The sequence below is a fragment of the Hordeum vulgare genome, chromosome 1H, assembly GCF_904849725.1.
Source record: "Hordeum vulgare subsp. vulgare chromosome 1H, MorexV3_pseudomolecules_assembly, whole genome shotgun sequence".
Classification (NCBI taxonomy): domain Eukaryota; kingdom Viridiplantae; phylum Streptophyta; class Magnoliopsida; order Poales; family Poaceae; genus Hordeum; species Hordeum vulgare.
The window spans coordinates 5864799-6008977 of NC_058518.1; the positions used below are offsets into that span (position 1 = coordinate 5864799).

Genomic DNA, 144179 nt, shown 5'->3' on the forward strand with positions numbered 1-144179 from the left:
TGGGAGGACGAGGGGAGTCGTGTGTTCTGTTTCTCCTTTTCTCTATGGATGGATGGAGGGATGTGGGGGTGGAGAGCTAGATGGGTAGATGGATGGATATGCGCCACGTCATCGATCCGTGGAACAAATGTTTCCACCAATAGGAATCAAGCTCATGCAATTGTGTTCTTTTTTTTTCTTCTAATTTTTTCTACCCTCTTGACCGACGAAGGAGGGCAAGTACTAACTGCATCCACATCGGTGAAGGATCCGGCAGCCTCTGGCCTCGTCTCCATCGAAGAAGTACTGAGGTGAAGGCCACCGAAACCCTAGCCACAAGGTAGGTGTGTGGGTGGACGGTAGGAGTGGATCCTGATGGATGGATGGAAGTGGCAGCGTGAGGTGCGGTGAATCCGGCCGCCGACGATCTATGAGGGGAGAAAAGGGCGGCGACAAGGAGATGATGATGTGAGGTGGGGAAATGGATCGGGGAAGGTTGTCGGGGACATTCGTCTAGGACCACGTGAACCCGCCCGACTGCTACCACACATGAATATCAGATGGATGTGCAGCATGTCATCGATCTGAGGCATAAATATTTCCACAAATGAGAAGTAACCTATTGTGTGGCTGTTTCCACCCTCAAGTGAAGACGACGGTGCCGTTCATGAAGGGGTCACACTCCGGAGCCACGTGGCGGGCATCTAAAACTATTTTTGCCATTTAAAGAGTTTTCTGCCGAATCAGAAGGAAATCAGATGGAATCGGAAGGAAATAGGTCAAACAATTTTGCACAAGGGTGCATCTTGGAATGGCAAACAACGTTGCTAAAGGGAGTTTTCATTTTCTTTGGACGTAAAATTCATTTTCCATTTGTGGCCTTGTCGACACCTATACAAGACACATAGGCGAAATTGTTGAGTTTTCTGCCGAGTCACCTCTATTTAAGCCTATGATCTTCTTAATTTTGTCATGGAGGACCTACAATGCGGGCATAAATAGAGCTACACATGCCAATGACCATTTTGGGCAATGGGATTATGACCATCTTGATAGAGATGGTCAAAATTTTCTATGATTTGGACTCTCTTAGACACCTCATGACCTTTTTATAGATTTTAGTCATAGATCTATGACCAATAAAACCGCCGTCAATATTTTTTGTCATAAACGAACTTGTTTCTTGTAGTGTATGTTGCTGCTGTTGTTATCCGTAGTGTATTGTTCGTTTTGGTAGGTGTCATATGTGGTGCACAAATCTACATGATACTCCGATAGACTATAGTAGTACTGTCTACCACACTACATATACAGAGCGCCGTAGGAAGTTGATTCATACGTAAGGTTTTATAAGATGGCCGCCCACAATGCCGACTCGTGGCCCTCGCCGCCGATGCACATCGTGCTCTTTTTGTTACTTTTTGCTGTACGGTTGTTGGCTTTTTGCAAATAAAAAATTGTGCGGGGGCTTTTGTAAAAATGCATCACAGTCGTTGTCTTTTCTGATGAAAAAAATACAAGGATGGTTTGTGCAAAAGTAACATCGGCCAGGCACCATTACTCATTGATGAGTGAGGTCATACACATGAATACGTCCACATATATGCATTTTGTGACAGTATCTGCATGTTTGAGTCAAGTTAAGTGATTGAAAACCCATATTTTTAAAGCTTTAGCACCAAATTAAACATGGAGCACAACTTCTATAACTTTCCATAATATTACCTCCAAATTTTTTTTTCCGATGCTACCGCTACCACGGCGCGAGTCTGCCTACGTAAAGGCCAGCCAATTGTTAAAGTTAACCTTGTTATTTAGTGTTCATTATATTTTGGTTCCTGCATGTAGTGTCTACATGGAGAGATGTGAACAGATGTACACATGCATGGGGAGAGAGAGAGGACGAACCCAAGGGAGGGTATGCACTCACCGGATGACACGAGGACGGCATAGCCACCGGAGCCGAAATCGACGCCCGAAACCCTAGCCATGAGGGGTGGGCCATGGTGGGCTCTGGATGCCGCAAACACTAGATCTAGCAGGATGGGAGGGCGCCGCAGAGCAAGAGGAGCTCGGGCTGTGCTTCGCGGTGGCGGGATTCGCCGGGCATCGCCTGAATCAGCCGCCAAAGGTAGCGCGACGAGGAGCCGCGTGAGGAGAGCGGGATGTGATGCGAGAGGGACGGTTGGGTGGGGATGTGGCGGATCCGGTAGCATCCAGAGTTGCCAGGTTGGAGGAGGAGAGGGGGAGGGTCGGCGGCAAGGGAGACGAGGCGGGTCGGAGGAGGGAGACGAGGCACTGGTGGCGGCGATTTGGGAGGACGAGGGGAGTCGTGTGTTCTGTTTCTCCTTTTCTCTATGGATGGATGGAGGGATGTGGGGGTGGAGAGCTAGATGGGTAGATGGATGGATATGCGCCACGTCATCGATCCGTGGAACAAATGTTTCCACCAATAGGAATCAAGCTCATGCAATTGTGTTCTTTTTTTTTCTTCTAATTTTTTCTACCCTCTTGACCGACGAAGGAGGGCAAGTACTAACTGCATCCACATCGGTGAAGGATCCGGCAGCCTCTGGCCTCGTCTCCATCGAAGAAGTACTGAGGTGAAGGCCACCGAAACCCTAGCCACAAGGTAGGTGTGTGGGTGGACGGTAGGAGTGGATCCTGATGGATGGATGGAAGTGGCAGCGTGAGGTGCGGTGAATCCGGCCGCCGACGATCTATGAGGGGAGAAAAGGGCGGCGACAAGGAGATGATGATGTGAGGTGGGGAAATGGATCGGGGAAGGTTGTCGGGGACATTCGTCTAGGACCACGTGAACCCGCCCGACTGCTACCACACATGAATATCAGATGGATGTGCAGCATGTCATCGATCTGAGGCATAAATATTTCCACAAATGAGAAGTAACCTATTGTGTGGCTGTTTCCACCCTCAAGTGAAGACGACGGTGCCGTTCATGAAGGGGTCACACTCCGGAGCCACGTGGCGGGCATCTAAAACTATTTTTGCCATTTAAAGAGTTTTCTGCCGAATCAGAAGGAAATCAGATGGAATCGGAAGGAAATCGGTCAAACAATTTTGCACAAGGGTGCATCTTGGAATGGCAAACAACGTTGCTAAAGGGAGTTTTCATTTTCTTTGGACGTAAAATTCATTTTCCATTTGTGGCCTTGTCGACACCTATACAAGACACATAGGCGAAATTGTTGAGTTTTCTGCCGAGTCACCTCTATTTAAGCCTATGATCTTCTTAATTTTGTCATGGAGGACCTACAATGCGGGCATAAATAGAGCTACACATGCCAATGACCATTTTGGGCAATGGGATTATGACCATCTTGATAGAGATGGTCAAAATTTTCTATGATTTGGACTCTCTTAGACACCTCATGACCTTTTTATAGATTTTAGTCATAGATCTATGACCAATAAAACCGCCGTCAATATTTTTTGTCATAAACGAACTTGTTTCTTGTAGTGTATGTTGCTGCTGTTGTTATCCGTAGTGTATTGTTCGTTTTGGTAGGTGTCATATGTGGTGCACAAATCTACATGATACTCCGATAGACTATAGTAGTACTGTCTACCACACTACATATACAGAGCGCCGTAGGAAGTTGATTCATACGTAAGGTTTTATAAGATGGCCGCCCACAATGCCGACTCGTGGCCCTCGCCGCCGATGCACATCGTGCTCTTTTTGTTACTTTTTGCTGTACGGTTGTTGGCTTTTTGCAAATAAAAAATTGTGCGGGGGCTTTTGTAAAAATGCATCACAGTCGTTGTCTTTTCTGATGAAAAAAATACAAGGATGGTTTGTGCAAAAGTAACATCGGCCAGGCACCATTACTCATTGATGAGTGAGGTCATACACATGAATACGTCCACATATATGCATTTTGTGACAGTATCTGCATGTTTGAGTCAAGTTAAGTGATTGAAAACCCATATTTTTAAAGCTTTAGCACCAAATTAAACATGGAGCACAACTTCTATAACTTTCCATAATATTACCTCCAATTTTTTTTTTCCGATGCTACCGCTACCACGGCGCGAGTCTGCCTACGTAAAGGCCAGCCAATTGTTAAAGTTAACCTTGTTATTTAGTGTTCATTATATTTTGGTTCCTGCATGTAGTGTCTACATGGAGAGATGTGAACAGATGTACACATGCATGGGGAGAGAGAGAGGACGAACCCAAGGGATGGTATGCACTCACCGGATGACACGAGGACGGCATAGCCACCGGAGCCGAAATCGACGCCCGAAACCCTAGCCATGAGGGGTGGGCCATGGTGGGCTCTGGATGCCGCAAACACTAGATCTAGCAGGATGGGAGGGCGCCGCAGAGCAAGAGGAGCTCGGGCTGTGCTTCGCGGTGGCGGGATTCGCCGGGCATCGCCTGAATCAGCCGCCAAAGGTAGCGCGACGAGGAGCCGCGTGAGGAGAGCGGGATGTGATGCGAGAGGGACGGTTGGGTGGGGATGTGGCGGATCCGGTAGCATCCAGAGTTGCCAGGTTGGAGGAGGAGAGGGGGAGGGTCGGCGGCAAGGGAGACGAGGCGGGTCGGAGGAGGGAGACGAGGCACTGGTGGCGGCGATTTGGGAGGACGAGGGGAGTCGTGTGTTCTGTTTCTCCTTTTCTCTATGGATGGATGGAGGGATGTGGGGGTGGAGAGCTAGATGGGTAGATGGATGGATATGCGCCACGTCATCGATCCGTGGAACAAATGTTTCCACCAATAGGAATCAAGCTCATGCAATTGTGTTCTTTTTTTTTCTTCTAATTTTTTCTACCCTCTTGACCGACGAAGGAGGGCAAGTACTAACTGCATCCACATCGGTGAAGGATCCGGCAGCCTCTGGCCTCGTCTCCATCGAAGAAGTACTGAGGTGAAGGCCACCGAAACCCTAGCCACAAGGTAGGTGTGTGGGTGGACGGTAGGAGTGGATCCTGATGGATGGATGGAAGTGGCAGCGTGAGGTGCGGTGAATCCGGCCGCCGACGATCTATGAGGGGAGAAAAGGGCGGCGACAAGGAGATGATGATGTGAGGTGGGGAAATGGATCGGGGAAGGTTGTCGGGGACATTCGTCTAGGACCACGTGAACCCGCCCGACTGCTACCACACATGAATATCAGATGGATGTGCAGCATGTCATCGATCTGAGGCATAAATATTTCCACAAATGAGAAGTAACCTATTGTGTGGCTGTTTCCACCCTCAAGTGAAGACGACGGTGCCGTTCATGAAGGGGTCACACTCCGGAGCCACGTGGCGGGCATCTAAAACTATTTTTGCCATTTAAAGAGTTTTCTGCCGAATCAGAAGGAAATCAGATGGAATCGGAAGGAAATCGGTCAAACAATTTTGCACAAGGGTGCATCTTGGAATGGCAAACAACGTTGCTAAAGGGAGTTTTCATTTTCTTTGGACGTAAAATTCATTTTCCATTTGTGGCCTTGTCGACACCTATACAAGACACATAGGCGAAATTGTTGAGTTTTCTGCCCAGTCACCTCTATTTAAGCCTATGATCTTCTTAATTTTGTCATGGAGGACCTACAATGCGGGCATAAATAGAGCTACACATGCCAATGACCATTTTGGGCAATGGGATTATGACCATCTTGATAGAGATGGTCAAAATTTTCTATGATTTGGACTCTCTTAGACACCTCATGACCTTTTTATAGATTTTAGTCATAGATCTATGACCAATAAAACCGCCGTCAATATTTTTTGTCATAAACGAACTTGTTTCTTGTAGTGTATGTTGCTGCTGTTGTTATCCGTAGTGTATTGTTCGTTTTGGTAGGTGTCATATGTGGTGCACAAATCTACATGATACTCCGATAGACTATAGTAGTACTGTCTACCACACTACATATACAGAGCGCCGTAGGAAGTTGATTCATACGTAAGGTTTTATAAGATGGCCGCCCACAATGCCGACTCGTGGCCCTCGCCGCCGATGCACATCGTGCTCTTTTTGTTACTTTTTGCTGTACGGTTGTTGGCTTTTTGCAAATAAAAAATTGTGCGGGGGCTTTTGTAAAAATGCATCACAGTCGTTGTCTTTTCTGATGAAAAAAATACAAGGATGGTTTGTGCAAAAGTAACATCGGCCAGGCACCATTACTCATTGATGAGTGAGGTCATACACATGAATACGTCCACATATATGCATTTTGTGACAGTATCTGCATGTTTGAGTCAAGTTAAGTGATTGAAAACCCATATTTTTAAAGCTTTAGCACCAAATTAAACATGGAGCACAACTTCTATAACTTTCCATAATATTACCTCCAATTTTTTTTTTCCGATGCTACCGCTACCACGGCGCGAGTCTGCCTACGTAAAGGCCAGCCAATTGTTAAAGTTAACCTTGTTATTTAGTGTTCATTATATTTTGGTTCCTGCATGTAGTGTCTACATGGAGAGATGTGAACAGATGTACACATGCATGGGGAGAGAGAGAGGACGAACCCAAGGGATGGTATGCACTCACCGGATGACACGAGGACGGCATAGCCACCGGAGCCGAAATCGACGCCCGAAACCCTAGCCATGAGGGGTGGGCCATGGTGGGCTCTGGATGCCGCAAACACTAGATCTAGCAGGATGGGAGGGCGCCGCAGAGCAAGAGGAGCTCGGGCTGTGCTTCGCGGTGGCGGGATTCGCCGGGCATCGCCTGAATCAGCCGCCAAAGGTAGCGCGACGAGGAGCCGCGTGAGGAGAGCGGGATGTGATGCGAGAGGGACGGTTGGGTGGGGATGTGGCGGATCCGGTAGCATCCAGAGTTGCCAGGTTGGAGGAGGAGAGGGGGAGGGTCGGCGGCAAGGGAGACGAGGCGGGTCGGAGGAGGGAGACGAGGCACTGGTGGCGGCGATTTGGGAGGACGAGGGGAGTCGTGTGTTCTGTTTCTCCTTTTCTCTATGGATGGATGGAGGGATGTGGGGGTGGAGAGCTAGATGGGTAGATGGATGGATATGCGCCACGTCATCGATCCGTGGAACAAATGTTTCCACCAATAGGAATCAAGCTCATGCAATTGTGTTCTTTTTTTTTCTTCTAATTTTTTCTACCCTCTTGACCGACGAAGGAGGGCAAGTACTAACTGCATCCACATCGGTGAAGGATCCGGCAGCCTCTGGCCTCGTCTCCATCGAAGAAGTACTGAGGTGAAGGCCACCGAAACCCTAGCCACAAGGTAGGTGTGTGGGTGGACGGTAGGAGTGGATCCTGATGGATGGATGGAAGTGGCAGCGTGAGGTGCGGTGAATCCGGCCGCCGACGATCTATGAGGGGAGAAAAGGGCGGCGACAAGGAGATGATGATGTGAGGTGGGGAAATGGATCGGGGAAGGTTGTCGGGGACATTCGTCTAGGACCACGTGAACCCGCCCGACTGCTACCACACATGAATATCAGATGGATGTGCAGCATGTCATCGATCTAAGGCATAAATATTTCCACAAATGAGAAGTAACCTATTGTGTGGCTGTTTCCACCCTCAAGTGAAGACGACGGTGCCGTTCATGAAGGGGTCACACTCCGGAGCCACGTGGCGGGCATCTAAAACTATTTTTGCCATTTAAAGAGTTTTCTGCCGAATCAGAAGGAAATCAGATGGAATCGGAAGGAAATCGGTCAAACAATTTTGCACAAGGGTGCATCTTGGAATGGCAAACAACGTTGCTAAAGGGAGTTTTCATTTTCTTTGGACGTAAAATTCATTTTCCATTTGTGGCCTTGTCGACACCTATACAAGACACATAGGCGAAATTGTTGAGTTTTCTGCCGAGTCACCTCTATTTAAGCCTATGATCTTCTTAATTTTGTCATGGAGGACCTACAATGCGGGCATAAATAGAGCTACACATGCCAATGACCATTTTGGGCAATGGGATTATGACCATCTTGATAGAGATGGTCAAAATTTTCTATGATTTGGACTCTCTTAGACACCTCATGACCTTTTTATAGATTTTAGTCATAGATCTATGACCAATAAAACCGCCGTCAATATTTTTTGTCATAAACGAACTTGTTTCTTGTAGTGTATGTTGCTGTTGTTGTTATCCGTAGTGTATTGTTCGTTTTGGTAGGTGTCATATGTGGTGCACAAATCTACATGATACTCCGATAGACTATAGTAGTACTGTCTACCACACTACATATACAGAGCGCCGTAGGAAGTTGATTCATACGTAAGGTTTTATAAGATGGCCGCCCACAATGCCGACTCGTGGCCCTCGCCGCCGATGCACATCGTGCTCTTTTTGTTACTTTTTGCTGTACGGTTGTTGGCTTTTTGCAAATAAAAAATTGTGCGGGGGCTTTTGTAAAAATGCATCACAGTCGTTGTCTTTTTTGATGAAAAAAATACAAGGATGGTTTGTGCAAAAGTAACATCGGCCAGGCACCATTACTCATTGATGAGTGAGGTCATACACATGAATACGTCCACATATATGCATTTTGTGACAGTATCTGCATGTTTGAGTCAAGTTAAGTGATTGAAAACCCATATTTTTAAAGCTTTAGCACCAAATTAAACATGGAGCACAACTTCTATAACTTTCCATAATATTACTTCCAATTTTTTTTTTCCGATGCTACCGCTACCACGGCGCGAGTCTGCCTACGTAAAGGCCAGCCAATTGTTAAAGTTAACCTTGTTATTTAGTGTTCATTATATTTTGGTTCCTGCATGTAGTGTCTACATGGAGAGATGTGAACAGATGTACACATGCATGCCAAGTTTATTTAGTTACTTGAGATAGTAGAGAGTGGTTGTATGTGTGGGCATCCATCCATTGAATAGCATGAACGTACGTGTGTGACCCTGCTAATTAAGAGAAGTTGTTACTCATAGTCATAACTACCGGTTGTTACTCGTAACGATCAGTAGCTATCCAAATACTACCTCCGTCACGATTAAGAAGACATAGTTAAACTTACGTGCATTTTTCATAATTAATAGATAAGGTTTAAGGCACATTACATTTATTTCTAATAGTTAATTAGTACTCTATTGTACTACTTCTATGTGCATGCTTAGTGTGAACGCTATTTTTTTACCCCATCTGACAACCAATCAATAACCACCTAAGTTTCAAAGAATTTTCAAACACGCCTTCTAAATCGTGACGGAGGAAGTAGTAAGTTTATTCCTGGGCTGCTCCAACACCAACGTGACGGAGGGAGTAGTAAATTCATTCTTGGGCTGCTCCAAACCAATCGACATCCGGGTGGTGTTGGTAGTGTATCCACACACTAAATAATGACCAGTAGCTATCCAAATAATAAATTCATTCCTGGGCTGCTCCAACACCAATCAACATCTAGCCGCCGATGATATTACCTTAAAAAAAATCTGATACTACTGCTACCGCGGCGCCAGTCTGCCTCCGTAAAGGCCAGTCAATTGTTAGAGTTAACCTTGTTACTTAGTGTTCATTATATTTTGGTCTACATGGAGAGATGTGAACACATGTCACATACAAGCCAAGTTTATTTAGTTACTTGAGATAGTGGAGAGTGGTTGCATGTGTGGGCATCCATCCATTGAATATCATGCACGTACGTTCATTACCCTGCTAGTGTGGTCTAGATGTTGTCCGAGTATAATGCCGCCGAATAGCGTGGCTCTGCTAAAAGAGGTTGTTACTCGTAGCCATAACTACTGGCTGTTACTCGTAATGATCAGTAGCTATCCTAATACTACCTCCGTCATGGTTTAGAAGGCACAGTTAAACTTACGTGCATTTTCATAATAGAGAAGGTGTTTAAGACGCATTGCATTTACTCCTAGCAGCTAATTAGTACTCCCTCCGTCCAGGTGTATAGGGCATGTGCGTCGTTCTAGGTCGTTAATTTAACTACTTAAATATGTATTATATGTAATAAATAATATACCATTAGATTCATGTGGGGATGTAGTTTCTGAATATGTAATTTTTGTTACATATAATATATATTTAGCTAGTTCAATTGACAATCTAGAACTACGTGCATGCCCTATACACTTGGACGGAGGTAGTACTCCATTATACTATTTCTATGTGCATGCGTAGTGTGGATGCTATTTTTTACCCCATCTAACAACCAATCAAAAACCACCTAGGTTTCAGAGAATTTTTAAACACGTTTTCTAAACCGTGACGGAGGGAGTAGTAAGTTCTTTCCTGGGCTGCTCCAACACCAATCGACATCCCGGTGGTGGCGGTAGTGTATCCACATCCTAAATAAAGTTCAGTAGCTATCCAAATACTTTGTTCTTTCTTAGGCTGCTCCAACACCAATCAACATCAGGGTGGTGGTGGGTTTTTGTTGTCGTTATTGATGGTGTATTGTTTGTTTTGGTAGGTGTCATGTGTGGTGCCAAAAGTCATGTAGCGTTTCTTTTACTTTCCATGGCACGTGAATAGTTTTGTACTGCCTCTGTAAATTAATATAAAAGTGTTTAGATCACTAAAGTAATGATCTAAATGCTCTTATATTAATTTATGAAGGAAGTAGTACAGAACAGAATTTGCTGTCATGGCCCTATATGACAATATCTCTTCTTCTATATGATAATATTTCCTGTCATGGCCGTATACTTGCAAGTTGTATCCACTTTTACTCTGTGGTCGTGTGGCCAACTTTTTATCCTCGGAGCCGTGTGTGGCCAACATATACACGCAGCCATGTATGGTTCCCTTTAAAAACAATCTATGCCAACTGAAAATATAATTAGATCCAAGCCATTGATTTTAACACGTCGTACAGACTACAAACTCTATCAAGGGTAGGCTAGCATTTTCCCTTAGAAAAAGGTTCGCTAGCTTGTGGATTAGGTTTTCATACACGTGCGTGACATAACTGATGTTAGGAAAATAATACACGACGCAGCAGTGGAGACCAGTGTGTGCGCACGCACTGGGTGTGCTGGTCGTCGTGGCGTTTGTATGTGCAGGAGTGCTGCAGCTGCATGCGACTTTGAGTCTGCTCTGGCTAGGCTGCATGTTAGCGTCGTTAGTTGGCCACCTGGCCAGGTTGTTAGTAGTGCGTGAGTTGGAGTTTGTTAGCTTACCGCGTACGTAGCTGGAGGAGTTGTGCATGCAGTAGCTGCTGTTACGATCGGATAGAACGAGCCGCGTAGAGCGCGTTTGTGCGCGTCGTGCGCGCGGTCGGATCGAGGGGCAGAGTGGAGGGCACGTTTGCCGTGCGTATAAGGCTCTCCGTTATGTATTGCTGCCAGTGGGCGAGCCGGTGTGAGAAGAGAGAAAAGATTGAGCCGTACGTGCGGCTAGGCGTTCGTCGCCGGAAAACTTCTGTTGTCTCTTGCTCCTTCTTCTACCTCCATCCGCAGAGAGAGAGAGAGCGCTAGCTAGGCCTGCCCCAACAACTGAAACACACAAACTGCACATATTTGAACGATATATATAAATTCTATTCTTGGTTATGGATTCTAAGTCCAACTGTTAAAATAATTTTAGCGATGTGGACTACTCCCTCCATAAATAGCACACGATATGGATTCTTGGTTATGGATTCCATAAATCCATATTCTTGGTTATGGATTCTAAGATGGGTGTTGTCGATGCACTATTAGCAGGAGGAGTGCTATACAGGAATCAAACGTTTTTAATTCACCTCATTATAGAGCTCGCCGACTGGTTAGCTCAGGGGCCACGAGATATGTTGTTTTTCTTTGATTGACTTGAGTGGAGATAGGATTGGTAGAGGTGGGGAACTTCCTTTCAGTTTGCAATGTTACTAAGATCAAACGGCTACAATACCTTAATATATATGGTTCACCAGATCAAGGGTTGGTATATTCTGATTAACGTGGACTTCTTACTAATATTGCTAGTTTTCCTCTGTATTTTGCTTTTAGTAGATAATAGAATAGAAGATTTTGTAATCCCTTAGATTTTAACACAAAGTGAATGATTGTGCTTATTCATTACAATCATTTCATCTTGCTATGGCGTGGAGAGCAGATGTACAAGTGGATGATTAGTATTAATTTCTACCCAAGTGCTAATAAGTGCAGCTGCACTTTTTAGGCGTCGCGAGCGCAAGCGGCCTGAAGCCAAAAAGAAAGCCCCACACGACTAGTTCTCTCTTCGAGCACAATTAATTATTTTCCTTTCTTTTCTCCAAAATGATATATCTTTTGAACCAAGTGTCAAAATTGCGATTCGTTTTCATGGTTCGGTTTCTCGCGAAGAATGGTTCGGAACTAGATCCCATATGAATATGTTTCGATAATTTTTTTTGTTGGGCAACTTTGTGTGCAACGAAGGCAACGTCAATGCTACAAAGAAGCAACTCCTTCTTTTTGATCTAGTAGGACTACCTATTAGGTTCGTTTGTGTAAAAACGATAAAATCACACAAAACATGAGGTGTCTTTAGTGTTACATACAAACAACTTCTTGGATAATGTTAGCAAAAGTTCAGGATGCAAATAGCCTAGTGAAGTTGATTGCATGTAGCACTACACACACCTCATGTTTTGTGTGATTTTATTTTTTTACACAAACAAATCTAACAAGCAGGCCTACTTGGCTAAAAAGAAGGAGTTGCTTTCCTACAGCAACGGAGTTGCCTTCGTTGTATAGAAAGTTGCCCAATTTTTTTTTATCAAAACATATTCATATGAGATCTAGTTTTGAAGCATTCTCGTGATAAACCCAACCATGAAAACAGATCTGAATTCTAAAGAGAGTGTGATTGGTTTAGGTGTCATAGTCGCGTATAATCGACCATAATGTAGCCCAAAATCATGTATCCAATTGTCCACAATCAACCGTACAATTCTGTAAAACCATGTATCCAGTTGTCCACAATCAACCATACAAGTTGTCTAAAACCATGTATCCAATCCTCATGAATACAAACATTATCAAGACCATTGACTAATATGTAAACCTTTTAGGGGTGAATCTAGGCAATTGGTAGCTAGTCATGGTAACCAACTTAGAAGAATCCTTCGTTGATAGGTAGTCATACTAATGGGGAAAGGAGTTGCTTGACTATAGCACTAAAGTTGCCTCCATAGCACACAAAGTTGCTCAAACAAAATTTCATTGAAACCTATTCATATGAGATCTAGTTTTGAAGAACTCGTCGTGAGAAACCCAATAGTGAAACCGGATCAAAATTCCGACACTCGAATCAAAAGTTATGATTTTTTGAATTTTTTGAAACGCCAATAAATATACATGCTCTCCTTTTTGGCTGTCCCGGCGAGACAGATGAGGCTCCTTCCTTTTCTCGCACTCGCACCCCCAAACACAAACGAGCGTCGGTGCGCTCGCTAGCTGCGGCCTAATTTCTAACCCTTACTATCACATTTTTTTTTCTTAAACATCCGTTGGTAGTTGCACTGAAGGGGAAAATGCCACGGACCATTGCACCACTGATTAAACGGGAAAGAAAACCCGAAAAGAAGCGGGTGCCCTCCAACATATCAACTTTCTCAAGAGTTTTGTTTTAATTTTGATTAAGCAGGACCGGGCATCCTTGTTACCAACCTCTCTCCACTAGTAGATAGCAGACCTTTCGTCCAGAGCATTAGTCCCGGTTGGTTTTCAGTCCGGGACTAATGTGACCCACTAGTAGAAAAAGAGCCTATAGTCCCGGTTCCCAACCCCCTTTAGTCCCGGTTTTCCCAAACGGGGCTATGGACTTGGGACTAAATGCATGATCCTTTAGTGCGAATTGTCACACAAGGGAGTAAAAGTACTCCATGCTTAATAAATAATGTGTCCCACAAGTACAACTCGGGGGATTCAAACTCAAGACCTCATGTGTATTGCCCTGCACAGCTTACCATATCATGTACACAGAACATATGACTTGAGATGGGATGTTTTTCTTTTGAACTAGCCTATGGAGTACCTTTTGTCCGGATTGGTGTTATCAACCGGGACTAAAGGGTCCTTTAATCCGGATTGATAATGCCAACCGGGAATAAGAGTAGATCCTTTAGTCCGGGTTAGTATTTGTACACACCAACCAGGAAACAAAGCAATAATTAGGACAAACCAACCGGGAAAGAAAGCGGTATTTAGGACAAGATTAGCCAACTGATAGGCAAATTGAATTGGGGGTCGAATTATTGTCGAGGAGATGCTAACTGTATGTACGATTAGGACCTGAGGCGTGGCCTCCCCCTCCCTCCCAACCCTAGCCACCTCCCTTCCTCGCCGCCCCCTGAGGGCGTCGTTCCCTCCTTAGAGGCGTCGATATGGACTGATCCCCTCACATCCCCTTCCCCTAGGTCTCCCAGGCGAAAGCCATAACTTTGTTGGGCGGCGGCGGCGCTCACGGCGCCGTTCCCTTCTTGAAGGCGCTGCTTTGGGAACCTTGGGGTTGGGTGACGCTTGTGGGTGGTGGGCGACGGCGGTGGTGCAGCCCTATCCTAGCATGGATCTCCGTCCGTTGCTTGGAGATGGACTCGCGTAGGTGGAGGTGGTCATTTGGCTTCATGATGGCGTCGATGATGGAGGCACCTGCCAAGGCTGGTACCTCAATCTGATCTGAAGATGGACCAGTGGAAGATGGCGGCGACGATATATGTGAGTGCGTCGGATCGATTAGTGCCCCGGACCCGGTATGTGGCTCGGTCAAGGTCTCCGACTTTAGATGTTATGCTTAGGTGAGAGGTCTGGGTATTTGGTCCAGCTTGCACCCCTTCATCATATGGATAGGAGTAGCGGCAGATGTTGTCAAGATGACGGATTCAGACATATTGTTGTACTGCGTTGTAAGGTCCTCGAGAATAACCAATAAAATGGCCGCATGCATCTTTCAGATGCGAGACCGGGGTCATTCTCTTTTTCTAAAAAAATAAAATAAAAAATAAAATCGAATTGGGGGTCTGATGCAGCGTACATGTGCTTTGTTTTTGCCACTATCTCGGCGACTTGCCGACAGGTCGTACCGCTCCATGACCGCTTGTACTCCTCGGCAAGCTGTACTGGGCCTGCACGGCTTGGCTACACTCCATTGGCATAGCAGCAGACGACATCGCCGGCGATGCTCCATTGAAACACAGCCCTCTCCGACAAGCCGTACCCCTCGATGACCGCTTGTACTGCTCGGCGGTCCCCGCTCGGCAAGCTGGACTGGGCCTGCATGGCTTGGGCGTAACGTTGGATGGAGCCTGGCTGTACGGCTGTCATTCTAGGAAAAAATTAGGGGTGTGCCATTTGTATATGGGGTCTATATTTAGTTACTCTCTCTGTTTCAAAATTTTTGTTTTAAAATTATTTAAAAATGAATGTATCTAAATATCAAAACGTGACTAGATACATTTATATCTAGACAAATCTAAAACGAGATGTGCTTCGGTACACTCCTCCCTTGTATTGTACACTAGGTTGATGTACGTATGCAATACGAGGTGGGCATGTGAACGACGATATATAGTGTATAAAATTATACAATACGAGATGAGTATACGTTTCTCTTTCTACGTTTTTAGAGGGGTTGTACATACCGAAGCAAAAGTGATCTAAAAACAAGAATTTTGAAACAGATGAAGTATAAGATAAGAGAAGTTTTTACCCGGCGTCCTGTGCTTCCTGCTGGTCTAAAAACAAGTATGTTTGAGTGGTCAACACACGCACCATCTCCTTCCACACATTGTGTTAGACGTTGTAATATTAGGGGTGCGTGTTGTTTAAGTTAGGATTGATCTTGTAGATACATTCTCTGTATAGATGAAGATCAATCCTAACCACCTTGTATATCTTGTGTATTCGGTTGGCTCCTGCCTTATATAAACATGCATACGTTCCTGCAACACGCATACGTTTCTATCCTAGATTTCCACACATTGCACAATAGCCTCCTTCTCTTTTTTGATCTCACAGCACCCGCAGCTGCCGGCGAGCACTATATCTAAACGGCGATGCTCCATTGAAACACAGCCCTCTCCGACAGGCCGTACCGCTTGATGACCGCTTGTACTGCTCGGCAAGCTGGACTGGGCCTGCACTGCTTGGCTATACTTGCGTAATGTTGGATGGAGCCTGGCTATACGGCTGTCCTTCTAGGAAAAAAATAGGGGTGTGCCATTGTATATGGGTCTATATTTAATTACTTCCTCTGTTGTAAATTTTTTGTTTTAGATTTGTTTACAAATACATGTATATAAATGACTAAATACATTTATATCTAAACAAATCTAAGATAAGAATTTTGAAACGAAAGGAGTATAAGATAAGAAAAGTTTTTACCCGGCGCCCTGTGCTAAGAGATGTTGTTACTCGTAGCCATTGCTACAGGCTGGTGGAGAGCAAATAGCTGATCAGTATAGCTATCCTCATCCCATGTAATGATGAGTAGCTGCCCATCCAACTATATAGTGAGTTCTTTCCTCGGCTGCTCCAACACCTATCAACATCGTGGCCGGTGGTGGCTACCAATTGTTGTTATAGATGGTGTACGTATTGTTGGTTTTGGTAGGTGTCATGTGTGGTGCACCAAGCTCCACGATACTATATTATAGACTTCAGTAGTACAGTAGTGGCTACCACACTATATATATAGAGCTCGATCGGATGCATAAGATATTACTTACAAGATGGCCAAGGACGACGCGGCCGACTCATCGTCCTCGCAGTCGCCGGCGATGCACATCGTGCTCTTCCCGTGGCTCGCATTCGGCCACATGATCGCCTTCCTCGAGCTTGCCGAGCGGGTGGCGGCCCGCGGGCACCGCGTCTCCTTCATCTCCACGCCGCGCAACATCAGCCGGCTCCCGCCTGCAGTCGGCGTCCGCTTCGTGGCCTTGCCGATTCCCCATGTGGACGGCCTCCCCGAGGGAGCAGAGGCCACCACTGACCTCCCGTCAGGCGACAAGACCACTGAGCTCCTAATGAAGGCCTGCGATGGTCTCGTGGGGCCGTTCTCCGCCTTTCTTGACGACGACGGCAACAAGGCAGACTGGCTGGTCGTCGACAGCTTCCACTACCTAGCAGCAGCTGCCGCGGTCGAGCGAGGCGTGCCGTCGGCGATGTTCCTCATGTTCGCCTCCGCGTCGACGGCGCTCTGGGGTTTGCCGCGTGTGTCCACGGACGTGGACCCGGAGGTGGGAGCCACGGTACCACAACGCTTCTTGTTAACCTACCAGGCCTGCAAGATGGTGGCCCAGCGGTGCTGCATGGAGTTTGATCCCGATGGTGTGCGTCTCCTGCCGAGCATCTTCGGCGTCGGCGGCAAGACGTTCGTCCCCGTCGGCCTGCTGCCGCCGCCTCAGAGGGCCAACGTGGGAGTGGGAGGTGAGGAGGTGGTGTCATGGCTCGACGGACGGCCGGCGAAATCTGTGATCTACGTCGCGCTGGGAAGCGAAGCGCCGCTGACCGTGGAGCTGGTGCACGAGCTAGCCATGGGCCTGGAGCTGGCCGGGTCGCCATTCCTCCTGGCTCTGAGGAGGCTCGACGGCGTACCGGACCAAGACATCCTTCCTCGGGGTTTCCAGGAGCGCACCAAGAGCCGCGGCCTCGTGGCAATGGGGTTGGTGCCGCAGAGCAGGGTGCTAGGGCACGGCTCTGTGGGCGCCTTCCTCACGCACTGCGGGCCAGCCTCCGTCATCGAGGGACTGCAGTTTGGGCATCCTCTCGTCATGCTTCCCTTCTTCGGAGACCAGCGAACCATTGCTCATTTCATGGAGGAGAAGAAGCAGGTTGGAATGCAGGTGCCAAGGAAAGGCAAGGACGCCTCGTCTTTTGACCGACAAGGCATCGCCTCCACCATCCACGCTGTGGTTGTGGAGGAACAAGGTAGATGTCTATTCACCGCCAATGCCAAGAAACTGCAAAACATTATCACCGACACGGCATGCCACGAGAGGTGCATCGATGACTTCCTTCACCACCTCACACTCCATCACCACCACCAGTGACCTTTTTCTACGTCGCGTCGTCCCCGAATCATGCATGGTCATATGGGTATTTTCTACTATCTATCGAGTTTATATATATATATATATATATATATATATATATATATATATATATATATATATATATATATATATACTCCCTTCCTACGTAAAGAATTATACTAATAGCGTTCTTTATAGATCATTAAAATAAAGTAATGATCTAAACGCTATTAACACATTTATTTACGTACAGATAGGGAGTAATAAATAAAAGCGCCTTCTATTTTGTATTCTGTAACAAGATAAAATATCAATGTAAAGGTCATGTGACTGTTGGTCAAGTGAAAATATTATCAAGTCATCCAAAAGTGCAACTTAAATCGTCCCATCCTAGTACCAATGGCCGCCTCTCCTAGGAAAATTAGGATTTCTCAGTCTCCCCCGCCGACCCGTCTCCGGTGGTGTTAGAGCCATGTGCTAGCTAGCTACCTGCTGACAATATGGTGATGAGTGTATTTTTCTGTGAATTTCATCCAAGCATGAGCTTACGAAAGTCTAACGATCGTTTGTGTGTGCATTCATATAAAGATGATTGTATGTGTGTATATATGAGCGCTTGTGTGTGTATTATATTCAAAATAAAAGAAAATTCTATTTAGTATGAAACCATTCACGTGGCATGGAAAGTAAAAGGAACACTTGGCTTCTTTTTCTTCACGCAAGCGATCGTTAGACTTTCGTCCTAAGATAAGGATGTGTCTTTGTTTTCCTAATGTGAAGGCTTATGAAAACGAAACTACTACTGTAATAAAGGCAAAGAAACAAAGAGTACACATAAAAAATAAATCATTTCATGATTTTCCTAGACGAAAACAATTTTTGAATTTCGATTTGATGCATATAACTCATAACGTACTAATAGTTCACCTTCCGAGTCTTCTTTAATATTCCAAAATAAACCAAGAAAGCAAATGCTATATATATTTCAATCAAACAACATACATATTACCAATAATTTATTATTAAGAAAATATTTGAATTATCAATCAAAAACGATTCTTCTTTTATCCTTATCTACCACAAGGGCCCGTGCGTTGCAACGGAACATAGAATGATTCATATTTTTTAATTTAAGATGAAGGATATAAATAAGAAAATGATGACCATACTATGGCTATCGGGAAAGGCATAGGCAGCATAGCACACAGTTATATGAAACAACACGCCTTTAGACGTTTCCAAATATACAAAACATAAGGTACTGAATTCTTTTAGATAGACTGATATGACTCAAAAATGCAATGGCCAATGAGAGGGCAAAAAGGCCCCACGATTTTCGTTTGTGTATCAATGCGAGCTAAAATTAATACGAATTGTAATTAGAGACATAAACAACGAAAAAATAATCTTAGGAGCATTTGACTTGCACTTTGACACAATTTTTTGCTGGTGCATTTCATCGTGAACGGATTTTCTTTACTAACCTTCCTATAAACTTTCTGCAAACTTTCAACTTGGTGTCAGGACCACTAAACTACCCACTCCATTGAAGGCTCAACTTCAGCCAGCTCCATTATAGGAATAGACGATTTGTTGTTTTTGACTCCTACTTCAGTAAGATCATATATATGGTGGTTGTAAGTCCTTCCAAAAGGAGTTTGTTGTACCTTTACTTTGAGTGAGAGCCTTCGAAATAGAAAACTGCCCGTGTGTTGCAACGGGAGAAAAAATTCACATACCCATGCCACGTGCTTCACTATTGACTAAACAACAATTGGGATAAACGAAACGGCGGACGACTAGATGAATCAAATAGATAGTGAAGTGTATAGATAATGAGTGAACGGGTCAATTAATAATACAATTTTCTGGGGCATTAGTTTGAAACTGGTGACGGGAATCCTAGAGCATGCGTCTCCAGAAAAGAAAAGTAGCTGGTTTGGAAGACCCTCCATACTGCATGGACTCGTGGCTTCCTTGGAGAGCCTTATTTATGTCCTTAGTTTGTCTTCCACAATGCTCTTGTTAGTTTTCTTCACATCCCGGACCTCTCCCTGGACATGCCACCGCTGCTACTACAGTATCGCTGGCCGGATCCCCTCCCTAATGCACGCTGCTAGATCTCCGCACCACCATGATGGGATCCCAACGCACTTCTTTCCGCCGCATCCCGGGCCATGGCGTCTACACACCTCAGGCTGTTCTACATCTTGACCTCAGATCCTTTTGTCTCCGATCCGTCTTTCTTTGTTCCTTTGAGGATGACCCATATCTCATCCTTTTTTGCTGGCTTGTTGATTCTCGCAAATCTAAATGTATATAAGTTGTTAAGATTGAACGTAAAGGAGTAGGGTGGGACTATTGATTATAATATATATTTTTTTAAAAAGGAGGAACTAAGTCCCCATCAATCGATGCATGCAGTCATCTTATTAAAATAGGTATTGACTAGCACAAATGCCCATGCGTTGCAACGGAAGAAAAAAAAAGTGTAGTCCATTGGTAAAAACGTGCGTGGATACTGTCAAAAAAAGGCACGTACGTAAGGTCTTAGATTATAAAATATGTACAAAGAAAGAACCTAGTGCAAATATATCATGTCCAAAGATTATAACATTTCCCAAATATTGATGCTTAATTTAACATGTTACAATACAAATAGTCGGTACAAAATAAAGACAAATATTGATTAGCATTGTATCCTAAATATTATTTTTTAAAATATTTAATACGTGAAATAACAACATATTCAAACTCTACACATTTTTCTAATCAAGTTTCATATATAACATATTTAAATTGGATTTACGGTTTAAAAGATATTGTTATTTAAAAATACATATTTATTCTGAATGGACTTCGAGGTTATTAACGCATATGTGAGGGGTGTACGTAAAAATTTTAAAAAACAATTCGCTCTGAATATAATTTGGACCGCGGTTATTTAGCACGAAAGTAAGGGGGTTTTGGGTAAAATATGAAAAAAACGGTTCGGCCTCACTTAAAAACGTACCGCAGGTTAATTAGAGGAAACTACAAGGGTGTTTTTGCAAAAATGCCGCGACGGACGTCAGAAACAGTGCGTGCTTTATTATTAGGGGAGATTAGAATCTGATATTTGTTTGTTGTAGACGTAAGGGAGAGACAGAATTTCTCACCCGTGAAGCTGCAAACACAGACGAAAATTGTGGCAGCAAGGACGGCGCATGAAAATCACCTCGCGCCGTTAGGGAGGCGCTCCCATTGCGCGCTCCCGATTCGCGGCACCCGCCGGCACAGCCCGACCCCGGCGAGGCTGCACCGCCCTCGGCCTCTCTCTTCCACATCTCATCTTTGTGCCCCTCCTCTCATGTTGCATCGCGCCACCATTTTCGAACCACTCGTCTCCGTTCCCATGACGCCCGTGAATAGCACCGCCATGGTTGCACCCTGCACTCGCGGGTTGAATAGACAAAAACACAGGGTCCAGTTTGTAAATTTGGAATGTTTTCTGACTTACTATTACTAAAACCTGTAGTGTGGGTTCATTTCAAAGAACTATAAGGGGTTTTCTATAAATATGCGTGAAAAACGGTTTGGCCTGATTTATAGAAGGACTGCGGGTTAATTACTTAAAAATACGGGAACTTTTCTGCAAAAACGCCAGCGACGTACGGACAAAAACATTATTTGCTTTATTATTAGGTAGGGATTGGCTTCTTATCCCTTGCGATCATCCCATAAATGGGTGACTACGATTTAGCCAAGACACCACACTAGTAGGAGAAAGGCTACCTGTAGCGTTGGTTTTACCGTTACCAGTAGCGCCGGGGCCAGCGCTACTGATAACGCGCTACAACTATCCTGTTAGCAGTAGCGCTGGATAAAAGCGCTACCGGTTTCTACGTTATCAGTAGCGTTGGAATAAAGAAAGCGCTACTGCTAATCCAGCGCTACTGCTAATATTCCAGCACTGCTCCTAATATTCCTGCTTTCAATTTTTAATTCTCGTTGTATTTATGCCCCCTCTACGTGTTTGTGCATGCTCTAAACAATAGTTTTATTGTATCATAATAAACATGCATTATTCTCATCATAGCGTACACATAAAGTATTATGTCATATAACTCATCATCATCTTACGTACTCATCTAACAACTCATCATCATCTTAATCATATACCAAGTTAAAATCTCGTAAAACAGAAAACATCATAATAGTCATCATATGCATGCATCCTAATCGATCATATCAAGTTAATATAAATCAGAAAAATTTGTCTCTCATAAGACCTAGCCCTCGCTCCTAGGTATAATGTCATAAAACAGAATAACACCTATGTCTCCATGATGAAGCACAGACATCCAACGGTCTTCAACTTGTGGCTTGCGATCCTTCTTTATTTCTCTTGATGCTTCAGTTTGGAGCATTTTTTTATTTGAGGTTACTCGAGTATGGAGCATCGAATTCAGCCCTCAGCGGGTTTTAAATTTTCATATGACCTTCTGGATGCATCAACAGAGGCACTACATCATTTGGCAGTTGTTGTTGAAGAACATAGTAATAACCTAGTTAGCAATGTAATCAACATCATTTATGCAATTGTAGAGCGTACTTAATTAGGAAACTCTTACCAAGATATTTCGCTGAATGTCATCCGGCCTCAACCTATGCACTAGTGGCAGTAAAATGTATAATTTTGGCCAATTCCCAAATTATACGGGAAGTTCTCCCTATCAACCAGGACACCAACAAGAAAGTAGAGAAGAACATCCTTCTCCTTCCAAGTTAGATGTGATTAATACGTGTAGTGTGTCGTGTCAATTAATTTACGTAATTCACTCGAAGAAACGAAATAAGCTATAAATTATAATTTAACAAATTTAGTATATGGATGAACACCAACTATTTCTAAATATAGAATGCAAATTACTTGACAAATATGGTTGAGGAACTCACATGGAGGTAAAACAGGAAGCATATCGACAACCATCCAAATGTCGATGTTGTCTGGCATATTATCTTTAGGACGAAGATCGAAGGTTATTTCTATACCCTCCTGAAATCCATATGCCTTGCAAAGATCTTCCCAGTCTGGGCACCCTATTTCTGTGTTAAAAATTGAATTCATTACTTTGATCACAAATGTGGGACCATGTATAGTCCTCAGGTTAGCTCTCCTGATCTCCATACTCTCGTGGTCTTCGAAACCGAGCCTCGTTAACACATATCTTCTTGCATGGCAAGGGAGAAACTAGTCGAATCGTATAAAATAAAAGTTACACGTTGAAGGAAAGAAACAGAAGTCATGCATGCTTAATTATGAAAAAACACTTGTCATCATTGCGTACCATACAAACTTTGAAGGTCTCATCAAACTTCATGCTGAAGAACCTGTCGTCTCGTAGGTGAGGCGTGTCGCACATACCCCGATAGTCGTTAAATATTCACACTCTCAATATTCATCGTGAGACATTTCCTGTTTTAATATGGTAATTTGACTTATAATCCACGGAACATGTTTGTAAATGCGTAAAAAACAACCGTGACACTATATCGAAAGAATTGAACATCTATATATATAAAGAGAAGCATGAATAATAAAAAGGGACCTATATTTGATCGGAATGTTGATTCATTCCTCTTTCCCACAATTCCCAAGCACTCCATATGTCCTAGTTTCTAGCATTAGTGATGTCGAAATTCACGAAAATTTTCGGCATGACCTTTGCTAAAAAGTGGACATATGAAGCGGCTGAAATTTACCGAAACGGAAATGAATCAACATTCCGGCAAAACATAGGCCACTCGGACAATCCGACAAAACTTAGCAAGCAAAAGTGAGAAACTCACTAATATTTTATGCATTAACACGAACAAAAGGATGATATTTGTTCCAGTTAGGGTTAAAAAAATTGTATTTAAAGCCCTGCATTAATTGATTCCTAAGTACAAATATTACAACAACAAAATTAGTACTATGGCATGCCTATGAATAATAATGTGCACTACATTCCAAATACAACATTTGCTAGATGTCAGGTAAGAAAAAACATGAGCTTAATTCTTGGTTTCTCACCAAATTGTCATAAGTACCTGCTTTGCAGCAATATTTTGAGAGAACTTCAACTCTTATTAAGCTTTTAGGGTCTAGAAAAATAAGATTTATGTTTTAAACCTAAATTATGCAAGAGGTGTTTCTTACTACCCCCAAGTCAAAGTACTTGAAATCATCAACCTTTAGGTGAACAACAGCAACAATTTTATATGATCAAGGATCATCTGACAAGGGTTATTTTCCCCAAGTTTAGATGACCAATGATCAACATGGCATAGCATGATCAACAATCATGACCAAATAAACGTTGCACAATACATAAAACTCCCACCAAGACATATTGCACTGACATATACAGAGCTGAATTCTAGACTCAACTTGGAAACCCCTTGAGAGTTGAGATCACAATGAATAAGCAAGAGCTATCATACACACGAAAAAAACAAGGGATGTTCTCCTCAAGAAACAAACAAACAAGGGATGACGTTAAAAGGAGATAGCAGTCAATGCATGTTTTTTCGAGCACAAGCTGACATGGCGGTTTGATTAAAAGGAGATAGCAGTCAATGTCACTACAAATGTCATAAAAAATACTGGTATGATTAAGTTTCCTATTTTGTGGTAGAGGACGGTGGTGGGAGTTGGGAGGGGCTCTATTGTTGTAGAGGACGATGGCGGGAGACGGCGGCGGCGCCTGGAGGGGGGCAGCAGCGCTTGGAGGGGGGCGGGGGCTTACCGAAGCGGGAAGGGAATGGGGCTTATCGGAGCGGGAGGGGAAGGGGGCTTACCGGAGTGGGAGAGGAGGGGGGGCGGTGGCGACGGCGAGGGAGGCGGCGCCGGCGACGACGACGGTGATGGCGAGGGAGGTGAGGGAGGCAGCGGCGGTGGCTTGAGATTGAGGAGAGGGGGTGGGGGAGTTAGGAAATTTTAAGCCCGCAGTGGGGTGTTAACTCAACATAGCAGTAGCGCTAGTTCCTGAGGAGTGCTATTGCTATTGTAGTTAGCAGTAGCGCTTTTACCACGCCAGCGTTGTACTACAACTACTGTCGGGGGCCTCTTTGGGCCCCTTTTAGCAGTAGCGCTGGATGCAATGCAACGCTACTGCTATGGACCTTTGCAGTAGCGCTGGATTGGGACCAGCGCTACTACTATAGGTACTGCGGGTGGCCTCGTTGGACCCTTTTTATCAGTAGCGCTGGAAATAGGTACTACTGCTAAGGACATTAGTAGTAGCGCTGGATTGGGACCAGCGCTACTACTATAGGTACTACTGCTAAGGACATTAGTAGTAGCACTTCGTCTTTTCAGTGCTCCTGCTAAGTAGCAGCAGCGCGTGCTATTTTTCAGCGCTACTAATAGGCTCATACCTATACGGTTTTTTCTACTAGTGCCACGTCATCAGCCCCACGCCATGTGGAGAGGTGAGTGTGTGATAAAAGAATGCACCACATCGAGCGTCCAAACGAAACAATGTCGGAGAAGATATGGTTCTAGTTCTTTTATTTAATGTAGAAAGATCATTTACAGCCGTAACTTGCAAAATCAGCCCCTTAAACGTGTTCGGTCAGTGATCAAACCTGTCCGTTTTAAGCCCCTACTTTTTAATATTTGCAGCAACGCATTTTATGTTTTTCCTCATATGCATGGTCACTTACATGTGACTGATGGAGAAAAAGAAAGAAAAATAAAAAATGAATAAAGAAAGAGAAAAATGATTCGGGATGGGGTCGCGTCCTACGTGACAGACTGATCGGGCATGCCCGGACACGTCTATGAACCCTCATATCGTCTCCATATTTAAGATTGATATGAGAGGTGTCGGTGAGTCTGAACATTTGAGATGGTATAAGGAGTCCGGTTGAATCGTTTTTTTGTGATCGGACGGATTGGACGGACATTTGAGACGGATTTAAAAGATCAGGCTATAGATGCTCTAATGGTCTTGTTCCATCTAAGCATATTAAAATTATTTAGTGTGCCCTGTGTTTTACTTTTTTGGGGCCTCCGAAATCTGTCAAGCACGTACCGGAATTTTATTCGTAGGGCGCCAGCACCCGCCGGCTTGGTTCCATGGGTGTAAGCCACCAGCTAGCCGTCTTCGATCCATCAGCATACGTACACGACTACACACGCGCGCACGATCCAAGCCGCACACGAGCCAGGAGCAAAACGATCCTAGCAGCAGCTGCGTCTGCGTTGCATGACGGCTCCGCGGTACCACGCATGCACCCGTACGTACGTACGCATCTACACCGGCCGACTGCCCAACTGCACCAACGACACCGACGTCTACCTCGACCGATCTTTAACCCGTGCTACTGCATCGACTGTACGACTAACAGGCATCGACTGCCATACTGACATGCGTGCGGATGTTTGGGTGCGCGACAACAGTTTCACCAAATGGCCATGTAACACTGAAAAAAATACATGGCAACTAACAGACGTTTGATGACAGTTCCACTCAGTTGCCATGTAACACTGAAAACACATTGCAACTGACAAGCATACGGGCGTGTGGGCGCGACGCCAGTTTCACCACATGTCGGGTTGACAGTCGCGAGCTCTGCGTGCGTGAAACATATGTATGGGTGAACTGAAAAACACCCAAACACCAGCTCCTTTCTACACGGCATAAAAAATCTATCAGAAGTTATCAAAATTCATACAAACACGCATAAACAACGATCCATGCATGTGGACGAGTTGCAAAACGTCCGTACATATAGGCATTATCTTCATTTTAAAGAAAATATGTCCGAGCATAACTTCGAGAAGGTCATCCGCATGCACCATCCACACGACATGCGGGTGTGGATTTCTCATCGACTTCTCCAGCATTATGACACTGCATCGACACTCCATCTTCACGAGGGACACCTCCAAATGACCCATCACCGTCGACGACTAACACTGCATCGACACTCCATCTTCACGAGGGACACCTCCAAATGACCCATCACCGTCGACGACTAACACTGCATCAAAACACGGACATCATTTTTGTGAAAGCCACTATAACCGCATACACGGTCTTGGCAAAACCATTATGTGCTTGATGGGTTTTCTTAGTCATGGCAAAACTGGTGGTCTCGTCTACAACTGCATCCTCCAACATCGCAAGACGCCTGTGATGGCATCTCTCACGGTGCAAAACGTCGCCCCCACCGTACCTTTTCAGGTGCAAAACGTCGACTACATGATTGCAGCTTCGTTGTACATATCACGTAATTTTTTTTGCGCATCTGGATTTTTGCGGCTTCATCATTCACGATGACTACATTATCGACCACGACTATGTAGACCACATCTACATCATGACCGGCCACATATATATCGACACACAGGCAGGGCAGGGCCGGGCCCATATTGTGCCAACTATGCAGCCCGCACAGAAACCCAGAAAAATTTTGAGCCCAAAATTTTATATAAGCAATAAACTTTCGGCCTGTACTAGGTCTCCGTTGGGTGATCGCCAGTCGTGGGATCCGGGAACTCCTACCTGCCGCTCGCTACGGCAGGGGGTCGCCCCCACACACAAAGGGGCGCCCGACTGGGCCGGCCCATCTTTTTTTTGTCTAAAAGAATTGGATATTTTTTTCCTTCTCTGCTTATTTCTTTTTTCCTTTTTTGGCTCATTTTTTCCCATTCTCCATTTTTTTATCAAAATGAACAAATGTTGAATTTCTCAACCATTTTTTGAAAACATGACTGATTTTTAAATCAAAGAACAACCATAAGCAGATTTTTTAAAGAAAAACAGTGAACAAATTTGGAAGCGCGGACAATTTTTTAAAAGCACGAACATTTTTGAATCTTTAGAACAAAATTTTGAAAAATAAAACAATTTTGAAAAACCCCAAACTAATTTGAAAGCACGCACAAATTTTAAAGTAAGATTATTTTTTGAATTTTAAAAATAGATTTTAAAACCGAGAACAATTTTGAAAAATCGTGAACAAATTTGGAAGCATGGATTTTTTTAAAGCACGGACATTTTTTGAATCTTGAGGACAAAATTTTGAAAATGAGAAATTTTTTGAAAAACTACGAACAACTTGAAAGCATGAACATTTTTTGAATTTTTAGAACAAATTTTGAAACCAATAACAATTTTGAAAAAACGTGAACAAATTTGAAAGCGCGAATAATTTTCTAAAGCACGGACAAATTTTTTGAATCTTGAGAACAAAATTTTGAAAAACAAAGAACAATTTTGAAAAACCCGGAACAAATTTGGAAGCGCGAACAAATTTTTAAAGCATGAACATTTTTTGAATTTTGAGAATAAATTTTGAAACTGAGAATAGTTTTGATAAATTCTGAAAAAAATTGGAAGCGCGGAAGTTTTTTAAAGAACACACATTTTTTGATTATTAAGAACCAATTTTGAAACCAAAGAACAAATTTGAATGTTAAGAACAAATTTTGAAACCGAAAACAATTTTTGAAAAATACAGAACATTTTTAAAAAATCAAGATTTGTTTTTTAAATCCATAATATTTTTGGAAACAGAAACAGTAAGTAAATAAATAAAATAATTGAAAAAATGGTTCAGAAATCTTCTAGAAATTTGCCAAAACCGAAAAGATTTATCTGGAAACCTCTAGAAGGTTTCAAAACCGGGCGCCACTACACGCTAAAATGGGCCAGCCTAATTGAAATGGATTCCTCTCCCACTCTGTTCGAAGCGCCGATGTTGCTTTGCACAGAGCGACGAATAGGTTTTTCAGTCGGATCCGGTCGAGGGAACCGACCGATTTTTCTGTGACGCGTCATGTGGGCTTCCAAACACAATTCCACACGCATATGTACGTCAGCAGGCGGCAAGGCTGGGTTTTACTAGTAGAAAGCCATCAAGGCTGGGTCACGTTCTATCGCCTTCGTCTGACTCACCCACCACACAACCGAAGGCATATATACGCTGAGCTTATTGTAATGCAAATTGCATAAGACCTTCTCGTTTGATGCAACACATATGCTGAGTAGTTGATAATTCTTTTCCTGAGCCATCAATACAAGTTCACATTTGTTAATCGTTGGCCTTACGAACCTGTAGGAAATATATCTGAAGAAAACTTCATCACTGGTTTCCCAACATCAGTGGGTGGGCTGGCCAATCTTACACAGTTGATTATAAGGAGTTCAGTGCTCAAGGGGGCCATGCATACCGAAAGACGCTTACAGTCAATCTGAGAATATAATGGTAGGTTTTCCCCAAATTGACTGAACGTTACACATTTGTTCTGTATGTTCCATGCATCATGCATGCTAATCATATTGTTCCCTCCTTCATCTCCATGTTTGTTCCATGGTGTCTACTTGAAAATCCTGATCGCACATATCCAAATTCCTAGCTATTGGAGCAACCGGAGCTTTCTCCATTGGAGTTGCAGAAGTTCTCTCAGGTATGATCATGTAGAATTATCAGAGTCACTCTCTTGATTAGAATAACAATGCTCGGAACGACAAGACTCTTGTCCAGTCGGCGGCATAATAATAAAAATATCTCACCCTCTCTTTCTTCCCTCTTTCCTTCCTCTCATCACCCACCCTCCCGTCCCCTTCATCTGACTCACCCACCATGAGACTAATGTACTCCCTCCGTTCCTAAATATAAGTCTTTTAAGCGATTTCACTAAGGGTCTACATACGGAGCAAAATGATTGAATCTATACTCTAAAGTATGTCTATATACATCCGTATGTAGTCCATTAATGAAATCTCTACAAAGACTTATATTTAGGAACGGAGGGAGTAGTTGTTAATTCTTTTTCCTCAGCATGTACATCCAAGCCCAACTTGTGCAACCATGTGCACTCATATGCATGAGTCTCCACTAGGCCATAGGTTTTTCTTTACCTAAATACAGTGGAGCCTCTCTTTCTTTCCACTACGCGTCTACACCACCACTTCATTGCCATTAGTGAGGGAGGCAATTACGGACACTCATAAACAGAGAGAAACTGAGTGATAAACCATGGAAAGATTTTTGGTGAGCGCAGCCACGGGAGCGATGACTTCCCTCTTGGGGAAGTTGGGCACGATGCTGACCGATGAGTACAAGCTGCTCAAGGATGTCCGTGGTGACATCGAGTTCCTAAAGGATGAGCTCGAGGCGATGCAAACATTCCTGCTAGTGATGGCCGATGTGGAGGAACCTAACCCGCAAGCCAAGCTTCGTGCCGACGCTGTGCGGGAGCTGTCCTATGATATTGAGGAAAAAATCGACAAGTTTATGTTATTTTTCAACCATGAGTCCAGTTCCAAGTCGAAAAGTATCAAGGAGATTCTTGGAAAAATCAAGCCAAAGGTACTAGACATCAAGACTCGCCATAAGATTGCCAAGGATGTCAGGGACATCAAGCGCACAGTCGAGGAGACCAGCAAAAGATATGCAAGGTACGTTTCTGTATTAAATCCCTTTGTCTTTCAAGAACTTGTCTTACTATTAGTGACACATATGGTATCTCCCTTGAATTTTCGTACTTATATCTAACTTCTTGCTCGTTGTTACTGAAGGTACCAGATCGATGGGTCCTCCATGCCCAGAAACAACAGGGTTGACCCACGACTTTGCGCGATATATAAAGATCCATCCGAGCTTGTTGGCATCGACACCCCGAGAGATGAGCTTGTGAAGTTAATGAGTGATGATGGAGGTGAATTGGCCACTCAGCTCACGATTGTGTCTATTGTTGGAACAGGGGGGCTAGGTAAGACGACCCTTGCTAGACAGGTCTATAACAAGCTCGGAGCAAACTTCGATTGCCGAGCATTTGTGTCGATCTCACGAAGTCCTAATATGACGAAGATCTTGAGTTCTATATTATATCAATTGCGCAACCAAGATCAAGATCATGCTGGACCAGGGGATCCACAATTCATCATTGACCACATCAGAGAATTTCTGAAAGACAAAAGGCATGTAAATACTACAACTAGTTCTTCCATTCTTTTTCAAGCAGGCTAACCCCTTCTCCATCATTTTCTCAATGAAAGGAACATTTTTCATTACAGCCAGCCAGCAAAGATAAACGAACGCGCGGGGGGGGGGGGGGGGGGCATCTAGAAGGAAGCTCGCTACAATTGCTCGGCGTGCAGCAAATGCCATGGGGGTAAAAACCTTGTACCACCATAACCAGTCTAGAAGACATAACCACAGCCCACCCAGGGGAGAAAAAGACTCCAACACACCAGTTTTCAATAAAACAACTGAACGGCACAACTGCTACCGAAACACCAGCTTGCAAAAGAATTTTATATATAGGCATCTTCAGTGCTCGAACTAATGCTCCACGAACACCGCCATACTGTCCAGCAAGAGTTATAGCAGATTGTGTCAGTTTCTCTTTCTTTATAGCATCCTAAGCAGAGTTGCGGTCTTCCACTTGCATAATTTTCTGGGGAATAATATCACACAGATCTTGGTAAGATTGTCGTTGGGTTGGTCCAAGTATCTAGATGTTGTTATTCCCTCTATAGAATTCCAAAATGATAAGTTGCACAGATCATATCCACGAGTACACTAATAGACAATTTATTTGACACTTTTGAATATATAGATGATGTTATCAACCTGTGCAAGGTTTATATATCGCACACAACCAAATTTGCAGAGGCCGGGGGCTTCGTTCCTCCTTTTAAAAAAAAAAGTTCTATATAGTTTTATGGCTTTGTTTTCTGGTTCAGCTATTTTCACTTGCCAGTTTCCAAGGCATTTGATGGTCAATACTAACATACTTTATTGAATACCAGCAAGTTTAATTCTCTAAGTCTTCAAAAATTGCTTTTGTGCGTTACATATATTGCGGTGCATGATGTTTTCATACTAAAAATGAACCGATCTCTTGCAATTTAGTAATGAGTTCGACTCCATATATGTATGCTAATTTGTAGTTACCCTGGACCTAACTTGTTGATATCGTCGTCGCCACATGCATGCACGAATGCATTCTTCTCTTTGGTTTAACTGCTGCACACGCATGAGAATTAATTTCTAGCATTTTCTCTCCTCCAAGACTGCATTGACATAAGGCAAATTTCATCCTGTATGAGGCTGTGATTCTTACTCTGATTCAATGCAGGACTTACTCTTGATATGGGATTCTTATATAATCTTGAATGCTGATATATCATTTGCCCGAAAAAAAATTGAGGCAAAATTTTCAGAAATGTTGTTACGTTATTTGCATTATACTCTAACCTTGCATTTGGCTGGTGTGTTTTATAATATCGTATGGGCCAAGCCCGAAAATCCAAGCCCTAGTAGAAAAAAAGGTACTCAAAAGTCACATCTACCTACTGATCACGGTGCAAAGGCTTGTGCACCTGATTTTATTTCAGAATATATAATAGGGGAGCTTCTACATACGGGTTCAAGCAAATTTGTGGCAAATTTGTTAGAATTTGTTTAGCGGAATATTGAAGTGTGTACTAGTATTAACTAATATACGGGTTCAAGCATACATAATGTACCTTTGTACTTAATAACTGTGAATATCCCGTGAAACATTTTTCCATACTATGGCACCCCATACACATAATTTAATGTAGTTTTACCAAAACTATATTGCAGGTATTTGATCGTAATTGATGATATATGGGATGTACCGACATGGAAACTTTTGGAATGCGCTTTTGTCAAGGGCTGCCATGGCAATAGATTAATGAGAACAACACGTAACAATAATGTAGCAATATCATGCTGCTCTTCTAGCAGGAATCTTGTGTACAAAATCAAACCCCTTAGTCATGCTGACTCGAAAAGGTTACTTTTCAAGAGAATATTTGGTGGTGAAGAAAGTTGCCCTTCTAATTTGAAAGAAGCGTCTACAGATATTTTAAGAAAGTGTGGTGGTTTGCCTCTGGCTATCAATGTCACATCGAGCTTGTTGGCAACTAGGAAAACAGAACAAAAGTGGAATGAAGTTCGAAGCCGTATTACCTCTGCGGAAGGCATTGGTTCTCATATGAAACACATTCTATCTATGAGCTACTTTTACCTTCCACTCTATCTAAGAAGTTGCTTACTATACCTGACAATGTTTCCTGAAGATTACGAGGTCCAAAAGGAGTGCTTAGTACACAGATGGATTTCTGAGGGTTTTATTTGTGGCAAAGACGGAGAAGATCTTGTTGAATTAGGAGATACATATTTCTATGAGCTTGTCAACAGAAATTTGATAGAACCAGTGGAGGTGGATTATAATGGTAAGGCATCATCTTGCCGAGTCCATGACATTATGCTTGATTTGCTCATTGACTTGTCTAACGGAGAGAACTTCTCTAGTTTGCTAAGCAATAAAGCAAATCTAGCTCGTAGAATTCGCCGGCTCTCTCTGATGGGAAATGAAGATGAAGGGATTATCGAGCAACTGGATGTATCACATGCTCGATCACTTGGTGTGTTTAGGCCTACCAAACAGTTGCCTTCCCTCATGAAGTCGGATGTTTTGCATGTGCTGGACCTAAGTGGTTGTCGAGGATTGGAAAATCATCACGTCAGAGATATTGGAAGACTTGTTCAGTTGAGATACTTGAACATCCATGGTACAAGTATAAATGAGCTTCCTAAAAAAATTGGGGACCTGGAATATCTAGAGACGCTTTATGTAGATCCCGGAATGATTGTGCTACCTGAATCAGTTAGTCGGCTAAAACGCCTGACTCGTCTGTATGTTGGAACTGGCACTAAATTGCCAGATGTGATTGGAAACATGGAGAACTTGCAAGAGCTTCGGTCGATAAACCCCTTTCTTCAATCGACGAGCTTTCCAGAAGAGCTTGGCAAACTAATAAATTTGAGGAAACTTGGAATTCATTGGCGCACAAGTAGGTCTGTTGGTTCAAGTTATAAGGAAAAGCTAGTATCCTCCTTGTGTAAACTGGAGAACTTCAATCTTCGCACCCTTAATATTTCATTTTGGTTGGACGAAGAGGATGACTTCATAAGAGATTTTGGTTTCCCAAGACTCAATAGCGTTCGAACAATTCGTCTCTGGGTTGGAAAATTCTGTTGGATTGCCAAGTGTATGCTTTCACATGCAAACCTACAAGACTTGGGCATCATGAGTGGGAAGATTGAGCAGCAGGATGTTGAAACGGCTGGGAGCATATCCACCCTGGCCGAATTTGGTGTGTTCCCTGCATGCGAAGGACCAGTCACCATCACCAGTCGGGGATTTCAACAGTTACAAGAGTTTAGATTTACGTGGTTTAATGGGTTGATGTTTGAAGCGGGGGCTATGCCAAATCTCAAGGAGCTTGCACTCACTATTCCCATGTATATGTTAAACTATTCTGAAAGTTGTTTTGATTTTGGCATCCAACACCTCGCCAGCCTCGCTACCATCCATGTTCAGATAGATTGCCGTGCAGTGAAGGCAGCGGATGTGGCGGCTTTGGTGTGTGTTTTGAAGAGCATGGCCGTGGCACACCCCAACCGTCCTGCACTGAAAATGCGCACCATATGCGAAGAGGACATGTTACCAGATGAGTGATAAAAAGGAGTGAATATGTACTTAGCCAGAAGAGGTGTGGACACCTTGGGTGAGCGGTATTCTGATGGATATGACTGTTGAATCTTATTTCGGCTACTCCCTCCGTCTCACAATATATGATCGTCTTTCTTATAATGTCGGACGGAGGGAGTAGATGTGAAGAGACTCTTGTGGTTTTCTGTGTTTGCATTTCTGCCATCATGGGCATGTTGGTTCTAGTAGCTAGGTTGATGCTTGCTGTGAAATATAGTAGACCGAGGCGAATGGTTTATGCTGACACCATAGGATCAATTCGATATTGTGCTTCCAAATGATGTGTGATTTGCTATTGTCTTATACTTTCCTGATGTTTAGGGCCGCGTTTACATCGTACTGCCTTATGAGATTGAACACATTATTTCGTGTGTTCCTGGTAGCATTTTGTTGTAAGAAGCACGGCGACAATGACATTGAATGACTTGTTATTGTATGCTATGTAATTTCTGGCTACAGCATCTCTTGTATGCTCATGAGAAATCGGTACAGTTGCAGCTACTTCCTTCGTTCATCTACTGGTATATTATTATGTCCCAGTGGAGGAATCAATCATCAAGAAATATCGTTAATGAATGTATACAGATCCAACCTTTATTTATCTCCGCGACATTCACACGCAAGCATGTCCACGAAACAATTGCTTCTGCTAACTGCTCTCTTGCATGTACGAAGTTAGTAGGCAATGAATTATCTTGTGTATCAGATGAACAACTCCTGATGACCTATGCGTCGATCAGCTACAGCTGATGCTTTACTACTTTCTCCTCCTCGTTGATTTCTCCTCCTGATTGTACTCCATTGATATGTCCATTTACTACTGCTGATGTATCTCAGAATCAGATTCAGTCTAATGTAGCCTTGCTGATGTAACTTCAGTTTAATACACCTCCTTGATGAAAACAACTCTCGATGGTCTCCCGGGTTGCTGATGCAGTAACCCCTTATACATTAACATCAGAGGTAGAGAGGGTTTGACAAGGTAATCACCGACAGATTATAGTTTGTTTAAGGTTGCTGAGGCAGTGTCATGCGTGGTGGTATCATCATGATCATGCGGGTTCAGCGGCACTGGTTCAAGGAACAGAGGAGTGGTGTCTGATGCCATACGTACATGAGGGTTGAGCATCCATGCAAATCATTTTGTTTCCTTTTTTCTTCCGGAAAGGCCAAATGCCATATAGGAGTATTAGTTAGTACGTATGCTTACAAAAAAAAATGCCATATAGGGCCCTTCTCACGGGCGGGCAGTTGGCCGGCAATGCGGACTGGCTGTCGGTGCGGGACTTGGACGCGGTCCACCTGCCCGGGGTTCGTTGTTCCTCGTGCGGTTCGGTTGGGCCGCCACCTTTCTGGCAAAAGGTAGGAGCCCGCGGTTCGGTTGGAGGCGTCCTCTTGTTATGGCGTTGATGAAGGACCGTGGCGATGGTCGATGGGTGTAACACCCCCAGTTTTATGCTATAGTGAACCCATTCTATTGTTATCATGCCACCATTTTTGTTAAGATAAATTGATAATTGATTAAAACTTAAGTCGAATTTAAATTAAATTTTCAAGTCAAATTACCATCTCTTCAAAAAGTAAAACAAAAATGATGTTTTTGTCGCAAATAATCACAGAGTAATTTTCATGAAGAATCCGATATGATTTGAATTATTAAAATGCAACTAACATCAAATAAACTGAACCAACAGCATTAAATTTAGCCGGTTCAATATAAACAAATAGTTAGGCATTTCGAAGTAAATTGAAACTTGGTGGGCTAGCTCAAAAATGTTGCCCAATATTTGTATGTCAAATTTCATAGTCAACTAAATTCATATAATAGAAAAAAGAAATACAAAACAGAGACAGGTTATAAACATCAGAAAAGTATGAAAACGGAAGGGACCTACTGCTACTATCCAAAGTAGCACAATATGCGGCCCAGTCCACCGTGGCATCTTCCCCTACCTCCATTCAACGAATAGAGGCGTTGCGCGCATCCACGTCACCATGGCCGTCAATGGGGAGCATGACGGCCATCCCACGAACGCCCATGGTGGATAAGAGCTCCCTCTCGACCCCTGGAACCTAAGCCTTCCGCATTCCCTCGCCCGTCCCTCTCCCTCTCAGATTCGTCCACGCTCGAACGTTGGCATCGCCCTGCTGCCTCGCCATCTTAGCCACAGTCCATTCATCGCCGTCTCATCATGTCTAGGAGGGCCATCGTCCTCATTTAAACCAGTGGGCTTGGTCACTGAAATAGGGCCCACCTAGTCTAATTAGCCCCTAATTGCTAATTAACATAAAGCCTAAGCCAAACCACCCACTCACCAAGGAGCCCATCCTTTAAGTTAACAATGTTAATTAACACTAAACCCTGCAGCGCCCATGACATGTGGACCAACTGGGACGTTTGACTAGTCAAGCTGCTAAATCTGGGTGGCAAATATACAAAAGTATTAAAGCTCCTAAGCAGGCTCTCCTCTCGTGCATTTCACGTTGTTAGCGAGAGGTTACTGCATGTTGACACGTACCCATTATTTCCAACTGTTATTTGTGCTTTCCTCTCTTGCCACGTTGGGTTGGGCTTGCTTGTCTATTTTTCCAGGGTCTTCCATTGTACGACGAGTTCGAACCGTCACCTCACTTTCCTCTCGGTTCGATCGCCTCCATAGGTTGGGCGGCTGGGCGGTCCTTCTACTCCATTGAATTGTGTATTGATATTTTGGTGCCGTATAGATAGACATACTGCTCCAGGTATGGTGTGTTCCAGGTCCAAGGCAGTTCGTATTATTCATTGTGGTTGCATGAATTCATCATAGCAAATAGATCTTTTGCTCCATTCAAATGGATGGACCAAGCTAAGAGTTTGAAGAAAAAAAATTGGGATTATTTTGGACCCATGTATTCTGTGAAATCTGTAAGACAGCACACCAACACGCTCATTCTAACATAATTTTGTTTCATGGCCCACATATCATGGTTCATTTTCCTCTCCTACATTACTATGCTACTGTGCGCTATTTCGAGGAGCAGATTCTTGTAGGTCTTAGCAAAAGCAGAGCCTAACGTTGAAGAATTATTTGTGTCCTTCGATCTCCCTGGCTTTCAAAATGATTAGTTTATTTACTAATTTGGGATTTTGCCGTGCATTTACTAACATCTTGACGACAGAATAAGGATGTGCACATTTTAGAAGTTCTGTTGGAGTAAGCATCAACTGATTGTGATGACAAATAGAGCTGAAAATATCTACCGGCTTCATAACCATGGAGTCAGGCTGATGTTTGTGTGAAAATAGATGACAACCGCAGTTTAGAATCTTCATAAACACTTAACATAGACCTTCCAGGGGATGTGTTTCTAATGTTTACGTGAAATAGATGACAACCGCAGTTTAGAATCTTCATAAACACTTAACATAGACCTTCCAGGGGATGTGTTTCTAATGTTTACGTGAAATAGATGACAACCGCAGTTTAGAATCTTCATAAACACTTAACATAGACCTTCCAGGGGATGTGTTTCTAATGTTTACGTGAAATAGATGACAACCGCAGTTTAGAATCTTCATAAACACTTAACATAGACCTTCCAGGGGATGTGTTTCTAATGTTTACGTGAAATAGATGACAACCGCAGTTTAGAATCTTCATAAACACTTAACATAGACCTTCCAGGGGATGTGTTTCTAATGTTTACGTGAAATAGATGACAACCGCAGTTTAGAATCTTCATAAACACTTAACATAGACCTTCCAGGGGATGTGTTTCTAATGTTTACGTGAAATAGATGACAACCGCAGTTTAGAATCTTCATAAACACTTAACATAGACCTTCCAGGGGATGTGTTTCTAATGTTTACGTGAAATAGATGACAACCGCAGTTTAGAATCTTCATAAACACTTAACATAGACCTTCCAGGGGATGTGTTTCTAATGTTTACGTGAAATAGATGACAACCGCAGTTTAGAATCTTCATAAACACTTAACATAGACCTTCCAGGGGATGTGTTTCTAATGTTTACGTGAAATAGATGACAACCGCAGTTTAGAATCTTCATAAACACTTAACATAGACCTTCCAGGGGATGTGTTTCTAATGTTTACGTGAAATAGATGACAACCGCAGTTTAGAATCTTCATAAACACTTAACATAGACCTTCCAGGGGATGTGTTTCTAATGTTTACGTGAAATAGATGACAACCGCAGTTTAGAATCTTCATAAACACTTAACATAGACCTTCCAGGGGATGTGTTTCTAATGTTTACGTGAAATAGATGACAACCGCAGTTTAGAATCTTCATAAACACTTAACATAGACCTTCCAGGGGATGTGTTTCTAATGTTTACGTGAAATAGATGACAACCGCAGTTTAGAATCTTCATAAACACTTAACATAGACCTTCCAGGGGATGTGTTTCTAATGTTTACGTGAAATAGATGACAACCGCAGTTTAGAATCTTCATAAACACTTAACATAGACCTTCCAGGGGATGTGTTTCTAATGTTTACGTGAAATAGATGACAACCGCAGTTTAGAATCTTCATAAACACTTAACATAGACCTTCCAGGGGATGTGTTTCTAATGTTTACGTGAAATAGATGACAACCGCAGTTTAGAATCTTCATAAACACTTAACATAGACCTTCCAGGGGATGTGTTTCTAATGTTTACGTGAAATAGATGACAACCGCAGTTTAGAATCTTCATAAACACTTAACATAGACCTTCCAGGGGATGTGTTTCTAATGTTTACGTGAAATAGATGACAACCGCAGTTTAGAATCTTCATAAACACTTAACATAGACCTTCCAGGGGATGTGTTTCTAATGTTTACGTGAAATAGATGACAACCGCAGTTTAGAATCTTCATAAACACTTAACATAGACCTTCCAGGGGATGTGTTTCTAATGTTTACGTGAAATAGATGACAACCGCAGTTTAGAATCTTCATAAACACTTAACATAGACCTTCCAGGGGATGTGTTTCTAATGTTTACGTGAAATAGATGACAACCGCAGTTTAGAATCTTCATAAACACTTAACATAGACCTTCCAGGGGATGTGTTTCTAATGTTTACGTGAAATAGATGACAACCGCAGTTTAGAATCTTCATAAACACTTAACATAGACCTTCCAGGGGATGTGTTTCTAATGTTTACGTGAAATAGATGACAACCGCAGTTTAGAATCTTCATAAACACTTAACATAGACCTTCCAGGGGATGTGTTTCTAATGTTTACGTGAAATAGATGACAACCGCAGTTTAGAATCTTCATAAACACTTAACATAGACCTTCCAGGGGATGTGTTTCTAATGTTTACGTGAAATAGATGACAACCGCAGTTTAGAATCTTCATAAACACTTAACATAGACCTTCCAGGGGATGTGTTTCTAATGTTTACGTGAAATAGATGACAACCGCAGTTTAGAATCTTCATAAACACTTAACATAGACCTTCCAGGGGATGTGTTTCTAATGTTTACGTGAAATAGATGACAACCGCAGTTTAGAATCTTCATAAACACTTAACATAGACCTTCCAGGGGATGTGTTTCTAATGTTTACGTGAAATAGATGACAACCGCAGTTTAGAATCTTCATAAACACTTAACATAGACCTTCCAGGGGATGTGTTTCTAATGTTTACGTGAAATAGATGACAACCGCAGTTTAGAATCTTCATAAACACTTAACATAGACCTTCCAGGGGATGTGTTTCTAATGTTTACGTGAAATAGATGACAACCGCAGTTTAGAATCTTCATAAACACTTAACATAGACCTTCCAGGGGATGTGTTTCTAATGTTTACGTGAAATAGATGACAACCGCAGTTTAGAATCTTCATAAACACTTAACATAGACCTTCCAGGGGATGTGTTTCTAATGTTTACGTGAAATAGATGACAACCGCAGTTTAGAATCTTCATAAACACTTAACATAGACCTTCCAGGGGATGTGTTTCTAATGTTTACGTGAAATAGATGACAACCGCAGTTTAGAATCTTCATAAACACTTAACATAGACCTTCCAGGGGATGTGTTTCTAATGTTTACGTGAAATAGATGACAACCGCAGTTTAGAATCTTCATAAACACTTAACATAGACCTTCCAGGGGATGTGTTTCTAATGTTTACGTGAAATAGATGACAACCGCAGTTTAGAATCTTCATAAACACTTAACATAGACCTTCCAGGGGATGTGTTTCTAATGTTTACGTGAAATAGATGACAACCGCAGTTTAGAATCTTCATAAACACTTAACATAGACCTTCCAGGGGATGTGTTTCTAATGTTTACGTGAAATAGATGACAACCGCAGTTTAGAATCTTCATAAACACTTAACATAGACCTTCCAGGGGATGTGTTTCTAATGTTTACGTGAAATAGATGACAACCGCAGTTTAGAATCTTCATAAACACTTAACATAGACCTTCCAGGGGATGTGTTTCTAATGTTTACGTGAAATAGATGACAACCGCAGTTTAGAATCTTCATAAACACTTAACATAGACCTTCCAGGGGATGTGTTTCTAATGTTTACGTGAAATAGATGACAACCGCAGTTTAGAATCTTCATAAACACTTAACATAGACCTTCCAGGGGATGTGTTTCTAATGTTTACGTGAAATAGATGACAACCGCAGTTTAGAATCTTCATAAACACTTAACATAGACCTTCCAGGGGATGTGTTTCTAATGTTTACGTGAAATAGATGACAACCGCAGTTTAGAATCTTCATAAACACTTAACATAGACCTTCCAGGGGATGTGTTTCTAATGTTTACGTGAAATAGATGACAACCGCAGTTTAGAATCTTCATAAACACTTAACATAGACCTTCCAGGGGATGTGTTTCTAATGTTTACGTGAAATAGATGACAACCGCAGTTTAGAATCTTCATAAACACTTAACATAGACCTTCCAGGGGATGTGTTTCTAATGTTTACGTGAAATAGATGACAACCGCAGTTTAGAATCTTCATAAACACTTAACATAGACCTTCCAGGGGATGTGTTTCTAATGTTTACGTGAAATAGATGACAACCGCAGTTTAGAATCTTCATAAACACTTAACATAGACCTTCCAGGGGATGTGTTTCTAATGTTTACGTGAAATAGATGACAACCGCAGTTTAGAATCTTCATAAACACTTAACATAGACCTTCCAGGGGATGTGTTTCTAATGTTTACGTGAAATAGATGACAACCGCAGTTTAGAATCTTCATAAACACTTAACATAGACCTTCCAGGGGATGTGTTTCTAATGTTTACGTGAAATAGATGACAACCGCAGTTTAGAATCTTCATAAACACTTAACATAGACCTTCCAGGGGATGTGTTTCTAATGTTTACGTGAAATAGATGACAACCGCAGTTTAGAATCTTCATAAACACTTAACATAGACCTTCCAGGGGATGTGTTTCTAATGTTTACGTGAAATAGATGACAACCGCAGTTTAGAATCTTCATAAACACTTAACATAGACCTTCCAGGGGATGTGTTTCTAATGTTTACGTGAAATAGATGACAACCGCAGTTTAGAATCTTCATAAACACTTAACATAGACCTTCCAGGGGATGTGTTTCTAATGTTTACGTGAAATAGATGACAACCGCAGTTTAGAATCTTCATAAACACTTAACATAGACCTTCCAGGGGATGTGTTTCTAATGTTTACGTGAAATAGATGACAACCGCAGTTTAGAATCTTCATAAACACTTAACATAGACCTTCCAGGGGATGTGTTTCTAATGTTTACGTGAAATAGATGACAACCGCAGTTTAGAATCTTCATAAACACTTAACATAGACCTTCCAGGGGATGTGTTTCTAATGTTTACGTGAAATAGATGACAACCGCAGTTTAGAATCTTCATAAACACTTAACATAGACCTTCCAGGGGATGTGTTTCTAATGTTTACGTGAAATAGATGACAACCGCAGTTTAGAATCTTCATAAACACTTAACATAGACCTTCCAGGGGATGTGTTTCTAATGTTTACGTGAAATAGATGACAACCGCAGTTTAGAATCTTCATAAACACTTAACATAGACCTTCCAGGGGATGTGTTTCTAATGTTTACGTGAAATAGATGACAACCGCAGTTTAGAATCTTCATAAACACTTAACATAGACCTTCCAGGGGATGTGTTTCTAATGTTTACGTGAAATAGATGACAACCGCAGTTTAGAATCTTCATAAACACTTAACATAGACCTTCCAGGGGATGTGTTTCTAATGTTTACGTGAAATAGATGACAACCGCAGTTTAGAATCTTCATAAACACTTAACATAGACCTTCCAGGGGATGTGTTTCTAATGTTTACGTGAAATAGATGACAACCGCAGTTTAGAATCTTCATAAACACTTAACATAGACCTTCCAGGGGATGTGTTTCTAATGTTTACGTGAAATAGATGACAACCGCAGTTTAGAATCTTCATAAACACTTAACATAGACCTTCCAGGGGATGTGTTTCTAATGTTTACGTGAAATAGATGACAACCGCAGTTTAGAATCTTCATAAACACTTAACATAGACCTTCCAGGGGATGTGTTTCTAATGTTTACGTGAAATAGATGACAACCGCAGTTTAGAATCTTCATAAACACTTAACATAGACCTTCCAGGGGATGTGTTTCTAATGTTTACGTGAAATAGATGACAACCGCAGTTTAGAATCTTCATAAACACTTAACATAGACCTTCCAGGGGATGTGTTTCTAATGTTTACGTGAAATAGATGACAACCGCAGTTTAGAATCTTCATAAACACTTAACATAGACCTTCCAGGGGATGTGTTTCTAATGTTTACGTGAAATAGATGACAACCGCAGTTTAGAATCTTCATAAACACTTAACATAGACCTTCCAGGGGATGTGTTTCTAATGTTTACGTGAAATAGATGACAACCGCAGTTTAGAATCTTCATAAACACTTAACATAGACCTTCCAGGGGATGTGTTTCTAATGTTTACGTGAAATAGATGACAACCGCAGTTTAGAATCTTCATAAACACTTAACATAGACCTTCCAGGGGATGTGTTTCTAATGTTTACGTGAAATAGATGACAACCGCAGTTTAGAATCTTCATAAACACTTAACATAGACCTTCCAGGGGATGTGTTTCTAATGTTTACGTGAAATAGATGACAACCGCAGTTTAGAATCTTCATAAACACTTAACATAGACCTTCCAGGGGATGTGTTTCTAATGTTTACGTGAAATAGATGACAACCGCAGTTTAGAATCTTCATAAACACTTAACATAGACCTTCCAGGGGATGTGTTTCTAATGTTTACGTGAAATAGATGACAACCGCAGTTTAGAATCTTCATAAACACTTAACATAGACCTTCCAGGGGATGTGTTTCTAATGTTTACGTGAAATAGATGACAACCGCAGTTTAGAATCTTCATAAACACTTAACATAGACCTTCCAGGGGATGTGTTTCTAATGTTTACGTGAAATAGATGACAACCGCAGTTTAGAATCTTCATAAACACTTAACATAGACCTTCCAGGGGATGTGTTTCTAATGTTTACGTGAAATAGATGACAACCGCAGTTTAGAATCTTCATAAACACTTAACATAGACCTTCCAGGGGATGTGTTTCTAATGTTTACGTGAAATAGATGACAACCGCAGTTTAGAATCTTCATAAACACTTAACATAGACCTTCCAGGGGATGTGTTTCTAATGTTTACGTGAAATAGATGACAACCGCAGTTTAGAATCTTCATAAACACTTAACATAGACCTTCCAGGGGATGTGTTTCTAATGTTTACGTGAAATAGATGACAACCGCAGTTTAGAATCTTCATAAACACTTAACATAGACCTTCCAGGGGATGTGTTTCTAATGTTTACGTGAAATAGATGACAACCGCAGTTTAGAATCTTCATAAACACTTAACATAGACCTTCCAGGGGATGTGTTTCTAATGTTTACGTGAAATAGATGACAACCGCAGTTTAGAATCTTCATAAACACTTAACATAGACCTTCCAGGGGATGTGTTTCTAATGTTTACGTGAAATAGATGACAACCGCAGTTTAGAATCTTCATAAACACTTAACATAGACCTTCCAGGGGATGTGTTTCTAATGTTTACGTGAAATAGATGACAACCGCAGTTTAGAATCTTCATAAACACTTAACATAGACCTTCCAGGGGATGTGTTTCTAATGTTTACGTGAAATAGATGACAACCGCAGTTTAGAATCTTCATAAACACTTAACATAGACCTTCCAGGGGATGTGTTTCTAATGTTTAAGTGAACAGGTTTTAGAAGCAGAGATCATTGCCACTTTAACTTAAAAGAACTTATGCAGACAATTTATTTGTTTCTTCCAAATTATGCTCTTTATTTGTAATGTCTGAACTCCCTCTTTAAATTAATGTTTCTGTCTAATCTGTGTATATGTGTGCAGACTTTGGCACAATTCGATGAGAAAGAATTATATGGAAGAGTAATGCATGCTTCCAGCCTTTATGGTAGTCGCTTCAGTTTTTTTTTTTCGGAAATAGTCACTTCAATTTGACTAGACAGCGGGCATGGTGTTTTTTTTTTCCATATATTGTTCTCTAGAAATTTTTTCCTTGTGTACAATATATTGGATTTGATGATTATTATTTTGCCTTCACAGGATGCTTCGGAAGCTTTTGTTCCTCTTTTAAGATCAGGATGACTTTCCAAGTTGTTATATAGCATATAAGAGCTCTCCAGCACAGATTACTATGTTTCACTCCAAAGAATACAACTATACAAGCAAATGGAAGGTACCAAACCTTAGTGCAAGGGTTGTGAACATCCTCTTGATTGGACTATTGGCAGCCCATTATTTTGCACAAACTGTTCATCTGTCGTGGATATATATGCATCTATTTTTGTAACTACAAAATGTGGTAAGCGTACTCCAGCGATGTATATATATGTTTTTACTTAAGAACACCTTTCCATAAAGGAGGTCATGCGCTCCATACTGACAACACTTGCAAGTATTTCAGCCATTTAGTATTTATGTGCAAGGGAGTATACATGCTTGGATTGGAAGAAATCCCTTCCATTCAAACTTCAGATCTATAGAGGTCCAATGAAATTTGGCAAAGAAGAAAACTTGGTCTTATGATGTAGTACATTTTTTTTAAGGTAAATCTTTGTTTGCAAAAATAAATTATTTAGTAAAGGAGTACACCATTTTTGTTGTCCTATGACTATGTTCATGATTTTTCTTTGCAGACAATAAAGGGGTCTTGGATGCAGAGATGAGACCCACATGTCTGGGAACATATTCTTTCTGTGTAGAATGGTTTTTATTTCAGATTCATTAGATGCACATATTCATTAGATTACTTTTTAGCTAGATTTTGATTTTGATTTTTCGGTGTTGTTTTCTTAGGTATGCTTGCTCTTCCCAAATGAGTTGATGGTTTAGATGAAATGCTAGATTTTGATTTTGATTTTTCAGTGATGGTTTTTGTGCATTTGAATTTGATGCTTGCTCTTCCCAAATGAGTTGATGGTTTAGATGAAATGCTAGATTTTGATTTTGATTTTTCAGTGATGGTTTTTGTGCATTTGAATTTGACATGCCGCTTATCTTCAAGGCTATCCTATATTATTCTTACGTTATTGTGAATTTAATATGCTCCGAAAGGAAACCAGGAGGGTCCCCGTCCGACTCTCCATTGCCTTTTCCCACTTGCTTTTCTTATAGAGTTACCACAACATCCACAATGCTTTCTTTAATTAATGAACAAACTCTATACAACATTTGTAAGTAAGTATGCACTGCATTAGTTAGTGTTGACTTATATATGTGGTGAGTGACATGGCCATTTCATGATTAACACTATAACTAGGAAGTAAAACTCAGACGTTTGATTATCCTTACTAATAATACTTGGTCATGAGTGGGCATTTTTCCTTACATTAATATAGACAAAAAGAAATTTACAATACTGACATCATGATATGTTCGAATTGTTCAGGTGAACATACAGTTGTTGTACCAACTATGGAACCCCAAAGGAAGAGCAAGGGACACCAGCCATTGGATTGAGCAAGGACACCAACGCCAAAGGACACAACTATTTATCTAACTATCTATAAGCTACGAGAGTTCAACAGAGAAATTATGTTCTGAAGCATTTTTCTGAACAAAGCCTTGACTCTATTGATCTGATCACTAGATAAATAATGTCCAACTCCAAGAATGTATCGAAGAGAAGCGAACGGTCTCTGATGTTCGGCACAACAAGTTGCTTTGACAAGAGGCGCAGTGTTGATTTCAGGTAAGACGACTTTAATTTTCCCTACTACTACAAGTAGTTTATTTTTCCCTATTATTGCAAGTAGTCAGATCACCCCATAGTCCTCCGTGGAAGATATAACCTTCTTCTGGATTTTCCCAAAATTTCACCAGGATCTCTTTCCTAATTGGATGTAGGACCCGGTATATTGACTTGATAACTGCATACCAAGTGCATTGCTTTGAATGGTGGATGTTAATCTCCCACTGAGTAACTTCCTTCCGTGCATTGTAGCAGACAAGGAGTAGGATGGTTGATGTTGATCATCGACTTTGAGTAGCTTTCTTCGGTGCATTTAAGTGGACAAGAAGTAGGAGAGATCAATCTCTTACACTTACTTTGCATGCTGAGTTTGGCTTGGCAGTGTCTAACTTGACCATTTAGAGAGTACACCTTATTCGTTCCGTTGTAAATATGTCTAATCTTTCTCATACCATCATGTATTATTTCAATAGACAAAGAGAGAAGACTAGGCACCACTGTATTTACACTCTGAAGCTGAGTTTATGACACCCAGCCGTTATCTTATTGTTTCATACATCTACTAACGATTATATGTTCCTCGGTATATGGACCTGTCGTCTCTCAATTATTGAAGCAAACTCGCATACCAGGATCAATATATATTTTATATCTAGGAATCTTGATCATGTACATCAGTGTCTCACCGCTTTGGCTAGCCCTTTAAATGCTTTGTTATTGATCAATATATGTTTGGCCTAATTATTGATGACAAATTAAAAACGGGCTTATGCCGGCGCGGCGTGCCGCCGCGCCTCTGCCTGCTAGTAGGTATATATACTAGCAAATATGCCCGTGCGTTGCAACGGCAGAAAAATATATATTATACGCTAGCCAAATAAGCGTAACATTTTTTTAATGATTGACTCAATACCCTCACATATGAGCATCCTGTGTTTTTTAACATGGTGATTCATCATGTTGCCACTTAACTTTCTCTCCCACCCTCGTTGATGATGGTCGCGATGTTTACGTGATGACAATGCATTCAACATGATAAATCCAAGGGCTATGACCTTGCTACTGCATGTCACATTTTTCATTATTTTGCATAAGGGAATATTTAAAAAAATTAAAACAAATCTCACCGACCATGAACTACTTCCAATGTCTAGACATATAAAGACTTTCGAAAATCTAACCAAATCCTAGACATAAAAGGCTTTGAATTGGTGAACAGTTTTTGAATTGACATTTTTTTTGATAATATTCGATTTACTCAAAACAAATCACGAACATTTGTTTTGTGTACCAACATTTTCTGAAATGCATGAAAAGTTTTTGAATTCATGAGCATTTTTGACTCAACAAACATGTTTTGGATCGCTTAACTTTTTTAAAATTGGGGTACAAATTTAAAAATTTGTGTTTTTTTACTTTTTGTGAATATTTTCTAAAATATGATGGACCCTTTTTGCAAATTCCCGAATATGTTTTGTGTACATATTCTGAAATGTATTTTCTGTACGAACATCTTTTAGATTTATGTTTTGTCTACAAACATTTTGTGAAATGCATGAAAAGTTGAATTCATGAAAAACAATTACTCAACAAATATGTTTTGAATCGCTTAACTTTTTTAAAAATGGGGGAACAAATTTTACAATTTGTGTTTTTTTAAACTTTTTGTGAACATTTTGTAAAATTTGATGGACACATTTTGCAGATTCCCGAATATGTCTTGAACAAATGATCATGTTTTCCAAAATCAAGAACATGATTTTATTTCCCGACTATTTATTTTTCCAATTGTTATTTTGTTTTGTAATTTGCAAACAGTTTTACAAATACGCCAATATATTTGAAATCCATGAAACTTTTATAATTTCCTTAAAAAATCAAATTCTCATGCATTTTATAATTTCTCGAACGTTTCTTTAAAACTCACCATATTTGATATTTGAGAACCCCAAATTAATATAAAGAAGGAAGAGAACTGAATAAGAGAAGAAAAAATGAAAAAAAGACAACGGAGTCTAGACCAACAGATGTGCCGGCCCGGCTCATGAAGTCACACACATAGGGGAGGGCGTTTTGTGAGAAAGGGAAAAGTAAAAGAATGTGCAAGATGGGGATCGAACCCTGCTCTCCTGGCTAGAAGTGCTATGCCCCACAGTGGGTACTTTTTGTCAAATTTGAGGGTAATATTAATGACGAACGACTAGAAGCACTAATTGCTTTATTATTAGATAAAGATACTAATTTTAGAATGTAAATAAATCCAAAAATTGAAAAATCATTTAAAATTTGAAAAATAATATAAAATAATCTATAAATCGTATAAAAATAATTTATATATGAAAGTTGATTTGAAAAATATGAAGAACTTGAATATGCCATCCACATACGGGCACCCTACTGACATAATAAACATGGACAATTTGCCCCTGAATCAATATACCAATAAATACCTGGAGCTCGAAAAATACTACCAGATATTTTAGCTCTTCTTTCAAAATGCTTATTGATGCATTAGAGCACATCATCATCACGTTTTGACATGATATTCATATGTGTAGCATTTGTATGCCCGATATTTATCTGCTTCCCCCCTCTTGTCCGTACTTATCGGTAGACCGAGAGACTATCGTTGACCCCGAATACGACTACGTCGACGACAACCCGTACTTCTAGGCATAGCTTCGAGGCAAGAAAACATCCTCGATCATTCTGATATCGCCTATTATTTCCCTCTACTGCTTGCATCAGAATAGTGTTATCGTTACCGCTTTATTGACATGTCCTATACTACTGCATAACCTGTCTTTGCTACTACCGGTGATACCCTACTTGTTATCCTAAATGCTTAGTATAAACATTCTAGTGTCCTATCAGTGGCCCTACTCGCTTGTTCGTTTGACATGCTATACTATGTGGCCATGATCCCCTCTAGGCGACGATCACGGATACATTATTTACACTATACATGGTGCATGCTAAACTAACATTATGTTGGCCCGGAGAGTACCCGCGTGTGATTCATTATGGTGGAACAACATGACAGGTGGGGATTACCTAGGAGCAAGGTAAGCGTAGTCCGTTCAGTGTCCACAGTTATTTCATAATAACACGTCTAACGAGATTTGTGTATTTGATCTGAGACTACCACTTGCACATAAGCACTAACCGTCGTCCCGGATAATGGTTATGGGGCCTTGGCATTGTCAATTCCGACCAAAAGCTTAGTGAGATGTCGCAATGGAGAGGGTTGATAGTTGGGGTGAGAAACAAATCGTCTGCTATGTATACAGAGGTGGGCTTGGTCCCCGACGAGTACCACAACGTGCAAGAGTGCTTAGGGTAATCGGTCGATGACCCCTTCACGCTTAGGATGTAGATCGACGTTTTGGCTATTGGGGAATGTTGCATGAAATCAAAAATTCCCTACGGAACACCCAAGATCTGATCCAGGAGATGCATAGCAACAAGAGGGAAGAGTGTGTCTACATACCCCCATAGACCGTTAAGCGGAAACATATATTTCAAACAGGTTTTTAGTATTTTCTTTTGAATTGCAAACAATTCTAGAATAATGAACATATTTTTTGAAGTTGGAGGATTTTTTTAAAAAATTCACGAACAGTTTCTGAAACGCATGAAAACTGTGAACAGGTTTTATAAATCAGTAACATATTTTTTAAATTCACGGCATTGTTTTGGAATACGCAAAAGGTTTACAAAAATCCCGAGCTTCTTTTGAATTCACAAACATTTTATGTTTTCGTCAACATTTTAATGCAAAATTCCTAGTTTTTTTAAATTGTAAAAGTTTTTTGTAATTATAAATTATTTAAGTTAGAAAAAAGAAAAAAGGAAAACAGAAATGAAAATAAAAGAAACGAAACTTTTAATTTTTTTGAATGCATTAACATATTTTGAATTAGAATTTTTTTTGTTCAATTTCTTTAATTATTTTTAATACATGGAATTTTATTTGAAATCATGGACTTTTTTTTATTTTACAAACATTGTTTTCAAAATTGCAAACATTTTATTGTATATGCGATTTTTTTATAAAAACCCGAGCAGTTTTTGAATTCACAAACATTTTGTGTTTTTTTGAATATGTTGATTTAAAATTTGCAGTTTTTAAAATTTTAAAATTTATTTCAAGTTCTAAATTATTTAAAATAAAAAATATAACGGGACTACAAATAAAAATAAAAAACGGAACCAAAAATACAGGCGCTTGTGCATGGGTCGGCCCAAACGGGTGTGCAGCATGTTCTCCCAGCGTGCACATCATAATATAGGAGGTTTCAACATGGGCCGGTCGAGTCCGAGATTTTTCGTTGTGAAACGTTTTTTATTACTTACCGGTGGCATGGTGGATAATTTGTGCCAACTTTAGAGGCAATTTCAATAACGTACGGGCAGAAACACCTCGTCCTTTAATAATAGGTATAGATATAGATTCTCTAGTTTTGAAATTTTACTGTAAGCGGTATCATCAATGAGGCAGAGAAATAAAGGGTAGGCCTAAACCCTAAATTATATAACACAAGCTAGCCTACCACTCACTGACATCATCGATTTTTTTATGAACACATTATCGATTTTATGCTTCGTGACATGTGGTCTAGGTTGCCGGGAGTCCATTAGAGCTGAGCATTTATGTCTGGGTTTTGGGATCTTGGAGGACAAGAACGACAAGGATAACAAGCTCAACTCAGTTCTAAAAAAGGTGCTCGAGCTCAGAATAGCAGTAATAGGAGTTTCTGATCTAGGCATCCATATTCACTCCTACAAATACGTGAATTATTTGTGGAGCAAAACTCTTGTTCACATAAAAAATTCCCTTTCATTTGAGATACAACAAAACTCGAGGCGAGACATGTATATCCTTATAAAGCAATAAGTTTATTACAATATCAAGTTATTCTAGTTATCGATATTGTCATTTTTCCTATTTATGCATTCCAATATCCGGTAATCATATCATGTTGTGTATGGCCAAAAGATGATGGATACTGTAAAGCCGATAGATCCCGAAGAATATCTCTACATCGTCGGAATAAAAAATCTCAATCTTTAGCCATCAAGTCCCTAGACATATTTCTCAAACATACCCAAAAGCTACCGCTATAATCACCCTATTAAGGGTAACGTCTCATAAGCCCCAAAGTATAACATCCGGCTAGAAGGTAATCACTACTCTCATGATCTAAGGAAGTGGTTATACATTAACATTTCATGATTATACTTGTAACATTTTGACACTGTATTCTCGAAATATATCATTTAGTTGCATCTATCCAGAATCATTGTTCCGCGAATAACATGCTCAAATTATTGTCGGCATACTTGTTACTTTAACAATGCCGTATGATGAGGAAAGCGTTATCATGCTGCAAAATATGAGATAGTCTTAGAGGCGAGACTAGTGAATTACTTGGTGTTTACGTCTGTAGACACGCAAATGGGTTTCCTCTGAATCTCATATTCAAGAACTAATGAAGTTATAGCATAGAAAATAAACATTGATTACAAACATGGAGATGAATTATAACATCTATTATTGTCTTCAGGGCATATTTTGTTATATGCATCACTTGGTTAAGCCTGATGTGCGGGGTAATGATAATATAGTAATGGGACTTATAATATAGTAATGGGAAGCCTAATGGTTCCAATATTAGTTTAGATGGATGCATGATTATCCATCACTAGATGGCAAGCTTCATATTAATAGATTATTTCTGATTTGTTTGGCCATATAAGACCAGGCATAATTTTCGTCTTAAGAAAAAAAATGGAATAGTTCCTCCATTGAACTGGTTTTAGAGTGAAATTTACACTATCGTGTAGGAATAGACAAGACTGTAGAGAAGACCATGCTGTATAGGGCATTGGGAGGTCATATTGGAGGGGAGTAATCAATTCCCCGTGGGTATTGTGGGCATAGCTATGTGCCTCCTTCAAACTTTATGCGCAAAAATCTTTTTCAATCATTCCATATTGTTTTTTTTGCGAATTTGTGTGTCATACCCAGGCCGCACGTTTCCATGACACATGAAGAAATATGGCCATGGCAACAGGTACACACTTCTACAGTCTAACCAGTCCACACACCAACACACTCAGTAAAGGAGATTCATACGGAGCAAATGTACTGCATTAATATTTATTGTATGCTACACACATATGACATGTATTATTAGACGATATGTCCTGAAAACCATATGTCTGATATAACACACTATGGACCAAGCTAATGTGTTACATGGTACATATATTACTTATGACCGCGACACATATGTGTGCACGTATGTTTTGTCTATCTATACTCATGGCACGTACATGGAAAGCATGAGTATATTATAATATACCTCCATAGACAACATAATGCATACGTTTATTAATCTTTTATGTCCCTTATGCACTCTTGTTGGCTTTCTTCATCTGATTGGCCTTCCGTGCATTCGCCATAACAGCGGGAATGTGTGTGTTCACGAGGTACAAACCCCAGTTGATGCAGGCAGGATCACAACCGAAGATGGAACCATCATTTAGCTTGTCTGTGGTGGTCACCACCCACAGCTTCCTCATGTTCGTGTCATCAAAGCTTTGTAGGACACATGGAAAGTCGGATCAGTATGGTAAATGAGCACAAAACGATTTGAAATATTGTCTAGAAAAGGCAACCTTGAGGCTATCTTTAAATACTTCTCACATTCCTAATTAATTGAAGTCCTAGATATTTCATAAGTCAAACAAATTTTTTTGACCAAGCCTATAGAAATGATCATAGTAATATTCCACGCCTATAGTTATTCCACATGAGTGTCCAATAGTTATTCTACGCCCATAGTAAAGCGATATACCAAATCGAGTAATAATGCGTACAAAAAGTGATATTATAAAGGAAAAAAAAATTCCTACCAGTGTTACCATTTTACAGCAATGTAGTGAAAATTACTACATTTTCCCACTAGTTTACTATATTATGTACACTAGTTTACTATATTTTATAGTCCCGGGATATGGGCTGCACGACTAATATACCTCTTGTGTGTACATACTGTACTATTTTATCTTTCACAATATACTTCATAAATTATTTTAAGATACCCTAAACTGAGCAGTATGAAAAATATTGTCGGCATGCTAGTATTCTTGATATATTTTTTATGTAAATAAGTATAAATGCAAACGATGTAAAAAAAATAAAAATAAATTTCAGTAAAATTTCGTGGAGGTATATAAAATTACTATTGAAATATTTAAAAAATGTTTGAGGTATAGTCAATTTATCAAAGTGATATGGACACCTTTTGTTTACTCCTTGGAGTACGTATGCCCATACAAAATATACGTCATACACAAATATATTATACCTCATTGTAATTCTTAATATGCCTTATTAATTAGTCTACGATATATGAATACATGTTATACTAAAAATGATAACATAATATAATCACCTCATCTCTGTAGTATATGAAGAGCAGAAGTACATTCACCCCACCCCACCCAATACAGAGCAATACCTATGTGACTACAAAGTGTTGTTTGCACATGAATTCATGATTTGTAAGTGTACGTGATACTTGGTAAGTAGGTTTAGTATGCCAATGGCGATAATATTCGTTAGCCATATACACATCAATCATAATACTTAGCACTACTAGTACAACATTCTCGATTTCTTTTCTAAAATGATGCACATATGTTCACACTTGCAAAAATAACAGAACCTATATTTTGGAACATAACTATAACCTTTTCCCAAACAGAGTGTGCTAGCTCGTCCTTGACCATGGAGGCTACAATCTGTTGTGAAGAATAGAATACTTTTTTGTAACACTACCACTACCGTGTCCTGATATCAAATAGTAACTACTTCTAGCAATGAACAATTCCAGAGATAAATTATATTAAACTTTGCTATCACAAACATAAAGCAACGGTAGGTCTTGTGAAAACCACTTGTAGATGTCGATTTAAGAAACAATTAAATAAATACTTATTGTTGAAAAAAATAACACAATAGGTTAAGATGTAATTTCAATAACATTTGAATAAACTAAATCGACTTCCTATAAAATGAGAGCCAAAAGTAACTATTGATAGTTGAGACCAGTCACGGGGGTAGTATGTGGTCCTATACCATTGTAACAAAATACTGTTAGTTTTATGGTAATCTAATACAATTAAGTTGAAGCTTCTTACCATCCTTTAAAGAAGACATATGGAGCATACAACTTGGCGACAAGTGTCAAGAAATTGTAGCCGCGGTTCAGCTTATTGTAATACTTGGAAAACGAATCACCAAATACATTCATCATATGCAACACCTAAATATCACAAGATTTCCAAATTCATTATATAATTCACAACTTAGCCTATTTTTTTGCATCATTCCTAAATAAACATACAATGAAAATACTTGGTTATACACCTGTATTTCTTGGTTTTCTATTCTAACTTATCTCTCTCATCTATAATTCAACAGATTGCAAGTTGAATGCATATTCTCATGCTAACTAAATAAATAACAGTTAATGGAGATTGAACCTATAGTATTGTTGACATCTTCATATTCACATAGGTTAAAGTGTGTATGAATTGGGAAGAAAAAAGCATGTACCTCTAATGCTAGCTTATACCGTAGGATCATGTATAAATGAAAATGTGTGTATTTCTTGAAAAGGAGAACCCTTTTATTCTTGATAATCCTTCCATCCTTGGATACACGAGGATTTGCACGGAAGTACTCATAGAGTGATTCCTCTGCATTAGAGTAGTTTAGTGGATTCCGATGTCCCGAGGTCACATGGTAAATTGTTTGCGTGTTGTGCTTGTCCCAATTAATGGCCATGGCAACCATCATTGCATTAATCACCATGTCTCCTGGTATCTACACATATTATAGTTTTCGAATTAAAAGTCAAACTTGTAACGCCAAGATGTCCCACAAATGTGTATACTAGTTAATTACATATGAGTGAAATGTATAAAGTAAATACGAGTTAATGGTATACTAGGAATCCCATCAAGAATACCATTTAGGCACTCTATTTGATGTAGTTACCGAAATGCACACCTCCATATATGGCGAAAACACTTCTGATTTTCGTATGCATTAGCTTTTGTGCAATACTCACCATATCACTTATGACATTACGGTCAGCAATGAAACATGGAATTGTTTGGTCATTGTAGGCGACATACAACATATCAATTGTCCTGCAACCAACATGACATAATCTATTTATGCGTTCAGAAATTAAGTACTAACGTAGATATGTAAAATGAGTCAGTGGGAAGGAGAAACACTTCATTTTAATTTATCTACCTAGTCCCCTCTATCCATCCGGGAATTGGATCTTGGAAAGTGCTGAGTATGATGCTAGGACGGACTATGACAACCGGAAGGTCTCGTCCTAAGTTCCCAAGTAGCATCTCCCCCAAAGCCTTTGTGAGTGAATACACGTTAGGCCAACCAAAGTGCCTAGCCCTTGAAGAACAATTATCATTAGTTCACGTTAAATATGTCAACTACAACATCTTTGTCACATTTGTTTATGGAAACTCATTAGTATCATATGCATATTTATGTTTCCAAACCTTTTCAATCCAAGTTCCTTCATTTCCTTCTTTTCTATCTTGTCACTGCATAACTGCATCCTGAGTTTTGACTTGACATTCTCAACAAATTTTATCTCAGATTCAATATCTAAGGTGTAACCTTTCCTTAGAGATTCACCTGAGTTGAATGATTTCTCCAATAACAAGCCTTCTTGGTCGCCGGCTACGAAAGCTACTCAAGACAACAACAACAACAACAACAACAATAATTCCTTCTGTGAGTATATAATGTTTCACAATATGCACATACACACACACATACACTGTGTGTATGTATGTATATATACTACTGCGTGATGTAATTACACACATATCGCAATATACTACATTGTGTTAGTATATACTATATTACTTTACCATTTTTAGTATGTTCATATACTATATGTAAGATACTTCAAAATCATTTTATTAAAAACTTCCAAATGAACCCATAATTTGTACTATATATGTGAAATACATAGATATGTGGATGCAAAAATAAGTATGCTCAAAATATGGTGCATACTTCCTAACATGTAGTATATATACAACCAAAATATTCTTGTATTCTACACACTATGCATAGATATATATCATTAATTTGATAACGATAAGGTGAGGAGCATAAGCAGTAGACGTCCTTACCAGTGGAAACATGAAGGAGCATTTTGAGATTAGAACATTTGGTTGCTAACTGACACACGTGGGCGACCCCTAAGGCATTTGATGCCAAAGCAACATCATATCTGCACATGAAATATCGTGTTGGCTATTTTCTTCTTTAACATTCTGTGTATCCTATTTGTCATTAGGTTTCTCACAAAGAAGAGAATATTCCTAGCATAGATCAGCAAACCATATTTATAATCTATTATATTATTATAACAAGAGGTAAATAAGCCATCACAATTGTCTAGATATGCCAAAAATATATAATTAATTGCTTCTAGTCATCATGGTTGAGATTAAAAGAACCAAATGTCACGTAAAACATGGAGCGTGTACAACATGGAGCATGTTGAGTGAGGATACATACAAAACTATGTCATTTAATAATTAAAGAAAGAAACTCTTTGGGAGGTAATTTCGGAATGACAAAAAAACATGCACACATAACATATATATGGCGAGTGCAACATGGGACATACAAAATTGCATCACGTACAAAGTAGGAAAGGAGCAATGGGAAGGATTTTTGGACAAATCAAAAGCATGCAAATGTCTGCAACAAGCCTACCCTCCTAGAACGTGCACATGCATAGTTGATTCTTTTTAAACCAGTAATCAAATGATCATGGCCCCAACAAAAAAATTAAATGATAGTGGGATGTGGAACATAATCAATATTGCATGACCACATATATTTGTACTGCATCTAAAATATAGAAACTAGTACTCATATGATAATGGAATGTCAGATATAACTCCATTCATACGCCAAATTGTAAAAAAAAATAAAAAAAGTATTAAACCAAATTTCATTATACAAAAGTGAACCTATAAATGTAAATTAGATTTGAATAAGTTATTATCCAAGTCCAATTATGTTGAATATAAGGTGATGCAGAAAGGATGGAAACAAAAATAATCTATGCTAAAATTCAGAAGATACAAAAATATGCACATTTTTTATCACATATTCAATTAATTATTCGGCTTTAGATGGTTAGGATACATAAATACTTCGAGTAAGAAGATATTGTCACAAGCATTTGGAAGTTGTGTGGAAGATCAAAGCGGATGATGTTGTGCTATTGGAAACAAAACAACAGGAAAAATAGTGGTGACGCAAATTTAGGCCTTTAATAATCGATGAAATGATTTTGCATGATTGAAACCTAAGTTTAATGATACTAGTCACCATTCGTGACAACCAATGAATTTAACAGAAAAATAATAGATTTGTCAAAAAGATATTAGCTGGAGTTTGATCAATTTTCTTTAAGATCCACATTCCATATAATATTTTTGGTATATTAATGAGATATCTATGAATTGGTAGCTTGATTAACATTTGGCTGCAAAGGAAATAGTGACCGACAAAGAGTAGAAGAGAGAAATATGAAGACCATTTGCATGGAATTATAAGGCTTTGCACTATGGTGTTTATATTTCTCATAGACTGATGTGCTTTAGATATTTAATAAAACTAAATGCATAATCCGGCCCCAAGTCATATCAATTTCCCTAAGACGCTTATTTTAGCAATCATATTTTAATATAATTTAAATGTTGCTTGAGCAATAATGGTGGGTGAAAACAGTCTTAAATATAACAATTAGATGTCTTTGAATGATAGATAATGTTTCATAGAAAAACTAAGGAAGTACTCATTCTATTTCTCTAAAAAGAAATAATTACATGCAAAATAAATGGGCACCACATGAACTGACAAGCTCCGGCGATCCTGAGTGAAAGAAAAAATTAGTAATTTCTCATTGATTTTGTTTGTTTAGACCGGGAAGCAATATAGATAATCGCAATGAGAAAATGTTGAATCATATATATGGATATGTGGATATATGACATTGTAATAACAAAAAACACGTGTGCAATAATATAGGTGATGTGGCAAACAATGGAAAACATAATAAGGCATGACTGCAAGTCATCATTGTATAGGGTTTCTCGAGGAAAAGTTGTTCAAAGATAGATGAAAACAGATAAAAAAAGTAGAAGGAATTAAAGTCAAATATTTGTAACAAAGCCTATGGTTTGTCATGTCGGGACATATTCTCTGGTTTGATTGATCTTTCAATTCCACATAGCCAAATATTTATCAGCAGCTTTATACAGATTAGAGAAATACATGTAACAATGTTTAGTAATGTTTTCTTAAAATAAGAAAAACTAGCTATAAATTTTTTATAACTGATATGCCATTGGATCAAATGAAACAAAGCAGGTAGTGAAAGCAATAAAATAAAAATATTAAAAGATGATATAGAAAGTCTAGACGCACTAATGATGTGTCACCCTGGTGTCAAATGTATTTCTGATGACCCCTCGCAAAACGATATGTGAATAAGATCACAATGTGATGTAGACCTGGAAAAAGCACTAGACCGATATATAGATGACGTTTTTCTATTTAAAAAAACACATGATTCTTTATTTTGCCTAGGAAGTAGATACATTGCATCGGGTGTCCACATCTGTTGATTGAGAAAAAAATCTTTCTCGGTACACTGGTATGATACACACCTCTCATAGAAGCTAGTAGTTGCAGCAACACTGACAATGACATCGATCTCTTTGGACATCTGATCAATCGTAGAGCTTGAGAGTGCACAACTTTCATACACTATGTCTCCCGCTAGAGGCGAAATTTTGTTTTCGATAAAAGAACTGAAATCAGCTCCATGCCTGCTTCGTAGAACATCAAACAGTTCTGTTCCTACAACCTGCAAAAATAGGACAAGAAAAGCTGTGTTTCAAAAGATACTTGAATTCCACAAATAAATCAATACATATTCACTTCTTTTATGTCCAACGGTTAGGAAGGTACCACATATTCAAAAATAGCACTAACAAGAAAGTGAGCAATAGTGGGTCACTAGCTACACTTCCAATGTGAAGTGATGAACACAACAAAAGACAAGGTGATTCCTACTTTTCCAGATAACCAGAAGATCGACATGATGCGAGTGCACCATGAGGGATGGGAGGCATCTGAACGGATGTTGTGAAGCTAGATGAATGGCCTATAGCTCGCTGAGGGCATAGTGCAGCAAGCGGGGGAAATTATAGGCGAACAAATATTACAAAGAGTTTAGATGGCTTGCTATAGCTGCTTTAACTCCACTACATACTTGCCACAACTAAGTACTTTTATGCAGGGCTGATCGTGGCATCGCAAGGGCATTAACAAGTATCAACAATAACCTTATGTTTTTTAGTTATATTTTGTAGTTCCACAGAGATAAGTTGATTCATATACTTGGTCCCATGCATGTGTACCTTTTTTTGATTAGTTTATCATTGTAATCGATCACTTTTAATGTAAATATTTGAACCAAAAAACTATAACTTTTGTTATGATCAACATGTCTAGACAGAAGAAGCAATATTCGTATAACAGGAATCCTAATTTTGAAATAAATAACTTTCGCTAAGTTAAACTTATCAAGACCAAATATATAAAATTTATATTACTTGCGCATGTATATATAACTGCATGTGCGCTATGCTCCTATGGTCCTAGTTGTCTCATGAATAGACTCATTAGAGTTCAAATTCGTATGCACTCAAGTAATAAAAAGTTGTGCTCAATGTCCAATCTTTCTCAAACTATACTATACTCGTCATCATCACCCAAGAACTCATGAGAACAACATTGTTGATTGATGGCCATCATTGATCTTTGTATTTGAAGGATGGGGACAAGAGCACAAATGTGAGAACAACAGATGGAACGCTGGTAGGTAAGTACCTCAGCATCGGTCTTCGACATGCATTGTGTGAGTGTTTGTGTGTCTATGCGTGTGTGCATGCACATACATTAATCAGGGTTCCTAGAAAAAGGTAGCTTCCCCTACACCGTATGGCCCTAGCTTTCCTTGAAGACATAGAAATGTTGTGTATTTGGGCTCGACATAGAACGGAATTTGAAATGAAAGAATGACCCAGACTTACAATGGTTGTTGGTTTGGCTATTCGTTCCGATATGAATAAATCAGTTTCGAAACTCTACAGTTTACCTCTGTCATAACTAGCTATAAATTTTGGTAGATTTATAGTGATCTCGCCTCTAAGCTTACAAAAGCACTATTTAAAACATTGGACAATAGCATATGAGTTTGTCTTTAATTGAATAGGCAGTCTATTGGCATAGGGAGGCAGTTATTTAAGTTTATTTTTTTCCTTCCTCCATAGGTAGAAATACATGCATAATTGCGGCTTATTTAACTACCACATAAACATCAGTACAACTTGTTGAGAGAATGGAAGAGCTGAAGGAAGAAATGGCGAGTGTAAGTGTGAGATGGTAAGAAGTTATTCCTTCTTCTATTTCTTGATGTTAAGAAGTTATTCCTTCTTGGCACCTCACCAGCCTGCAAAAACAGTATAAGGCCTTATTTGATACCAAATTATTTTGATAATACCACAGTATTTTTAGTTACTGCAGTTTTAATTACTGCGACCTATTTGGCTACCAATAAAAACAGTGATATTAAAACTAGACTTTTCTCAAAACTAAAGTATTTTCTCCCTCCATAAAAAAAGAACCCCAAACAGGTCATCATGGGGAACACAAGAGGGGGCGCTCACCGGTGTTGCCGAGGGCGCCCGAGTAGCTGGAGGAGATTACGGCCTAGTTGGCCCATCGTCTACATATGGAACGGCCAGAATTAATGGGGCGATCGTTAATGCCCCTTTGGTGATTTGCACCCCTGCCAAGGGTTGGTTCTTAGAGTGAGTTGCCACATTGATCGTGCTTGGATGGGCACCTGTCGGGTTTGTCTAGGGCAGGAAAAGGTGCATCCATCCAGCCTATACGTTTGGTGATCCGTGGTTGCAGGTCGGGAGCGGCGGAGGATTCACAGCCATGGATGCCGGAGCGAAGCCCCTGTATGGCGGGCTTTACGGTTGTTGGCTCTCCATTGAAGCATGTGTTGCGAGTGTGCTTCGGCCATGTGGGGTGGCGGGGTACGTGCTGGCGGGTGGTCTTGGCAAAGCTATGGCCGGTGATGGCAGCCTAGCCGTGATATCGATCTAGAGTTCCTGGTCCATCATGGTGGTCCCAATCAGGGTGGGTCTGTGGAATGTTCCCGTGGCGCAGTGGGTGGAGCTACCGAGGGGAAGCTTTGCCCCTCGACGTCGGTCGTGGCGATGCATTAGGGGCCACGGTCCCCTTGGGGTGCCTCCTTGGTCTTGTCCCTCCCCTTCGGCATGCTAGGTGAAAACCATCGTCCTCGTTAGGAGGTGTAGTGACGATGGCGTATGGCGTTGTTACCTTTTTAAATTTGCTGTCTAGGAGAGTGGGTGTCTATCAGACATAGCGGTGTACCTTTTGCGCTTGTGCTCGACTACACTCTAGTGGCGCTTGCTAGTGCACTCATGTGTGTTTTCGTGTCTTTGGTGTGTTTGTCATGTATTTTCTTTTTTTGATCAAACTTTGAGGATTTCCTCAACACCTGATACCCTTATTCGGCCGTTTGTCATTATAATATAAAGTGGGACAAAATACTGTTTCATGTGTGAATAATAATAATAAATATTATAATGATGATTGGTGATGACGATGATGATGATGATGATAATGATGATTAGAACATTTTTTTGTCATACAATAGATTATGCCGGGTTTGTAAATTATATGAAATTAATTAACATGAGACCGAGAGATGGTATCGATTAGAAAGGGAAAAATATCATCATTTCTTAGTTAAGAGAGGATATATTTGTTGTTATTTCTCATTCATAGTCCAGATCTTCACTTGATTTTATTATTAGACCGATGGAAACATGATATAGGAGAAGTAACTAGCTGTGTGTATGTGTGTGTTAGAGAGAGGGAGAGGGAGGGAGAGGGAGAAGGAGAGGGAGAGGGAGAGGGAGAGAGAGAGAAAGAAAGAGAGAGGGGGGAGGGAGGGAGGGAGAGGGAGAGAGAGAGAGAGGGAGGGGGAGGGAGAGAGGGAGGGAGAGAGTGTGTGTGTGTCAAACATACCTCCGTGAGCATGCGATGGTGGGCAGATGCGGCGTCTGGTGCTCGCACAAGGAGGTAGAGCTTCCTTACGTTTGGTTGGACCCTTAGTATCTTCTCCACCAGCACTGCATTATACCGACGTTGTTGCACAAGGGAAAAGCTCTAAGTATTTAGGAGTTGGCATACAAAATCTATTTGGGTGCCGAAAGTCTTGGATCCATATTGTTTGTTTGGAAAATCCTCTCATAACTACGGTCAACCTTTCGAAAGATATTTACCATGGTTTTTTTCTTCTTCTATTAAATCCATAGCCTTGATTAGCTACTTCTTTTTTGCCAAAAAGGAGAGAGTATAGTAAGCTAAGCCATGCCGTAATTTTATTTTTGCAACAATAATATGGTAGGACGACCAGGACACGTGGCCGTCGATCTAGCCCTGTCCTAAGGCTGCCAGTAATGGGAGTATCATAGGTAGTATCATGCATGTCAACTAGGCAATTTCGATGAGGTGACATAGAATTAAATAAAGAAAAAAATGGTTGAGTATCATATCATGATACCGTATCATATTAAATGATGCGCTACTATGTGTCTTGCATGACAATAAATGATATACCTTATGATACTATACATTACGGATTTGGTATCATACACTAATATCATATGCATCATACTAGTATATGATACTACCCATTACAACCAGCCTAAGGCTAGCCATAGTGGTGGTATCTTAGCTAGTAACATATACTCGGGAATAACAAACATGCTGATGTGGCAGAGAATTAAAGAAGAAAGAGAAGGTTAGAGTAACATAGGTAGATACTGTATCATGTTAAATACAATGCTACTTTGTGTCATGCATGGCAATAAATAAGATCACCTATAATACTAGTTTATGATACTATGCATTATAAAGGTAACATCATACAATAATAACATATGTATAATACTACTATATGTTACTTCCCAGCCTAAATAAGAAAATTCTACTAAGAGAAAGAGGGAGAACAAGTGCATGAGTAGCAAATGCATATATACACACATTTCCCGAGGAAGCCCGTCGAGCCCGTGATGAGGATGGTCCTGTCCCGGAAACACCCTATCACCGTAGCGGCGTCCATGGCTTTCTGGATGGCTGCAAATCCACGCTCCAATGCACCTTGTCTGCCTATCGCTGGATTTATCTTCTCTGGATGTGCTTGCTATTCGCTGGGTGCTAGCTATTTATAGGCGCTATAATCATCCACGTGGGTTCTGTACGGCCATAGCTTCTTACTCTGTTTTCAAAGCTTTGATTTATTATTATTTTTGCTAAATGACAACAAGAAAATACGTACGATTTGAGGAGTTAAGGCTCCCTCAAATCTCTAAACTCCTTCAAATCCTTATATTAAAATGCTCATACATAAAAATTGAGCATGTACTGTTCATTCTCCATAGTTGCTCTCTCTCTTCCGCCTAGGACCGGCAATCACTACATGAAACAATTAATTTGCCGTCAGTGGACATCTTTGCCGTCATTGTTTCATCGTGGCAGACGGTAAAGAGTACTTTTGCCGTCAGCTGCTGACGGCAAAAAATGACTAACGACAAAAATATACTATGTCATCTGTTTTTTTATTACAGACGGTAAAGTATGCTTTTGCCGTTTGCGTATTATTACAAACGGCAAAGAACACAATTCGCCGTCTATAATAGAAAACGCAGACGACCTTTGTCTTCTCCCTTTTTATTACAGACGACAAAGAATGTTCTTTGCCATCTGTAATAAGTAGGGAAGATGGCAAAATAGAAACACACCTCGCGCATTGATGAGGTGGCACGATCTTCATCACACATCTACTACACCTAACAAATCCGCCCAACGCCGCTCCATGCCCCACACCTGACATCTTATCCTATCCACGCCTTCACACCCCCACTCGCATCTCTAACTCTCCTATCTGTCTAATATCCACCCGATTCGATCCACCTCACCCGCCCTCGCCGGCCTCTTCGCCATCCCCGGCCAGCCCCGTGCCACTCCTCCCTCGCCGGCCTTCACCCCATCCCCATCGCCCTCACCGACCCTTCGTGCATGCAGCCGCCGGTCCTGTCGCCGCCTGCCTCGCCCCGTTCCCTGGCCAGGCCCTGGCCCCGGCCACCACCTCGCCCGCTGATCCCGGCCCAATCCCTCGATGATGCACCACCAGGCCCGCCCCCGTCGGCCCTGTTATTCTTGGTGACGATCGATTTTTTTTCTATGATTGGCGTAGAAGGAACCGGTGTTATTGATAGTTAATTTTGGAGGAAGGGTTATGCCACATAATTTGAGGATTTTAGTTTTGCAAGGTTATTTGAGGAGTTCAAATTTAGGAGAAGGCTAGAGGCGTTCTTCCTAGGAAATTCCAGCTCGACAATCCTCATCAACCCTTCAAAATATATCAGCATGTGGTCATCATGAAGGCCAACCAACGGCAGGCATACCTGCCCTGCTCACCACAAATTCTTATTTATATGGAGAAGACCACGGCGGGGCCCCGATATATGGATGCAAGAGAAAGAAGCGTTTGGCACCCTCAAGGATTTGGATACATTTTTTAATTTCTAAAGGATGTTTTTATAAATATCTATGTTATTAAATATATGGCCATTCACATTTTCACAACTAAATAAATAAATAAATAAATGGAGATGGCAATGAAGCACGTTTTGCTAACACCACATGCACGTACATCATACAGCTGGTACACCGACATACACAATTAAGTGAGTTTCTTTCACTCAGACAAAACCCAAAACAACGAGGATATAAGACTACTTACAATGGAGAGTAACATAGAGTAGTAACATACATATGTTATTTGTCTAAGTCACTACCTTCACACTGGATAGTAACGTAGAGGTACTAACATTGGGCCTATCATTTATTAGGTTATAGACTCATCTTGCCTTGGTATCCGCTATGTTACTCATAGAGGTAGTAACATGCTAAGTTACTCAATTTCTCTCTCTTGTCATTTATTAGTTGCCACATCATACTTTTTGCTTAGATGGCACTTTTGTTACTACCTATGTTACTCCGATAGTGGGTAGTCTAAGGCATTGCATGTGTGTACACGAATGCAGGCTATCGTCATTCGTCAAACCAGTCGGGCCTCTGATCACAACGTTTTGGTGGTGACACATAAGTTCACCGGGTCCATATGAAATTAAAGATGCAGCACAATGATGCGTGGACTAATATGACCAAAGTTCAGTGAGTTGGATAACGGTCCACACGGATGCCAACCTGGGCAGCAGGCTAGCATGTGTCAAAATTTGAAAAGTGATACTGGACGCATCTCCATTATCATCGATGTACACATTAACAGATGTATAAGTCCCGTATATGGTCTATCTTAGCATCATCACGTCCAATTCTTGCCACATTAGAAGAGATATGGAGACAAAGAAAAAAGTGATTAACCTCATGTTAGCTAAGAGAAAATAAGGAAATGCTCTTGTCTTGTGAAACCTAGCACTTTGTGAAACCAGCACCACCGCCACTTCCGATTTTGAGATCCCCCTCTAAGATCCCTCTCTCGTCTCTATCTTCTCATCGCCTCCTGAGGCTGCCGCGGCCGAAGCCGCTGCCAAGGACGTGGGCAGTAGGGAGATCATTCGGGTTCGCGCATGGTGGCGGCCTCCTCTCGCGGCTCCACCTTGTCTATGGTGGGGACGGCGGTGGTTCAGGCGTGCACGTTCCTTGCCGTTTAGCGACGTGGCATCAGATCTCGGCAAAGGGTGATGGTTGCAATGACCTGGGCGGGATTGAGCGATGTCGGTGCTTCTACATCATAGTCCCTTTTGAGGGCATCATTTCTAGAGCTTCCACTAGTTGGAGGAACAAGTGGAGAAGGTGTTGAGCTCGCGTCGGCCTCGCTTCTTCATGCGGTCCGGCCTTTGGAGCGGGATTTGCAGCGAATTGTGGTGGAGAAGTGGTGGATGCAGGAGTTGTCGTTGTGGGGTAACACAGAAGCCTGGAGCCGGTTTGGCAACAACATTTTGGTTGCATTCTTACTCGTTGTGGCATCATCAAATGGCACCGTAGTAGTTGGGCGATGGGGAAATGGGTCGAATTCTTCGACGGCTGTGGCCTGTATGGTCATGTGGATGAAGCGGTGGCTGGGTCTCGCGGTGCTGACGGTCTCGATGAGGCTGGTGGTGGCACGGGATGCTCACTTCACAAACAGACCAGGTTGTGGCTTTCAAAGGCGTCACGTTGTGCCTCTCGCCAGCAGGTGAAGTCATCGATGGGTTCTACACACGATGTCTCATGTGAAGACATCAAGTCATGTCTGTTGTTGATCGACTGGCGCTGAATGGTGGATCTGGCAAAGCCATATCACGGTATATCGAACGACTGCACACTGATTTTATGTAGCGGGACATATGGCTCATAATGCTATAGCGTGCCAATTGTTCTGTAAAGGTACGGGAAAGGTGACCGAGGTATTTGGATATACAATCACCATGGGCTACCTGAGTAGGCTTTGTTAATGAGCAACCGACCCCAAGTTCCATGCCCTGCTTCTATGGATTACTGAGTTTTATTTTGTTTTTTCCTTTTTCCTTGAGTCACAAACATTCATGTTTTCTCAATACCTACACGCATTTGTGACGTAACATTGGAACGTATGACCAAAATAGATTCATCACCACCAACACCGTCGTCACCCCACATAGTCAGAGTTTCACACCCAAGTCCCGACAACAATTCAAATCAAATTAGTTGAGAAGATTGGTGGTTGAACAGTTATTATCTATAATTTATTAGGAAAACTGTTTAGGTGAAAAAGAACCGTCACCTACCATATTTGGAAAACCATAAGGCCATGTATAATGTCTGATATGACAGCTTTTATTTTAAAATTACATGTAATTCAAAGATGCCAATAAAAACATGTCTATAGTGAGTTATATTTTCATCTTATTTTTATTAACAAGTGATTTTTAAAAATATTATGAGACATATTGTGCTAAGAGATTATCCCTTAAATAAAAGAAGACAATCTTTCTTCTTGTCTTCTCTTTCCTCTGCCTTAACATTTATGCTACGTGACATCTTTAAGATAACACCATTATATATGCCCTAAGTTGTGAGTACCGGCCTTATCGGTAAAATTGGTAACAGTCATCGTCTATCCTATGAAAGAAGTCGTGATCTACTAAGGAGATGCTTATGGTCAGCAGGCAGTCGCCCTATGTATGTGGTTAGCAGAAAGGCAGTCAAACGACATGCGGCCAAACATATATGAAGCCTTATCGAACGGTTGCAGCATGAGGAACACCTTTTGCGGTTAGTACATTGGTGCATCTCCAACACCGACCCTCGAACCGCCCGCATACATCCGGACCACGCGGTTCGGACGTGGTGTGTCATTCAACATGGTCTTTTATCGGTTTGAGCGCATTTTCTCACGTAATTTGGAGACAAAGTGTGTGTGAGGGGGGAGGGGTTAGAGGAGTCTGGACAACATGAACATACGACTCTGACACCCCAGGCACAACGAGTCCTTCCTTCCTGTCCCATTTTCTTTCACGCTGCCTCTACCCCAACTTTATTTGCATATGCACCCTCCACCTCCTTCGTCGCCGCTTCACCTCTCCAGCCTTCACACTAGCATTACCGGACGTCCGCCACCAGCACTGACGCAGTTGCTCGCCTTTTACGGTGGTGATGTCCACCGTAGAGCTGTTTGTACCCAGGTACACCCCGCCCCATTGTTGACGACCTCCATGGTGGACACCACGCCTGACAGGTATTTAGTCAAATGCCATTGAGCTTAATTTCGAAGGACATGTACTTTTTTCAGAGTGAAAAGGACGGCGGCATACTTGAACATGGAGGATGAGCTGTTGTGCGATGAAGGTTTGCAGTATCCGTGGATCGATTTCGTAGGTAGAAGTACAGGGACGACCTTCTGGCAGCAAGTGCTTGCATCGTTTCACGCGCAAAAGCACATTGCGTCCTACAACATTGCGTCATTCGAGAATGCAACATGAGGCCATTATCGTATCGCTGGTACGCCATCCAGACCATCGTAACCAAGTTTTGTTACATGGTTACCCAGCTGGACGCAAGGTGGCCATTACACGCGGCAGAGGAGGAGATCGTAAGTTGTGCTTCTTCTTGCTGAACTTGTTGCTTGAATCATTCATTGTGTAACCCGCATGCGCTGCCGCGATGTACCACATGACGGAGGATTGTTCATTCAGCGTACACACATTGAATGAAGCTGGAAGGGCAGTATATGTGGGATGACTTGATCAGTTAATAAAAAACTTGTTCGATATCAGGTAAATCACGTTGAATTAGAGACAATGTTGTACTAATCTTATTTGTATGCTATTTATGGATGACTTGTACTATTTTCTGTCCGAACTTAAATGAATATTAGCAGGTTTGAATGAATTTCATCTGATTATTTTGAATGTGTTTCAAAATTTATATGGACAGCGTTGGATGACCTGTCCGGCTTTGATTCCCCCTGTTCACGGACGGATACAGGAGCAAAATAACGGCTCGCTGTTCAAGCGGCCCTTATTTCCTCATGTACACCATACACGAGTTAACGAGACACAACAGCAATATATCAGCACATACAAATCCAGAACGACGCCCATATATCAGCAGATCCACTAATTAAAACTGACATATATTGTGTTGCATGTGCGATACAACAGCAATACAGCATGTGCGATATACTAGTAACAGATTGGCCAAAAACATCACCGCACCCATAAGCAATGATGCAGCACAGTGACGAAAGCCGACAGAGTTGAGTGTGTTCATCTACTGCCATCATGACAAAGCTAGATTTTTCTCAAGCATGGATAGATACAGTCACATGGATGGTTGCATCAATAAAGTTCTCAGTGCTTTTCAATAGTCAATGTTTGGAGCAATTCACACCCAACAGAGGGATACGATAGGGAGATCTTATTTCCCCTTATCTTTTTTTGAATTGCACCATAGGACCCCTCGTGCCTCTTCAAATCTAGTTCTTTGTCATCAGTGCTTAGTGGTATTAAGGTGGTTCATGCAGTGAATTACTTGTAATTCGCCGATGGCAACCTGTTGCTTTCCAAATCAAGTGTGGAGGGAGCAAATGCGGTATCAAACTTGTTGAATTCATATTGTGGAGCGTTCCGACAGAGGGTCAATCATGAAAATTCTTCGATATTTTTCAGCAAGGATTGTTCCCAAACTCTAGGACAAGAAGTAAAGACTTTGCTTAAGGTGCATAATGAGCCCTAAGAGAAAGATACCTTGGAATGCCTACGAATGTTGGTCACTCAATCAATGGAACTTTTAGGTATATATGTGATAGAGTATGGGAAAGGATAAGGGGGTGGATGGGAAAACTCTTCTCGGCAGGAGGAAAAGAGGAGTTGATCAAAGTAGTGGCCTAGGCACTACCGGTGTTTTCGATGACATGCTTCATATTTCCATGTGGTCTATGCGAGAACATAACATCTATAGTTCGATAACTTTGGTGGGGCAGCAAGAATGGGAAAAGAAAGCCTAACTCGATGATTGGGATGATATGACCCGGCAAAAAAACTTGGGAGGATTAGGTTTCCGTAACCTAGAGATATTTAATATGGCTTTGCTCTCACGACAAGCATGGCGCATATTGCAGTAGTCTTTGTCTCCTAATACAAGGATATTGAAAGCTAAATACTTCCTAACTTCATAATCCCTCACAAATTTGGAGGGCGATGGTGGTTGTGAGGGATGTAGTGTTACAAGGTATTATTCGACGGATCAGAGATGGTGAAACTACCAATATTTGATGCGACAATTGAATCCCGAGGGATCAGATGATGCGGCCGATTTTCACTCGACCAAGGAATGCACCATTGATGGTGGCGCAACTGCTAGATGCGTCCACGCGAGAGTGGAAGGAGGAACTGGTGTGGAGCACTTTTGTGCCTTATGATGGGGAGGCGATCTTAAGAATACCCATATGCACACGACGAATTTCAGACTTCTGGGAGTGGGCTCCTGACTGCAAAGGCTGCTTCTCATCCGCTATGCATATAACATGATTCTTCGAACCAAGATATAGAGGGAGGAATGGCTGGAGAGTAGCAAGGGATCTCAAACGATCATCAAGATAATTATCGGTGGACCTCCATCTTGAATTTGAGGGTTCCCTCAAAGCTAAAGATGCGTGGAGGCTAGACAGGCAGTCACTTCCTTAAGGGGATTTACTCCATCATAGCAACATGGCCTCGTCCCCGGTGTGCGCTCTTTGTGGAGCGGCAGACAGTTGGAGGCATAATCTTATCGAGTGCAGCATGACGTGAAGTGTGTGGGCACTATCTGATGAGAAAATGGTGTCATGCTCCATAATACTAATCCTGGGGCAAAGGAATGGCTGTTTGCAATGAGTGACTTATTATCGCATGTGGAGCTTACAAAGATGACCGTGACTCTATGGACAATTTGGAGCTCGCAGAGGAAAGCAATTTACGAGGACATATTTGAGAGCCCTCTATCAACAGATTTGTTGGGTCCAGACATTTTTGTCCAGAACCTTCTCCCTCCCCTTTACACGTCGCACGGCCCCTCTCGCTCGAACTGGTGGTGCTCCGTCTCCACATGGAGCAGTGTCTTCGTCGCCTGTACACTGTTGAAATTAACCCAGTTGCACTGAAGTTTGTTTTTCTGTTATATTCTGTAACAATAACGCACACTCTGTACGTGGTGCGACAGACTAGCTGTAGTGTTTACTTTGTTGTTGTAATTCAGTTATTCAGCTAGCCACGATCTGTCCGCGGGATGGCACGGGGAAACCGGATCGTGGGCAGCAATTCTGTTAGGATGGAATAAAAGCAAAGCCAGAAAAGACGCACAGATTTACGGGTCGCAAAACTGCCTCACAAACATTCGTGTGTGTGGTGTCTCTTCCTGGTCATCTTCCTCCTTGTGTCCACCTCGTGTGTGTGTGTGATCCTGAGAGTGTTTTGATCCAACATTTGGCACCAGAGCTAGGGTTCACGGAGACGGAGCACGGCAGCGGAGATCGGAGGAGCTGTGACGGCGGTGATCGGCGATGGAAGACACGTCACCGAAGAAGGATCTGAACAGCGGCGGCAGCGGCGGCGGAAAGTACACGCCGCCAGCAAGGAGGCCCGGAGATGATGGCGCCGTGGTCGTCCAGCGCGCGCCAACGAGGACCGGCGGCGTCCCGATCCAATATCCGATGCTCAACGACTCCAACTACGGTCTGTGGGCCGTAAAGATGAGAGTGCTGCCCCGTCCGTTCGGCGTGTGGTCGGCGTTGGAGGGCACAGCGGAGTTTGACCAAGGAAAGGATGAGGAGGCCTTTGCCGCTCTCTCCCAGTCCGTCCCGGACGCGGTGATGATGGCGGTGGCCAACTGCGAGACTGCTCACGAGGCCTGGGAGGCCATCCGACGCATGCGCGTCGGTGAAGATCGTGTCCAGAAGGCGTGAGTGAAGCAGCTCGAGCGCCAACTCGATCGCATGGAGATGGACGATTCTGAGTCCGTCAGTGTGTTCGCGCAAAAATTGATGACGCTCGTTGGAGAAATCCGATCGCTGGGCGAGACGGTGTCGGATGAGTCGATCATTGAGGTCCTCTTAAACGCTGTCCCGAGCCGGTTTGGGGACATCGTGACCACCATCGAGCAATGGGGAGACCTTACTACCATGACCGTGTCAGAGGCAGTTGGGCGTCTCGCCGCGTTCGAAGAGAGCCAGCGCGGCCGACGCCGTCACTCCGGCGGGAAGGAGGACCAACTGATGCTGATGACACAAGCCCTTGAGCAGCTCATGAAGGGCAAAAAGGGGTCACCGGGAGCCGGCAGTAGCAACGTTGGTCGTGGCCGTGGAGGTGGTCGAGGTCGAGGCGGTGGCCGCGGTGACCGCGGACAAGCCGGGCGTGGAGAGACCAAGGACGTGGAGAAGCAGAAGAAACACCGTAAGTTCGACATCACTAAGGTCATGTGTTTTAACTGTAACAAAATGGGACATTTTCAGTCTGACTGTCCAGAGCCCAAACGAGAGCAGGCAAATTTTGCCCAGGAGGAGGAGGCAGATGAGCAACCTCTGCTCATGATCGCAGCCTGTGAGCTGGCCCCAGCAAAGATCGAGTTGATGGAACAAGTGTTCTTGAATGAGAAGCAGGTGCTTCCGAAGCTAAGCGGTGATCGGGACGTCTCGAGCAAGCAATCATATGACCGGTTGCCGCGACAAGTTTGCAGAGCTCGATGAGGCAGTAAACGGCAAGGTCAAATTTGGCGATGGCTCTGCTGTGGACATCCGTGGACGAGGTTCAGTTCTCTTGAAGTGTCTCACGGGTGAGCACCGGGTTCTGACAGATGTATACTTCATTCCTCGACTTAAGAACAACATCATCAGTTTGGGCCAGCTAGATGAAAATGGATGCAAGTATGCAAGTGAGGATGGAGTAATGACCGTGTGGGACAGAGAAAGAAATGTTCTTGCACGAGTGAATAGGACCAAGAACATGATGTATATACTGAACATCCAGCCCACTGAACCTATGTGTCTGCTTGCTCACGCTAAGGATCAAGCATGGTTGTGGCACATGAGGTATGGACATGTAAATTTCAGGTCACTTCGTACACTTACAGCAGAAGAGATGGTACATGGCATGCCGTACCTCGACCAGGTGGAGCAAATCTGTGATGGGTGCATGATAGCAAAACAGAGGCGCCTCTCCTTCCCGGTTCAGGCCACTTACCGTGCAACGGAGCAACTTCAGCTAGTTCATGGATATGGGCCTATAACACCTGAAACGCCGAGTTCATGGCAGCTGTAGGAGAAGAACCAGGAGAATGCCCTCGAGCCCAACCTACGCTTCGTGGAGGTCCCGGACGGCTTGGTGCCACCAACACCAAGCTCGGGTGGCGCCGGGACGACGCCGCCGCCCAACCACATGGCGCGTCTCGGCCTCTTCTTGGTCGCCGCTGAGGCCGGCGGGGTGAGGGTGGCGCTGGAGACGGCTCGCGCCGCCGCAGGGTCACCTGCGTCGTCGGCGACTCGTTCGTCTGGATGGCCGCCGCGGTCGGGGCGCCGTGGGTTCTGGTCTGGACCGGCGGCCCCAGCGCGCTCCTTGCGCACCTCCAAGGCGACGCGCTGGGCGACGACATCCGCGACAAAGGTACGCACGACACGACACGATCAACCATCCATGCAGCATGGAGGAAGCTCACCTTACTTGTAATTAGAAATGGTTGAAATTCGAAGATATAGTTTAAAATGATGCATAGTGAATGAACAAAAAGACTGAAGTTGAAATAAGTTAAAAAATGAAATGCCTTTGTAACAGTTGATTTTTTGTCTCAAACCCTCATACTTCGAAGGAGATGGTCTAGCTTGTACACAAGTGCATCCATGCAGCATGGAGGAAGCTCACCCGGCGAATGCATGAAAAAAACTTGAACTTGCAGCGGCGAGCCGAGCGGATGAGCTGCTGACGGCGCACCCGGGCCTCGGAAGCTACCGCGTCCGGGACCTTCCCGACGGCCGCGTCTTCGGCAACATGCACCTGCCCATCGTTGCCCTCTTCCGTCGCGTCGCCGACCAGCTACACGTTCCCGGCGCGGCCACCGCCATCGCCCTCAACACCTTCCCGGGCCTCCTCCCCGACGACATCACCGCCGAGGGGTTGACACATGCCATATCCATGATCTTGTTTGCAAGGTCAACATCTCAAAGTAAGTGGCTAGAAGAAATTCATGTTTTCAAAGTAGATGCCCCTTTGCCGTGAGGCCTATCCCGGAGCAGGTTGGCGCCTCCTGCTGATTCCCCTCGTCCATAACGAATTGGGAAGGAAAGTGGTCGTCAAGATGGTCTGGATATGTCTCTGATCAGCCTCCTACTGACTACCATATTGGATCGGGGCAAGCCAGCGCCAACTTCATCAATTTCTAGCCCAGGTCAGATCGGGGAGGCGCCGTGAGGCCCTTAGATTCTAGCTATCTTCCTTGGCAATGCGAGGCGGCTGCAAACCTTCATGATCGGTCTGAGCTAGTCGCGCTGGCACTAGAACAGAATCAAGAATAACATGTTGACGGCAGACACAAGGTGTTCAACAGCGGTGGAATTAAAATAGCATGACACATGGATGAGCAGGCTTGTGCATGGTGGCGAAGACACGAGGCATATAACAGCAATTGTCTACATATTAGGCATGATAAGAACATCACACATGGCGGACAACAAAAGGTGATAGGGCCCCTACATGGCCATATTAGTTATGCCTACCCAAATGCTCAACGCACCATCCTCAACTGTCGTTGGCTGACTTCGATGAAGACATGGCGGGATGCTGGATTTATCCATGTGGGTTCTTGGTAGCACTGACGACTTTATATAACCGATGAAGTTCTTATAAATCAGGGTTGAAATTTTCTGAATACGAGCTAACTTTTTTTTTTCAAATACACACTGTCTATTTTTTGTTGGCAAATATGGGATGCATATTGTATGTATGTGCAAAAGAGATTTTATTTTAATTTTTGCACAATATACTTTTCTCTCTTTTAAAATTATTTAACAATATTTTTTGAATTAAAAGAAGTTTCGTAAACTGACTTGGACCCTGCCTATGTACACACACCAGTGTGGGCGATTGGGCTCACTCAAACTCACACACATAAGAGAATATATCAGGAAGAGTTGTGTCGTGGTTAGTCCAGCCCATTACAAAAGCCCAACAATCCACAGTGCCGTCAGCCCAACTACCCGCTTACCCTTTGACCCTCAGAAGAAAAAAAAAATCTGGCTTACCCTTTACTGCCGTCGTGTCTTGTTAGTCACGGATTAGGATTCACCTCCTTCCTTCCCTTCACTAATGTCCGCTCATCTACTGATGGTCATTAAGGTCTCTAAGCATTTCTAGGGTTTGAACCAACTGCCATTGTTTTCAGCCGAGTGTTGTCATCAATGCTGGTTGATGTTCATGGCTTGTATGCTTGCTTCGACGGGGACTTCCAAGGGCTGTGATTTTTTATTTGCATGTGTATTGTTGTTGGATATGTGCATCCTATCATGCAGACACCGAGCGTTCGAGCATGATACTTTGCATTCTCTTGATGCGGCACTATAAGTAAATAAAATTCGCCTTTTATATATCAAATGGATGTAGTTTCAGCACCAAGAGACAGGACGCATCTTGCTATAACCGGGAATCGGGAGATATGGATCGTTGACTCCCCATTCATTAGAGAACTGCACATGCCAAACTGAATGCATATCTTATCTATGTTTTAGTATAATCTAGCACTGTGATCAATATCTAGATCCGTATCGGCGCCAAGGCGTTTCCAATACATATATCTTATAGTAGCTCTCTGGCGTGGCATACATATCTTATGCTATCCTCTGACATCACAATCGTTGTCGGTCCGTGTGCGGATCGACTACATGTATGAGTTTATTGGCTCATATGACTACCTTCATTGTGGTTTATTGGCTCACTTCATATTTTGTGTCAAAGTTTGATCATATAATTATTGGCTCACTTCATATTTCGGCTACTCTTGCTCCATGCTTGTGGAAGATCTGGTGTCTCCTCGTGTGCCAATTGTTCGTCCACGGCAGAGAAACGGGTACCGGGCATTCACGATGAAGAAGGAGGTCTCTTGGGTCTCCTTTACAATATTCTTTATGTCAGGGGCGTCCATGTTTTTCGGCTGGGACAGTGCTCCCTGTATCCTTTGTATTGTTGTGTATTTGTAATGTTCTAAATAACGGGCTACGGCAAATAGCGACGAGCCTTTAAATCAGCTATAGCGGCATATTTGTACATGATACCATTTAGCGGCACCCTTCTGAAAAGGCTATAGCGAGGCTATAGCGGGACCATAGCGGGCTATTTAAAACTATGATTTGTACGTGCATTGGTTTGTTCTGCACTGTTCTCCTACTCATATATATATATGAATACAAGTGATGTATGCCTTCAGGCGTACGGTTTCAGAAAAATGAGCAGAGTAATTGATTTGATCGGACGAATCGGCAGCGTGACCCAACAATCATATGCGGACACGAGGTCGCGCCTGCTCTCGTCGCCACATCTTATCCCCACACAGGAATGACATATCCACGCACCAGCCACCACACTGGCGATCATGGTCACTGACGTGGTCACAAGCCCTCCAGCACTGCCCAAGTTGTCACATGATGATGGCATAATATTCCTTTTACCCAATGTCAGGACATCATCCATTCTGCTGATGAGTACGTATGGAAGCATGTTGCCAAGAAACTAAGTAAGGTATATAAGCAGGAGCATGCTCCAACCATCTCAAGATTCCATGCAATCGAGATCTCAAAACATGTGGCTGAAAGAAATTCTTGTTTTCAAATTATAGGAAGGCTACAATTATGAGCTGAAACTTGCTTGGATGGTTAGGTTTCTTGTGGTGAAAACCGATCAGCAGGGTCCAACTTCTATACTTGGCAATAGTGCTCATATTTTTCTGGATTTATTCCAGTCTTTCCAATGATATTCATTCAACGAAAGAAGGTGTATTCATCGACCATGAAGGCATGTATGATGGCCTCGTCAATCCCTAAGATGTTGTACCGGCTCCGTATTTTGAATATGCTCAGAAGGGCCCTGTTTGGATACTCTAACCGAGTTAGAGGTTAGAGTTAGATTCTTACTCTAAATAAATTCTGAACTAACTCTAACTAAAGAGGTGTTTGGATGGTAGGGTTATATTGTCAATAAATGCATTTTTTCAATGATTTGGTTCCTTTATCTAGGATTTTCTGTGATGGAGGCAGAGGGAAAAGCAACTTTTTCTGGGCCCCACCTACCTCTAACCTAAATAAGCAACTCTTGGGTGGGTTAGTTCTTTTGGGTGGGTTAGAGCAACTCTAGCAGACCCCACAAAACGGCCGGCCCGCAAAAAATCCGGCGACTATACGGTTTTGGGTTGTTTTTCCTGCCAGAGCAGACACTGCAAACGAGGTCCGACCCGTAAAACTTTTGCGGTGGCCCGTAAACGCGACCGCTCGACCGGTATAACTGCGGGTTCGACCGCTGGATGCGGGTCGAAACCCTATCCCTCCGCCGCCGCGAAAAGTCCCCCCACCTCACCGCCGGCGCCTCCAATCCGCCGCCGCGCGCCTCCATTTCGCCGCGTAGCCGCTCCATTCCACCGCCCTTGATGGCCAGCTCCGGTAGCAGTAGGAACGACGACCCTGAGAGGGCTCGTTGCATCAGATCCGACGCCGCCTGTAAGCGCGCCACCCGCCGGTACACCCAGTGGGGCCTGACGCCGCCGCCGTCGCTCCTCCGTTGCGAGACAGAGGAGTATGACCGCGCGCGCGGCCGCCTCTTCTCCGGCAGCTCATTTGAGGCGTCGAGCTCGCGCTCGTCGTTTTCCCTCCCATCGGTGAAGAGGGAGCTCGAAGAGCTCCCGTCGGTGAAGATGGAGCCGGAGGCCGAGGCGATGGCGGAGCGACGTGCCGGGGCCGTCGTCGGACAAGAGGATTTCCTCCCTCCGGCGGAGGCGGATAGCCTTCTGCCCGTGCTGCTGGCACGGAGTGCACGAGAGGCGGAAGAGGACCAGCAGCGCCGCCGGAGGGAGGAGGAGATCGACACCGTGCTCTACGAGCAGGGTGTCGCGTCAGCCATCGCCTTCGGCCACAAGGTGGAGGACTGGCGCTGTGAAGCAACTGCGCAAAAGCGCATCTACGTCGAGTTCTCCTCCGACGAGGACGACGACTGAATGTAGGATATCTACTACTGCACGAGCTCGACTCCGGTGAGCTCAATTTTACGTAGTGCGGTAGGATAGCTAGTAGCTCTGGTGAGCTCTGATGAGCTCCAGTAGGTGATGCCCCCCTCTAGTACTGAATGTAGTTTGTATGATCATGACTGTGGTTCCAATTTCGCCCGCAAATGTTTATTTTTCAAATTATGCAGTTTCATTATGCGGGTTCTGTTCTACAGCGCAACATTTCGTCCCGCAAAACCCCACTTCGTCGAACTTTAAAACGCGTTTGCAAGTCGTGATTATACAGGGTCTGCTAGAGTTTCTCTTAGATACATCTAACCAACTCTAATCCTCCTGTTTGGATATTTTAAGGTTAGTTCGGTCCAATCTAACCAACTCTAACTCTAACCCATGGATCCAAACAGGGTCAAGGATAAGATATGCGTGTGTGAGTCATAGACATAAATGTATGTACACATATGTGGATATCTGTGTTGTACTATGTTTTAAAACAAACTGCAATTTCAAGACCAAGGAGACACGACGCATCTTGCTTTGGGACTGTGGATCGCTGCCTCCATAATCAACTAGCAAGCTGCACATGCCCAAATGCATGCATATCATATCTAATATCCCGCCTAATATATTACTACTCGAGCACTCTGATCGATCTGGACCCGTATCGGCGCCAACGCTTTTACTATGAGCACTGCGATCGATCTGGATCTGGATCTGGGTCCGTGTCTAGCTCTGTGGCACTGCTGGCGGTCCCAAGCACGACCACGACACCATATGCACGGATGCGTCACCTTGCCAGTGATCAAAGGAGCAGAGTAAATGAGTAATTGAGCAGCTTACAAGTTGAGAATTTACAAAATTATTATTTTTGAATTCATTGCTCCATATGTTGCTAAATGCTTCCTCCGCCTCAAAATTCTTGGCTTCAGTTTGTCTAGGAGTGGATGTATCAAAATATTAAAAGCTCACCACCTATCAATAGGCTCCTAAAATTTAAATTCAAGATTTATTTGAAATATTTGAACGGAATCTGCACGGTATTTTACCGAAGTAACCAAATCCCGCCCGCCCTCAGTAAAAACCATCCACCCGATAGCCAAAACCTTGGTGACGGTATCATCACGCATAGTTTCTCACTAACATGGGTGTGATTGGGCACTAGTACTGATGGAACTCGAGGATCTAAATAATCATTTCACAGTAGCCAAATCCACGATCTTATCCATGATGTCGAGATCTCAAACAGGCCCGATCTCAAAGTTATAAAATTATAGGAGGGTTGCAAATTGCACATGCCCATTTGAATGCCTTTGATATAATACTATCTTGTAGCACAGCAATAGATCTGGATCTAGAGTAATTGAGCACCTAGCTACCACATGCACACCACGCAGCTTGCAAGTTGAGATGCATGGGCAGCTCGCTCCAGCCATCTCCTATAAATAGTGTCGATGCCCAGGTGTTTGATTCATCTCATCTCATCTCAGTGTCATTCATTTCTATCACCGTGTGTGAAAGAATTAAACATGGCTATGAGAGGCAACAATGTCAAGACCTTGGCCATGATACTCCTAGTTCTGGGTCTTGTGGCCATGGAGCGAACCCAGCAAGCGCAAGCCTCCCATTGCTGTTGTCATCTAGACTCGGTCCCTACCTATTTTGACTGCCGCGCCAAATCTGATAGCACCGTCTCAGAGTGCTGCGGTGTTTCCGCCGGCTATATATCAAACGACGCTGGAACTGAATGCAAGTCCGGTTATATTGATATAGAGAAAGTTTCACTACAAGGTATGTCAAACGACCGACCCTTTCTTTTCGGCGTACTCATTCTGTTTTGCATTCACCGTTACTTGCAACTCCGGTTTGAACATACATATCTCTGTCTAGCGATATCTTGCATGGTGGTACTATATCTATATGGATGGAACTTGCAAGATATGGATGGATCGAACTTGTTTTTAATTACTAGCTTGCGAGCTCCATCTGGATATATGTTGTGCAAGAGATGGATCGATATATGTTTAATTTTTTGCTTGCTTACATTTACATGCACATATGCTGCTGTGCTGGTGCTGCCTGCCGGAAATCAGCAGTCAACTACTGCAAGTTGGGGTGCACGGCTTCCTTGTGTAACAAAGTAACTCCATCTGGTAAGGTTCTCTCGATCTTGGTTGTTACTTGGTCAATCACTAACACCAACCCCCAGCCATCACATGTGCATGCTGCTACAAATCCCAAGGCAATACACCTTGCAATATACTCCCTACGTAAACAAATATAAGACTGTTTAGATCACTAAAGTAGTGATCTAAACACTCTTATATTTCTTTACAGAGGGAGTACAAACAAAATCCATGCATCAGTCCCCCAGAAGTCTCATAGTAGTAAAAGTCCCACCTAAATAACTCATTGCTCGTGTGTATGATCGATGTATCACCTAATTAATTTTTTTTCCATACTGATGAAGGGAACGATGCCATGGAACACTGCACCAGTGGATGCCACGATCTGTGCACCAAGAACGGTGTGGAAATTGCACAAGTCGTCGTGGCTTAACTAGTTATGGCAAGGAGCTGCATCGGACAAGCCCGCCAAGGAGTGTTTGTGTTGCCTTCAATAACTGGATGTCGCATCCAAGATCAGTAGATGTCAAATGTTACTTGTGTTGCAATTTTAGCTCCAATAAGGCTCATGAGATGTATGACGCATCCTCCCGCGAGGATATATAGTGCTCATCATATTAGATGTTTTTGTTGTATCCTTGGCGTATAACATTGTCAAAGCATGATTTTAACAAAATCTTGTTTAATTTAGCAAGCCATATTGTTTTTCTTTTTTCCTTCGACAGGTTAAGCCATCTTGTTGTTGGCAAGGGTCTTTTAATGTTACAAATAATAAAAGCATTGACCATCAACTCGTGTTTCATCCATGTGTGCATGTGTCAATAAACTTGGTACATGCAAAGCTTTTGGCTCAATTTTCACCAAAAACAACGTCAACTCTTATCGACTTAAGTGACTTGCAGAAACTATTTTTCCTTTTGAGATTTCCAAAAAAATAAACATGTAAAACAACCGATACATATTCATGCAACTACCTGCAACTAACCCAAGATTACCAAATCATGTGGCACACGTGGTAAGCAATCCAAGCTTGATGACAATTTTTCTACGGCGAGTTAAAATAGCCCACACACCTATAATTCCATAGCTCCTAAGGGCATCTCCAACGCGGACCCTCAAACCGGCCATAATCATCCGTACCCAGTTGTCAGGACGCACTTCCCATCCAACGCGGTACCCCATCTATCCGCAAACTGGTCCAGTCTTCCATTTTCATGCAAACCAACAAATCAGGGAGGGCTTTGTGGGAATGTGGACACCCGACATGTAGGCCTTCGACGCCCCTGACCCACCCAAAAATAAGGCACAAGATGATATTAATTTAGAAATCATAGGGATCCGCTACACTGACACAAGATGACATCAGTTTGCGAGAATTACATTCGATACCTGATCGGTCTCTTTCTTTTCCTCTCGCTAGGAGTCCGAAGAAATGCACTGTGATGATTTAACGAGCTATTAAGTCTGGATTCAGCCCTGCCCGAGTGATGACCTGATGATCATGGTACTGGACAATATTTCTTCCTTTCAACTTGCAATTTGATGTTGCAAAGTGAGACTGGGTTAAGGCCTGGATGTTAATTTAGTACAATCTTGTTATGTGTTGTGTTGGATGGCACACGTGTACTGTAATTGGTTGTGTTCTTTTTGAAGATGGAATGAAGTTATGAGCTGGTGATGACATAAAAATATTCTTGTAGCTGATACTTTTCTTTTCTGGAGATGGAATGAACTATGACCTGATGATTGCAGAAACATATTTTGTATGTGATAGGTTTATTTTCTTGTTGCCCAAGTTACGACCTTGATAATCATGGCACTGGAGAATATTTCTCAGTTGATTTCCTCTTGCATTTTTCTATGAAAATAATGACGGGTTAAGGCATGGGTGTTAATTTACAACCTTGCATTGCGTGTCTTGTTGGATTGCCATTTGTACAATTCCATTGATGGCTCTTCGCCCTGAAACTAAGATGATAAGTGTAAGGATATGTTTAACATATCCTTACACTTATCATCTTAGTTTCAGGTACGTAACCAATGAAATTGCCTGGATGAGATAATTATAATTTTAGATGCATGTATGCGTACATGGGCAAAATATATCAAGCAGACTAGATACAAACAAGATCCTTCGTATACCTAAACAACATTCTGATCATTCTTCTGCAATAGAAGAGATAAATCGTTTCTCATACGGAAAAAAAAAAATCAACATCATCTTCAGGATTAACACAAAGCTAAAAGTCTCCATTTGATGAACCAAACCTCCTAGTCCTACATGGAACACACACATCATCCTCAACAATGCCCAAAACTTCTATGATTGCGTCCCACATTGATTCAATGCAAGATAAGGTTGTGTAGTGAGAGCGACATCGTTTGTATGCTGGTGCGACCAAGTATGTTTCTTGGTATCTTCCTATTCCTGTGGGCATCTCATCTCTCTCAACCCTATCCAAAAGAAACTCTTTTTGCTTGTCAAGCAATTTATCCTTCCTCTTGCAAGATGAAGTACTGAGATTGGAAATCATGATCACATATTAAAAAATAAAAATTCTGAACACCCTTGCAATATCTCAAAACAACAACTACTACCAAGTGTGGTTGGTGGGAAAAGCACCGGATATAGAAAGCATATGGGTTCTCATCTCGAATTAACTTATTAAGGCCATTGAATTCTCCTCTCATATTAGATGCCCCATCATATCCTTACCCTCGTAGTCTTGCAACGACTAGTCATAGCAATATGCACCATAATTTAAAAGGCTATGGCCATCTATATTGATTGTGATAAGATAGAAATAAGGAAGCGGACCAGTGTTGTCTGCTTTATGACCATTTTGTGCAAGGAAATTACAACCTTTCTGACCAAAATGGTAGTTATGATTTAGGGTTTGGATCCCCCGAACAGCTTATGACCAATTGGTCTCAAATGGTCATATATTTACAACCATTTCTTCAAGGGTCATCGACCAAAGGTCACAAGTTGACATATTTCTTGTAGTGATTGATAGTCACCACGTACACACATTTACCTCATAGTTGACTGGTACATCGTCTACAGCTAGACAAATAGCTTATCTGTGTTAAGGTTCGCCACGTGTACATGTTCCATCATAAGGAACTTATCCAACTAAGCTCCACTCAAGAAAATATATGTTCTTTTTTCCTTCACATAACAAGATATGTTAATGGGCTGGGTTTTGACAAGACTAATTAGCCAGTTAAATAGACTACATTAACCTCACAACTAACGGGATCAGTTCTACTACATTATGTACATTACACTAGGATAGGGACCATGCTATGGCCTATGGTGATTAAGCACTAATCAAACCTTACATACCAGTCTTCTAATACCACACCATCAACTGTCATGAGACAAGAAAAATCACATATGGTGGTCTATACGCCAATCCACATAACCTTTAATTCCGTTCACAATTGGCAATTTCTTGTTGATGGTTGGCCTTGCATTTTGTACGTGAAGAAACTGGAAAAGGGTACATTATTAGGCCAGTGGGTCAAGGCTGCTGAGGATGCTCGTTTGGAGCTCCTCACATTGTATCTCCCATAAACTTTCTCGTGGTTCTCTTTCCACCAATTTTCAGCCTAATGCTCCCCAAAGAGCCTTTTGCTGCAAATTAGAAATATTTCAAACAGGCAAGATGTCGACGCTTAATATATTTTGCAAGGAAATATGGGCTTGTAGCTTGTTAGTCAGTAGAGTTACATATGACACTACTACCAGCTACATACTAAAGCAAAACTACCAATTAGCCCGCTGAACAAAATAACATGAAGGTCTCAGTTTCTGATTATGTTTCATGTGAAAAATAGATTGCCCTCTACATAATGATAAGAAACTACATGAGCTGTCACACCTCTTGTTACATATGAACCTGCAGGGTGATAAAATAATGTCCAACATGACGAATCAAGAACCTAGCATATTGCAATCATGAATATTCAATGAGTTGTTTGCATGCACATATTATAAAGCTAACTTGGGAGTAGAAAGCGTGAAAGGAGATAGCTTAATCACCTTAACCAAACCCTCTTCAACTCCCGGGTCCCATCGTCGAGGTCCTTCAGCTTCATGTAAACATCGGCTTCATACTCCTCCAACCATTCATCATGCAAGTGCCTCGCATCACCATTGCCGTTACGCTAGGATGGGCAGAAATACGTGGCATAGTTTTGATTTTCGGTTTGTGACTTTTTTCGCCCTAGATCGAGATGACCAAATTTTGTGGTCATTTTCAAAAAATTTGATTGAAATTTGACCAACATTTGGATGAAATTTGATCAAAATCTATTTTCCAGCTGAAATGTACTTTTCGCCCGAGGCGGAGATGGTCGAAATTCAGCCAATATCTGGATTTCTCAGCCAAAAATCAAAGCACAATACGTGCCACGGCTCCGCTTGGAGCATGCACCGTTCTGTCCATACTGCATGTACTGCCAACTGATGATGGAACTGGGTGAAAAACATGCGGCATTGACTCATCATCGCTACTATAGGAAGGTTAATTTGGTGGACATGAAAAAAACTCTGAAATTAAGCAGAGCATCACATCACATCACAAGGCACGCAAGAGATGAAGAAGATAACACAATGTCTTTGCCTTTTCTAGAATGGTATTGGTAAAAGCACCCAAGTTGTACTCAGCATACAAGATACGGAGTAGATAAAGCATCAAGATACGAAGTAGGAAAACAACAGTCACCGTCGAGTATCATTAACAGTTTAGAAGAGACTAATTAATTGCACAGTAGCTTCCAAACCCTGATTGAAGAGTTTGATGAATCCGATGTGAGTTCGTAGCAGTGTTGTGGAAATCTGTCGCGCCAAGATCTCAGGTGATGCGATACTAATTTAGTTGCATGGTCCATCCCATCCGATCCTCATATTTACCCATCTGGAGGCTCGTCAGCAAGGTATATAGCTGTTGCGACACCATGCCGACTCCTTGGTCGCCGTTGTATTCAATCCTGAAAAGCAATAGAAATTGCATATGGTTTGAGATATAGTAGCACGTACAATTCTTATTCGTCAATGTTTGAGGAACCAAACTTCTTAATGCCATACAAATTTAAACAGTTCCAAGCCGGACAAGAAGTTTCACCTTTTCCCCTGATACAGTACGCTTCCCACTGGTGAAACAACAACAGCTGTTCCCGTGCAGAAGACTTCATCAGCATCAAGCAGTTCATCTACCGACACCCGTCTTTCCTCCACCTTACAAGAAAGCAAAACGCACTAGTTAAGAACGTAGTATAATTTAACGAAGCAGCACATTGTAGTTCCTATGGATTGATGGTTCTTCGTGACTGACATTTACCTTGTAGCCTTTTCTCTCAGCGACTTCTATGACACTTTTCCTTGTTATATCGGACAATATTGTTCCTTCTATTGATGGCGTAGAAATAGAATTTCCCTGGTGCAAAAGATCATAACTAATATAACTAGGATTTCTGCAGTACTTGGCAAACTAAGATTCCTCAAGGAAGACTACACAATACGTTAATAGTAAAGGAAGGTATAAATTCGAAATTCGAAATTACAATATGTTAATAGCAAACTAAGAATCAGTATTAGAATGAATATAATGAGAAATGGTTTATGCAACAAACAAAACGATCTATGTTCTTTTTTCCCACCGATCAATCAGGTTTGCTTGTCAAAGCAATATTCATGCCACTTCCGAAGCTACTTGAACCTCATGAGAAGATACTCACTCTGGTCCAAAATAAGTGTGGCATCTTTGAACTAAGGTTAGTTCAACATTAGTTTAGAACTGCAACTCTTATTGTGGATAGGAGGGAGTAGGTCAAATGAAGAGGACAAATCCTGCAATTTAATTTGGTTACCGAACCAAATATTCTTAGTAGTTTATTACTTGCATTTGATCTGCTTAGTTTCTTAAAATAGAAGAAGGGTGAGTTTTACACAACAAGGATACCCTCACAGGATACTATCAGAAATACTACTTCTAGAAGCAAAAATAAGAACTCATATGTGAAGGATCGTACTTTCACAACGAATATATTGCATGAGGAAACTTCTTCGAGATATTTGTTGTGAACGGCATCCAAATATAGGACATCAGAATATCCTTTCTCCTTTGCAATTGTTTGTGCTTTCAACACCTACATGGTGAGGACAAGTTTGTCAATTAAGTGATCGTAGTTTCAGATTCAAAAGCTAAAAGAATGTGGCTGTAGTTAGCACTCATCACAGAATCATTGACTTCAATTTTAGGGTAGATTTAACAGCAATATCCTAACAAGTTGTACTGCAAGTAGGAAAGGAAGGTGAGCCAAGTATTTAGCACCACAGAAAAGGAGTTTTGTATAAATATACAAACACCTAGCATTATTAAATGATAAAACAAAGGATGTCAACTTTAATTTACTGAGATAATTAATCCTATAACATGCGAGAGAACTTTCTACTCCCAGGTTTACTCACACCCTTTATCCCGACCGTTGGCTAGGTGTTGTCCTGCATCTAGATCCAAACAGTGCTCCAGTGTGCTGAAGTGATTTGCAGGGGACATGTCAGGGTATTGTTCACGATGGACAGATTTGTTGGAAATAATTTTCAGTTTCAGCTGTTAGTTCGTCACGGTTTTAGGTGTCGAAAGTTCCGTTTCGTCAGAGTCGTTTTCTGTCAGATGTTGGCGCGATTTGTGCGCCACATCGCGAGTCTTTAGGAGAGCCGTGGGCTCGATCCAAGTCGTGGGATGGCACGACTTAGTCTGGATCGTGGCTATAGTCACGGCACGTTTGTTATTCCTGCACAATAAGAGGAAGAAAAGCACCAGAAAAGCAGTGAGTTGGACGCTGCACAAAACCTCTCGAGTTCATCAGTAGTCCATCTTCTTCCTGCGTCGAATCCACCTTCGTTTTGATCACGAGTGAGTAGAGGTTTAGCTGACAATTGGCATCAGAGCTTTGTTTGATCCATACATGTCGGAGGGATGCCTAAGATTGGAGGAGGCGACGCGTCGAAGAAGGCCGCCGATGGCGCTGACGACACGCCGCCCAAATCCACTCTGTCCCTCCCGCGCTCCGGGCGCGATCTCGGCGGCGGCTCGGGCACGGCGTGGCCCACGCTGACGAGGACCAACTACAACTCGTGGTCGCTGCTGATGAAGGTGATCCTACAGGTGCGACACCTGTGGGACGTCATCGACACCGGAGTAGGCGACTTCGACGACGACCGCATGGCACTGGAGGCTATCCTCCGGGCCGTGCCGCAGGAGATGATCCCCATGCTCGCCGTCAAGGACACGGCGAAGGAGGCATGGGACGCAATCAAGACGATCCGAGTCGGGGCCGATCGTGTCCGCAACTCGAAGGCCCAGAACTTCCGCAAGCAGTACGAGGATCTCAGGTTCAAACCTGGTGAGTCTGTCGATGACTTTGGGTTGCGGCTGCAGGAGCTCGTCCATCAGCTGGACGTCCACGGCGACCCCATGGACGACAAGAAGGTCATTCTCAAGTACGTGCGCATCGTGCCGAAGAGGTACATGCAGATGGCCCGATCGATCGAGAGTCTTCTCGATCTGAACACCATGTCCATCGAAGAACTCACCGGGCGTCTCAAGGTCTGCGAGGAAGACGACGACGACGAGCCGGCGGGTGCGGCAAATGACGACCAACTGCTGCTCACAAGGGAGCAGTGGCGCGCGCATGAGAAGGAGGACACTCCCTCTGGGAGCGGCGGCGGAGGCGGAAACCGCCGCGACAAGGGACGCGGCCACGACGGCGCGCGTGACAAACCGCGGGGGGGGGGGGGGGGGCACAGGAGCTACCCGTGATGACAAGTGCTGCTACTGCGGCAAACTCGGGCACTGGGCCCAGGAGTGTCGCAAGAAGAAGCGTGAAGATGCTCACCTCGTGAGCCCGCGGCATACCTTGCGGCACAACTGAACCTCGTCCTCACCGTCGACGCGCGGGAGCAGCAAGGCGAGCGGGTGTTCCTGAACGAGGAGCAGGCGATCGTGCGGCTCGGGGAAGACCAGGAACCCATCGATGTTCCCTGGTACCTCGACAGCGGCACGTCAAACAACATGACCGGCAGCCGCGCCGCTTTCGCTGATCTGGACACCAAGATCGTCGGCACCGTGCGCTTCGGCGACAACTCCATCGTCGACATCAAGGGGCGCGGCACGGTGGTGATCTCGGTGAGCGGCGACGAGCATCGTGCCCTCACTGATGTCTACTTCATCCCCAAACTCAAGACGAGCATCGTGAGCCTAGGGCAGCTCGATGAAAGCGGGTGCCCGTCTTCGATCCGCGGTGGCTACCTGACGGTGTGGGATCGGCAGAACCGTCTACTCGCAAAGGTACCACGCTCGCCAAATCGTCTCTACAAAGTCAATCTCAAGATCGTGCAGCCTGCCTGTCTCTCTGTGCCCCGCGGCGACACGGCCTGGCCTCGGACACCAGAACTTCGACGCTCTCCGCACCATGTCCCGAAGCGGCATGGTTCGCGGCCTGCCGGAGATCGGTCACGCCGACCAGCTGTGCGATGCTTGCTTGGCAGGGAAGCAGAAGCGCGCGTCCTTCCCACAGGCGGCAAAGTTTAGGGCGACGGCGCGTCTGGAACTTGTCCACGCCGATCTCTGCGGGCCGATCTCGCCGGCAACCCCGGGCAGGAAGCGTTATTTTCTCTTGATGGTGGACGACTACAGCCGCTACATGTGGCTGGCGATGCTCACCACCAAGGACGAAGCGGAGATGGCAATCAGACGCATCAAAGCAGCAGCAGAGGTTCAGAGTGGGTGCGTGCTACGCACCCTGCGCACTGATCGGGGAGGGGAGTTCACATCTCTCTCCTTCGACGATTTCTGCTCCGACAATGGTGTCCAACGGCACCTCACCGCGCCGTACACTCCGCAACACAATGGTGTTGTCGAGCGGCGAAACCAGACAGTGGTCGCCTCCGCAAGAAGCATGCTCAAAGGGAGAAGCGTTCCCAGTGCGTTTTGGAGGGAGGCGGTGACCACAGCAGTATATCTGCTGAACCGCTCCTTCACGCGCGCAGTGGAGGGCAAGACACCCTTCGAGCTCTGGCACGGGACGCCGCCGAGTCTGCATCACCTCCGCGTCTTCGGCTGCGTCGTCCACGTCAAAACAGCGCGGCCACACCTCAAGAAACTTGAGGATCAAAGCAAGAAGATGGTGTTGCTTGGCTACGAGCCAGGCACCAAGGCATGGAGGGTGTTCGATCCCCTGACCCAGCGCGTGCACGTCACCAGGGACGCCATCTTCGACGAAGCGGTGTCATGGAGCTGGGAGGGCGCCGGCATAGAGACACTGACCAGCGACTTCGACATCGCCTACACTCCACCAACTGCGGCCCTACGCGGCTCGGAGGGGGCGCGTCCGGGCACCCCAGCCCCACCACCGAGCGCTCCAGCGGAGGCAGACGACGAGGACGACGTGGAGGCGCCACCTGCTACGCCCCCGCCAATGGAGACACCCACAACTCCTCCCGTCACTACACCGCCTGTGCCACCGCGTGCACGGGTGGAGTTCGCCATGCCAGGAGCCGAAAACACACCCACTGCAGAGGAGCGGGACTCTCCAATGCGAAGGTATAGGACCCTGGCTAACATAGAAGAAGAGCTCGAGCAAGATCTCTTCCTTGCAGAAGGGGAGGAACCTGCAACACTTGCAGAGGCCCAGTCCGAGGCAGGGTGGCGGGCGACAATGGCCGAGGAGATGGCCGCGATTAAGGAGAACAACACGTGGGAACTCTGTGATCTCCCCGCAGGCCAACGCCCCATCGGGCTCAAGTGGGTCTACAAGCTGAAGAAGAACCCGGCGGGAGAAGTGGTGCGGCACAAGGCGAGGCTCGTCGCCAAGGGGTACGCACAGCGCGCCGGCATCGACTTCGACGAGGTCTTCACTCCAGTGGCGCGCCTGGATTCCGTTCGCGTCCTCCTCGCCGTAGCAGCGCACCACAGTTGGGAGGTGCACCACCTTGACGTGAAGAGCGCGTTCCTGAACGGCGACTTGACGGAGGAGGTGTACGTCTCCCAGCCCCCCGGCTTCGTCGTCAGCAGCACGGAGGGAAAGGTGTTGCGCCTGAGGAAGGCGTTGTACGGCCTCCGTCAGGCACCGCGGGCGTGGAACTCCAAGCTCGATCACACTCTTCGTTCACTAGGGTTTACCCGATGCCCCTCTGAACATGCTGTGTACGCTCGTGGAGGAGAAGGCTCGCGTCTGTTGCTGGGAGTATACGTCGACGACTTGATCGTCACCGGCGTCAGCACACTGGAGATCACCAAATTCAAGCAGGAGATGACGGACAGGTTCAAGATGAGCGACCTGGGCCTCCTGTCTTACTACCTCGGCATCGAGGTGACCCAGCAGAATGGCAAGATCACACTCTGTCAATCTGCATACGCTGCCAAGCTGCTGGAGAAGGCGGGCATGACGGACTGCGCTACAGCGCAGGTGCCCATGGAGCCGCGCCTGAAGCTTAGCAAGACAAGCTCAAACCCGCCGGTGGACGTGACGCTCTACCGCTCCATCGTCGGAAGTCTCCGCTACCTGGTGCACAGCAGGCCGGACATCGCCTTCACTGTGGGGTATGTGAGCCGATTCATGGAGAAGCCCACGACGGAGCACCTAAGTGCTGTCAAATACCTCCTCCGCTACATCGCCGGCACCAAGAACTACGGGTATGTGATCCATGACAGTAACAAGCAGCTCGAGCTCGTAGGGTACAGCGACTCGGATCACGCTGGTGATCTAGATGACCGCAAGAGGACGACGGGAAGTCTCTTCCTCATCAACGGCTGGCCGGTGACCTGGCAGTCTGTGAAGCAGCAGGCAGTAGCCCTGTCGTCGTGCGAGGCCGAGTATATGGCCGCCTCCGCTACGGCGTGCCAGGCTGTATGGCTCCGGTGCCTCCTAGGGGAGCTGCTGAGGAAGGAGGAGGAGACGGTGAAGATCTACATCGACAATCAGAGTGCTATCCAATTGATCAAGAACCCAGTGTTCCACGAGCGCAGCAAACATATTGATACGGGCTTCCACTACATCAGGAGGTGCGTCGAGGAAGGCAAGATTGTCGTCGAGCACATCGGCACCACCAATCAACTCGCCGACATTCTCACCAAGTCTCTTGGAAGAATTCAATTCCAGGAACTACGAGGAAGGATCGGCATCACCAACATCTCCGAGGACTAAAACTTAGGGGGGGGGATTTGTTGGAAATAAGTTTCAGTTTCAGCTGTTAGTTCATCAGGGTTTTAGGTGTCGAAAGTTCAGTTTCGTCAGAGTCGTTTTCTGTCAGATGTTGGCGCGATTTGTGCGCCACATCGCGAGTCTTTAGGAGAGCCGTGGGCTCGATACAAGTCGTGGGATGGCACGACTTAGTCGGGATCGTGGCTATAGTCACGGCACGTTTGTTATTCCTGCACAATAAAAGGAAGAAAAGCACCAGAAAAGCAGTGAGTTGGACGCTGCACAAAACCTCTTGAGTTCATCAGTAGTCCATCTTCTTCCTGCGTCGAATCCACCTTCGTTTTGATCACGAGTGAGTAGAGGTTTAGCTGACAATTGGCATCAGAGCTTTGTTTGATCCATACATGTCGGAGGGATGCCTAAGATTGGAGGAGGCGACGCGTTGAAGAAGGCCGCCGACGGCGCTGACGACACGCCGCCCAAATCCACTCTGTCCCTCCCGCGCTCCGGGCGCGATCTCGGCGGCGGCTCGGGCACGGCGTGGCCCACGCTGACGAGGCCCAACTACAACTCGTGGTCGCTGCTGATGAAGGTGATCCTACAGGTGCGACACCTGTGGGACGTCATCGACACCGGAGTAGGCGACTTCGACGACGACCGCATAGCACTGGAGGCTATCCTCCGGGCCGTGCCACAGGAGATGATCCCCATGCTCGCCGTCAAGGACACGGCGAAGGAGGCATGGGACGCAATCAAGATGATCCGAGTCGGGGCCGATCGTGTCCGCAACTCGAAGGCCCAGAACTTCCGCAAGCAGTACGAGGATCTCAGGTTCAAACCTGGTGAGTCTGTCGATTACTTTGGGTTGCGGCTGCAGGAGCTCGTCCATCAGTTGGACGTCCACGGCGACCCCATGGATGACAAGAAGGTCATTCTCAAATACGTGTGCATCGTGTCGAAGAGGTACATGCAGATGGCCCGATCGATCGAGAGTCTTCTCGATCTGAACACCATGTCCATCGAAGAACTCACCGGGCGTCTCAAGGTCTGCGAGGAAGACGACGACGACGAGCCGGCGGGTGCGGCAAATGACGGCCAACTGCTGCTCACAAGGGAGCAGTGGCGCGCGCGTGAGAAGGAGGACACTCCCTCTGGGAGCGGCGGCGGAGGCGGAAACCGCCGCGACAAGGGACGCGGCCACGACGGCGCGCGTGACAAACCGCGGGGGGGGGGGGGGGGGGGCACAGGAGCTACCCGCGATGACAAGTGCTGCTACTGCGGCAAACTCGGGCACTGGGCCCAGGAGTGTCGCAAGAAGAAGCGTGAAGAAGCTCACCTCGTGAAGGAGGGGGGCGAGGAGGAGCCCGCGGCATACCTTGCGGCACAACTGAACCTCGTCCTCACCGCCGACGCGCGGGAGCAGGAAGGCGAGCGGGTGTTCCTGAACGAGGAGCAGGCGATCGTGCGGCTCGGGGAAGACCAGGAACCCATCGGTGTTCCCTGGTACCTCGACAGCGGCGCGTCAAACCACATGACCGGCAGCCGCGCCGCTTTCGCTGATCTGGAGGAGAGGAAGGTGAGCCAAGTATTTAGCACCACAGAAAAGGAGTTTTGTATAAATATACAAACACCTCGCATTATTAAATGATAAAACAAAGGATGTTAACTTTAATTTACTGAGATAATTAATCCTATAACATGCGAGAGAACTTTCTACTCCCAGGTTTACTCACACCCTTTATCCCGACCGTTGGCTAGGTGTTGTCCTGCATCTAGATCCAAACAGTGCTCCAGTGTGCTGAAGTGATTTGCAGGGGACATGTCAGGGTATTGTTCACGATGGACAGATTTGTTGGAAATAATTTTCAGTTTCAGCTGTTAGTTCGTCAGGGTTTTAGGTGTCGAAAGTTCCGTTTCGTCAGAGTCGTTTTCTGTCAGATGTTGGCGCGATTTGTGCGCCACATCGCGAGTCTTTAGGAGAGCCGTGGGCTCGATCCAAGTCGTGGGATGGCACGACTTAGTCTGGATCGTGGCTATAGTCACGGCACGTTTGTTATTCCTGCACAATAAGAGGAAGAAAAGCACCAGAAAAGCAGTGAGTTGGACGCTGCACAAAACCTCTCGAGTTCATCAGTAGTCCATCTTCTTCCTGCGTCGAATCCACCTTCGTTTTGATCACGAGTGAGTAGAGGTTTAGCTGACAAGATTCCCATTTTTGATACAGCTAGACGTCATTGCATGTGGCAGCTCTCTCCCTTGAGTCTTGTCTTTTGCACTCAAGTTCTGTTTTCTTTTACATTCTGCATACTGTCTCTTCTCTTTCTGACACGGACGGACGTAGACCTCTTGGTTCAGATACAATATTGAATTCATGCTCCAGCCAACTCATCTAAAAGTCTGAATTGATGAAGGGAGACGGGCAATATATATCGAGAGAATTCCTTATTTGGCCCTTTCTTAAATTCTTCTTCCCTATTTGGCCCTAAATATTATTTTTTTCCCTATTTGACATCTAAACTTCATTTCCTTCCTAATATGGCCCTATAGTGCAATCTGAACACTAACGGTGTTAAATGTGGTTGTAAAATGACTCTTTTGCCCTTGATGAATTGTGGGAACAAAAGTTACTCTCTAGTGTGTGTGACATATTTAAGCCAATAAAAACGTACCAGTAGCTCCATTTTGGATGCTTTCAACGGTTATTATGGAGCTACTGGTACGTTTTTATTGGCTTAAATATGTCACACACACTAGAGAGTAACTTTTGTTCCCACAATTCATCAAGGGCAAAAGAGTCATTTTACAACCACATTTAACACCGTTAGTGTTCAGATTGCACTACAGGGCCATATTAGGAAGGAAATGAAGTTTAGATGTCAAATAGGGAAAAAAATAATATTTAGGACCAAATAGGGAAGAAGAATTTAAGAAAGGGCCAAATAAGGAATTCTCTCATATATATCAACACACACCTGAGAGTAGCCACACCTTCCAAATTCCAATCGACCACTAAGAGCAGACATTATGAAAATACTAATGCTTTGTTCTGTAAATTTCATTTTTCCCTAAAACAATATCTATATGGACATACATTTCATCATTTGCGGTAGTGCAACCACATCTCCCATATAGAACTTTTGGGCTGTGGGGAAAAGCCATCATACTAACACCTAAGGAAATGATGACATGGAGTACTTGCAAAGGTAAAGCACATGATGCCCAAAGAGAGTTTTTTTTGCCACGAAATGATGCCCAACGAAGTTGAATCTATGAAAAATGGCAGGGATGTAAAAAGTTACCGATGCATAGTTTCCAATAGTTTTCACGCCTCCAGTTCCACCAGGGGCAGCACGGTGAAAGTTATCTTCAATAATCAAATTAATAGGAGCTAAACCTTCCTGTAGAGTAAAGTTAACAAACTTCATCAACATTCAAGCTGACGTCAATGTGAAAGAAGAAAATTATTATGCATAGTAGAAAAATGATCGAGATGATGATGTGCTTATGCTACTATTCATCCATACTATATCACGAGGAAGAGATCAGAATTATAGTTGTGCTCTGGTCTATGTTGAACTAAAGAATTTAGTACAAACCTTGAAATAATTTCCAACAGGGGAGACATAAATAATAAAGGTGTACTCCTGAGAAGGTGCAAGGCCAAGAATAGCCCCGCTTCCGATAAGTAGCGGCCTGATGTACAAGGAACCTTTAGCCGTAGGAGGCACCTAAAATGTATTACATTGAAGAAGACGTTAGACATATACAGATGCCAATCAAGTGACCATCAGAAGACATGAAAAACAACTTACCCATCTTTTATTTGCCAAAACGGTTTGTTTCACAGCATCCACAAATTGCTCAACAGTTGGTGCCGACATGCACATTCTTTCTGAACCAATTTTCATCCTTTCGGCATTCTCCTCCGGACGAAATAATAGGATAGACCCGTCAGATTTCCTATATGCTTTTAGGCCTTCAAACAGGCCCTACATACAAAAATTACAATTGTTTAAGCACATTTGATAGTTGGAGACCTTCAAAGAGTACATATTTCACAGGTTATCATAGCTTTCCATAACACATATGAAATAATGCCTTCCAAGTCCTCCCACGAACTAACCTGTCCATAATTTAAGACTCCAGCAGACGGGCTTAGTGCAATGGGTCCAAATGGAAGAATTTCTCCTTTGGAAAAGTTTCCATCAGGCCCACATTTTGCTAAGTACATAAAGTCAGTATTGACAAGGCCAAACCCAAGATCTTCCCAGTCCAAATCGACCATCTCAGGCGTTTCCCTATTAAGAACCATACCATCACAACAACGTAGGCGTTAGAAAAGATTTATTAACAGTCATGAATTCAGTCGAAACAAAATGGCTTAGTTTATAAAGTTCATATTTGCATACATGTGCTTAGTTGCTAGAGAAGCTTGGCAGCCTACTGTGGTATGGTCCTTGTAATCGAGACTTGGCGTCGAATAGATGTTATTAATATTAAGTACCTGCAATAGCAGGAAAAATATATGTTTCTTGGATGACATTGATGGCGCCAACACAAACCATATAAACTCCTTCTGCATATATATTTACAAGTACGACAATCACAACAGGTGAGTTGGGTTCGATTCGCTTCTCGGGACTCTAGTATAAAGGTTGTCCAGAAAGAACAAACAAAGGGGCATCTACTCCATGAAGAAAAAAATTAGTGCCACCTTAGTCGGCAAATTGTTCTATCAAATACTACCACCCATTTCCTTTAATATGAAGGTAGCTAGCTATATATAGGAGAAGTGGTTGGCCAACTCGAATTTACATACAGATTGGACAAGGCATTGCACTGCTTAAAGAAAGAGTGCATACATGGCGTAACCCCCTCTCGAGCCCACTCCACCCCACACGTTACGATCTTGAGAGCAAGCAGCTAACTCGAACGAAAGGCCTGCTCGATCGTCCGCCGCCGAGGCGGCGGCCAGGAGCACTCCTCCATGGGAGGAGACGAGGCCGAGTTTTGTTTCCACTCGCGTGGAAATCATCGTCGAGATGGCGGAGGCGGAGCATGCCAGGCGAGCAGGACGGCACTGTGGACGTACCTCTGTTGTCTCTCAGGAAGCAGCAAAGCAGCCGTTGTGCGCCATGTATGTATGCTTCGGCAGGTTAACTATGAAATCAATCGATACGGAAGCACTCTCTATATAGTAAGCGCTGTGAACAAAGCAAACCATGCCAGCTGCGTTGGTAAGAGAATTTTTAGTAGTACGCACGTCCGAAGCAAACCTTGTAAATATTATGTTCTTCTTCTTTCACATTAAATATTGTGTATCTTGTGCACTAATTCAGGTAACATGCATGCAGCAACATATCGATCATCCATGTCTATGATGTAGTGCTTGGAGCCTATACTAGTACTTTCCTGTAAATGAAATGATACACGATCGTCACAATGACGTCCTTTATAATCGTTTCAGTTAATCAATCTATTCTGTTATACTATTAAAACGATAGAAAACGAACGGTTTTGATCAAACAATAAAAAAGACCGCAAAAGAACGGCTGTGATTTGCTAGAAATATTTATTCAGCGTATACATGTCTCCATATCCCACATGTTTTGTGGCTCCCAAGCAAAGCGATGAGTAGATATTTTTTTTAAAGCAAAGCAATGGTTGATAATCGAATTCCCATAGACGAATCACGTACTAAGGAAAAGTAACTTTTCAGGAACCGAAGGAAAAAAAAATCATACATAGCACGCACAGACTGAGTACAAGTCAGATACGTACGAAACGTGCAACAGAAGAATGCGTGCCTAATAAATGACCTTACGGGGAGTTTAATAAATGACCTTACTGGAAGAGAAAACTTCTGGAAGAATTATTGGAAGAAAAACTAAACACTCACACTTAAATCTGTCAATGTGCATAAGTTAATACGTGCATAACAATTTTTGGAAGAATTTTTGTTTTTGGAAGAAAAACAAAACACGGCAGGCTCCTAACATGTATACATCAATACGTGCATAACAGCATTCATTCAGATTCCATCTAAAGGATAAATTACAATAATAAAAGGATAGTGGAATATCAGACATATTAGCCACACGGACGAACGTTCAACTCCATAAATAGGATACAACTCAACTTTTATATGAATTTAGTTTTTTAATATAAATTTTTACCTATATGGTTAAAATATAAAATTTAACCTGCAAAGTAGAACATATAAAAAAACTCAGATAACTTATCTAGTTCCAGTCCGAATAGAATAAAATCAATGCAGAAATACACAGACAGAACTAATAATCTATGAAAAGTTAATGCAAGACAAACGAAATAATACCAATTTTGAAGATATATTTTTACTAAGAGTTTTCAACAGGATTTGATCATGTTTCTCCAAGACTAATATTCCCACTGAAATATATTTACTATTTTGAATGGTATGTCAATAGTAATATGGCGTCTCAATTAACATGTTACTGTGGATTGGTATTATCATTTTATATAATACAAATATTGTTGGAGGTAAATATATGACCCAATGATAGGCTTCCTTAAATTTGCCTTAGGTCTTCGTGAGCAAGCAAGTTGGATGCACACCCATTAGTTTTCTTTAAGATCTTTCACATACTCTTAGCTCTAGTGCATCATTTGTATGGCAATCCCTACTCACTCGCATTGATATCTATTGATGAGCATCTCCACAACTCATTGATATTGCCTAGTTAATGTGACCATCTTCTCCTTGTTTGTCTTGCAACCTCCACCACACTCCACACCACTTATAGTGTTGAAACCATGGCTCACGCTCATGTATTGCGTGAGAGTTGAAAAAGGTTTGAGAAAGTAAAGGTGTGAAAACAATTACTTGGCCAATACCGGGGTTGTGCATGATTTAAATTCGTTGTGCAATGATGATAGAGCATAGCCAGACTATATGATTTTTGTAGGGATAACTTTCTTTTGGCCTTGTTATTTTAAAAGTTCATGGTTACCTTGCTAGTTTGCTTGAATTATTATTGTCTCCACATCAATAGCAAACTATTGTTTTGAATCTAATGGATCTGAACATTCACGTCACATAAGAGGAGTTACAAAGGACATCTATGCTAGGTAGCATGAAAGCATCAAAAATTCATTCTTTATCACTTCCCTACTCGAGGACGAGCAGGAGTTAAGCTTGGGGATGCTTGATACGTCTCAAATGTATCTATAATTTTTTTATGGTTTCACGCTGTTATCTTGTCAACTTTGGATGTTTTGTTTACCTTTTATATCTTTTTTGAGACTAACTTATTAATTCAGTGCCAAGTGCCGTATCCTGTTTTTTCCTGTGTTTTTGACTCTTTTCAGATCTGATTTTGGAACGGAGTCCAAACGGAATAAAATCCCCGAAATAAATTTTTCCAGAACGGAAGAAGATCAGGGGACTTGAGGGCCAAGGCAGGAGAGCCACAGGGGGCCCACAAGCCCTGTAGCCGCCACCAGGGGCGGCGGCTACCAGGCTTGTGGCCTCCCTGGCGCCCCCCTGACCTAGCTCTTTCGCCTATATATTCCCTAAAATCCAGAAAAAAATCAGGGCATCCACGAAAACACTTTTCCACCGCCGCAAGCTTCCGTTTCCGCGAGATCTCATCTGGAGACCCTTCCCGGTGCCCTGCCGGAGGGACTTTGGAGTTGGAGGGCTTCTTCATCAGCATCATCGCCCCTCCAATGACTCATGAGTAGTTCACTTCAGACCTACGGGTCCGTAGTTAGTAGCTAGATGGCTTCTTCTCTCTCTTGGATCTTCAATACAAAGTTCTCCATGATCTTCATGGAGATGTATCCGATGTAATCCTCTTTGGCGGTGTGTTTGTCGAGATCCGATGAATTGTGGATTTGTGATCAGATTGTCTATGAATTATATTTGAGTCTTTGCTGATTTCTTATATGCATTATTTGATATCCTTGTAAGTCTCTCCGAGTCTTGGGTTTTGTTTGGCCAACTAGATCTATGATTCTTGCAATGGGAGAAGTGTTTGGTTTTGGGTTCATACCGTGTGGTGACCTTTCCAGTGACAAAAAGGGCAGCAAGGCACGCATCGTGTTGTTGCCATCATGGGTAACAAGATGGGTTTTTATCGTAGATATGAGATTGTCCATCTACATCATGTCATCTTGCTTAAGGCGTCACTCTGTTTTTTAGACTTAATACACTAGATGCATGCTGGATAGCGGTCGACGTGTGGAGTAATAGTAGTAGATGCAGAAAGTATCGGTCTACTTGTTTTGGACGTGATGCCTATAGATATAATCATTGCCTTAGATAACGTCACGACTTTGCGTGGTTCTATCAATTACTCGACAGTAATTCGTTCACCCACCGTCTACTTGCTTTCATGAGAGAAGCCACTAGTGAACACTACGGCCCCCGGGTCTATTCACACCTATCGTTTCCACTTTCACTTTTATTTTGCTCTGTTTACTCGTTGTTGCTTTCAGTTCACACTTTGCAAACAATCTATAATGGATTGACAACCCCTTCATAGCGTTGGGTGCAAGCTCTTTGTGTTTGTGCAGGTACTTGTTACTTGACGAGATCTTCCATTGGTTCGATACCTTGGTTCTCAAAACTGAGGGAAATACTTACCGCCGTTGTGCGACAACATCCTTTCCTCTTCAAGGGAACACCAACGCAAGGCTCCAAGGCCGCGGGGAAATCCTTTGCATATTTGCCAAGGAAGTCCCTAAAGGCGTAGTCGTAGCAGCAGGATTCCTAGCGCCGTACCAGGGAAGGTCTGTTGTCGCAGTAGCAAGTGTCATGCAGTTTAGTTTACCAGGTACAACAATGTCTGCTATGGAGATTTTTCATTTTGTGAGGGAAGTGGATTGTTATCCTAATACTTCTATTGCATATCGAATTTTATTTACTATGCCCGTGACTGTTGCATCAGCTGAAAAAAGCTTTTCTAAGCTGAAGCTATTGAAAAACTATTTGAGATCTGTAATGTCACAAGAGAGGTTAAATGGTTTGGCAACTCTATGCATCGAGAAGCAGTTATTGGATGAGATTGATATTGATTCCATCATCGACGATTTTGCATGCAGGAATGCAAGAAGGAAATTTTAGGATGTGTTTGAATTGTAAAACTTATATACCATAATGAAATTACGCCTTTGTGCGTCCGTGGTTTTTTCCCGTAAGGGTTTTCCACGTAAAAAATTTATGTCTCATTTTTTTGCTATTTATTTCGCTAATCTATACTATTTATTTATACTAAGGGGCCCTAAATTTTAGTTTCGCCCTGGCCCTCGAAATCTCAGGACCGGCCCTGGATAAGCACACGTGTACATGCGTGGTCTCTCAGATCAAAACGCATGCCGTGTTTGTTGATAAGCACATGCCGTAAAATATTGTGTGCGTCGCTTCAACCGGCGCTGCAAAAATATATAACGCGCGTCCAGCACAAACAACATACAAGACTAGAAACAAGTTTTTTTTATTAAAAGATCAAATAAACAAAAATAATCAACAATAAATAGTTTGATTTTTCACAATAGTCAACAATAAATATTTTGACACTACAACATCAAACATAAATCACCACTCTGATTTCGTTGGCCATTACATGTCCATCACTCCTTGATTAGATCCTTCTGAAGATCATTATGCGTCTCGCCACGTCGAATGGCATGATAGGAGGCATCAAATCAGGCCACCCTCGCAGCCCGACGACGCACTCGCACGGGATGTCCCATGAGCTCATACCGAGAGTAGTCTAAATCTTGGCCACACTCATTTTCGATGGTCATGTTATGCATGATCACACACACGTGCATGATGTACCAAAGCATGTTTTGATCCCAAAATCTAGCCGGTCCTCTCACAATAGCAAATTGGGCTTGCAAAATCCCAAAAGCTCTCTCCATGTGCTTTCCTTGATTATTATTATTTTCATCACTGCATGTGGATTTTTTTTTCCAAGGGGAAAAAACTAATCGATGCAATATTAATGGTGTTTGCCTTATAATACTAACAAAGGAGAATATTAATTATCCCTTGAATGCATGCAGAAGTGAAATCATTGGTTTTGATGTGCATGAGAGAGAAAATTACACATTAATTTATATGGCATACAAGGAGACAAGCTCTCTTGTGACATTGACTTAGAAGGCAATAAATTTTGCCTTGGTACCTGTAATATGAGTTTGTGGCCTTATATACAAAAATGGAGGGAGTACATGTATTGGTTAGCTTAATTTATAGCTCTTAAACACATGTTATTGCGCTAGCTAGCGGCACTAACTTATAGGCATGGTACATGTATTTGCAATCACATGGCTAAAGAACGAAGCTTGTCTCTAAGGGCATGTATAGTGATGATATTTTAGCAATGCCATGTAGGATGATTGATGAGTTAGAAGATGTATATATTTAATTTAATAGATGATACCTTAGTAAGGAATATTGAATTTATACTCTAACCAATCCATCCAAAAGTTTGAACTAGTGAAGATAGGCAGGCAATATATTTAGACATATTCCCTCACGTCTATGCATTTTATTCCGTAGACGTGGGATTAATAAAGATCATAGAATATCTTCTTTTAATAATGTGTTAGCTGGGCCTTAAACTATTGTACGCCTAATGGTACCATAGCTTTTTTAATAGTGAAGAACAGTAATGCTATATATAGCACATGTTCAATATGTTCCCATTTTGGTTATCCGACAGAAATCAGTGATGATTTCCAATCATTCTAGGGGAGGGGATATTTAATGTCCAAAATTTGTCCTAATTCAAGATTTGGCAGGTGAGTAATTGACGCTTTCGGAGTATGAACACACTGATCTGGGCACGCCTCCTTCCACTAGTCAGTCCCTCCGCTTAGACACAAATATTAGTACTTTATGACCAACTAATCAGCCCTATGCCTGAACAAGAAGGGTGTGAAACTTATGCTTAGGTATAGACGTCAGGTACACCACAAAAGTCACATACGTTGCACATGCAGTGTTGGACGACTAATTCAGGCAGCAAGAACTCACCACGCGTTTACTCTCCGGTCTAGACTAACCCCGTCCACTACGCATGCACGATGTGTGCAAGCTACTAGCTCCATACAAATAGGCCACCAGGACCGTACCAATGCTGCACACACACACACACAGACCACCGCCGCAGAGTAGTTCTGGCAGGTGTTACATCGTTTGCGCCATGGCCGACCGGAGCAAGAAAGCTTATGTGGTGGCAGTGGCAATCCAGGCCATCTACACGGGCCTCTTCGTCGTCTCTAAGGCTGCATTCAACAGCGGCATCAACACCTACGTCTTCATCTTCTACCGCCTCGCTGCTGCCACCGCCCTCCTCCTCCCAATCGCGCTTATTGACTCCACTTGCTGCCGGAGCCGATCAACCACCGCAACACCTGCACCGGCATTGTCATGCCGGCTGCTCTTCAAGCTCTTCCTATACGCCTTGCTTGGGTATATACATATATTAACATATTTGCTATTGCTAGTATTGGGAAATCCTCCTCTTATTTTGTCCCCAAAATACAGTTGATTTCAAACTCATTTCTACATTAAGTTAATTAGTTTACACAAGAGGGATATGGTAGGGTTCAAATTTTCGATACAGACATATTTCGGCCCACACCAAAATACCAGTCATTTCCACATTTAGTTTAGACGGTTTTTGGCTAAACTTTGAATTTGGTTTGAAACTATTCCCGGATTATTATGACAAAAATACCACTGGATGTATCTAAATATTATTGCAAATTTGTTTAAGTGCTAGATCGTGGACGACTGTGGTAGCAAGAGCAAGAAAATAATTGTGAAAATAAAAAAGGGATGGTCCGGGGATTGAATAATAATAATAATAATTTTTATTTTAAGGGGGATATATCACAGGTGGGGCCCATGCATGTATTTGTGCATCAATATTGATTTTTAGAAGAAACAAATCTAAAAAGAGTTTGGTTTTAATTTTACAGATTACAGTAGTAGTCCATGCGCATATGTACCCATAAATCAATTTTCATCCACTGTCATAATTTGATCGTTATATATACTCCATCTATTACTAAATATAAGTTTTTTTTAGACATTTCAACGAATGACTAGCAAAATAAGTGAATCTATACTTTAAAATATGTCTATACAAACCATATATAGTTTAATAGTGAAATTTCTAAAAAAACTTATATTTAAAAACGAAGGAAATATGTCCATGCATATTGCAGGAACACCTTCACCCTGAACGTGTACAACGTGAGCTTGAAGCAGACTTCGGCGACGGTAGGATCCGCAGCCATAAACTCCATGCCCGTCGCCACCTTCCTCCTCGCAGTGCTTCTGCAGATGCAGGCGGTCAAGCTCCGGAGCCGCTCTGGTTTAGGCAAGCTCGCGGGTGTCACTCTTTGCCTTGCCGGAGTGTTGGTCATCGCCTTCTACGCTGGCCCGTCCATACGCCCCCTTGCCCACAACCCCGTCTTCGCTCGCAAGATGAACAGTGTCAGTAGTGGCGCTGCGTGGATCAAAGGCACCTTCCTTCTCATCCTCGCTTGTGCAACCTGGTCTCTCTGGATTGTCCTGCAGGTTAGTGGTAATCAACTAATTCTGTATGTATGTTAATTATTAGGTATGCTTGCTTGTTTATTTGCATAATGGTCTTACATGAATGCATGTGTAATGCATGCAGGTTCCGTTGCTTAAAGAATATCCAAACAAGCTGATGGCCACAGCGATGCAATGCGTGTTTGGTGCTCTCCAGTCCTTTGTTGTGGCTGTGGTGGTTGAGAGGGACTTCACCAAATGGAAGCTTGGTCTGGACATTGGCCTCCTTGCGATCCTCTACTCGGTCAGTTTGAATGTTAAAAATAGCCGAATAATTTTAATTTTAAGTGTACAAAGTGATGATGCTGATGCACACAACTCACTCACACGACACCGCTTAATTGTTACAGGCCTTCTTGGGAACGGGTGCATTAATGTACCTGCAGGCGTGGTGTGCAGAGATGAGAGGGCCGGTGTTTGTTGCGATGTGGAGTCCATTGGCGTTGATTTTCACTATCCTTTGCTCTTCATTCTTCCTTGGAGAAGTGGTCCACCTTGGGAGGTAAACCTTTGAAACACAACATAAACAATGTCCATGACAAAGTGGGGAATATGTTTTGAGCAACGGAGAGGTGTGATGTATATTCATTTAAATAAATGATATGCACATGTAGTAGTATGGTTTTCAGGGGAATGTGTCCAAACCCCTGAAACCAATGACAAAACTGCTCTCCTACCTAAATATTGCCGAAAAAGAAGAAGCTCAACCATTTTTAATATTTTAATTAATTATCTTGAATGATTGTGATTATGATTATGATCAAAATATTCTTTGTCTTGCAGTATTTTGGGAGGAATTCTACTGGTTGGTGGCCTATATTGTGTGCTATGGGGTAAAAGCAAGGAAAAGGATAGTAAGATAACATCAGTGGCGCCAGAGGAAAGTCAAGTTCAAGGAGACGGAGCGGCAATACAGAAGAAACACGAAGAGGGGGAACTAACATCACAAGTGTAAAACTCAAATAAAACATGTACAATTGACAAGACACTTGTAAAAAAGATCAAATACAGGAGAGCAGTAGATATGCAATATTATGAGTAGTATTTTTGCACAAAAGAAGAAAATATTTCATGTGTTACATGTTGATCTGGACAGTGATACACCGTCTTCAAAGTCAAACTTCTACCATCAATATAGAAGATTGTTTTTTACATACAAAATTTACTCCCTCCATTGCATAATATAAGATGTTACTACAACCAATATGTGAGTATATTGATGACATCTTATATTTTGGGATAGATGGGGTATAAATTATAAATACATTCTTTATGATATGTGCACTATTATAAGTTAGCGCTTAGTTGGCATGTTCCGTCGTGTAGGTGGTTAAATTGTTGAATGTTTGACTAACTTTAGTGTAATGCAATATTTATAACTAACATGTACTCTACTGACACTCGGTAGGGGGGTCAAAGGTCTATTTATATAAAATATAACAAGTCCAGGAGTAAGCTTGAAAATTGAAGTTAAATGATTATTTTTAATAAATCTTGTTGAAAGCGGTAGAGCTCAAAAATCCTGAAAATGAAGAAATTAATGTTGACCTTGTAAAGTGGAAATTGAGAAAAAAAAACATATTATCACTTTTTTAGCACCGTGCATAATGCCAAAACATTAACATTGTCAGATTCATTGCGTGATCAACTAAGTGCAAAATATACCACCAAATTATCCTCCCATGTAGAATGTCATCGTCATGTGAAATAGTGTGCAATCAAGGCACCAATTAATATATTATATGCTAAAACTACATGAAGGGCTTAGTAGAAAAATGAGAAATAGGCTATGAAAAGTTAGACAATTGATTCGATGAATCTTGGCTTAGTTAACAAAACATAGCCGCTAGCTCTTCATAACTTGTAGGCCCAGCCTATATCATCTACGCAACCCACAAATCATATGCATCATGTAAATATCCTAAGCTCAAACATGTTGATTTTCCTTCCATAGTACAATAACAGTCATACTGGATCATTTATCAAATGAATAGAAAGAACCCGCAACTGCCATTATACGAAATAAACCTTTCAAGTTCTATCTCTAGCATCCCAACGCTTCTTTTATCCACATCTCACACCTTCCAACCTCCTACTGCCTCATCCCCGAGATCTGCGGGTTCCACTATTGCACCCTCATAGGATTGCATGTGATCACCTTCCTCATATATATATGCTCCTCCCCACCTACCATTTCCTCCACCACAATGTATTACCTCGCAGCGTCCCCCTTATCTTGGCCACACCATCCATAGTCTTTCTGATCCTTAAGGTTGAATGTCAACCTTGATCAAATTTAGTTTCATTCATATCAAAGATTCAATTTAATCTTTTCTATTTTTCATAAAAGCATAGAGTTGTTTATTTGCTTCTACTATGAGCCGTGAATACGATGCATGTACTCTATAATGTATAACTATAAAGCTTGACTTATTCATTATATCTTATATTCTTTTTTATATTCTTTTTTATTTTTCATGTGGTCAGCAGATAAAGCATGACTCGATCCATATATATCGCATCTTCCTGTGTGTATACTCTATATCTGTTTCTTTCAGTCTATCGATTGCATGCAAATAAGCCTGATTAGTTAATTCTCCAGAAGAGGTGTGGTTTTTTTCCAAAAAGATTGTGGTTGGTTATAACTTTTTTAAAAAGCTGCAATTTCAAGACCAAGGAGACACGACGCATCTTGCTTTGGGACTGTGGATCGCTGCCTCCATAATCAACTAGCAAGCTGCACATGCCCAAATGCATGTATATCATAACTATTACCAGTCGAGCACTCTGATCGATCTGGACCCGTATCTGCGCCAACGCTTTTACTATGTGCACTACGAGCGATCTGGATCTGGATCTGGGTCCGCGTCTAGCTCTGTGGCATTGCTGGCGGTCCCAAGCACGACCACAACACCATATGCACGGATGCGTCACCTAGCCAGTGATCAAAGGAGCAGAGTAAATGACTAATTGAGCAGCTTACAAGTTGAAGAACCATGTAGTATAATGCACTGAACGTTGGGAGCTCATCACCTATCTATAGGCTCCCAAAATTTAAATTCAAGATGTATTTGAAATATTCAAGCTGAATTTGCAGGGTATTTTATAGCGGTAACCAAATCTCGCCCGCCCTCAGTAAAAATCATCAACCCGATAGCTAAAACCTTGGTGACGGTATCATCACGCATAGTTCCTCGCTAACATGCATTGGTGATTGGGCACTAGTGCTGATGGAACTCGAGGATCTAAATAATCATTTCACAGTAGCCAAATCCATAATCTTATCCATGATGTCGAGATCTCAAAAAGGCCAGATCTCATAGTTATAAAATTATAGTAGGGTTGTGAATTGCACATACCCATTTGAATGCCTTTGACATAATACTATCTTGTAGCACAGCGATAGATCTGGATCCAGACTAATTGAGCACCTACCACATGCACACCACGCAGCTTACAAGTTGAGATGCAGCCATCTCCTATAAATAGAGTCGATGCCCAGGTGTTGCTTCATCTCATCTTGTCTCATCTTAGAGCCATTCATTTCAATCACCGTGTGTGAAAGAATTGAGCATGGCTATGAGAGGCAGCAACAATGTCAAGAGCTTCGCGACGATGCTCCTAGTTGTGGGTCTTGTGGCCATGGAGCGAACCCAGCAAGCGCAAGCTTCCCATTGTTGTTGTCATCTAGACTCGGTCCCTACCTATTTTGACTGCCGCGCCAAATCTGATAGCACCGTCTCAGAGTGCTGCGGTGTTTCCGCCGGCTATATATCAAACGACGCTGGAACTGAATGCAAGTCCGGTTATATTGATATAGAGAAAGTTTCACTACAAGGTATGTTGAATAACCGACACTTTCTTTTTGGTGTACTCATTCTGTTTTGCATTCACCGTTACTTGCAACTCCGGTTTGAACATATATATCTCTGTCTAGCGATATCTTGCATGGTGGTACTATATCTATATGGATGGAACTTGCAAGAGATGGATGGATCGAACTTGTTTTTAATTACTAGCTTGCGAGCTCCATCTGGATATATGTTGTGCAAGAGATGGATCGATATATGTTTGATTTTTTGCTTGCTTACATTTACATGCACAAATGCTGCTGTGCTGGTGCTGCCTGCTGGAAATCAGCAGTCAACTACTGCAAGTTGGGGTGCACGGCTTCCTTGTGTAACAAAGTAACTCCATCTGGTAAGGTTCTCTCGACTTGGTTGCTACTTGGTCAATCACTAACACCAACCCCCAGCCATCACATGCGCATGCTGCTACAAATCCCAAGGCAATACACCTTGCAATATACTCCCTACGTAAACATATATAAGACTGTTTAGATCACTAAAGTAGTGATCTAAACACCCTTATATTTCTTTACAGAGGGAGTACAAACAAAATCCATGCATCAGTCCCCCAGAAGTCTCATAGTAGTAAAAGTCCCACCTAAATAACTCATTGCTCGTATGTATGATGTATCACCTAATTAATATATTTTTTCCATATCGATGAAGGGAACGATGCCATGGAACACTGCACCAGTGAATGCCACGATCTGTGCACCAAGAACGGTGTGGAAATTGCACAAGTCGTCGTGGCTTAACTAGTTATGGCAAGGAGCTGCATCGGACAAGCCCGCCAAGGAGTGTTTGTGTTGCCTTCAATAACTGGATGTCGCATCCAAGACCAGTATATGTCAAATGTTACTTGTGTTGCAATTTTAGCTCCAATAAGGCTCATGAGATGTATGACGCATCCTCCCGCGAGGATATATAGTGCTCATCATATTAGATGTTTTTGTTGTATCCTTGGCGTATGACATTGTCAAAGCATGATTTTAGTGAAATCTTGTTTAGTTTAGCAAACCGTATTGTTTTTCTTTTTTCCTTCGACAGGTTAAGCCATCTTGTTGTTGGCAAGGGTCTTTTAAGGTTACAAATAATAAAGGGATGCGATAACGCCTATACGTGTGGTGGGAGCAACATTCGTCCACATGCCTATAACACACATATTACGTCACGTCACCGCATGCGTGTATGTGACAATCTTTTTTCATTTTCAGTTTTTAAAATATTTTATCTCTTAAATGAAAATCCGATTGAAGATCCGTTTTGACCATATTAAATCAATCGCGACGAGATCTTCAAAACTAGATCTCATATCAATATGTTTGGACGACTTCTTTTTTTGGGTTAAAAATTGTCATGTCTATTGCACATGAATTGCCATGGTGTTTATACTAAAGTTGCCATGATATGTTTCAGGTATTTTTTTCTTCTACCTTTAAAAGTAAATTTTGATGGATTAGTAATGAACTGCCATGGTCCATGCATTAAATTTGCCGTGGTTAATTACTAAAAATTTCCATAAGAAGTAGTTGAAAAATATATCGGTAGATTTAAATCTAGAAGAAAAAAATAGATAAAACATGTCATGGCAACTACAGTGTAACATCATGGCAACTGTTGCCCCAAAAAAATTTCATCAAAACATATCAACATGGGATCTAGTTTTGAAGATCTCGCCGAGACAGATTTAATGGTGAAAATGAATTTTTAATTAGAAGATAAAACACTTTTAAGCCAAAAACTAAAAAAGATTCCCGTTAATGTCATCTGTCTTGACGTGGCAAAATGAGTGGTAATGGAGGCATGTGGGCAAATTGCAAACGACCACACGCGTGGGCTTTAGTTAACTAGTGTTTCATCCATGTGTGCTTGTGTCAATAAACTTGGTACATGCAAAGCTTTTGGCTGAATTTTCACAAAAAACGTCGTCAACTCTTATCCACTTAAGTGACTTGCAGAAACTATGTGTACTTTTGAGATTTCCAAAAAAATAAACATGTAAAACAATCGATACATATTCATGCAACTACCTGCAACTAACCCAAGATTACCAAATCATGTGCCACACGTGGTAAGCAATCCAAACTTGATGAAAACCCGAGATTCCCCGAAATAGAGGTAGTAACATGTTTTTACCAGCAATCCAAAGTTCAATAGCTTTTTGACAATTTTTCTATGGCGAGTTAAACTAGCCCACACACCTACAATTCCATAGCGGACCCTCAAACCGCCCATAACCGTCCGGACCCAGTTGTGCGGACGCACTTCCCATCCAACATGGTACCCCATTTATCCGCAGACTGGTCGGGTCTTCCATTTTCCTGCAAACCAACAAATCAGGGAGGGATTTGTGGGAATCTGGACAACCGACATGTAGGCCTTCGACGCCCCTGACCCACCCAAAAACAAGGCACAAGATGATATAAATTTAGAAATCATACTGATCCGCTACACTGACACAGGATGACATCAGTTTGCGAGAATTACATTCCGTACCTGATTAGTTTCTTTCTTTTCCTGTCGCTAGGAGTCCATACAAATGCAATGTGAAGATTTAACGAGCTATTAAGTCTGGATTCATCCCTGCCCGAGTGATGACCTGATGATCATGCTACTAGACAATATTTCTTCCTTTCAACTTGCAATTTGATGGTGCAAAGTGAGTCTGGGTTAAGGCCTGGATGTTAATTTAGTACAATCTTGTTATGTGTCGTGTTGGATGGCACACGTGTACTGTAATTGGTTGCGTTTCTTTTTGAAGATGGAATGAAGTTATGAGCTGGTGATGACATAAAAATATTCTTGTAGCTGATTTTTTTTCTAGAGATGGAATGAACTATGACCTGATGATCGGAGAAACATATTTTGTAACTGATCGGTTTATTTAATTGTTGCCCAAGTGATGACCTTGATAATCATGGCACTAGAGAATATTTCTCACTTGATTTCCTCTTGCATTTTTCTATGAAAATAATGACAGATTAAGGCATGGTAGTTAATTTACAACCTTGCATTATGTGCCTTGTTGGATTGCACATCTCTACAATTCCATTGGTGGCGCTTCGCCCTGAAACTAAGATGATAAATGTATGGATAAGTTCATTCAAGTGTACTTGAATGAACGATGCTTATTTTTGTAATATAAAATTACTGACTACATTGTTTTTCCCAGGAAAGAAGTTGTGTTTATATCTGATACACTGAAGTAAACTAAGTATATTATTATCTTGTATAAGATGGACTTGTAATAATTACTTTTAGCTATAGGTTTCCTTCTTTTCTTGTTGTTGCCACCTACCTTTAACCTTCAGATACTCTATGGTGTATTTGTCATGCCAACTAAGCAACAAAACCAGATTGTAGTAATATATTACAATTATTACATCTCAATCTATAGATAACATGATCATCAGACTAGTAACAAGAGAAGTTCTGGAGCAACCCTAAAGATACATCATGAAAACGATGATCAAAATCTATGGTGATGGAGTCTATGGTAGCATAAAAGGTGTCCACATGGAAAAAATGATCAACCGTAATATTGTTTCGTCCACCTTTTCTTGATTTACCCCACTTTGTAAAGATGCCATCCATACTTGGTATTGGAATCACATTTTTGGTGCAAAAGACATTGACATCTTCCAATAGTGTCTCCCAACGATCATTTCTCAAGTAGATCAAACATGTTTTCATGTGTGTAACCAATGAAATTGCTTGGATGAGATAATTTTAGATGCATGTATGCTTACATGGACAAAATATATCAACCAGACTAGATACATATAACAAGATCCTTCGTATACATGAACAACATTTTGATCCTTCTTTTTCAATAGAAGAGATAAATCGTTTCTCATACGGAAAAAAATTAACATCATCTTCAGGATGAACACAAAGCTAAAAGTCTCCATTTGACGAACCAAACCTCCTGGTCCTACATGAAACACATACATCATCCTCAACAATGCCCAAAACATCTATGATTGTGTCCCACATTGATTCAATGCAAGATAAGGTTGTGTAGTGAGAGCGACATCTTTTGTATGCTGGTGCGACCAAGGATGTTTCTTGTTATCTTCCTCTTCCCGTGGACATCTCATATCTCTCAACCCTATCCAAAAGAACCTCTTTTTGCTTGTCAAGCAATTTATCCTTCCTCTTGCAAGATGAAGTGCTGAAATTGGCAAGCATGATCACATATTAAAAAATAAAATTCTCAACACCCTCGCAATATCTCAAAACAACAACAACTACCAAGTGCAGTTGGTGGGCAAAGCAGCGAATATAGAAAGCATATGGGTTCTCATCTCGAATTAACTTCTTAAGGCCATTGAATTCTCCTCTCATATTAGATGCCCCATCATATCCTTACCCTCGTAGTCTTGCAACAACTAGTCATAGCAATGCACCATAATTTACAAGGCTATGACCATCTATATTGATTGTGATAAGATAGAAATAAGGAAGCGGACCAGTGTTGTATGCTTTACGACCATTTCATGTACGAAAATTACAACCTTCCTAACCAAAATGGTTGTTATGGTTTAGGGTTTGGAGCCCCCGAACAGCTTATGACCAAATGGTCTCAAATGATCGTAGATTTACAACCATTTCTTCAAGGGTCACTGACCGAAGGTCACAAGTTGACATATTTCTTGTACTGATTGACAGTCACAACGTACACACATTTACCGCATAGTTGACTGGTACATCGTCTAGAGCTGGACAAATAGCTTCCCCGCGTTAAGGTCCGTCGGGTGGACATGTTCCACCAGAAGGAACTTCTCGAACTAAGCTCCACTCAAGAAAATATATGTTCTTTTTTCCTTCACATAACAAGATATGTTAATGGGCTGGGTTTTGACAAGACCAATTAACCAGTTAAATAGACTACATTAACCTCACAACTAACGGGTTCAGTTCTACTACATTATGTACATTACACTAGGATAAGGCCCATGCTACGGCCTATGGTGATTAAGCACCAATCAAACTATACTTACCAGTCTATCAATACCACACCATCAACTATCATGAGACAAGAAAGATTTATTAACAGTCATGAATTCAGCCGAAACAAAATTGCTTAGTGTATAGAGTTCATATTTTCATACATGTGCTTAGTTGCTACAGAAGCTTGCCAGTCTACTGTGGTATGGTCCTTGTAATTGAGACTTGGCGTCGAATAGATGTTATTAATATTAAGTACCTTCAACAGTAGGAAAAATGTTTCTTGGATGACATTGATGGCGCCAACACAAACCATATGAACTCCTAACGGAACCATAAAAACCATATAAACCACAAACAATAGGAACCATTAGTATAGAGGTTGATGGCGCCAACACAACACAAACAATAGGAACCATTAGTATGGAGGTTGTCCAGAAAGAACAAACAAACGGGCATCTACTCCATGAAGAGAAAAATTAGTGCCACCCTAGTCGGCAAATTGTTCTATCAAACTCTACCACCCATTTCCTTTAATATGAAGGTAGCTAGGTATATATAGGAGAAGTGGTTGGCCAACTCGAATTTACATACAGATTGGACAAGGCATTACACTGCTTAAAGAAAAAGTACATACATAGCGTAACCCCCTCCAGACCACACCCCACCCCACACGTTACGATCTTGAGAGCAAGCAGCTAACTGGAACGAAAGGCCTGCCCGTTGGACGCCGAGGGGGCGGCCAGGAGCACTCCTCCATGGGAGGAGACGAGGCCAAGTTTTGTTTCCACGCGCGGAAATCATCGTCGAGATGGCGGAGGCGGGCAACCGGACGATGGAGCAGGGCGTGGCAGTCAATGGATGAGAGACTAGCAACAGGCATGAGTGGTGCACCTACGGACAGATTGCCCAGGCTAGTTTGCAACTTTGCATAGTCATAATAACAAATGCACCCAAAAATATAGAATCATTGTATTAGGGGTGCCGGATCGCTCTGTCAACCTGCCGCATTCACTGGTCCGGCATGCCATGCGACCAGGACGACGTACCTCTGTTGTCTCTCCGAAAGCAGCAAAGCAGCCGTTGTGCGCCATGTATGTATGCTTCGGCAGGTTAACTACGAAATCAATCGATACGGAAGCACTCTCTATATTTTTTTTAAAGCAAAGCAATGGTTGATAATCGAATTCCCATAGACGAATCACGTACTAAGCAATGGTTGATAATAAGAGACTTCTTATTAGCCTCTTGGTCAACGGAATCCTATCTGGACAGTGTGGAACGGAACTAACATTATTCCAGATTTGGAGTTGAGGTAAAAGGACCTCAATACAACTACCACTTTATTTCATGTGCGACACGAGGCTACATCTTATTAATCTCTTATCGAACCAACTCTTATTGGAATGAGCTATAAACCAACTCAACATGATTTTCTAGGTTTGGAGAGTCGATTCTCGTGATCTGATGGACTTCAAAGGTTGGGTTATTTGTGATTATTGAACCAAATCATATCAAAGGTTATTGATTCAAATCAATCACTTCTTATTAGCCTCGTGCTGAACCAGATATTGGTGGAACACCATATAAGGGTACTAAGATTATTCCAGATTTGGAGTTGAGACAAAAGAACCTCAGTACAGCTGCTATACTATTTAATCAGATTTGTTTCTTTTTCTATGTGATAAGGTGCACGCACATGTCCCGTTTCAGATCAAAGCAAAGCATTGTACAACCGCGTCTACAGACACCCCCGAACTCTGGGGACGCACAAGTGATTCACATCATGGACGCACGTCGGCACCTTGATCGATCACATAATATTGGGATGTTCTTGAATCAAATCTTGAGTAGTAGCACAGGAGAACACATAGCTGGTAGCCCAGATTACCAGACGAGGCGACCACATTCTTTGCCAGCCAAATCATAATCAACATTAATTAATTTGGAGTCTGAACTCTGAACACACTAATAGTTCTTCATATACCAACTAATCATGCATGTTAAACCAGGACTTTAACATAAGTGCATTGCAATACATGTTAGACGTCTTCTCCAAATAAAAAAGTACAAGTTGAACGAGATTAAGGCAGCAAGGACTCAACACGTGTTTACTCTCCTGTTTGTACTAACCCTGGCCAGGCCACCACGCAGGATCTATATAAACTATCAGGAACGGCACTAATGCTGGAGATAATTAGTCGTTCCGACTCCAACACACAGAAGAGAGATCGAGACTCTGTCATACAAGTATACATTATAAGTACTATCTTCACCTTTCTGCAAGTGAAACACACATACACACATTACACCACATCAGAGTAGTCGTGTCTCGTGTGCGCGCACTACTCCATTGACATCGCCCATCGTCTGGCGGCGCCATGGTCGGCGGGGGCAAGAAGTCATACGTGGTCGCTGTGGCCATCCAGGCCCTCTACGCTGGCCTTTTCATCATCTCTAAAGCCGCCTTCGACAGCGGCATCAACACCTATGTCTTCATCTTCTACCGCCTCACCGCCGCCACTGCACTCCTCCTCCCAACCGCGCTTATCAACAACACCTGCCGCCGGAGCAGATCAACAGCCTCAACACCACCACCAGCTATGTCATGCCGGCTGCTCCTCAAGCTCTTCCTATGCGCCTTACTTGGGTATATGCAGATATTAACGCATTATCTAGTATTAGGCAATCCTATTCCTCTTTTTCACAAAAATGTAGTAGAAGTCGATCTCGATGATATAAATATTTTGGCGCATACCGAAGTATCAGTTATTTCGAGTTGAGTTTAGGAAATTGTTTATCAATTTGAATTAAGTTCGAATATGGTTTGAATTTTTATAACAAAAATTATTTGCCGTATCCAAATATTACAATTAAAAGAAATAGGTCGGGGCAACCGTTGGTTGTAAGGCAAAAAACGAGAGAAAACAAAAAGGATGGTTGAACTATGGATTTTTTGTTTATTTAGAGGAAAACAATGCGGACACCCAAGTTACAAGAAATCCATGCATGTAACCATATATCATTTTGGCATGCATGGTAGTACTTTGATCATGCTAGGTATGTCCATGAATATTGCAGGAACACATTCACCCTGAACGTGTACAACGTGAGCCTGAAGCAGACCTCGGCGACGGTGGGGACAGCAGCCAGCAACTCCATGCCGGTCATCACCTTTCTCCTCGCGCTGGTTCTAAAGATGGAGACAATCAAACTCCGGAGCCGATCTGGTTTAGGCAAGCTCGTAGGTATCATGATCTGCCTCGCTGGAGTGCTTGTCATCGCCTTCTACATTGGCCCGTCCATACACCCGCTCGCCCACCATCCGGTCTTCGCTCACAAGCTGCAGAGAATCAACAATGGAGAGTGGATCAGAGCCACATTCCTTCTCATCCTCGCTTGCACAACCTGGTCTTTCTGGATAGCCCTGCAGGTTAGCAAGTCTCTGCTTGGCATATCTGTAGGTTAGATTGATTATTTTACTTTTCATTTATGATTTTCACACCTATATATATATATATCAGGGTTTTCTCGCACCAAATTACAAAATAAGTTCATGTATCACACTCAACAACCACAGAATAATCCTTAACAAAATGTAACCAGCCATACATGATGCATGCCTATACAGATGCCTATGCTTCATACATTTGTGTCATGTATTGCATGCAGGTTCCAATACTTAAAGAATATCCGAACAAGCTGATGGCCACGGCGATGCAATGCCTGTTCGGCGCACTCCAGTCCTTTGTCGTGGCAGCGGTGGCAGAGAGGGACTTCCAAAAATGGAAGCTTGGGCTGGACATTGGCCTCCTTGCGGTCCTCTACTCGGTCAGTTAACTAGTTATGTGCCTATCTTGCTTTGTCTTCGATAGCTGCATGTATATAAATAGTTTTGTAATCTAAATTTGAGTGTACAAATTAATGTGGATGATGTACACAACACACTCAGAGAACGCTCAATTTAATTGTTGCAGGCCTTTTTGGGGACGGGCGCATTGATGTACCTACAAGCCTGGTGTGCGGAAATGAGTGGGCCGGTGTTTGTCGTGATGTGGAATCCATTGGCTTTGGTTTTCACTATATTTTGCTCATTATTCTTCCTTGGGGAAATTGTTCATCTGGGAAGGTAATATTTTCAACATAGAAATATTTTTCATGAAAAGACAACATAAACATTGTGAAATGACCAAATAGAGATTGAATTTTTGTATAAACTGACGGGAGCGTTGTCTACAATGGAGAGTGTCATGTTTTCTAGTTAACATGCCCAAACTTATAAAAACCAAAAACAAGGCTACTCTCCCGGGCAAATATTACTCACAAAATACAAGTTAAACATTTTAGCTATTCTAAATTAATTATCTTGCACGACTGTAATTATGCTTTGAATAATGACTTGTTGGCTTTTGTTTTGCAGTATTTTAGGAGGGGCTCTATTAGTTGGTGGCCTATACATGGTGTTGTGGGGTAAAAGCAACGAAGAAGAAAATAAGATGCTATCAGTGATGCCAGAGGAAAGTCAAGTTCAAGGAGAAGGAACGATAACACAGGACAAGCACGAAGAGGAAGAACTAACATCACAAGTATAAAATTAGATTAACATCTAAAATATGTTTTGTATACCAGACACATGTACAGATTTGCTAAATACACATGCGTAAATCCCCGCAAAAAAATGCACATGAGTAAGGGATGTGCAAAATATGAATTGTGAGACTTTATTGGTACTCCCTCTCCTATTTAAGGATTATTACTAACCATAAAATGCAACATTGGTTGATATTATCAATTCTTCTTTCTAATAAGGTAAGAGAAATGTGGAATATCATTCTTGTTCTACATCACACTATTGCAGGAAAGCTTACTAGTGGCATGCGAGGCTCCTAGGGGTGCCCGCCACTGACCTGCCGCCGCTGCTAACATGGCATCAAAGGTGAGTGGGCGCCCGCCACTGACCTGCTGCCACTGCTAACATGGCATAAGTGGTGAGAGGACGCCCGCCTCTGGTAGATAAATTGTAGTGATGATCGTTCTTTACTACCCGCCACAGGAGCTTGTGGTCGCCCACCACTAGTAACCGACCAGATAGTGGCAGGTGGGAAATAGCGCCTGCCACGGACATTGTCGTCTAGAGAAGCACACATTTGTTGCTGGTGCACGTTGACACACATTACTTAGAAAAGGTTAATTAACATAGTCATATAATTCTTAACATAGCTAAACCAGACTCAATCCATCTCGAAAACAAACAAAAACTAATGAACCATAAACACAAAATTCACATCAATATTGTTATTATATTTATCGAACATCATTTCACTAGTGTAGAAATGGTTAACCACAACTCTTTCCCGTAGCGCGCCATTTCTCACCAACAGCAACACTGATTTGGTCCATTGTGCTATTACTCAATGATTTTGGGTCTCAGGGCTCTACAAACGTTCCACAAACTCCGGGTACCGGTTACGAGAACCTCGTCAAAACTCGCACATGTGGTCCATTCTGGCATATTTCTATGCTATTACGCACTGATTATGGGTCCAGGGGCCATCCAAACTCGCAGATTTGTCCAGTTTGGCCAGTTTTCTATTTTATTACTCACTGATTATGGGAGCCAGTTATGTGTACCTCATCAAAACTCACAGATTTGGTCCATTCTGAACAGTTTTCTATGCTATTACTCATTGATTCTGGGTCCCGTGGCACTACAAACGTTCGGGGAACTTCGGGTACAGGTTACGGGACCTCGTGAAAACTCGCAGATTTGGTCCATTCAGGCCAGTTTTCAAGGCCATTACTCGCTGAATGTGAGTCCCGTGGCGCTACAAATATTCTGCGAACTTCGGGGGCTATTTATGAGGACCTCGTCAAAACTCGCTGATTTGGTCCATTGTGGCTAGTTTTCTATGCTATTACTCAATGATTTTGGGTCTCGAGGCAATACAAACGTTCCACGAACTACGGGGACCGGTTACGAGAACCTCGTCAAAACTCGCAGATTTGGTCCATTCTGACCAGTTTTCTATGCTATTACGCACTGATTATGGGTCCCGGGGCCATCCAACGTTCGGGGAACTTTGGGGTCCGGTTACGGGGACCTTGTCAAAACTCGCAGACTCGGTTCATTCTGCCTAGTTTTCTATGCTATTACTCACTAATTTTGATTCCTGGGGCGATCCAAACGTTCCGCTAACTTCGAGGACCGGTTACGGGGACCTCATCAAAACTCGCAGATTTGATCCATTGTGGACAGTTTTCTATGCTATTACTCACTAATTTTGGTCCCGGGGCGGTACAAACGTTCGGGGAACTTCGGGGACCGGTTACATGTACCTTGTCAAAACGTGCAGATTTGGTCCATTCTGACAAGTTTTTTATGCTATTACTCATTGATTCTGGATCCCGTGGCGCTACAAACGTTCTAGGAACTTCGAGGACCGGTTACGGGGACCTCCTCAAAACTCGCAAATTTGATCCATTCTGTCCAGTTTCCTATGATATTAGTCACTGATTCTGGTCCCGTGGCGCTACAAACGCTTTGGGAACTTCGGGGTTCAGTTACGGGGACCTCGTCAAAACTCGTAGATTTGGTCCATTCTGGCTAGTTTTCTGTGCTATTATTCACTGATTCTGGTTCGCGGGGCACTACAAATGTTCCACGAACTTCGGGCTACGGTTAGAGGGACCTCGTGAAAACTCGCAGATTTGGTCCAGTCTGGCTAGATTTCTATGCTATTACTCACTGATTCTGGGTCTCGAGGCGCTACAAATGTTCGGGGAACTTCGGGGACAGGTTACGGGACCTCGTGAAAACTCGCAGATTTGGTCAATTCAGGCTAGTTTTCTAGGCCATTAGTCACTGATTGTGGGTCCCGTGGCGCTACTTACGTGTACCTCATCAAAACTCTCAGGTTTGGTCCATTCTGGACAGTTTTCTATTCTATTACTCATTAATTCTGGGTTCCGTGGCTCTACAAACGTTCGGAGAACTTCGGGGACAGGTTAGGGGACCTCGTGAAAAACTCGTGAAAACTTCGGGCACCAGTTACGGGGACCTCATCAAAACTCGCAGATTTGATCCAGTGTGGACAGTTTTCTATGCTATTACTCACTAATTTTGGTCCCGGGGCGGTACAATGGTTCGGGGAACTTCGGGGACCGGTTATGTGTACCTTGTCAAAACATGCAGATTTGGTCCATTCTGGCAAGTTTTTTATGCTATTACTCATTGATTCTGGATCTTGTGGCGCTACAAACATTCTAGGAACTTCGAGGAACGGTTACGGGGACCTCCTCAAAACTCGCAGATTTGATCCATTCTGTCCAGTTTTCTAAGCAATTACTCACTGATTATGGGTCCCGTGGCGCTACAAACGCTCTGGGAACTTCAGGGACTAGTTACGGGGACCTCGTCAAAACTCCTAGATTTGGTCCATTCTGGGTAGTTTTCTATGCTATTATTCACTGATTCTGTTTCCCGGGGCACTACAAACGTTCCACGAACTTCGGGCAACAGTTACGGGGACCTCGTGAAAACTCCCAGATTTGGTACAGTCTGGCCAGATTTCTATGCTATTACTCACTGTTTCTCGGTCCCGAGGCGCTACAAACGTTCGGGGAACTTTGGGAACAGGTTACGGGACCTCGTAAAAACTCGCAGATTTGGTCCATTCAGGCCAGTTTTCTAGGCCATTAGTCACTGATTGTGGGTCCCGTGGCGCTACAAACGTGTACCTCATCAATACTCTCAGGTTTGGTCCATTCTGGACAGTTTTCTATGCTATTACTCATTATTTCTTGGTTCCGTAGCTCTACAAACATTCAGAGAACTTTGGGGACAGGTTACGGGACCTCGTGAAAACTTCAGGCACCAGTTACGGGGACCTCGTCAAAACTCACAGATTTGGTCCATTCTGGACAGTTTTCTATGCTATTACTCATTGATTCTGGGTCCCGTGGCACTACAAACGTTCGCGGAACTTCGGGTACAGGTTACGGGACCTCGTGAAAACTCGCAGATTTGGTCCATTCAGGCTAGTTTTCAAGGCCATTACTCGCTGATTGTGGGTCCCGTGGACAGTTTTCTAGGCTATTACTCATTGGATCTGGGTCCAGGGGCACTACAAACGTTCCATGAACTTCGGGCACCGGTTACGGGACCTCGTCAAAACTCGCAGATTTGGTCAAGTCTGGCCAAATTTCTGTGCTATTACTCACTGATTCTGGGTCCCGAGGCATTACAAACGTTCCACGAACTCCGGGGACCGCGTCAAAACTCGCAGATTTGTCGAGTTTGGCCAGTTTTCTATTCTATTACTCACTGATTTTGGGAAACGACCGATACGAACGTTCGGGAACTTTGGAGTCCGGTTATGTGTACCTCATCAAAACTCGCAGATTTGGTCCATTCTGGTCAATTTTCTATGCTATTACTCATTGATTCTGGGTACCGTGGCGCTACAAACGTTCGGGGAACTTTGGGGACAGGTTACGGGACCTCGTGAAAACTCGCAGATTTGGTCCATTCAGGCCAGTTTTCAAGGCTATTACTCAGTGATTGTGGGTCCCGTGGCGCTACAAACGTTCTGCGAACTTCGGGGGCTATTTATGGGGACCTCGTCAAAACTCGCTGATTTGGTCCATTGTGGCTAGTTTTCTATGCTATTACTCAATGATTTTGGGTCTTGAGGCAATACAAACGTTCCACGAACTACGGGGACCGGTTACGAGAACCTCGTCAAAACTCGCAGATTTGGTCCATCCTGACCAGTTTTCTATGCTATTACGCACTGATTATGGGTCCCGGGGCCATCCAACGTTCGGGGAACTTTGGGGTCCGGTTACGGGGACCTTGTCAAAACTCGCAGACTCGGTTCATTCTGCCTAGTTTTCTATGCTATTACTCACTAATTTTGATTCCTTGGGCGATCCAAACGTTCCGCTAACTTCGAGGACCGGTTACGGGGACCTCATCAAAACTCGCAGATTTGATCCATTGTGGACAGTTTTCTATGCTATTACTCACTAATTTTGGTCCCGGGGCGGTACAAACGTTCGGGGAACTTCGGGGACCGGTTACATGTACCTTGTCAAAACGTGCAGATTTGGTCCATTCTGGCAAGTTTTTTATGCTATTACTCATTGATTCTGGATCCCGTGGCGCTACAAACGTTCTAGGAACTTCGAGGACCAGTTACGGGGACCTCCTCAAAACTCGCAAATTTGATCCATTCTGTCCAGTTTCCTATGATATTAGTCACTCATTCTGGTCCCATGGCGCTACAAACGCTTTGGGAACTTCGGGGTTCAGTTACGGGGACCTCGTCAAAACTCGCAGATTTGATCCATTGTGGACAGTTTTCTATGCTATTACTCACTAATTTTGGTCCCGGGGCGGTACAAACGTTCGGGGAACTTCGGGGACCGGTTACATGTACCTTGTCAAAACGTGCAGATTTGGTCCATTCTCGCAAGGTTTTTATGCTATTAGTCATTGATTCTGGATCCCGTGGCGCTACAAACGTTCTAGGAACTTCGAGGACCGGTTAAGGGGACCTCCTCAAAACTCGCAGATTTGATCCATTCTGTCCAGTTTTCTAAGCAATTACTCACTGATTATGGGTCCCGTGGCGATACAAACGCTCTCGGAACTTCAGGGGCTAGTTACGGGGACCTCGTCAAAACTCCTAGATTTGGTCCATTCTGGCTAGTTTTCTATGCTATTATTCACTGATTCTGGTTCCCGGGGCACTACAAACGTTCCACGAACTTCGGGCAACAGTTACGGGGACCTCGTGAAAACTCCCAGATTTGGTACAGTCTGGCCAGATTTCTATGCTATTACTCACTGATTCTCAGTCCCGAGGCGCTACAAACGTTCGGGGAACTTCGGGAACAGGTTACAAGACCTCGTAAAAACTCGCAGATTTGGTCCATTCAGGCCAGTTTTCTAGGCCATTAGTCACTGATTGTGTGTCCCGTGGCGCTACAAACGTGTACCTCATCAATACTCTCAGGTTTGGTCCATTCTGGACAGTTTTCTATTCTATTACTCAATAATTCTGGGTTCCGTGGCTCTACAAACGTTCGGAGAACTTCGAGGACAGGTTAGGGGACCTCGTGAAAAACTCGTGCAAACTTCAGGCACCAGTTACGGGGACCTCATCAAAACTCGCAGATTTGATCCATTGTGGACAGTTTTCTATGCTATTACTCATTGGATCTATGTCTAGGGGCACTACAAACGTTCCATGAACTTCGGGCACCGGTTACGGGGACCTCGTCAAAACTCGCAGATTTGGTCAAGTCTGGCCAAATTTCTGTGCTATTACTCACTGATTCTGGGTCCCGAGGCATTACAAACGTTCCACGAACTCCGGGGACCGCGTCAAAACTCGCAGATTTGTCGAGTTTGGCCAGTTTTCTATTCTATTACTCACTGATTTTGGGACCGGGCCGATACGAACGTTCGGGAACTTTGGAGTCCGGTTATGTGTACCTCATCAAAACTCGCAGATTTGGTCCATTCTGGTCAGTTTTTTATGCTATTACTCATTGATTCTGGCTCCCGTGGCGCTACAAACGTTCAGGGAACTTTGGGGACAGGTTACGGGACCTCGTGAAAACTCGCAGATTTGGTCCATTCAGGCCAGTTTTCAAGGCCATTACTCAGTGATTGTGGGTCCCGTGGCGCTACAAACGTTCTGCGAACTTCGGGGGCTATTTATGGGGACCTCGTCAAAACTCGCTGATTTGGTCCATTGTGGCTAGTTTTCTATGCTATTACTCAATGGTTTTGGGTCTCGAGGCAATACAAACGTTCCACGAACTACGGGGACCGGTTACGAGAACCTCGTCAAAACTCGCAGATTTGGTCCATCCTGACCAGTTTTCTATGCTATTACGCACTGATTATGTGTCCCGGGGCCATCCAACGTTCGGGGAACTTTGGGGTCCGGTTACGAGGACCTTGTCAAAACTCGCAGACTCGGTTCATTCTGCCTAGTTTTCTATGCTATTACTCACTAATTTTGATTCCTGGGGCGATCCAAACGTTCCGCTAACTTCGAGGACCGGTTACGGGGACCTTGTCAAATCTCGCAGATTTGGTCCATTCTGGTTAGTTTTCTATGCTATTACTCACTGATTTTAGTCCCGGGGCGGTACAAACGTCCGGGGAACTTCGGGGACCGGTTACAAGTACCTTGTCAAAACGTGCAGATTAGGTCCATTCTGGCAAGGTTTTTATGCTATTAGTCATTGATTCTGGATCCCGTGGCGCTACAAACGTTCTAGGAACTTCGAGGACCGGTTACGGGGACCTCCTCAAAACTCGCAGATTTGATCCATTCTGTCCAGTTTTCTAAGCAATTACTCATTGATTATGGGTCCCGTGGCGATACAAACGCTCTCGGAACTTCAGGGGCTAGTTACGGGGACCTCGTCAAAACTCCTAGATTTGGTCCATTCTGGCTAGTTTTCTATGCTATTATTCACTGATTCTGGTTCCCAGGGCACTACAAACGTTCCACGAATTTCGGGCAACAGTTACGGGGACCTCGTGAAAACTCCCAGATTTGGTACAGCCTGGCCAGATTTCTATGCTATTACTCACTGATTCTCGGTCCCGAGGCGCTACAAACGTTCGGGGAACTTCGGGAACAGGTTACGGGACCTCGTAAAAACTCGCAGATTTGGTCCATTCAGGCCAGTTTTCTAGGCCATTAGTCACTGATTGTGGGTCCCGTGGCGCTACAAACGTGTACCTCATCAATACTCTCAGGTTTGGTCCATTCTGGACAGTTTTCTATGCTATTCCTCATTATTTCTTGGTTCCGTAGCTCTACAAACGTTCAGAGAACTTCGAGGACAGGTTACGGGACCTCGTGAAAAACTCGTGCAAACTTCAGGCACCAGTTATGGGGACCTCATCAAAACTCGCAGATTTGATCCATTGTGGACAGTTTTCTTATCTATTACTGATTGGATCTGTGTCCAGGGGCACTACAAACGTTCCATGAACTTCGGGCACCGGTTACGGGGACCTCGTCAAAACTCGCAGATTTGGTCAAGTCTGGCCAAATTTCTGTGCTATTACTCACTGATTCTGGGTCCCGAGGCATTACAAACGTTCCACGAACTCCGGGGACCGCGTCAAAACTCGCAGATTTGTCGAGTTTGGCCAGTTTTCTATTCTATTACTCACTGATTTTGGGACACGACCGATACGAACGTTCGGGAACTTTGGAGTCCGGTTATGTGTACCTCATCAAAACTCGCAGATTTGGTCCATTCTGGTCAATTTTCTATGCTATTACTCATTGATTCTGGGTACCGTGGCGCTACAAACGTTCGGGGAACTTTGGGGACAGGTTACGGGACCTCGTGAAAACTCGCAGATTTGGTCCATTCAGCCCAGTTTTCAAGGCCATTACTCAGTGATTGTGGGTCCCGTGGCGCTACAAACGTTCTGCGAACTTCGGGGCTATTTATGGGGACCTCGTCAAAACTCGCTGATTTGGTCCATTGTGGCTAGTTTTCTATGCTATTACTCAATGATTCTGGGTCTCGGGGCAATACAAACGTTCCACGAACTACGGGGACCGGTTACGAGAACCTCGTCAAAACTTGCATATTTGGTCCATTCTGACCAGTTTTCTATGCTATTACGCACTGATTATGGGTCCCGGGGCCATCCAACGTTCGGGGAACTTTGGGGTCCGGTTACGGGGACCTTGTCAAAACTCGCAGACTCGGTTCATTCTGCCTAGTTTTCTATGCTATTACTCACTAATTTTGATTCCTGGGGCGATCCAAACGTTCCGCTAACTTCGAGGACCGGTTACGGGGACCTTGTCAAATCTCGCAGATTTGGTCCATTCTGGTTAGTTTTCTATGCTATTACTCACTGATTTTGGTCCCGGGGCGGTACAAACGTCCGGGGAACTTCGGGGACCGGTTACAAGTACCTTGTCAAAACGTGCAGATTTGGTCCATTCTGGCAAGGTTTTTATGCTATTAGTCATTGATTCTGGATCCCGTGGCGCTACAAACGTTCTAGGAACTTCGAGGACCGGTTAAGGGGACCTCCTCAAAACTCGCAGATTTGATCCATTCTGTCCAGTTTTCTAAGCAATTACTCACTGATTATGGGTCCCGTGGCGATACAAACGCTCTCGGAACTTCAGGGGCTAGTTACGGGGACCTCGTCAAAACTCCTAGATTTGGTCCATTCTGGCTAGTTTTCTATGCTATTATTCACTGATTCTGGTTCCCGGGGCACTACAAACGTTCCACGAACTTCGGGCAACAGTTACGGGGACCTTGTGAAAACTCCCAGATTTGGTACAGTCTGGCCAGATTTCTATGCTATTACTCACTGATTCTCGGTCCCGAGGCGCTACAAACGTTCGGGGAACTTCGGGAACAGGTTACGAGACCTCGTAAAAACTCGCAGATTTGGTCCATTCAGGCCAGTTTTCTAGGCCATTAGTCACTGATTGTGTGTCCCGTGGCGCTACAAACGTGTACCTCATCAATACTCTCAGGTTTGGTCCATTCTGGACAGTTTTCTATTCTATTACTCAATAATGCTGGGTTCCGTGGCTCTACAAACGTTCGGAGAACTTCGAGGACAGGTTAGGGGACCTCGTGAAAAACTCGTGCAAACTTCAGGCACCAGTTACGGGGACCTCATCAAAACTCGCAGATTTGATCCATTGTGGACAGTTTTCTATGCTATTACTCATTGGATCTATGTCTAGGGGCACTACAAACGTTCCATGAACTTCGGGCACCGGTTACGGGGACCTCGTCAAAACTCGCAGATTTGGTCAAGTCTGGCCAAATTTCTGTGCTATTACTCACTGATTCTGGGTCCCGAGGCATTACAAACGTTCCACGAACTCCGGGGACCGCGTCAAAACTCGCAGATTTGTCGAGTTTGGCCAGTTTTCTATTCTATTACTCACTGATTTTGGGACCCGGCCGATACGAACGTTCGGGAATTTGGAGTCCGGTTATGTGTACCTCATCAAAACTCGCAGATTTTGTCCATTCTGGTCAGTTTTTTATGCTATTACTCATTGATTCTGGGTCCCGTGGCGCTACAAACGTTCAGGGAACTTTGGGGACAGGTTACGGGACCTCGTGAAAACTCGCAGATTTGGTCCATTCAGGCCAGTTTTCAAGGCCATTACTCAGTGATTGTGGGTCCCGTGGCGCTACAAACGTTCTGCGAACTTCGGGGGCTATTTATGGGGACCTCGTCAAAACTCGCTGATTTGGTCCATTGTGGCTAGTTTTCTATGCTATTACTCAATGATTTTGGGTCTTGAGGCAATACAAACGTTCCACGAACTACGGGGACCGGTTACGAGAACCTCGTCAAAACTCGCAGATTTGGTCCATCCTGACCAGTTTTTTATGCTATTACGCACTGATTATGGGTCCCGGGGCCATCCAACGTTCGGGGAACTTTGGGGTCCGGTTACGGGGACCTTGTCAAAACTCGCAGACTCGGTTCATTCTGCCTAGTTTTCTATGCTATTACTCACTAATTTTGATTCCTGGGGCGATCCAAACGTTCCGCTAACTTCGAGGACCGGTTACGGGGACCTCATCAAAACTCACAGATTTGATCCATTGTGGACAGTTTTCTATGCTATTACTCACTAATTTTGGTCCCGGGGAGGTACAAACGTTCGGGGAACTTCGGGGACCGGTTACATGTACCTTGTCAAAACGTGCAGATTTGGTCCATTCTGACAAGTTTTTTATGCTATTACTCATTGATTCTGGATCCCGTGGCGCTACAAACGTTCTAGGAACTTCGAGGACCAGTTACGGGGACCACCTCAAAACTCGCAAATTTGATCCATTCTGTCCAGTTTCCAATGATATTAGTCACTGATTCTGGTCCCGTGGCGCTACAAACGCTTTGGGAACTTCGGGGTTCAGTTACGGGGACCTCGTCAAAACTCGTAGATTTGGTCCATTCTGGCTAGTTTTCTGTGCTATTATTCACTGATTCTGGTTCCAGGGGCACTACAAATGTTCCACGAACTTCGGGCAACGGTTACGGGGACCTCGTGAAAACTCGCAGATTTGGTCCAGTCTGGCTAGATTTCTATGCTATTACTCACTGATTCTGGGTCCCGAGGCACTACAAATGTTCGGGGAACTTCGGGGACAGGTTACGGGACCTCGTGAAAACTCGCAGATTTGGTCAATTCAGGCCAGTTTTCTAGGCCATTAGTCACTGATTGTGGGTCCCGTGGCGCTACTTACGCGTACCTCATCAAAACTCTCAGGTTTGGTCCATTCTGGACAGTTTTCTATTCTATTACTCATTAATTCTGGGTTCCGTGGCTCTACAAACGTTCGGAGAACTTCGGGGACAGGTTAGGGGACCTCGTGAAAAACTCGTGAAAACTTCGGGCACCAGTTACGGGGACCTCATCAAAACTCGCAGATTTGATCCAGTGTGGACAGTTTTCTATGCTATTACTCACTAATTTTGGTCCCGGGGCGGTACAATGGTTCGGGGAACTTCGGGGACCGGTTATGTGTACCTTGTCAAAACATGCAGATTTGGTCCATTCTGGCAAGTTTTTTATGCTATTACTCATTGATTCTGGATCTCGTGGCGCTACAAACGTTCTAGGAACTTCGAGGAACGGTTACAGGGACCTCCTCAAAACTCGCAGATTTGATCCATTCTGTCCAGTTTTCTAAGCAATTACTCACTGATTATGGGTCCCGTGGCGCTACAAACGCTCTGGGAACTTCAGGGACTAGTTACGGGGACCTCGTCAAAACTCCTAGATTTGGTCCATTCTGGGTAGTTTTCTATGCTATTATTCACTGATTCTGTTTCCCGGGGCACTACAAACGTTCCACGAACTTCGGGCAACAGTTACGGGGACCTCGTGAAAACTCCCAGATTTGGTACAGTCTGGCCAGATTTCTATGCTATTACTCACTGATTCTAGGTCCCGAGGCGCTACAAACGTTCGGGGAACTTCGGGAACAGGTTATGGGACCTCGTAAAAACTCGCAGATTTGGTCCATTCAAGCCAGTTTTCTAGGCCATTAGTCACTGATTGTGGGTCCCGTGGCGCTACAAACGTGTACCTCATCAATACTCTCAGGTTTGGTCCATTCTGGACAGTTTTCTATGCTATTACTCATTATTTCTTGGTTCCGTAGCTCTACAAACATTCAGAGAACTTTGGGGACAGGTTACGGGACCTCGTGAAAACTTGTGAAAACTTCGGGCACCAGTTACGGGGACCTCGTCAAAACTCACAGATTTGGTCCATTCTGGACAGTTTTCTATGCTATTACTCATTGATTCTGGGTCCCGTGGCACTACAAACGTTCGCGGAACTTCGGGTACAGGTTACGGGACCTCGTGAAAACACGCAGATTTGGTCCATTCAGGCTAGTTTTCAAGGCCATTACTCGCTGATTGTGGGTCCCGTGGACAGATTTCTAGGCTATTACTCATTGGATCTGTGTCCAGGGGCACTACAAACGTTCCATGAACTTCGGGCACCGGTTACGGGGACCTCGTCAAAACTCGCAGATTTGGTCAAGTCTGGCCAAATTTCTGTGCTATTACTCACTGATTCTGGGTCCCGAGGCATTACAAACGTTCCACGAACTCCGGGGACCGCGTCAAAACTCGCAGATTTGTCGAGTTTGGCCAGTTTTCTATTCTATTACTCACTGATTTTGGGACACGACCGATACGAACGTTCGGGAACTTTGGAGTCCGGTTATGTGTACCTCGTGAAAACTCCCAGATTTGGTACAGTGTGGCCAGATTTCTATGCTATTACTCACTGATTCTGGGTACCGTGGCGCTACAAACGTTCGGGGAACTTTGGGGACAGGTTACGGGACCTCGTGAAAACTCGCAGATTTGGTCCATTCAGGCCAGTTTTCTAGGCCATTAGTCACTGATTGTGGGTCCCGTGGCGCTACAAACGTGTACCTGATCAATACTCTCAGGTTTGGTCCATTCTGGACAGTTTTCTATGCTATTACTCATTATTTCTTGGTTCCGTAGCTCTACAAACGTTCAGAGAACTTCGGGGATAGGTTACGGGACCTCGTGAAAACTTGTGAAAACTTCGGGCACCAGTTACGGGGACCTCGTCAAAACTCACAGATTTGGTCCATTCTGGACAGTTTTCTATGCTATTACTCATTGATTCTGGTTCCCGTGGCACTACAAACGTTCCACGAACTTCGGGCAACAGTTACGGGGACCTCGTGAAAACTCCCAGATTTGGTACAGTCTGGCCAGATTTCTGTGCTATTACTCACTGATTCTCGGTCCCGAGGCGCTAGAAACGTTCGGGGAACTTCGGGAACATGTTACGAGACCTCGTAAAAACTCGTAGATTTGGTCCATTCAGGCCAGTTTTCTAGGCCAGTAGTGACTGATTGTGGGTCCCGTGGCGCTACAAACGTGTACCTCATCAATACTCTCAGGTTTGGTCCATTCTGGACAGTTTTCTATGCTATTACTCATTATTTCTTGGTTCCGTAGCTCTACAAACGTTCAGAGAACTTCGGGGACAGGTTACGGGACCTCGTGAAAACTCGTGAAAACTTCGGGCACCAGTTACGGGGACCTCGTCAAAACTCACAGATTTGGTCCATTGTGGCTAGTTTTCTATGCTATTACTCAATGATTTTGGGTCTCGAGGCAATACAAACGTTCCACGAACTACGGGGACCGGTTACGATAACCTCGTCAAAACTCGCAGATTTGGTCCATCCTGACTAGTTTTCTATGCTATTACGCACTGATTATGTGTCCCGGGGCCATCCAACGTTCGGGGAACTTTGGGGTCCGGTTACGGGGACCTTGTCAAAACTCGCAGACTCGGTTCATTCTGCCTAGTTTTCTATGCTTTTACTCACTAATTTTGATTCCTGGGGCGATCCAAACGTTCCGCTAACTTCGAGGACCGGTTACGGGGACCTTGTCAAATCTCGCAGATTTGGTCCATTCTGGTTAGTTTTCTATGCTATTACTCACTGATTTTGGTCCCGGGGCGGTACAAACGTCCGGGGAACTTCGGGGACCGGTTACAAGTACCTTGTCAAAACGTGCAGATTTGGTCCATTCTGGTAAGGTTTTTATGCTATTAGTCATTGATTCTGGATCCCGTGGCGCTACAAACGTTCTAGGAACTTCGAGGACCGGTTACGGGGACCTCCTCAAAACTCGCAGATTTGATCCATTCTGTCCAGTTTTCTAAGCAATTACTCATTGATTATGGGTCCCGTGGCGATACAAACGCTCTCGGAACTTCAGGGGCTAGTTACGGGGACCTCGTCAAAACTCCTAGATTTGGTCCATTCTGGCTAGTTTTCTATGCTATTATTCACTGATTCTGGTTCCCAGGGCACTACAAACGTTCCACGAATTTCGGGCAACAGTTACGGGGACCTCGTGAAAACTCCCAGATTTGGTACAGCCTGGCCAGATTTCTATGCTATTACTCACTGATTCTCGGTCCCGAGGCGCTACAAACGTTCGCGGAACTTCGGGAACAGGTTACGAGACCTCGTAAAAACTCGCAGATTTGGTCCATTCAGGCCAGTTTTCTAGGCCATTAGTCACTGATTGTGGGTCCCGTGGCGCTACAAACGTGTACCTCATCAATACTCTCAGGTTTGGTCCATTCTGGACAGTTTTCTATGCTATTCCTCATTATTTCTTGGTTCCGTAGCTCTACAAACGTTCAGAGAACTTCGAGGACAGGTTACGGGACCTCGTGAAAAACTCGTGCAAACTTCAGGCACCAGTTATGGGGACCTCATCAAAACTCGCAGATTTGATCCATTGTGGACAGTTTTCTTATCTATTACTCATTGGATCTGTGTCCAGGGGCACTACAAACGTTCCATGAACTTCGGGCACCGGTTACGGGGACCTCGTCAAAACTCGCAGATTTGGTCAAGTCTGGCCAAATTTCTGTGCTATTACTCACTGATTCTGGGTCCCGAGGCATTACAAACGTTCCACGAACTCCGGGGACCGCGTCAAAACTCGCAGATTTGTCGAGTTTGGCCAGTTTTCTATTCTATTACTCACTGATTTTGGGACACGACCGATACGAACGTTCGGGAACTTTGGAGTCCGGTTATGTGTACCTCATCAAAACTCGCAGATTTGGTCCATTCTGGTCAATTTTCTATGCTATTACTCATTGATTCTGGGTACCGTGGCGCTACAAACGTTCGGGGAACTTTGGGGACAGGTTACGGGACCTCGTGAAAACTCGCAGATTTGGTCCATTCAGGCCAGTTTTCAAGGCCATTACTCAGTGATTGTGGGTCCCGTGGCGCTACAAACGTTCTGCGAACTTCGGGGCTATTTATGGGGACCTCGTCAAAACTCGCTGATTTGGTCCATTGTGGCTAGTTTTCTATGCTATTACTCAATGATTCTGGGTCTCGGGGCAATACAAACGTTCCACGAACTACGGGGACCGGTTACGAGAACCTCGTCAAAACTTGCATATTTGGTCCATTCTGACCAGTTTTCTATGCTATTACGCACTGATTATGGGTCCCGGGGCCATCCAACGTTCGGGAACTTTGGGGTCCCGTGGCGCTACAAACGCTCTGGGAACTTCAGGGACTAGTTACGGAGACCTCGTCAAAACTCGAAGATTTGGTCCATTCTGGACAGTTTTCTATGCTATTACTCACTGAATCTGGGTCCAGGGGCACTACAAACGTTCCACGAACTTCGGGCAACAGTTACGGGGACCTCGTGAAAACTCCCAGATTTGGTACAGTCTGGCCAGATTTCTATGCTATTACTCACTGATTCTCGGTCCCGAGGCGCTACAAACGTTCGGGGAACTTCAGGAACAGGTTACGAGACCTCGTAAAAACTCACAGATTTGGTCCATTCAGGCCAGTTTTCTAGGCCATTAGTCACTGATTGTGTGTCCCGTGGCGCTACAAACGTGTACCTCATCAATACTCTCAGGTTTGGTCCATTCTGGACAGTTTTCTATTCTATTACTCAATAATTCTGGGTTCCGTGGCTCTACAAACGTTCGGAGAACTTCGAGGACAGGTTAGGGGACCTCGTGAAAAACTCGTGCAAACTTCAGGCACCAGTTACGGGGACCTCATCAAAACTCGCAGATTTGATCCATTGTGGACAGTTTTCTATGCTATTACTCATTGGATCTATGTCTAGGGGCACTACAAACGTTCCATGAACTTCGGGCACCGGTTACGGGGACCTCGTCAAAACTCGCAGATTTGGTCAAGTCTGGCCAAATTTCTGTGCTATTACTCACTGATTCTGGGTCCCGAGGCATTACAAACGTTCCACGAACTCCGGGGACCGCGTCAAAACTCGCAGATTTGTCGAGTTTGGCCAGTTTTCTATTCTATTACTCACTGATTTTGGGACCCGGCCGATACGAACGTTCGGGAATTTGGAGTCCGGTTATGTGTACCTCATCAAAACTCGCAGATTTAGTCCATTCTGGTTAGTTTTTTATGCTATTACTCATTGATTCTGGGTCCCGTGGCGCTACAAACGTTCAGGGAACTTTGGGGACAGGTTACGGGACCTCGTGAAAACTCGCAGATTTGGTCCATTCAGGCCAGTTTTCAAGGCCATTACTCATTGATTGTGGGTCCCGTGGCGCTACAAACGTTCTGCGAACTTCGGGGGCTATTTATTGGGACCTCGTCAAAACTCGCTGATTTGGTCCATTGTGGCTAGTTTTCTATGCTATTACTCAATGATTTTGGGTCTCGGGGAAATACAAACGTTCCACGAACTACGGGGACCGGTTACGAGAACCTCGTCAAAACTCGCAGATTTGGTCCATCCTGACCAGTTTTCTATGCTATTACGCACTGATTATGGGTCCTGGGGCCATCCAACGTTCGGGGAACTTTGGGGTCCGGTTACGGGGACCTTGTCAAAACTCGCAGACTCGGTTCATTCCGCCTAGTTTTCTATGCTATTACTCACTAATTTTGATTCCTGGGGCGATCCAAACGTTCCGCTAACTTCGAGGACCGGTTACGGGGACCTCATCAAATCTCGTAGATTTGATCCATTGTGGACAGTTTTCTATGCTATTACTCACTAATTTTGGTCCCGGGGAGGTACAAAGGTTCGGGGAACTTCGAGGACCGGTTACATGTACCTTGTCAAAACGTGCAGATTTGGTCCATTCTGGCAAGTTTTTTATACTATTACTCATTGATTCTGGATCCCGTGGCGCTACAAACGTTCTAGGAACTTCGAGGACCAGTTACGGGGACCACCTCAAAACTCGCAAATTTGATCCATTCTGTCCAGTTTCCTATGATATTAGTCACTGATTCTGGTCCCGTGGCGCTACAAACGCTTTGGGAACTTCGGGGTTCAGTTACGGGGACCTCGTCAAAACTCGTAGATTTGGTCCATTCTGGCTAGTTTTCTGTGCTATTATTCACTGATTCTGGTTCCAGGGGCACTACAAATGTTCCACGAACTTCGGGCAACGGTTACGGAGACCTCGTGAAAACTCGCAGATTTGGTCCAGTCTGGCCAGATTTCTATGCTATTACTCACTGATTCTGGGTCCCGAGGCGCTACAAATGTTCGGGGAACTTCGGGGACAGGTTACGGGACCTCGTGAAAACTCGCAGATTTGGTCAATTCAGGCCAGTTTTCTAGGCCATTAGTCACTGATTGTGGGTCCCGTGGCGCTACTTACGCGTACCTCATCAAAACTCTCAGGTTTGGTCCATTCTGGACAGTTTTCTATTCTATTACTCATTAATTCTGGGTTCCGTGGCTCTACAAACGTTCGGAGAACTTCGGGGACAGGTTAGGGGACCTCGTGAAAAACTCGTGAAAACTTCGGGCACCAGTTACGGGGACCTCATCAAAACTCGCAGATTTGATCCAGTGTGGACAGTTTTCTATGCTATTAATCGTTCGATCTGGGTCCAGGGGCACTACAAACGTTCCATGAACTTCGGGCACCGGTTACGGGGACCTCGTCAAAACTCGCAGATTTGGTCAAGTCTGGCCAAATTTCTATGCTATTACTCACTGATTCTGGGTCCCGAGGGATTACAAACGTTCCACGAACTCCGGAGACCATGTCAAAACTCGCGGATTTGTCGAGTTTGGCCAGTCTTCTATTCTATTACTCACTGATTTTGGGACCCGGCCGATACGAACGTTCGGGAACTTTGGGGTCCGGTTATGTGTACCTCATCAAACCTCGCAGATTTGGTCTATTCTGGTCAGTTTTCTATGCTATTACTCAATGATTCTGGGTCTCGGGGCGCTACAAACGTTCCACGAACTACGGGGACCGGTTACGAGAACCTCGTCAAAACTCGCAGATTTGGTCAATTCTGACCAGTTTTCTATGCTATTACGCACTGATTATTGGTCCCGGGGCCATCCAAACGTTCGGGGAACTTTGGGGTCCGGTTACGGGGACCTTGTCAAAACTCATAGACTCGGTTCATTCTGCCTAGTTTTCTATGCTATTACTCACTAATTTTGATTCGTGGGGCGATCCAAACGTTCCTCTAACTTCGAGGACCGGTTACGGGGACCTTGTAAAATCTCGCACATTTGGTCCATTCTGGTTAGTTTTCTATGCTATTACTCACTGATTTTGGTCCCGGGGCGGTACAAACGTTCGGGGAACTTCGGGGACGGGTTACATGTACATTGTCAAAACGTGCAGATTTGGTCCATTTTGGCATGTTTTTTATGCTATTACTCATTGATTCTAGATCCCGTGGCGCTACAAACGTTGTAGGAACTTCCAGGACCGGTTATGGGGACCTCCTCAAAAGTCGCAGATTTGATCCATTCTGTCCAGTTTTCTAAGCAATTACTCACGGATTATGGGTCCCGTGGCGCTACAAACGCTCTGGGAACTTCAGGGACTAGTTACGGAGACCTCGTCAAAACTCGAAGATTTGGTCCATTCTGGACAGTTTTCTATGCTATTACTCACTGAATCTGGGTCCAGGGGCACTACAAACGTTCCACGAACTTTGGGCAACGGTTACGGGGACCTCGTGAAAACTCCCAGATTTGGTCCAGTCTGGCCAGATTTCTATGCTATTACTCACTAATTCTCGGTCCCGAGGCGCTTCAAACGTTCGGGGAACTTCGGGAACAGGTTACGGGACCTCGTAAAAACTCGCAGATTTGGTCCATTCAGGCCAGCTTTCTAGGCCATTAGTCACTGATTGTGGGTCCCGTGGCGCTACAAACGTGTACCTCATCAATACTCTCAGGTTTGATCCATTCTGGACAGTTTTCTGTGCTATTACTCATGGAGTCTGGGTTCCATAGCTCTACAAACGTTTAGAGAACTTCGGGGACAGGTTACGGGACCTCGTGAAAACTTCGGGCACCCGTTACGAGGACCTCGTCAAAACTCGAAGATTTGGTCCATTCTGGACAGTTTTCTATGCTATTACTCACTGAATCTGGGTCCAGGGGCACTACAAACGTTCCATGAACTTTGGGCACCGGTTACGGGGACCTCGTCAAGACTCACAGATTTGTTGAGTGTGGCCAGTTTTCTATTCTATTACTCATTGATTTTGGGACCCGACCGATACGAACGTTCGGGAAACTTCGGAGTCCGGTTACGTGGACCTCATCCAAACTCGCAGAATTGGTCTATTCTGGACAGTTTTCTATGCTATTACTCATTGATTCTGGGTCCCGTGGCGCTACAAACGTTCGGGGAACTTCGGGGATAGGGTACGGGACCTCGTGAAGACTCGCAGATTTGGTCCATTCAGGCCAGTTTTCAAGGCCATTACTCACTGATTGTGGGTGCCGTGGCGCTACAAACGTTGTGCGTACTTCGAGGGCTATTTTTGGGGACCTCATCAAAACTCGCTGATTTGGTCCATTGTGGCTAGTTTTCTATGCTATTACTCAATGGTTCTGGGTCTCGGGGCAATAAAAATGGTCCACGAACTACGGGGACCGTTTATGAGAACCTCGTCAAAACTCGCAGATTTGGTTCATTCTGACCAGTTTTCTATGCTATTACGCACTGATTATGGGTCCCGGGGCCATCCAAACGTTCGGGGAACTTTGGGGTCCGGTTACGGGGACCTTGTCAAAACTCGCAGACTCGGTTCATTCTGCCTAGTTTTCTATGCTATTACTCACTAATTTTGATTACTGGGGCGACCCAAACGTTCCGCTAACTTCGAGGACCGGTTACGGGGACCTTGTCAAATCTCGCAGATTTGGTCCATTCTGGTCAGTTTTCTATGCTATTACTCACTGATTTTGGTCCCGGGGCGGTACAAACGTTCTAGGAACTTCGAGGACCGGTTACGGGGACCTCCTCAAAACTCGCAGATTTGATCCATTCTGTCCAGTTTTCTATGCTGTTACTCACTTATTGTGGGTCCCGTGGCACTACAAACACTCTGGGAACTTCGGGGACAAGTTACGGGGACCTCGTCAAAACCCCTAGATTTGGTCCATTCTGGCTAGTTTTCTCTGCTATTATTCACTGATTCTGGTTCCTGGGCACTACAAACGTTCCACGAACTTCGGGCAACAGTTACGGGGACCTCGTGAAAACTCCCAGATTTGGTCCAGTCTGGCCAGATTTTTATGCTATTACTCTCTGATTCTCGGTCCCGAGGCGCTACAAACGTTCGGGGAACTTCGGGAACAGGTTACGGGACCTCGTAAAAACTCGCAGATTTGGTCCATTCAGACCAGTTTTCTAGGCCATTAGTCACTGATTGTGGGTCCCGTGGAGCTACAAACGTGTACCTCATCAAAACACTCATGTTCTGTCTATTCTAGACAGTTTTCTATGCTATTACTCATTGATTCTGGGTTCCGTAGCTCTACAAACGTTTCGAGAACTTCGGGGATAGGTTACGGGACCTCGTGAAAACTCATGAAAACTTCGGGCACCAGTTACGGGGACCTCGTCAAAACTCACAGATTTGGTCCATTCTGGACATAGTTGTATGCTATTACTCACTGAATCTGGGTCCAGGGGCACTACAAACGTTCCATGAACTTCGGGCACCGGTTACGGGGACCTCGTCAAAACTCGCAGGTTTGGTCAAGTCTGGCCAGATTTCTATGCTATTACTCACTGATTCTGGGTCCCGGGGCATTACAAACGTTCCACGAACTCCGGGGACCGGTTACGGGGACCTTGTCAAATCTCGCAGATTTGTCCAGTGTGGCCAGTTTTCTATTCTATTACTCACTGATTTGGGTCCCTGAGCGGTACAAACGTTCGGGGAACTTCGGGGACCGGTTATGTGTACCTTGTCAAAACGTGCAGATTTGGTCCATTCTAACAAGTTTTTTATGCTATTACTCATTGATTCTGGATCCCTTGGCGCTACAAATGTTCTAGGAACTTTGAGGACCGGTTATGGGGACCTCGTCAAAACTCGCAGATTTGGTCCATTCTGTCCCGTTTTCTATGATATTAGTCACTGATTCTGGTCCCGTGGCGCTACAAACGCTTTGGGAACTTCGGGGTTCAGTTACGGGGACCTCGTCAAAACTCGTAGATTTGGTCCATTCTGGCTAGTTTTCTATGCTATTATTCACTGATTCTGGTTCTAGGGGCACTACAAATGTTCCACGAACTTCGGGCAACGGTTACGGGGACCTCGTGAAAACTCGCAGATTTGGTCCAGTCTGGCCAGATTTCTATGCTATTACTCACTGATTCTGGGTCCCGAGGTGCTACAAACGTTCGGGGAACTTCGAGGACAGGTTACGGGACCTCGTGAAAACTCACAGATTTGGTCAATTCAGGCCAGTTTTCTAGGCCATTAGTCACTGATTGTGGGTCCCGTGGCGCTACAAACGTGTACCTCATCAAAACTCTCAGGTTTTGTCCATTCTGGACAGTTTTCTATTCTATTACTCATTAATTCTGGGTTCCGTGGCTGTACAAACGTTCGGATAATTTCGGGGACAGGTTAGGGGACCTCGTGAAAAACTCGTGAAAACTTCGGGCACAAGTTACGGGGACCTCATCAAAACTCGCAGATTTGATCCATTGTGGACAGTTTTCTATGCTATTAATCATTCGATCTGGGTCCAGGGGCACTACAAACGTTCCATGAACTTCGGGCACCGGTTACGGGGACCTCGTCAAAACTCGCAGATTTGGTCAAGTCTGGCCAAATTTCTATGCTATTACTCACTGATTCTGGGTCCCGAGGGATTACAAACGTTCCACGAACTCCGGAGACCGTGTCAAAACTCGCAGATTTGTCGAGTTTGGCCAGTCTTCTATTCTATTACTCACTGATTTTGGGACCCGGCCGATACGAACGTTCGGGAACTTTGGAGTCCGGTTATGTGTACCTCATCAAACCTCGCAGATTTGGTCTATTCTGGTCAGTTTTCTATGCTATTACTCAATGATTCTGGGTCTCGGGGCGCTACAAACGTTCCACGAACTACGGGGACCGGTTACGAGAACCTCGTCAAAACTCGCAGATTTGGTCAATTCTGACCAGTTTTCTATGCTATTACGCACTGATTATGGGTCCCGGGGCCATCCAAACGTTCGGGGAACTTTGGGGTCCGGTTACGGGGACCTTGTCAAAACTCGCAGACTCGGTTCATTCTGCCTAGTTTTCTATGCTATTACTCACTAATTTTGATAACTGGGGCGATCCAAACGTTCCTCTAACTTCGAGGACCGGTTACGGGGACCTTGTAAAATCTCGCAGATTTGGTCCATTTTGGTCAGTTTTCTATGCTATTACTCACTGATTTTGGTCCCGGGGCGGTACAAACGTTCGGGGAACTTCGGGGACGGGCTACATGTACATTGTCAAAACGTGCAGATTTTGTCCATTTTGGCATGTTTTTTATGCTATTACTCATTGATTCTAGATCCCGTGGCGCTACAAACGTTGTAGGAACTTCCAGGACCGGTTATGGGGACCTCCTCGAAAGTCGCAGATTTGATCCATTCTATCCAGTTTTCTAAGCAATTACTCACGGATTATGGGTCCCGTGGCGCTACAAACGCTCTGGGAACTTCAGGGACTAGTTACGGAGACCTCGTCAAAACTCCTAGATTTGGTCCATTCTGGCTAGTTTTCTATGCTGTTATTCACTGATTCTGGTTCCCGGGGCACTACAAACGTTCCACGAACTTCGGGCAACGGTTACGGGAACCTCGTGAAAACTCCCAGATTTGGTCCAGTCTGGCCAGATTTCTATGCTATTACTCACTAATTCTCGGTCCCGAGGCGCTTCAAACGTTCGGGGAACTTCGGGAACAGGTTACGGGACCTCGTAAAAACTCGCAGATTTGGTCCATTCAGGCCAGCTTTCTAGGCCATTAGTCACTGATTGTGGGTCCCGTGGCGCTACAAACGTGTACCTCATCAATACTCTCAGGTTTGATCCATTCTGGACAGTTTTCTGTGCTATTACTCATGGAGTCTGGGTTCCATAGCTCTACAAACGTTTAGAGAACTTCGGGGACAGGTTACGGGACCTCGTGAAAACTTCGGGCACCCGTTACGAGGACCTCGTCAAAACTCGAAGATTTGGTCCATTCTGGACAGTTTTCTATGCTATTACTCACTGAATCTGGGTCCAGGGGCACTACAAACGTTCCATGAACTTTGGGCACCGGTTACGGGGACCTCGTCAAGACTCACAAATTTGTTGAGTCTGGCCAGTTTTCTATTCTATTACTCATTGATTTTGGGACCCGACCGATACGAACGTTCGGGAAACTTCGGAGTCCGGTTACGTGGACCTCATCCAAACTCGCAGAATTGGTCTATTCTAGACAGTTTTCTATGCTATTACTCATTGATTCTGGGTCCCGTGGCGCTACAAACGTTCGGGGAACTTCGGGGATAGGGTACGGGACCTCGTGAAGACTCGCACATTTGGTCCATTCAGGCCAGTTTTCAAGGCCATTACTCACTGATTGTGGGTGCCGTGGCGCTACAAACGTTGTGCGTACTTCGAGGGCTATTTATGGGGACCTCATCAAAACTCGCTGATTTGGTCCATTGTGGCTAGTTTTCTATGCTATTACTCAATGGTTCTGGGTTTCGGGGCAATAAAAATGGTCCACGAACTACGGGGACCGTTTATGAGAACCTCGTCAAAACTCGCAGATTTGGTTCATTCTGACCAGTTTTCTATGCTATTACGCATTGATTATGGGTCCCGGGGCCATCCAAACGTTCCGGGAACTTTGGGGTCCGGTTACGGGGACCTTGTCAAAACTCGCAGACTCGGTTCATTCTGCCTAGTTTTCTATGCTATTACTCACTAATTTTGATTACTGGGGCGATCCAAACGTTCCGCTAACTTCGAGGACCGGTTACGGGGACCTTGTCAAATCTCGCAGATTTGGTCCATTCTGGTCAGTTTTCTATGCTATTACTCACTGATTTTGGTCCCGGGGCGGTACAAACGTTCTAGGAACTTCGAGGACCGGTTACGGGGACCTCCTCAAAACTCGCAGATTTGATCCATTCTGTCCAGTTTTCTATGCTGTTACTCACTTATTGTGGGTCCCGTGGCACTACAAACACTCTGGGAACTTCGGGGACAAGTTACGGGGACCTCGTCAAAACCCCTAGATTTGGTCCATTCTCGCTAGTTTTCTCTGCTATTATTCACTGATTCTGGTTCCTGGGCACTACAAACGTTCCACGAACTTCGGGCAACAGTTACGGGGACCTCGTGACAACTCCCAGATTTGGTCCAGTCTGGCCAGATTTTTATGCTATTACTCTCTGATTCTCGCTCCCGAGGCGCTACAAACGTTCGGGGAACTTCGGGAACAGGTTACGGGACCTCGTAAAAACTCGCAGATTTGGTCCATTCAGACCAGTTTTCTAGGCCATTAGTCACTGATTGTGGGTCCCGTGGCGCTACAAACGTGTACCTCATCAAAACACTCATGTTCTGTCTATTCTAGACAGTTTTCTATGCTATTACTCATTGATTCTGGGTTCCGTAGCTCTACAAACGTTTCGAGAACTTCGGGGACAGGTTACGGGACCTCGTGAAAACTCATGAAAACTTCGGGCACCAGTTACGGGGACCTCGTCAAAACTCACAGATTTGGTCCATTCTGGACATAGTTGTATGCTATTACTTACTAAATCTGGGTCCAGGGGCACTACAAACGTTCCATTAACTTTGGGCACCGGTTACGGGGACCTCGTCAAAACTCAAAGATTTGGTCAAGTCTGGCCAGATTTCTATGCTATTACTCACTGATTCTGGGTCCCGGGGCATTACAAACGTTCCACGAACTCCGGGGACCGGTTACGGGGACCGCGTCAAAACTCGCAGATTTGTCCAGTTTGGCCAGTTTTCTATTCTATTACTCACTGATTTTGGGACCCGGCCGATACGAACGTTCGGGAACTTCGGAGTCCGGTTACGTATACCTCATCAAAACTCACAGATTTGGTCCATTCTGGTCAGTTTTCTATGCTATTACTCATTGATTCTAGGTCCTGTGGCGCTACAAACGTTCGGGGAACTTCGGGAACAGGTTATGGGACCTCGTGAAAACTCGTAGATTTGGTCCATTCAGGCCAGCTTTCAAGGCCATTACTCAGTGATTGTGGGTCCCGTGGCGCTACAAACGTTCTGCTAATTTCGGGGGCTATTTATGGGGACCTCGTCAAAACTCGCTGATTTGGTCCATTGTGGCTAGTTTTCTATGCTATTACTCAATAATTCTGGGTCTCAGGGCAATACAAACGTTCTACAAACTACGGGGACCGGTTACGAGAACCTCGTCAAAACTCGTAGATTTGGTCCATTCTGACCAGTTTTCTATGCTATTACGCACTGATTATGGGTCCCGGGGACATCCAAACGTTCGGGGAACTTTGGGGTCCGGTTACGGGGACCTTGTCAAAACTCGCAGACTCGGTTCATTCTGCCTAGTTTTCTATGCTATTACTCACGAATTTTGGTTCCTGGGGCGATCCAAACGTTCCACTAACTTCGAGGACCGGTTACGGGGACCTTGTCAAATCTCGCAGATTTGGTCCATTCTGGTCAGTTTTCTATGCTATTACTCACTGATTTTGGTCCCGGGGCGGTCCAAATGTTCGGGGAACTTCGGGGACCGGTTACGTGTACCTTGTCAAAACGTGCAGATTTGGTCCATTCTGGCAAGGTTTTTATGCTATTAGTCATTGATTCTGGATCCCGTGGCGCTACAAACATTGTAGGAACTTCGAGGACTGGTTACGGGGACCTCCACAAAACTCGCAGATTTGATCCATTCTGTCCAGTTTTCTATGCTATTGCTCACTGATTGTGGGTCCCGTGGCGCTACAAACGCTTTGGGAACTTCGGGGACCAGTTACGGGGAACTCGTCAAAACTCCTAGATTTGGTCCATTCTGACTAGTTTTCTATACTATTATTCACTGATTCTGGTTCCCGGGGCACTACAAACGTTCCACGAACTTCGGGCAACAGTTATGGGGACCTCGTCAAAACTCGCAGATTTTGTCCAGTCTGGCCAGATTTCTATGCTATTACTCACTAATTCTCGCT

The 144179-nt window shown here is 43.4% G+C and overlaps 8 protein-coding genes across 10 annotated transcripts; 6 read left to right on the plus strand and 2 right to left on the minus strand.

The window, feature by feature from the left end:
- Window positions 1-16586: 16586 nt before the first annotated feature.
- Window positions 16587-17951, plus strand: LOC123403932 (UDP-glycosyltransferase 91D2-like). Its single transcript, XM_045097842.1, has one exon. It carries the CDS (start codon window positions 16623-16625, stop codon window positions 17892-17894), a length of 1272 nt encoding a protein of 423 aa, XP_044953777.1. The 5' UTR covers window positions 16587-16622; the 3' UTR covers window positions 17895-17951.
- An 11812-nt stretch (window positions 17952-29763) lies between these two features.
- LOC123403943 (disease resistance protein RGA5-like) lies at window positions 29764-34463 on the plus strand. Its single transcript, XM_045097852.1, has 3 exons — window positions 29764-30316; window positions 30437-30838; window positions 32493-34463. Exons 1-3 carry the CDS (start codon window positions 29895-29897, stop codon window positions 34414-34416), a joined length of 2748 nt encoding a protein of 915 aa, XP_044953787.1. The 5' UTR covers window positions 29764-29894; the 3' UTR covers window positions 34417-34463.
- Window positions 34464-52935: 18472 nt separating this feature from the next.
- Window positions 52936-64197, minus strand: LOC123403955 (putative fatty acyl-CoA reductase 7). Its single transcript, XM_045097862.1, has 10 exons — window positions 64099-64197; window positions 63079-63182; window positions 59613-59812; window positions 57054-57154; window positions 56409-56601; window positions 56137-56298; window positions 55946-56027; window positions 55429-55698; window positions 55011-55135; window positions 52936-53403 (listed from the first exon to the last, which is right to left on the minus strand). The coding sequence occupies exons 1-10, from the start codon at window positions 64175-64177 to the stop codon at window positions 53214-53216; spliced, it is 1506 nt and encodes a 501-aa protein (XP_044953797.1). The 5' UTR covers window positions 64178-64197; the 3' UTR covers window positions 52936-53213.
- Window positions 64198-80302: 16105 nt separating this feature from the next.
- Window positions 80303-81622, plus strand: LOC123429640 (thionin-2.2-like). 2 transcript variants are annotated; one of them, XM_045113690.1, is made up of 3 exons: window positions 80303-80616; window positions 80919-80978; window positions 81296-81622. In XM_045113690.1, exons 1-3 carry the CDS (start codon window positions 80355-80357, stop codon window positions 81382-81384), a joined length of 411 nt encoding a protein of 136 aa, XP_044969625.1. In that variant the 5' UTR covers window positions 80303-80354; the 3' UTR covers window positions 81385-81622. The 2 variants fall into 2 exon arrangements, with proteins under 2 accessions (XP_044969625.1, XP_044969686.1); XM_045113751.1 differs by having other exon boundaries at window positions 80922-80978.
- A 4206-nt stretch (window positions 81623-85828) lies between these two features.
- On the minus strand, window positions 85829-96651 carry LOC123429827 (branched-chain amino acid aminotransferase 2, chloroplastic-like). The gene is made up of 9 exons (XM_045113837.1): window positions 96575-96651; window positions 96289-96463; window positions 95978-96154; window positions 95762-95893; window positions 95465-95563; window positions 86991-87107; window positions 86300-86395; window positions 86084-86196; window positions 85829-85949 (listed from the first exon to the last, which is right to left on the minus strand). Coding segments are annotated over exons 1-9 (1032 nt in total). The 5' UTR covers window positions 96577-96651.
- Window positions 96652-103363: 6712 nt separating this feature from the next.
- On the plus strand, window positions 103364-105721 carry LOC123429928 (WAT1-related protein At5g64700-like). The gene is made up of 5 exons (XM_045113924.1): window positions 103364-103632; window positions 104394-104748; window positions 104852-105010; window positions 105117-105268; window positions 105550-105721. The coding sequence occupies exons 1-5, from the start codon at window positions 103364-103366 to the stop codon at window positions 105719-105721; spliced, it is 1107 nt and encodes a 368-aa protein (XP_044969859.1).
- Window positions 105722-108278: 2557 nt separating this feature from the next.
- On the plus strand, window positions 108279-109626 carry LOC123430031 (thionin-2.2-like). 2 transcript variants are annotated; one of them, XM_045113981.1, is made up of 3 exons: window positions 108279-108604; window positions 108907-108966; window positions 109281-109626. In XM_045113981.1, the coding sequence occupies exons 1-3, from the start codon at window positions 108340-108342 to the stop codon at window positions 109367-109369; spliced, it is 414 nt and encodes a 137-aa protein (XP_044969916.1). In that variant the 5' UTR covers window positions 108279-108339; the 3' UTR covers window positions 109370-109626. The 2 variants fall into 2 exon arrangements, with proteins under 2 accessions (XP_044969916.1, XP_044969971.1); XM_045114036.1 differs by having other exon boundaries at window positions 108282-108604; window positions 108910-108966.
- A 6176-nt stretch (window positions 109627-115802) lies between these two features.
- LOC123403965 (WAT1-related protein At5g64700-like) lies at window positions 115803-117697 on the plus strand. Its single transcript, XM_045097871.1, has 4 exons — window positions 115803-116214; window positions 116646-116997; window positions 117237-117395; window positions 117542-117697. The coding sequence occupies exons 1-4, from the start codon at window positions 115946-115948 to the stop codon at window positions 117695-117697; spliced, it is 936 nt and encodes a 311-aa protein (XP_044953806.1). The 5' UTR covers window positions 115803-115945.
- The last annotated feature ends 26482 nt before the right edge of the window (window positions 117698-144179 follow it).

Bases quoted from the DNA above. Each gene is read 5' to 3' on its own strand.
- LOC123429827 (XM_045113837.1), bottom strand. The intron at 96,155-96,288 runs GTTAGTTCGTGG...TTTTGTATGTAG, and splicing joins GAGTCTTAAATTATGGACAG to GGCCTGTTTGAAGGCCTAAA. The intron at 95,564-95,761 runs GTTTGTACTAAA...TTTACTCTACAG, and splicing joins CTGTTGGAAATTATTTCAAG to GAAGGTTTAGCTCCTATTAA.
- LOC123429928 (XM_045113924.1), top strand. From the start codon at position 103,364: ATGGCCGACCGGAGCAAGAAAGCTTATGTGGTGGCAGTGGCAATCCAG. The intron at 103,633-104,393 runs GTATATACATAT...TGCATATTGCAG, and splicing joins TTCCTATACGCCTTGCTTGG to GAACACCTTCACCCTGAACG. The intron at 105,011-105,116 runs GTCAGTTTGAAT...TAATTGTTACAG, and splicing joins TCCTTGCGATCCTCTACTCG to GCCTTCTTGGGAACGGGTGC.
- LOC123429640 (XM_045113690.1), top strand. From the start codon at position 80,355: ATGGCTATGAGAGGCAACAATGTCAAGACCTTGGCCATGATACTCCTA. The intron at 80,617-80,918 runs GTATGTCAAACG...GCCGGAAATCAG, and splicing joins AGAGAAAGTTTCACTACAAG to CAGTCAACTACTGCAAGTTG. The intron at 80,979-81,295 runs GTAAGGTTCTCT...ATACTGATGAAG, and splicing joins TAACAAAGTAACTCCATCTG to GGAACGATGCCATGGAACAC.
- LOC123403932 (XM_045097842.1), top strand. From the start codon at position 16,623: ATGCACATCGTGCTCTTCCCGTGGCTCGCATTCGGCCACATGATCGCC.
- LOC123430031 (XM_045113981.1), top strand. From the start codon at position 108,340: ATGGCTATGAGAGGCAGCAACAATGTCAAGAGCTTCGCGACGATGCTC. The intron at 108,605-108,906 runs GTATGTTGAATA...GCTGGAAATCAG, and splicing joins AGAGAAAGTTTCACTACAAG to CAGTCAACTACTGCAAGTTG. The intron at 108,967-109,280 runs GTAAGGTTCTCT...ATATCGATGAAG, and splicing joins TAACAAAGTAACTCCATCTG to GGAACGATGCCATGGAACAC.
- LOC123403965 (XM_045097871.1), top strand. From the start codon at position 115,946: ATGGTCGGCGGGGGCAAGAAGTCATACGTGGTCGCTGTGGCCATCCAG. The intron at 116,998-117,236 runs GTTAGCAAGTCT...TATTGCATGCAG, and splicing joins CTTTCTGGATAGCCCTGCAG to GTTCCAATACTTAAAGAATA. The intron at 117,396-117,541 runs GTCAGTTAACTA...TAATTGTTGCAG, and splicing joins TCCTTGCGGTCCTCTACTCG to GCCTTTTTGGGGACGGGCGC.
- LOC123403955 (XM_045097862.1), bottom strand. From the start codon at position 64,177: ATGGACGCCGCTACGGTGATAGGGTGTTTCCGGGACAGGACCATCCTC. The intron at 57,155-59,612 runs GTGTGTATCATA...TTTCATGTGCAG, and splicing joins ACTACTAGCTTCTATGAGAG to ATATGATGTTGCTTTGGCAT. The intron at 56,299-56,408 runs GTTTGGAAACAT...TTGTTCTTCAAG, and splicing joins AAGGAACTTGGATTGAAAAG to GGCTAGGCACTTTGGTTGGC.
- LOC123403943 (XM_045097852.1), top strand. From the start codon at position 29,895: ATGGAAAGATTTTTGGTGAGCGCAGCCACGGGAGCGATGACTTCCCTC. The intron at 30,317-30,436 runs GTACGTTTCTGT...TTGTTACTGAAG, and splicing joins ACCAGCAAAAGATATGCAAG to GTACCAGATCGATGGGTCCT. The intron at 30,839-32,492 runs GCATGTAAATAC...ACTATATTGCAG, and splicing joins GAATTTCTGAAAGACAAAAG to GTATTTGATCGTAATTGATG.